At 37.4% G+C, this 144,179-nt stretch overlaps 5 protein-coding genes across 17 annotated transcripts; 2 read left to right on the top strand and 3 right to left on the bottom strand.

Annotated features, from left to right (window-relative positions):
* The first annotated feature begins 38,062 nt into the window (after positions 1-38,062).
* On the top strand, positions 38,063-44,623 carry LOC107759934 (uncharacterized). 4 transcript variants are annotated; one of them, XM_016577948.2, is made up of 4 exons: positions 38,063-38,201; positions 41,057-41,860; positions 42,805-42,915; positions 44,228-44,364. In XM_016577948.2, exons 2-3 carry the CDS (start codon positions 41,239-41,241, stop codon positions 42,894-42,896), a joined length of 714 nt encoding a protein of 237 aa, XP_016433434.1. In that variant the 5' UTR covers positions 38,063-38,201; positions 41,057-41,238; the 3' UTR covers positions 42,897-42,915; positions 44,228-44,364. The 4 variants fall into 4 exon arrangements, with proteins under 4 accessions (XP_016433434.1, XP_016433432.1, XP_016433433.1 ...); XM_016577946.2 differs by lacking the exon at positions 42,805-42,915 and having other exon boundaries at positions 38,064-38,201; positions 44,228-44,623; XM_016577947.2 differs by lacking the exon at positions 42,805-42,915 and having other exon boundaries at positions 38,095-38,201; positions 41,092-41,860; positions 44,228-44,623.
* Positions 44,624-47,132: 2,509 nt separating this feature from the next.
* Positions 47,133-58,705, bottom strand: LOC107759933 (uncharacterized). The gene is made up of 8 exons (XM_016577944.2): positions 58,241-58,705; positions 57,206-57,574; positions 56,873-57,132; positions 54,871-55,012; positions 54,047-54,418; positions 53,776-53,907; positions 49,822-49,950; positions 47,133-49,704 (listed from the first exon to the last, which is right to left on the bottom strand). The coding sequence occupies exons 1-8, from the start codon at positions 58,346-58,348 to the stop codon at positions 47,407-47,409; spliced, it is 3,810 nt and encodes a 1,269-aa protein (XP_016433430.2). The 5' UTR covers positions 58,349-58,705; the 3' UTR covers positions 47,133-47,406.
* An 8,842-nt stretch (positions 58,706-67,547) lies between these two features.
* On the bottom strand, positions 67,548-68,249 carry LOC107759929 (uncharacterized). The gene has a single exon (XM_016577936.1). It carries the CDS (start codon positions 68,247-68,249, stop codon positions 67,548-67,550), a length of 702 nt encoding a protein of 233 aa, XP_016433422.1.
* Positions 68,250-69,288: 1,039 nt separating this feature from the next.
* LOC107759932 (uncharacterized) lies at positions 69,289-70,088 on the top strand. The gene has a single exon (XM_075252412.1). The coding sequence runs from the start codon at positions 69,367-69,369 to the stop codon at positions 69,931-69,933; it is 567 nt and encodes a 188-aa protein (XP_075108513.1). The 5' UTR covers positions 69,289-69,366; the 3' UTR covers positions 69,934-70,088.
* A 2,683-nt stretch (positions 70,089-72,771) lies between these two features.
* Positions 72,772-97,640, bottom strand: LOC107759931 (kinesin-like protein KIN-7K, chloroplastic). 10 transcript variants are annotated; one of them, XM_075252416.1, is made up of 25 exons: positions 97,216-97,533; positions 97,054-97,114; positions 96,573-96,828; positions 96,392-96,489; positions 95,372-95,461; positions 93,834-93,886; positions 86,622-86,687; positions 86,492-86,545; positions 84,968-85,027; positions 82,369-82,447; positions 81,228-81,295; positions 81,041-81,103; positions 80,720-80,824; positions 80,084-80,188; positions 79,831-79,938; positions 79,606-79,749; positions 78,346-78,528; positions 78,003-78,161; positions 77,025-77,249; positions 76,265-76,405; positions 76,048-76,173; positions 75,854-75,904; positions 75,695-75,742; positions 75,405-75,608; positions 72,772-73,708 (listed from the first exon to the last, which is right to left on the bottom strand). In XM_075252416.1, exons 3-25 carry the CDS (start codon positions 96,809-96,811, stop codon positions 73,115-73,117), a joined length of 3,063 nt encoding a protein of 1,020 aa, XP_075108517.1. In that variant the 5' UTR covers positions 96,812-96,828; positions 97,054-97,114; positions 97,216-97,533; the 3' UTR covers positions 72,772-73,114. The 10 variants fall into 10 exon arrangements, with proteins under 10 accessions (XP_075108517.1, XP_075108519.1, XP_016433428.1 ...); XM_075252418.1 differs by having other exon boundaries at positions 77,037-77,249; XM_016577942.2 differs by having other exon boundaries at positions 77,037-77,249; positions 97,054-97,640.
* Positions 97,641-144,179: the final 46,539 nt, after the last annotated feature.

The raw sequence follows: 144,179 nt of genomic DNA, 5'->3' as shown, positions 1-144,179 counted from the left end.
ACACGGCGCACACCCACAAGCCCGCCACCTAGCATGTGCGTCACCTCAACACCAAACACATATCACGTATATTTAGAGGTTCATACCCTTAACACCAAGTTTAGAAGTGTTACTTACCTTGAAGAAGCCAAATCCAATACCGAGCAAGCCAAGTGATGCTCCCCAAATGCTATCCCACGTGTATTGACCTCTAAATGACTCAAAACTAGTAAAAAGTAACTCAATACATCAAATAATTCCAAAGGAAACAAACCCAATCGATAAAGGTCGAATCTTTAGTCAAAAGCCCAAAATCGACCCAAAAGTCCAACCCAGGCCCGCGCCTCGAAACTCGACAAAACTTATAAAATCTGACAACTCATTCAATTACAAGTCCAACAATACTAATTTAACTTAAATCCGACTCTGAATCGATGTTCAAAACTCAAAAATTCGCTTTATGAAATTTTTGACCAAATCCCCCAATTTTCTCTTTAAAATGCATCAACCAATTGCCAAAAAGGAAGATAGATTCGCAAAATATAATCAAAAAAGAGTGTAGAACACTTATCCCAATCCACGTGATGAAAATCACTTCAAAACTCGCCTCAATCCGAACCCTAAATCTCAAAATATGATAAAAGAACCAAAATCCTCGATTTAATATTGGTCTGCCCAGTCCTTGTCACATCTGCGACATCCCAGCCACTTTTGCGGAGTCGCTTCTGTGACTAACTTTTTTCTTCTGCGATAACCAGTAACCAACCGACCCCTCAATTCTGTGATCTCCTACCCGCTTCTGTGATCGCACTTCTGCGCACATTGAACCGCGTATGCGGTCGCGCATATGCGCCCATGCACCCACCCCTGTGACACTCACGCACATCTGTCCCTATTCACTTCTGCGAAGAAGATCCTGCATCTGTGACGTCGATTCTGTGATCAATTATCCGCAGGTGCGGCCACACCAGAACCAACAGTTTAGCCAAATACAACATGCGACGAAATGGTCTGAACCTCGTCTGAGACTCAGCCGAGCCCCTCGGGACCCCGTCCAAATATACCAACAAGTCCAATAACGTAACACAGACCTACTCGAGGCCTCAAATCACACATAACAACATCGAAATTATGAAGCGTACCTCAAATCAAACTTAAATGAACTTTGAACTTGAAATCTCCAAAACTCGCATCGAAACACATCAAATCAATACGGAATGAATCCAAATTTTGCATACAAGTACCGAATGAAATAACGAAGCTATTCCAATCCCCAGAACCACAATTTGAATCTGATATTATCAAAGTCAACTCTCGGTCAAACTTATAAACCTTCCAAACCTTTAAATTTCTAACTTTTGCCAATTAGTGTCGAATCCTTCTAGAAGTATCCAAATGCAAACCGGTCATATGACCGAGTCCAAAATCAGCATCCAAACCTAACACAACCATAAAAACTCCATTCTGGTGTCAAATTCACAAAAGTCAAACTTGGTCAACTCTTCTAACTTAAGGCTTCAACGATGAAATTTGTTCTTCCAAATTAAACTCCGGATCACCTGAAAACCAAACTGACGATACACACTAGTCATAATACATCATACGGAGCTAATCATGCCCCCAGACTACCGAGCGAAGTGCAAATACTCAAAACGACCGATCGGTTCGTTACATCGAGAAGGCAAACATTGTGGTTGATGCGTTAAGTTGGAAGTTTATGGGCAGCTTGCGGTATATGGAGGAGCATAAACTGGAGATGACTAAAGACTTGTACCGGTTGGAAAACCTAAGTGCACAATTGGTTGATACCTAAGCAAGTGTACGAGTTATCCGAGGACGGGTTCCTTAAATACAAGGACCAGCTATATAAAACTGATGTCGGGGGACTCCAAGAGCAGATCATTGCGGAGATTCACCAATGCTGATATTCTATTTATCCGAGGTCAACCATGATATACCACAATCTTAGACACCTATACTAGTGGCACGACATGAAGAGGGAGATTATTGGATACGTCGCTTAATGTCCAAATTGCCAACAAGTTAAGGTTAAACATCAGAAACCGGGAGGGTTGTTGCAAAACATAGAAATTCCAACCTGGAAATAGGAAGTAATCGATATGGATTTCATTACCGGATTACCACGATCACGCCAAAGATCTGATTCCATATGGGTCATCGTGGATCGACTCACCAAGTCAGCTCATTTGCTACCAGTAAAGACTACTTTCTTGGCTAAAGATTATGCTAAGTTGTATATTAAGGAAATAGTTTGGCTTCATGGGATTCCGATTTTCATCATATCAGATAGGGGTGCCCAGTTTATTGCTAGTTTCTGGAAATCATTCCAAAAGGATTGGGAACGAGGATAACCTTAGCACATCTTTCCATCCATAAATAGATGGTCAGGCCGAGCACACTATTGAAACCCTCGAGGATATGTTATGAGCCTGTATTTTAGACTTCAAGGAAATTGGGAGGATCATCTACCACTCATTGAATTTTCTTACAAGAACAGTTATCATGCTAGCATTCAAATGGCACCGTATAAGGCCCTATATGGACGGAAGTGAAGATCTCATATCGGTTGGTTCGAAGTTGGTGAAACCAAGTTATTGGGACCTGAATTTGTGCAACAGGCTGTGGAAAAGGTGAAAACAACTCGAAATCGATTATTGACCGCTTAGAGCAGGCAGAAATCTTACTCGAAAAACCGACGGTGAGATTTGGAGTTCACTATGGGAGACTGAGTGTTCTTAAAGGTATTACCTATGAAAGGGGTGATGAGGTTCGGTAAGAAGGGCAAACTCAGCCCCCGACAAATAGGACCATACCGAATTATTCATAAGATCGGTTAAGTGGCATATAATCTTAAACTGCCCCCAGAAATAGAAGTAGTGCATCCAGTATTCCACGTATCTATGCTTTGAAAGTGCTTGAGCCATCCATCCTGTATCACCCTTGTTAAAGATATTCAAGTCATAGAAGATTTATCCTATGAAGAATTTTCGGTGGCTATTCTAGATTATCAAATCCATAAGATGTAAACTAAAGAAGTGGCTTCAGTTAAAGTACTTTGGAGGAACAAAAGTAAGAAAGAAATGGCGTGGGAAGCTGAAGAAGATAAGAAATCTAGGTACCCCTATTTATTCCACACTATGGGAGACAACAATGAGACTATCATGATGGGCCACGATTCAACATTCGAGGACGAATGTTCCGAAGGGAGGAATGATGCTACACCCTACACCTAAAATAAGATTGGCAAGTTCGGCCTCTAACGCGGTCAATCAGCCGGTGACACATATGGAGATAGAGGGGTCGAATGGGGATGACATGTTTCAATAGGCTAACACCAGTTAGCTTACCGGGTGCTATAACTGAGGCAGGAGCGACCCATTTTGCATGCGGAGCCTATGGAGTTCCCTATTCTCGGTACATGTATATAAAGGCAGTGAGGCTCATTCTTTTTCATTTTTAGGAGGATCACTTACTGCAACTCACCCAAAGCACTCTCAGATCTCCTTTGAAGTTTCAAAACTAAACTGAGTCAGAAGATGGTTCTATTAGGATTTAGCCTGAAGAAACTTGGAATCGTTGTTGTAACATCTATCATCTGGTGGTATTGATTATGAAGATTCGTTAGAGGCAAAGTTAATCATCATAGAAGCATAGTAGTTCTTCAACAAGATTTGTAGGGCAACTTTCTTTCTTGGCATGAGTTAGTGTAAGCCTCTCCTACCTTCTAAATGATTCCTGCACTGTAAGTTTAGGTAGTTCAAAGACCCTCTCAATGACGTTATTCGGTCCTTGTACATTCTTGCTGGCAATATTTCTTTCAAGGTCCAAAACATTCCAGTTGGTATCCTATGGTCGGAGTGTATGATTCATTGTGAGTATAAACTTCTTGTCCTTTAAAACTGACATTTCATTGCACTTATAAAAAAAATACATATATATATACACACACACTTATATTTTACATTACTGAGCAGCGTTATAGACGGTCGGGTACGGTACCTATTATGAAACGACTAATCAGTTCGGTATGAAGAGATACAATGTGATACACTACCGAGCCCTTGTGTGGCCGGGTATGAGCTCTCTATGAGGTCAGGTATGGAATGATGTTGTAAAAGAAAATATTGATCCCTCATGTGGTCGGGTATGACCGAGATCTTTTGAGGCCAGGTACAGCCGGGTACTGTAACACCCCGAAAATTTTAAAGTATTTTAAGGCTACTAAGAAGATTAACGTGTGCTAATTATATTAATCTGAATGCGAAAAAGGACTAATCATATGAAGGATAATAATTTATCATGGTAATATGTGCACAAGGTATAGTAAAAATGTTTTATGGTCTAAGAAGAGCCCTAAGGCTAAGTCAAGTTGGAAATCATCTGATTGGCTAAAGTTTCAAATGAATTTGCACAAAACCTAATTTTAAACAAGCATAACTCCCAATATATGAAGATTTATCTAGTGTACAACATAAAAGATTAAATATCTATGAGTCTAGTTTTGAATGCTTCAAACCGTTCGTCATTTAGATATTACTACAAGAAGTTATAATTTTTTTACTAAAGGGCAGCACAGCAGCTACGTAGTTGCGCGAGCTATGCGTAGCTGATTCCAGCAAGCTTGTCAAAGGAAGGGGGCTGAAGTGGAAGTCAGCGTATCTACGCTGGAGGTGTGCGTAGCTACACATATAATCAAAATTATAAAAGTAGCTATTTCGGGGAGAGAGAAAGAGATGAAATTTTAGAGTTAGATCTTGAATCTAGAGAGAAGGAGGAGCACATCCCTTTCAACAAACTTCAAGGTAAGTTTCTACGATGCATTTGTGACTACATAACACCATTTAATGTTAGTTGTAACATCATTCATGGATCAAAATCCATAGAAAATGTATTGAATCTTTAAAAAAATACCAAAAAGAGAAAGTGAGATTCTTCCACCAAGAGGTAATCCCTTCACTTGAACTTCATATATATGACATATTGGAGTATGGGTAGCATGTTTATGAGTTTTATTTGAAGTTATAATGGGATATTGTATGAACCCTAAGGGTGAAAATTGAGAATATCATTTTGGATAAAGAAGAAGATGTATAGTGATGAATTGATATAAATGGAATTGTTTTGAGTTTTTAATAATTCCAATAGACTTGATAACTTAATTGATGTACGAATTAAATTGGGAATCATCATTTGGATAAGATACAACACTAGTTCTTGAAATGGGTGTTCTTGAACCTAGGATTTTGTTGAAGAAGACAATGAATAGTGACTTGATGATGTTGCGTAATTACCGTAGTATCATTAATGACTCAAAGTGAGTATTAAATGATAAGAATTGAATTGAATAGACTAATGGGTGTCTTGTTGACGTATTGTGAATTGTAAATAGATATTTATAAAAAAAAAATCGTATTTATTTTGATGTAGTTAGGATATCTAATGGTAGTTATTGAATTGTGGGCAATATTTGAGAATTTTGATCAATTGGTGCATTGTAGTATTTTTGGAGTATGGAGTTTGAGGTAAGGTTATTAAGACTTAGTCTTCTTGAGGGATTCTCTTTAAAAGCATGTCTTAAGTCGATACATTGTATTATTTATAAATGTGCATCCGTACTTGTGGGTACAAGTGGAAAAGATATCAACGTGTGTTTTTAAATTGTTGCTTATGAAGTGTCATGTAATTTTATAAAAATCTTGTTTTCAAAACTTGTAGGCAAAATGACACTTACGGAAATTCTTATAAGTTTTATTAAAACTTATTTGTTGATAAGAGTATAAAATGCTTGAGTGCTAAAGATATGTTTTCATAAAAAAGTTCGTCTTTTTAAATTTCAACAAAGAAAGCACTTGTTGTATCTTTAGATTGATGTTAATTGCTAAAGGCTTTAATATGAAAAAGATTATTCATTTGATTTTGTTCAAATGAAAATTATGATTTGATAAAAATAAATACTTTGAGGCAATTATGCAATGAATCTATTTTTGATATTCAAATATTTGGGAGTTACTAGTGGAGACGATAGATATTGGTTCGAATATTAAGTTTGTTACCATGAAACTACACATGTCAATGTAGTGGCACATTCCAAGACTAAGCCGAGGTTTGTGGGATAAAGTCCCCCATTGAGAGGAAAAATGATCATTACTTAAAGTAATGAGGTTAAGTCGATTCATACGGCAATACGGGAAGCCGCCCAGACAATTAGGGTCAAATACTTGTTGCTAGGATGATCACCCAGTAGTTATTTTTTATGTCGGTGTCGATATAGTACTCCCTGTAAAAGATAAAGAAGACTTTCTTATGTTTAGGCCTTAGGAGTGATTTCAATGACTTAATGAAATTGGAATGGTTTTGTATGATTTTTATTCAAAATCTTGGATCGATATAAATATTCTAAAAATTTATTTCATGGCCTATACTTCACTTGTCTTTTCATTTGAAATGATAAATAGCATGATATATATATAATTGTTTATCACTTTATATCATATATTGGTTGTGTAGTTTTTGTATAATTTTGTTCCAAGAACTTGAGTTAGAGAGAGTCTATGACACTTATTTAGTATCGTGGTGGTGTACTCAGCCCTCAGGGGGTCCTCTTCATGGCTCCACTTACTTTACATATTTTAGGAAGAGGGGTATGATAGGTGGCATACAGACATGGCTAGGATAACTCTCTTTCCAAAGTATAGGGTAAGCCACCGCTCCTAGTTCGTGGTAGCTATCATATTGTCTCTTATTTTTTTTATGTTAGTATCCGGGCATTAGCCCAAATATTGAGTTCTATTCTTGGTATAGAGGCTCCATAGATAGTTGTGATGAGTTGTAATAACGGGATGGTACACAATATTTGTAAAAAGATATTTGTTGCATTTGATCCCATTATTATCATGAAACGCGTCATGTGTGATTTTGAATTGGAAAAATATTTTATCATTTAACTTGAAAATGTATATGATTTTCAAAGAGCTTCCGCAGTTAAATTAATTTTCACACATGTTATTTGGGTGCATCATGTGGTTTGGGCTGCGAGTTGTAAAGTAGTCATACTTGCTAGAAAGGTATTTTAGCATGGATTGAAGGGTATAATATCACAAAAGGGATTCTGAAGATAAAACGAACTTGAAAGGTGATATGCCAACCATATTATTGTTGTAAGAGCATGAAATGATAATACTTAGCAACATGAGTTGCGGTTAGAAGTGTCATGATACTTTAGTATGGGAAAGAACAAGGAAAGCTTTAACGGGAATAACCATTTTATCCTATTTTCAAAACAATAAGCAATACAAGTTTAATGATGAAATAAAGTTGAGGCTTGATGGGGAAAAAATGGTGAAATGAGATTTTGAGTTGGGTGTAACACTCTGTAAATTCGGCTTAGGTGTGGACGTGTTAAATGAGTAGTAATGTTATATTTTAGACATGTGAAGTTCTATCGGGATGAGTATGGGTGGAAATAGTTATTTTAGAATCAAGATGGAGAGTAAGATGCATATAAGATTCGACAAAATCGACTAAGTTTACAAAAGGTCTGTCTTCCATCAAGATTTCGTAACAATCTGTGAAGAATTTGGGATAACGCAAAACGTAAAGTTATAGCCATTTGCAATACCTTTCCAACGATATATTGTGGATCCTGAACGGATCACCGTGCAAAGAGTTATGTGCGTTTTACTGGACAATACGCGGTATGCGCGCCCAAGTGCGCGCTCGGATGGTCCAGTGCACGGTCGTGCACTTATGGCAGTGCTACTGCCCTGCTGCGCGTTCAAGTGCACTGTTGGGCCTTCAGATGCACGGGAGCGTACCCGAGGGGTCATTTTAAAAGCCCTACTCCGTCTCCTACACCCCAAAACACAAAAACTTACTCTAGAAAGGGAAGCTCTGACACCTTATTAATATGGGTAAACCCTTCAAATCATTATATATTCGATTGGGACATTATTATTGAGAAAATAAAGTCTAGGACTCGAATTCAAGAGGATTGAACATCAAAAAGGTAATATCTTCACCCTCTACTTGATTATAGTATTTGGATTAATGATTATAGACTCTAGTTCATGAGATATGAGTTGATGGGTTTGACAGAAAAGCATGAGCGGTTATAGGTTTGGGTTGTTGATTGTTGATTATTGGTTAAGGATATTGTTTATCTTATGGGTGATGAAGAATGATGTCGATTATAACCATTTGAGATTTTAGAATTTATCTAGGAGCAAGAGAATGGGTATTACATGAGCGGTTGGGAATGTTTATGATTCTCCATACGTCTCATTCTTATGACTATTACAAATTTCTTCAGAAAGTAATTATGCATCAGTTCCATGAATAGTTGTATAGCTTCTATTCTCTAGATGAAGTGATTTCATAATTTATTTAATATCCCATGAGTCTCAGTTATGACAGATCATTTTATTATGAATACATATTACAGTCAGGTCTTATTTAGTATTTCAGTATTATGTAACTCAGTATGGTTCAGTATTTCAGTATCATGTATTTCAGTATGATTCTTAGTTCCTTATTTTAAACCCTGAATGTTGAACACCTGTATTTGGACATGAGGTCGTAGTTCATGCTTTATGCATATTTGGTTATGAGGTCGTAATTCATGCATTACGCATATTTGGGCCTTAGGCTGTAGTTTATGCTTTATGCATCTTTGCGCCTGAGGCTGTAGTTATGTATACGTATACTTGGGCCCGAGACCGTAGCTTGTGCACATATATATTGGGCCTGAGACCGTAGTTTATCAGATAAACAGGTGGTTCATCATTCAGAAGAGGGAGTATTCATATCCTTACTTCCTTGTTCAGTTATCAATTATCAATTCTCAGTTATCTGCTCAGTTATCAATTCAGTTTCTATATTTATAGTTCTCTCTTTCAGTTGTTTTACATACCAGTACAATTAAAATATACTGATGTCCCTTTTGCCCGGGGCCTGCATCTCGTGATGTAGGTAACGATTTATAGGTTAACGATTCTGCTTGCTAGGACTTCTCGTATCAGCTATTGGTGAGCCCCAGTCTTTCGGGGCATTATCCCTCTTTTTTTTGTGTTTATAGTATTCAGTTAATAAGGTATGTCGGGGACCTTGTCCCGACAAATAGTTAGCAATTCAGTATTTTTTAGAGGCTTCGTATACTATAGTCCAGTCAATCAAATATTAGCAGGCTTTTATGTATTAGCCTTGTTGGCTACTCGTTTATACTTACAGACTTTTTCAGTACTTTTTGCATTTATGATATTTCAGTGAGACTCTTTAGTAGATCGGTATGTTGCATATTTATATTAGCTTACAATTATACCACATGTTGATCCATCCATCCAATTGGTTCGTTCAGTCACATGCAGTTAGGCACCGAGTGTCGTGTTATGCACAGGTCATAGTTCAAGCTGTGACATTGGGGAATAAAGAGTTTGTAGTAGAATGTGAGCATGTATATGATCAGATGGAAGTTTACCTGCGAGGTAAGAATTTAATAAAGTCTTTGAGTATTAGGTTCGAGCATAAGAATTGGGTTTTCGCCTAAGTGGGGGAGCATCTGAGCAGGTAAAACTAACTTTAAAGGTGATGATTGGGAAAAAAAAGAAATTTTATTCACAAAAGCAAGAAGAAAGGAAAACTTCCGATAAGATTCATGATGAAATGAGTTAAATCACTATAAAGTGCAGCTATAACAATCACATGTATATCACGGGTAATAGTTATAATATTTAACATTAGGTTATTAAAGGTACTATCTAATAGTCAAAGATTTAATGGGCTACTCGAATAGATTCCTACAACTTAGGAATATGTGTCACTTGAATTAAATTCAACCTTTTGCAGAAAATGAGAAAATATTTTGGTTATATGTTGTCTTAGTAGAATAATGAGGGTTATAAATGAGGATGAAATATGTGCGCACTTGGAATGAAATGAGGCAGAAAATAAGTTATGCTATGCATATTCCTGAATAAGAAATACTCTTGCAAACCAAAATAAAGTACCCAGTAAGAGGCGTGGGGTCAAGGAAGAGTACTAATACAAAAAGGGCATTGTCATAATAGCATAGAACTAGAGTGTGAAAAACTAACGGACTATGGCAGCATTGCTATGGTAGGCACAAAAGTAAATGTAATCTGAATTTTTGACAGAAAAATATCACAAAGAACTCGAGGTATTAATGAGTTGGTTAAGGTTAATAAAAAGGAAAACATGTACACTGATGTTTGAGAATGAGTGGCAAATTAGTGTCAAATTAGTATCATGAAATAGAAGACAGTGGGGTGTATATTTTTTCATAAAGAAAACTTGTTATTGAAGGTGACTATCAAATTGGGATCTAAAGCTACAAGGGTAAGTGGAGGTATGAAGTACCATGTGATGGATGTATTTAAGTAAGCAAATATTTTATTAGTCTTCGGAAGGAATAGAAGAACATTCTAGAAATTTTGAAGATTAGAGAATATTAAAATTCCCAAGTGAATAAATTATGGTAGAAAACATGATTGTAAACAAATTAATTTGAAAGTATTGTTTATGAGAATATTTCGAGACTAAGAATCAGAATAGGGCAATTTATAAGTACCATGTCGGCAAGGTAACTTCTCTTTCTACAAGAATGAGCCATAACTTCGAGAAACCTGAGAATTCGGGCAGCATAGAAATTAATCATTCTTTATTATTCAAAAAATAAATTTATGAAATTCCAACCATGGAGAGATTTTAGTTTAGTTGAAGATACTTTTCAAGTATGACTTGACGCATATATGATAAAATAAATTGCAACTATGTACAGTAGTAATATGAGGCTATGTCTAGCAGTTAATGTTGATATTGAATAGTATGTAGGTATGTTACCAATTAAAAAATTTCAATAGTTCACATTTGATGTACTTATGGTATATGTATGATCGTGTGGGGCCTAGATATAATTTTATGTCGTACATTGTTGGTTGTTGAGCCATATTATTTTTGGTGCCCGTGTGGTGGCTTGTTCTGGTTAGGTTAAAAATTCTGGTTAGTCCCAATTACAGGGGATACTCAGCCGAAAATTTTATAAATTTGGAAAGTAGCCAAATTTTGGGCCTTAAGGAAGTTGACATTTTGGGATATTATCTAAGATCCATATGAAGTCAAGAATAATTAAGGATGATGGTTAAGGTGAAAGGAGTATAAGACTATGCTTAATAATGACTTGTAAAACATTCGAGGACGAATGTTCTTAAGTGGGGGAGAATGCAACACCCCGAAAAATTTCGAAGTGTTTTAAGGCTACTAAAAAGATTAATGTATGCTAATTATATTAATCTGGATGTGAACTTGGAATAATGCTATGAAGGATATCAATTTATTATGGTAATATGTGTACAAGGTATATTAATAATGGTTTATGGTCTAAGAAGAGCCATAAGGCTAAGTCAAGTTGGAAACTATATGACTGGCTAAAATTTTAAATGAGTTTGCACAAGACCTAAATTTCAAGCCCGTTTGGACATAAGAAATTTTTTTCTTTTTTCCAAAGAATTTTCACTTTTTTCGAAATCAGCTTTTATTCATAAAATTTTCAATTTTTACTTGAAGATGCATTTTGGAAATTTTTAAAAATTTAAAAAACTCCAAAAAGTTATTTTTCAAAATTTTCACTCACAAAACTTCAAAAACAACCCAAAATTATATTCATGTCCAAACACAACTCTAAATTTCAAATACCATTTTCACTTGAAAAAAAGATTTCCCCCTATTTTGAAATTTTACAATTCTTATGTCCAAACACCCACTTAAATAAGCATAACTCCCAATATATGAAGCTTTATCTAGTGTAAGACATATCAAATTAAAGATCTATGAGTCTAATTTTTAATGCTTCAAACCGTTTATCATTTGGATATTGCTACAAGATGTTATGATCTTTTTACTAAAGGGTAGCACAGCAGCCACATAGCTATGCGAGCTGTGCGTAGCTACGCCGCCTTGTGCATAACTGATTCCAGCAAGCTTGTCAAAGGAAGGGGAGATGAAGAGGAAGTGAACATAGCTATGCTGGAGGTGTGTGTAGCTATGCATATCATCAAAATTATAAAAGTGGCTATTTTGGAGAGAGAGAGAAAGAGATGAAATTTTGGAGTTAGGTCTTGAATCTAGATAAAAGAAGGAGCACATCCCTCATCAACACACTTCAAGGTAAGTGTTTACGATGCATTTGTGGCTACATAACACCATTTAATGTTAGTTCTAACATCATTCATGGATCAAAATTCATAAGAAATGTATTGGATTTTCAAAAAAATACCATAAAGAGGAAAAGTGAGATTCTTCCACCAAGAGGTAATCCCTTCACTTGAGCTTCATATATATGATATATTGGAGTATGCATAGCATGTTTATGAGTTTTATTTGAAGTTATAATGGGATATTGTATGAACCCTAAGGGTGGGTCTTAAGAATGTCATTTTGGGTAAAGAGGAAGATGTATAGTAATAAATTGATGTAAATGAAATTATTTTGAGTTTCTAATGACTCCAATAGACTTGATAACTTAATTGATGAATAAATTGAATTGGGATCACCATTTTGGATAAGATACAACACTAGTTCTTGAAATGGGTGTTCTTGAACCTAGGGTTTTGTTGGAGAAGGCAATGAATAATGACTTGATGATGTTGCGTAATTAACGTAGTATCATTAATGACTTCAAGTGAGTATTAAATGATAAGAATGAATTGAATAGGCTAATGAGTAAACCTATTGGATAATTTGGGATGGTTGAAGGTTTGTTGCCGTATTGGCGTAAATGGATATTTATGAATCTTTTCGTATTTGTTTTGATATAGTTGGAATATCTAATGGTAGATATTGAATTGTGGGCGATATTTGAGAATTTTGATCAATTGGAGCATTGTAGTATTTTTGGAGCATGAAGTTTGAGGTAAGTTGATTAAGACTTACTTTTCTTAAGGGATGCTCTTTAAAAGCATGTCTTAAGTCGATACTTGTATTATTTGCAAATGTGCATCCGTACTTGTGGGGACAAGCGGGAAAGATATCACCATATGTTTCTAAATTGTTGCTTATTAACTGTCATGTTATTTTATAAAAAGCTTGTTTTGAAAACTTATTGACAAAATGACACTTAAGGAAATTCTTTTTTTTTTTGTTGGTAAAAACAACTTTCTATTCAACCAAAAATGTTCGTTACAAAACTAGGAATTGCTGATCAATTCCTAAACTATGTATGACAACTCTATGCCTCTTCTATACACTACCTCATCAATAACAATGTTTGGTTCCTTCTATATCCTATACACATTACGGTTAACTATTCAAAGTACAAAAGAAAAAATACATCTGAAAGTTCATAGAACCTAAATATACTATGGAAATTCTTATATGTTTTATTAAAATTTATTTGTTGATAAGAGTATAAAATGCTTGAGTGCTAAAAATATATTTTCATGAAAAAGTTGGTCTTTTGAAATTTCAACAAGGGAAGCGCTTGTTGTATCTTTAGATTGATGTTAGTTGCTAAAGGTTTTAACATAAAAAAGATTATTCATTTGATTTTGTTCAAATGGTTTGGATTGGCTATGAAAATTATGATTTTATAAAAATAGATCATTTGAGGCAATTATGCTATGAATCTATTTTTGATATTCAAATATTTTGGGAGTTACTAGTGGAGACGACCGAGATTTCTTCGAATATTAAGTTTGTTACCATGAAACTACACGTGCCGGAGTAGGGATGCATTCCAAGGCTGAGCCGAGGTTTGTGGGATAAAGTCCCTCATTTAGAAGAAAAATGATTATTACTTAAAGTAATGAGATTAAGTCGACTCGTACGGCACTACGGGAAGCCGCCCAGACAAGTAAAGTCAAACACTTATTGCTGGGATGATCACCTAGTGGTTATTTATTATGTCAGTGACAGTATAGTATTCCCGGTGAAAGATAAAGAAGACTTTCTTATGTTTAGGCCTAAGGAGTCGAAAGTGGTTTCAATGACTTAATGAAATTAGAATGGTTTTGTATGATTTTTATTCAAAATCTTGGATTGATATAAATGTTCTAAGAATTTATATCATGGTTTATACTTCACTTGTATTTTCATTTGAAATGATAAAGAGTATGATTTATATAATTATTTATCGCTTTATATCAAATATTAGTTGCATAGTGTTTGTAAAATTTTGTCCTAGGAACTTGAGTTAGAGAGAGTCTACGACACTTATTGAGTATCGTGGTGGTGTACTCAGCCCTCAGGGGCTTCTTCAGGGCTCCGCTTACTTTACATATTTCAGGATAAGGAGTATGATACGTGGCATGCAGACATGGCTAGAATGACTCTCTTCCCAAAGTATATGGTTAGGCACCACTCCTATTTCGTAGTAGTTATCATGTTGTCTCTTTTTTTTATTTTATATGTTAGTCAGGTGTTGGCCCAAATATTGAGTTATATTCTTAGTATAGAAGCTCCATAGATAGTTGTGATGAGTTATAATAACGGGGTGGTATACGACATATGTAAAAATATATTTGTTGCATTTGTTCCCATTATTATCATGAAAGGTGTCATGTTTTATCATTTAACTTGAAAATATATATGATATTCAAAGAGTTTCCGTAGTTAAATTAGTTTTCATGCATATGGTTTGGGTGCATCATATGATTTAGTTCGTTCGGATCGGGTAGGGTACCGAGTGTCAGTCACGTAATTTTGGATCGTGACAGGTATGATGTGGTAAAAAAATAAACTTTACCGAATCCTCTGCAAGGCCGGGTACGATACAAAGTAAGATGCCCCAACAAAGGGCTAAGTAACATTATATTATGTTTAATGCATAGAGTCAATGAGTGGCCTAACCCTTCGTATAGTTGCACTTATAAGTTCATGGTTTCTACAGTTTGTGTCCTGGGTGGCTTGTCTTCGGTACCTAGGTTGAAATCCTGCAATCATATCTCTTATGTTACGTCTCTGATTTACATGCTTTCTTAGCCTTACATCTCAGTACATTTTCCGTACTGATGCCCCTTTTTTTGGGCGTTGTATCCATGCCCACAGGTACAGACAGACTCAGTGACGCCCCTCCTCAATAGGTGCACAATTCAGTTATTGCTTGTTGCTCTCCACTTTTCCGGATTAGCTATTCAAGGGTCGATAGGTACTGAAGCATGTGTTCTAATCATTTTGTATAGGGTGGGACCTTATCCCGACCAAATTGTGTAAATGTATATCTCCTTGGATACTCGTAGAGGCTTGCAGGTTAGTGTTCAGTTGCATGTAATGGTTGAGTATGACTATGTTGGTGACAGTGATGATCACGTATAAAATGCCAATGTTTCTTTTGTTAATCAGTTGTACACATCTTAATTCCGGTGATTATTACTTAGAGGCTTCAGTGGCCCAGATTTTTTTGAATAAAGAGATATGAGAGCATACGTTGGTTCGCACATGCCTTCGGTATCGTGTGCCGATTGTACCTCCCAAGGTTGGGGTGCGACACAAATCTCGTTATTCTCAATTATCCCATAATTCACGATAAATATTCAATTACAAAGAATATATCGTGTAGTCGTGATTAGCTTATTTCCTAACCCCAATATACTATTCATTATCTTCCTTCTTCGATACTTCTATATCAAGAGCATTCATTCTAGGACTACTTTAATGCCATGTTTTAAACATTTTTCATACTCAAATACGCTTAATAAACTTTCAACTCTATAATTGAAAAGGGATTAGTGAAATTACTTTATTGTAGCAGAATCCTAACTTTATTGAAATTTTGGGTTCTTGATGAGTTGTTGAGATTTTTATGGAAATCCATGTAATTTTGATGTCAATGCATGATATAATTGAGTAAAATATACTTAAAATCATAATAGATACTCACCTTGATGGGTGTTTATGGCATGGACCGTGTGTCACCTCCTCCAAGCTCTCAAAGTGTAAAAAACGTTCCACCATTTCTCTCTCCTCGAATTCCTTATTTACAGACTCTTTATTGTGGACATAAATGTGGTCACAAAACGAAAACTATGGTCAGTGTTGGTCCATAGACTCAAAAATGCCTTCAAAGACCATTTTATGGATTTTGCAAACTGTGATCACGAATAGGGTTTCATAAGCACGGCTGGGGAATCATGGTCACAATTCTGGTCATGGTTGCCTCTTTTCTTTGTCGAACACTCTTCAGTAAAACATATGTAACTGTTGATAGAAAAGTTCAATTGACAAACAGTTTGAACCATCAAAAATTAGAATTTAAGCACGGCAGGTTTTATATAATATCCATAGCCATATTCATTATACATTGAGTGTTGTACTCCTTAGAAGTTAGGCCTTGTATTCATTCGTTTGAATCTTTGGCCCCTCGCACAGTTTCCAACTTTTCGTTCCCCTTAGGCTCCTGTTGAATTCCAAATCATTCAATTTGAATCCTTCATTTAACACAAAATTTAAACGTGACTTAAGCTTAAACATATTCGAAAGTCTCCGAGCAACTATACTTTTTTCTCTAGAATTATTTACCCCAGTAACAATTAAATTTGTATGTGATTTAAAGGATATGTAATTTAATTCAATACGAATGGTTAATAACAACAAGTAAATAAGTTAAAGACAAAATAAATGATTAAACCAATCACAATGTGATAATCAAGCCTAATCTTAGGCTGAACAGTGGAATTCGCCCTCGATTAGACCTTCGGTACATGCTCGGTCACGAATAAAGAAGAGAACAAATGAAGAACACTTTGAACAATAGTTAGAAGACAAAAGTAAACTTTTTATTGCTTTGATTTACGTGTCACATTGTGTTGAAATGAAAGAAACCTTCCCATTTACATAGTGGGACGGGATTCGCGCCGTAAAAATCTAAATAATGTAAAACTCTTCTTTTATCGGTAAATGTCAATCCGCAGTTGATATTGGATGGGATTCGCGTCGTAATATTCGGTTGAGGCCAAACATTATGGCCCCCTACTCATCATGCATAACCGTTCTCCGCGTTTCCTGGGGTCCAGAAGCTATACTTGGTCTGGGTCCGTTATTCCACCGTATCCGATCTCATATACATCTTTCATTCCTCCCGAGTTTCGATACGAGGGGTTCCTAGGCCTCGGTTATGATCACGTCGAGCCGTACTTTCCCTTTGTTTCCTCATCGGGGAATCGGGGAGAACTTTGCCCCCGATTTTACCCGTGCACCGATAGTCCCCTCGTTTTTCTGAGAGTAGATTTATCGAAGCGATGGAAGCAATAAATTAACACCGGTTCCTTCTTCTGTACGCTACAACCGAGTTGACGGGTCAGCGAAACGTCCCATCAGTCGTGTCGTTCTGACTTTGGACACGTGTCAACCGCTGATTGACGATCCCCGAATGCGAAACGTCACGCATTGATTACCATTTCTCTATAAAAAGCTTCGATCCCTTAACCACTTTTTACTTTCCGATTCCAAAGCTCCTTGATTTACCCTCGAATTCTTCAACTATTCCTAACCCCTTCAAACCTTCAAACATTGTTTTCCAGATCTTCATATTTTCATCTACAAATCTTCATACTCCTTCTTCAAACCTTCAAATCTGACCTTCATATCTTCAGCCGGATCTTCAAATCTTCATCCTCGCCTTCAAACCTTCATCCTCACACTCAAATCATCATATTTTCTAGAATCCGATGGCGAAAATGTCCAAATTTGTGCCTCAATAAATCGTCCCTTCAACTTCTAACCCGGCCAGGGATGCCGAAGTGGCCATTCTTGAGGTGGCCCCGGAACCTCCTTTGAAGAGCTTCATCCTCGGGGGCTGCTCCATTGAGAACGACTTCAAAGTCGAGAAAGCCTCTGGTCAACAGGATCGAGGCGAGGGGGTATGGAGGTACATATGCTCCGTTACCGAGGACACACTCTCTACAGTTCAGGAGGACTGCAACTGGGAGGGAAAAGAAATGGTCGTCCCCGGGCCCAATGAGAACATTACCACTCACGTGGAGAGGTATTTAAGTGTTTACACTTACCCCTTCACGCTTGCCCCAGTGGACCTATAATCCTCGGCTTTTGCAAAAGGTATGAGGTCTACCTTGGGTAGATTCACCCTGTTGACGGCCTATTTTGATCCTCCCTTTTAAAATTAATTTACTTATATTTAATAATTTACAATGAATGTTTTGAAAGTATTTTTTAAAATAAATACCTATTTTTAGAAATTAATTAAGTATTAGTTTTGAAATTAATCACCCAGTATTAATATTATATAATTACAAAAATACTTACTATTTTAATACTATTTAAATAATTTTTAAATATGCCATAGACGTTTTATAATTAATTTAACGAATTACTTTTTAAAATTTTGATTAATTAGATTACTATGTTAATAATTCAAAATTAGAGTTGTAATTTAGAAAATAAAGTATTTTATAAATAATTAATTATAATAATTAGTAGTATATTTGATATTTATAATTTTACTATATTTTATTGGAAATTAATTAAGTTTAATTAAATTAATTTTAAAGAGGTTAAAGACTAAATGGCTACAATTATAATTGCACAATTAAACACACAATGGCTATCTTTTGAATTAATTCCAGCCCAATACAAGCCCAAATCCATACCTGACCCAGTCCAAACAACCCCTTATTCTAAGTTGGCTATCCTGGCCACTCCATTTGAGCCAATCAAAACATGCCACATCACCAGTCTCCCTCACTCACAGAGCAAAAACAACAAATATGGACCGTTGATCTATTTCATCAACGGTCTGTGTTTAATCTCCCTTTTTCTTTTATTCGTTAATCTTTTAGGGTTTAACCTCAACCGTCAAAACCAGAAGATCTAACGGCCTTGACATTTTCTCCTTAAAACCATTTAAAATCCGAATTATCAGAGCCGTTGATCAAATGATCCAACGGCCCAGATCTCTCTCATTCTTCTTAACCTTAGAGACGGCTCAGCCCTAACCCAAAACCCTAATCATTTGCCTCATGAACCTGCCACCTTCATTTCCCTTTTCTCTCCCTCTTCTCTCAACCTCACAGACCTGATCATCAGAGAAACCTTGCACAAATTCATGCAAGGTCTCAAATCAACCAGAAAATCATACCTTCTCTCTCTCATACCCACGATTCTTTCCGATCACTTTCTCGTTTCATCACTCCATTTCAAATCCCCCGAATCCGAAAACCCAAACATACGAATGAAACATCAACTCTTCAGATTTCTCTTGTGTTATTTTAAATTAAAGCATGTATGGAGCTTCTTCAGAGTCTCATAATGAATATTCTATATGCAGAGGTCAAACACAGTGACCTTTGGGTCTCCGAGCTTTGTCCGCTGATTCTTGCCTTCAACAGTCAACCTCTCTTCTCTCAGGTAAAAACCTTACTGATCTCACCTCTGTTTCTTAGTTTTTCACTCGATTTTGCTCGCATAATCTGGTAGTCGTCACTCTCCACTACCAAGTCTGAATATGTTGAAACCCTAAGTCATTGAATGGCACTATAAATAGAGCCTTGAATGCTCTCGCCAACCAGACCTATCAGACCTAACAAGAGTCAAAAATCTCATATAAATATCAAAAATCATTAAGATTTAGAAGCCTAAGTACTCTCTGATTAATCTCTCTCTCTCACTACTAAAAAACGGAGAAAATCGACCGCCAAAACCGACCAATGTTGGTCGATAATTGGCAAAAATTGACCGAAAATTGACCTATTTGTGGCAGTCGGTAATCGTAACATCGGTAGAGCTAACCGAACGACTTTGGTCGGTATTTTCCGACCGATTTCGATCAGTCAATTAAATTCAAAAAATATTGCTGAAACCAAAGTCGATCGGTATTTAAATTATGTAATTAAAAAATGCACCATCTGGAATCGAACCGGGGATTATACTATGACAGGATACTATTCTACCACTAGACCATTGGTGCATTTTATTTTAAGACTGTCTTTTATTTTATTTATACTCTTTAATTATATTTTCACACGAAAATAACCGATCGATGTCTGTCGGTATTATTAAAAAATAAAATTACCAACCGAATTTGGTCGGTTTTTTAAAATGACTGGTTCGGTCGGTTTTTTTAATATTACTTTTAATTTATTTTAAATGATAAACCGACCAAAGTTAGTCGATTTTAGTCGATTTCTTGAAAAGAAAATTTTGCAGGACTCAAAAATAGTTTCCCACAATTTTGCGCCAAAACAAAACCGACCAAAGTTGGTCGATTTCGTAAAGCAAAATTAAAAAATAAAATATTTTAAAAGATCAACTGACTTCGGTCAGTTTTTTGGCCGATTTTTTGATCGACCAAAATCGGTCGGTCGACCGCGGTCGATTTTTGCCAAATTTCTAGTAGTGTCTCTCTTTTTCCGAGTTATTCACTGCTCAAGCTTGAATTTTTGGATCCTACGCGATTAAATTGAACCTATGTGTCACGATCCAAAATCCATTAAAGGTCGTGATGGCGCCTAACACCACTGTCAGGCAAGCCAACAATAAAGGTTTAACTTAATTACTCATTTTAGTATTTTTGAAATCGTAAATTTCCTTCGATTAAATAGTAAGAGATAAAATTTACAAAGTAAATGGCAATATTTTTACAACCTTAATACAGAACAACACAAAAGCATTCCCAAAACCCGGTGTCACGAATGCATGGGCATCTACTAGGAAGCAACTAAAATACAGCATCTGTCCGGAATACAAATTAGATAGAAAAAATATAAATAACTCTAGAGGAAACTCTACTAGTTGTGGATCGTAATCTAAAATGCAGCTCGCGGCAAGTCCCCACATCATCCGTGCCTCCGTGCCCAAAGGACCACCGGACATAAAAGTACCTGCACAAAAATATGCAGTAAGTGTAGAATGAGTATGTAAATCCACGTGTACCCAGTAAGTATCTAGCCTAATGTCACGCCCCAAAACCGAGGAGCGCGACCGGCGCTCAACTGAGTGAACCCGACCGAGCAAGCCTGTTAGATTTCATTCTACCCAAACTCATCCACAAATAGAGATAATACATATTTTCATTAATTAGACGAAAATGTGTTCATGTCTATAATGCCAATTCATTTCCAATAGTTTCATCATTTTTAAAGTCTCAAATGGACAAGTAATACAACCACAACATAACATAGTTTGTCTTTTCCCAGAACCAATACACAACCCACACTATGTCTACGGAGCCTCTATAGATAAAAAAGAGTACAATGATAATGCCGGCAACAAGGCCTCGGCTATACCTCAAACAAAATACACAAGTACAAAAGATTCATGACCCCGGAATAAAGTAGGGCTCACCAAGTCAGCTGGAAAGAAGGTGCACTGCTATCACTGATCAATATCTCCTGCTGTGGAACTACCTGCATCCATTGAAAAATGCAGCGCCCCCGGCAAAAGGGACGTTAGTACCGTCGAATAATACTAGTATTTATAACTAAACACCCTCTCAATAGAATGATAATTAATACAAACAAGATTATCATAATATCAATGAAAGCCTTAATCAACATCAAACCTCAATTTAGGATCAAGACAGTGTTCAAATTAATTTCCATATCTCACATTGAGAGATTTTTAGTATCGATATACCATTGCCCACAATACCAGTACCATTATTCACCATACCAATACCACTATTTACAATACCATTATTCATAAAACCAGTACCACAGCACTCTCAGCACGGAGTCCGATCACGACCTGACCGGCTAGGCTATCTCAGTAGAGACATCAACCACAATTTCTCTCAATATCAATACCACCATCTTTAACACGGAGTCCGATCATGACCTGATCGGCTAGGCTATCCATTAGGGACATCGACCACAATCACAATTTCAATTACAATTTCCAGCACAATCACCACCATGTGTGCGGCATGGTGTCCGATCACGACCCGACCAGCTAGGCTGTCTTATTTGAGACATCAACCTTTTTATATCAATCATCGCATTTCATAATACTTTCATATCTTTTCATTTCATTGGCACTAATAGCCATAATTATAAGATCATTCTTGGCACGTTGGCCATATTCAGTATTTTATGCTCACCTTATCAATTTCAAATATCATTATCATCATCAACAACAAATACAACTCAAATCAAGGTGTGTAGTACACATGTTAGTAATTTAGAGTCTAAGACACATAAAGATATTTCACAAAATTTGGCATGATAGCCTTCATTTAAACTTGACTTAAAGTCGAAACATTATTAATGCACTACCCATATTTTAACACATTCTCAATTGGTAACATAACATGAATAAAGCATTTGTGATGCTTGTTGAACATATTTCTTTCAACCCAATCTTACTCGGAATAGCCAGTTTCATAATGAATCACTCGGGACTTACATAATTTACATGAATATTGTGGGATTCAATTCTAAGAGAAGAGTTTAGCCAACATACCTCAATTGAGCTTCTTTAAACTCTAAAACATTCCGAAATTCTTAGCAACTTTAATCTATTTTAGAAATATAACAAATTGAATCAAAATTAGGAAGGTAATCATGGTTCGAGCTCATTTGAGCATTTTATCAAACACTAAGTGTGTACAAGGTTTCAAGGTCTTTTATGGAGGATTCCATCATCCCACAACCCAATCTTTACCATGCTTAGTTCAAAAATTTTCCTACACCCCTTGATATCACATGCATATAAAATAATCAACTCTCATACCCAAAATTTATCTTGCTAATTACCCATTTTCAAATGATTTCAAAATTAGGGTTTAGGGTGTAGAATTTTACATCTAGGATGAAGACCTAGTGAGCTTCCCTTCTTAATCTTTCACACTTGAGCAAGAATTGAAAACAATTTATTGAAGAACACCTTCTCACTCTAGGTCACTCTCTCTCACTCTAAAATATCAGATTATGTCTCAAAAATAGCCCAAAACGTGTATTTAACGAAGTAGGGTCCGGTTTTAAAAACCTAAAAATGAAGCTCCGGAACAGGTTCTGCGGTCGCATATGCGACCGCATAATGGTTATGCGGACCGCATATCGGTCACATAATTAGAACACCTTCTCACTCTAGGACACTCTCTCTCACTCTAAAATATCAGATTATGTCTCAAAAATGGCCCAAAACGTGTATTTAACGAAGTAGGGTCGGGTTTTAAAAACTTAAAAATGAAGTTCCGGAACAGGTTCTGCGGTCGCATATGCGACCGCATAATGGTTATGCGGACCGCATATCGATCGCATAATTGGTGTCCAAAATGACCAAAACTCTGCTTGAGTCTACGGTCACTATGCGGTCCGCATAACTATTTTGCGATCGCATAGTGCACCGCATAACAGTTATGCAGTCGCATAGTCGACCGCATAATTGCTTCCAACTGATCCCAAGAGCTGCCTCACTCTGCGGCCATTATGCGGTCCGCAGAATGATTCTGCAGTCGCATAATGGACCGCAGAAATGTATTTTTCTGTCAAAAATTTTCCTTTACTTTCCGGTGCATTGTTCAATCCAAAAAGTCTGAGCCTCTATAATACTCAACACGTAAAACCAATTCGGCACGACGAAACATTACTTTATTTTGCAAAGTTTTATGGGGCTTTACACTTAAGTACTTCAAAATTTTTCGGGGTGTTACACCTAACCCCGGAGGAGTAGTGATGAGGGGTCGACATCGACATTCACTAGTGGTCCAATAATATCAGGTACAGTAATGAGGTGAACAAATATGAGGCAGAGTAAATAAATGAAATAAACAAGTGTAAATATATGGTACAATTATCCTCCTTACAATAAACTCAAGCTCTTAATTAGCAAATTACTCCTCAACCGGAGCATATATATATATATATATATATATATATATATATATATATATATATATATATATATATATATATATATATAATGGACCTCATTAAATAGGTTGTTATAATTCAAATCAGAGAAAAACTCACAGATACTCTGGCTTCTTGCCAAATATTACGCACGATTCCATGAGGATATTTTTATAGAAATGCCAAGGCGTACGGACCGATCCAACATAAATATTAAACTGTGCACTGCCGAGGGTAGAACGGCACGAACCATAGATGCATCTATTAAACTGCCGAGGCGAATGGCCCGCTCCCATGAGAGTGTAGTACATAAATCCTGCCGAGGCGAATGGCCCGATCCCATTAGAATAAGAAGTTTAAACGGGTCCTTGCCCCCCACTCACGAATGAACATGTGAGTTATAATTTTTAAGGAAAATTATTCGATGACAACGCATAAAGCGCGAGAAATTCGTAAGAGGAACACCATTATTCTGTGGCAAATCATAAAACTCGCGAAAACTCTACAATAGCAAGTCCATCACTCTACGCATGTCTAGTCTCAAGTCATAATGCGAAATAGAAGAATTAGACGAGCAAAGATAATCCCTATAGTACAAGTACCACATGATATAAACCTAAGTCTACCTGGATAATAACATAAATCTAACTACGTACGGACTCTCGTCACCTCGTGCGTACGTAGTCCCCGCAACAAGTTACACATATTAAATATACCACCTAGGGGTAGTTTCCCCCTCACGGAGTTAGACAGGAGACTTACCTCGCTCCGAAGTTCCATAACTGGCTCCAATGCTGCTCTAACACCTCAAACCGGTGTCTGTCGCTCCAAAACTAGTCAAAAAATGTGCAACCCAATAAGAATATACTCTAATACTCATAAAAATCAATTTAGACAAATTTCCAACTCCGCTCGAAAAGTCGATAAAATCACCCTCGGGCACACGTGCCCGGATTTCGAAAATATTCGAAGATAACCATTACCCATAACCTCACGAACTCAAATATATAATTTATTTCCAATTCCATGCCCAAATTCATGGTCAAAATCCAAATATACTAATTCTAGGTTTTCTACCAAAAGTCCCACAATTTCTACCAATTTCCATGCTTGAATCCATATAAAAACCATGTATTTAACTCAAAATAGGTGGGGATAACTTACCTTGCCATTGATGATAAAAACCTCCACTTGAACCTCTCCAAGAATCGCCCAAACCAAGAGAGAATGAAAGAAAATGGGCCAAATCCCATTCTTAATAGAGCACACTGCCTAGTGACCTCTCACACCTGCGGTCACTTGACCGCTTCTGCGGTCCCGCAGGTGCGGCCAAAATACAACTTTTGTGGTCCTCCTTCAGGCCCCTCAACTCTACATCTGCGGCCCCATACGCGCTTCTGCGCATTCGCATCTCTGGCTCCACGTGCGCAGGTGCGGTCCCGCTTCTGCGGAACTCGACCGCATCTGCGGTCCTAGCCTTCCCCAGCCAGAACCACTTTTGCGACCCTCTTGGCCGCTTCTGCGGCTCTGCACATGCGGCCAAAACCTCGCAGGCGCGGTTACACCAGAAGATAGATGCTTCAACTTTCCTTCCAAGTCCAAACTCGATCCGTTAACCATCCGGAATCCACCCGAAGCCCTCGGGACCTCAACCAAATATACCAACACGTTCCAAAACAAATTACGAACTTAGTCGAGGCCTCAAATCATGCCAAACAACATCAAAACTATGAATCACCCTTCAATTCAAATCTAATGAACTTTGAAACTTGAAACTTCTACAATCGATGCCGAAACCTATCAAATCATATCTGATTGACCTCGAATTTTGCATAATGGTCACATTTGACATTACGGACCTACTCCAACTTCCAGAAATGGAATCCGACCCCGATATCAAAATTTTCACTCCCGATCAAACTTCCCAAAACCTTCAAATTCCAACTTTCGCCAAAAGACCCCAAAATGACCTACGGACCTCCGAATCCACATCTAGGCACGCTCCTAAGACCAGGATCACCATGCGGAGCTATTCCAAAACTCGAAATCCCAAACGGACATCGTTAACATTAAAATACACTTCAACCCAAATTTATGAAATCCTTCCAAAATACCAACTTTCCACAATAGGTGCCGAAATGCTCTCGGGTCATCTAAAACCCGATCCGAATATATGCACAAGACCAAAATCATCATACGAACTTGTTGGAACTTTCAAATCCCGATTCCGAGGTCGTTTACTCAAAAGTTAAGCCTTAGTCAATTCTTCCAACTTAAAGCTTTCGAAATTTGAATTTTCTCTCCAAATCAACTCTGAATTTCACGAATTTTAATTCCGACCACACGTACATGTCATAATACCCGAAGTGAAGCAACGCATGGCCTCAAACCGCCGAATGACGTGCTAGAGCTCAAAACGATTGATCGGGTCGTTACATTCTCTCTCGCTTAAACATACATTCGTCTTCTAACGTTCTAAAAACTGCTCTGGAGTTGTCTGAAATCACTGGTCAACACCTCCTGCACCTACCCGTGCTACCACAACCTAGTTGAGCACATTAGCTTGAGCAATATGAAGATTCTCCCTTTTATTCAGTCAAGTTAGCTTTAGAGCCAAATTCCAACATCTAAAATTCTCTACTAGGCATGTTTCCAGCATACGAACACCGTATCAATCATTACACACTGTACCAAACATGATTGTATACCCTTACTGAATTCACACCATGCACCGCATAATTCACATGACCATAATAACATCCTCTGATAATAATAGCCAAAATTCCATGAATCTTATGCCTACAACGCACCTCATAACACTTATAAGTCCTGTTCCAATTCTTGCGATGCCGCCATGACGGAAGAGATGTGTAGAAATTCATAACCAACTGCCAAGTCAACAAATCATCGAGTATCTCCTCTTGACAAGAACCATCACCTCATTATGAACCAAATAACGATATTCGCTCTTTAATATGCTTCATATAAATCTGATCGCACTGATCCCAGGTCCAATAATTGTGTCTTCCCCAGTATAAGATGCTCACGCAATAAGCCACCTCAGATACTGCCAAAAATCTCGTATGATGCCACAAGGTGCCAACAAACTACAAACTCGAATGTGATACATAAGGAAATAAACTCTGGAAAGAGCTACTCTACCCACGTAACTAGTTAAACAACTGAAAGGATGTTATGAACCTTCCTAAAAAACTGAGAAATAGAGCAGACAAGAATAGATATGGGGAACTGAACTCAACATAACGTTGTTGCGGCGTGCAACCCGATCCAACCATGATACCCGTAGCGGCATGCCACCCAATCCAAACAACATCTCTGTGGTGGCGTGCCACCCGATCCACACATAATAATAAATAAGGAAATACCCATCAAGCCAGAAATATTTATACCTACGAAATACCGGAATATCAACCACAAGCACGCGAAGTGCATAATACAAATCTTGGGGAGACAGATAGCGCCATATGCTACAAAGCTCAAGCACGACTAAGGTGCGATAAATGACCTGCATCTCGAGAGCCATCCTGCTCATATAACATCGCAAGCTACACGGGATCACAACACATGTGCGAATAATCAAGCCGCCTCACAACCCACACGGCACAATAGAGTATTACATGAAATAGCTGACGACGAAAATAACATCCAACGCCCGAACGCTCCTCCATAAGGAATGCTATGCTGAATGAACACATCCAGGCTAGTGTAGAGTACACATCCACATCGGACCCGTCAACGGACCTCAAACCGATTTTGATCATACCATGCTTGGGAAATTAACCTCTCAAGGATCCACAACGACCTCTTTCCCATGACACACAAGAACAGCCGTCGAATCTGGAACAAACTCCCACAATTCACAACCAACTGAAGAGAGCGCCCTTCAGGCCTAAACTCTCACATTAGCGATAGTACCAAAATCTCCATACTTGGTTTCAATATTTAATCAATCAATTGACTATATGTCACACTTATACAATCTTCCCTTGGGATACGCTCCCCCGACCTTCCGTACCAGGTAACAAGTCTGCACATCCATTCCACCGACCACACTAATGTTTTAAAGCAAATAAAGAATCCGCAATCAGTACACAAAGCCTCTTACATAGGACGCCAATCTCAGGTGATGCTAAAGACAATACCAGCTTACTCTAACTAATTGAATCCTTTCCTGCTCGCCCGAGCTCGTGACATTCTTGTCAACACTGAACCGCAACCTTGATCCTCAGCTTCCGATTTCCCATGCCGTTCACTGCACCTAACATGCCAATACGTGAGAGTACCAGAATTCCATAATAACCCCTGATCCACTAATAGAATAAACACTTCATCATATAGAAACCTTTTACTTAGCTCATTTCAGAAGAACCAATGCAACACGCAACTAAATTCTCAAATCACAGAAAATACAACCCCAAGTAGTGATCCAAACCACCATGACCCTTCCGAGATCCATCTATACATAACAGGCCATAATAACTCGAATTCCTCCAAGTAAAATCAATTACGGTGGCCGTCAAGCCTCGCACGTACCGCCACAACCATCTGTAAAACTTAACACGTTGAAGGAACTGATCATTGCCACATCATGCCGATCCAACCATTGCTAACCGATCCGACTTCTTCTAATTTACTCCGGACTTACCTTAGGAATAATAATAGCTCCATTCAAAATATGACGAACCCAATTCGCAATCATCCAGAAGGACCCTATTTCACGAGACCACGTTGTCTCAAAACCCACAAACCATCTCAAACCCTCCTTGTGCGCACATTCGCGTCTTCAACTAGTACACCCATTCTGATATTTCCTTTATGAATCCGAAGTCATTTTCTTCCATTACTCCAATGCTACACCGTAGACCAAAAATAACATAGAATACTCCAAGCCCCTTTTCCTAATCCATTGCAAAACGTCGGTACTTAACCATACTACGGACTCAAAATCCTTAGATACCGCACTTTAACATTTTAAATCCACGGGACCGTTTCTAAGAGTCACCCACTCTGACTTGGTCCCGATTATAATCAACTCCAAGGCTCTGCTAACACATGAATCGCTCTCTCAAAAAAGCACTCAGCTGAATCACTTTCCTCGTACATCACATCTACACAAAGCATAAACTCTGAGTCTTCCCTAAGCCTGAACATGAATCGATAAGGCCAATTGTAGCATACATTCCTCAAATCCTTTGCTCAAATCACCATTGATGTTCTCTTTCCTTAGTCGTAATAACCCAGCAATATGCCGATAACCAGAAACATCACAAGTAGACAACCATGCAATCCAATCGTATGCTGTGGGGATCTCCCACTTAGCTTGAAGCTACCATTATATGACCCTGGAACCTACCAAGATTCCCTCTTCCTCACTGACATGACCTCGTGCAATCGACCCGCCAAATTCCTCGAAATCTTCCTGTTAACCATTTCATGAACTCTCTGAATCCCTGGCCACATTCACATGTTCGATCTCTTACTGGGTAGCCAGTAGAATTCTTCGCATAAGCTTCGTCAACACCATGCAACCGCTAACTTGCTCACAGGAGATAACCCGCCTGTGGAAATTTCCATGCCGACATCTTCCAACAATGTTGTTCTGGGTACAATTACTATGAAACCAATAAACCATTCTAGGCTCATGCCCCTCCACCAGCTGTGCAAGTCCGTTCACTCCCCGTTGACATCAACTGCAGGTGTGACGATACATTCCAATCCGAAGTCATGTTGCATCTCTCTTCATATCAAGAAACCTCTTCCTGTCGTATCCAATCTTCCTCAATATAGTAGCCAATATTCCAAATTAGTCCGTAGACCTAGTCACTGACCACCACAAATCCCAAATCTCTCTAAACTTTCCCCAAGGCGTGCAGCTATTATACCACAGAGCCCATATGCTATTCTGCCACTCTCTCACTTTGGTCAAACCCTCTCCTTTAAGCAACTACCCAACTCCTGTTTCTTACACCTAGCCTTCTAGAAATTTAACCACCGCAAGACGCCTCCCACATATCCTTCCTCATTCTTCGCTGCCCAGTTGTTGCCTTAAATCAAAAATCCATCTCTATAGCACTCGGATTGCTAGATCACTACCAACTTTAAACCTCCCCGAAGATCATCTTCCTCGAGCCATCAATACTAGGAACACTGATTCGATTCTAAACCAATGCACTCCGCGATCTCTGATAGCCGCTTCCCCGGCACCATTTCACAATACACCGCCCCAAAGACGAATTGAAGAAAACCATAATACCGGTGAACTTAGCACATTCAACAAGGATAACGGCACCACATCATAGATGAAAATTCCACCACGCTCGAAAATACCAAGTCTCGTTACTCCATCAACCCAAATCTGAACATTCTTAGTCTGATTGTCTTTCCTCCATCGAAAATAAAATACTGAATCTCTGAATCATGCATTGAGTAAAACCTTCTTTCAGGTCATTCACTGTCTCGACGCCTAGATAAGCATCCTACCATTACATCATTACTGTGCAATAACAACTAACGAATATCATGGAAACCTGCGCATAGCCTCAACACTATCAGAAATACAGCTACTGAGCCGAAATGACATAACACCCTTCTGCAAGAAGACAATAATAACTTGCTCGAGTGCGCAGGGAGAAAAATCCTGCACCACCTCTGCAGTACCATTAAAATTCTTCAATTCCCAATTGATAACAAGCGCTTCACGTCGCATAAGATTGAATAGGAAAGAGATGAAGGCATAAGCCTCAAAGGAATCAAATCGCACGATGAGGAATCAAGAAGGGAAGTGCTCCTAACTATCATGTAGCCTCTCAAAGATAAGGACATACGTCTCCATACCGATCCGCAAAACTCTACTAGACTTGCTCATGCCTCGTGAGGCCTATGTGAACCTAACGCTCTGATACCATGTTGTCACGACCCAAAATTTATTAAAGGTTATGATGGCGCCTAACACCACTGTCAGGAAAGCCAACAATAAAAGTTTAACTTAATTACTCATTTTAGTATTTTTGAAATCATAAATTTCCTTCAATTAAATAGTAAGAGATAAAATTTACAAAGTAAATAGCATTATTTTTACAACCTTAATACAAAACAACACAAAAATATTCCCAAAACCCGGTGTCACGAATGCATGAGCATCTACTAGGAAGTAACTAAAATACAGCATCTATCCGGAATACAAATTAGACACGAAAAATACAAATAACTCTGGAGGAGACTCTGCTGGCTATGGATCGTAACCTGAAATGCAGCTCGCGGCAAGTCCCCGCATCATACGTGCCTTCGTGCCCAAAGGACCACCGAACACAAAGGTACCTGCACAAAAATGTGCAGTAAGTGTAGTATGAGTACGTAAATTCACGTGTATCCAGTAAGTATCTAGCCTAACCCCGGAGGAGTAGTGACGAGGGGTCGACATCGACACTCACTAGTGGTCCAATAATATCAGGTACAGTAAGGAGGTGAACAAATATGAGACAGAGTAAATAAATGAAATAAACAAGTTTAAATATGTGGTACAATTATCCTCCTTACAATAAACTCAAGCTCTTAATTAGCAAATTCCTCCTCAACCGGAGCATATATATATATGTATAATGAACCTCACCAAATAGATTGTTATAATTCGAATCAGGGGAAAACTCACAGATACTCTAGCTTCTTGCCAAATATTATGAACGATTCCATGAGGATATTTTTATAGAAATGTCGAGGCGTGCGACCTGATCCAACATAAATATTAAATTGTGCACTGTCGAGGATCGAATGGTACGAACCAAAGATGCATCTATTAAACTGTTGAAGCGAACGACCCGCTCCCATGAGAGTGTGGTACATAAATCCTGTCGAGGCGAATGGCCCGATCCCATTAGAATAAGAAGTTTAAATGGGTCCTTGACCCCCACTCATGAATGAACATGTGAGTTAAAATTGTTAAGGAAAATTGTTCGATGACAACGCATAACACGCGAAAAATCCGTAAGAGGAACACCATTATTCCTTGGAAAATCATAAAACTCACGAAAACTCTACAATAGCAAGTCCATCACTCTACGCATGTCTAGTCTCAAGTCATAATGCGAAATAAAAGAATTAGACGAGAAAGGATAATCCTTATAGTACAAGTACAACATGATGTAAACCGAAGTCTACCCGGACAATAACATAAATATAACTATGTACGGACTCCCGTCACCTCGTGCGTACATAGTCCCCGCAATAAGTTACATATATTAAATATACCACCTAGGGGTAGTTTCCCCCTCACAGAATTAGGCATGATACTTACCTTACTCCGAAGTTCCGTAACTAGCTCCAACGCCGCTCTAACACCTCAAACCGATGCTCGTCGCTCCAAAACTAATCAAACAATGTACAAACCAATAAGAATATACTTTAATACTCATAACAAATCAATTTAGACAAATTCCCAACTCAGCTCTAAAAGTCGATAAAATCACCCTCAGGCCCATGTGCCCGGATTCCGAACATTTTCGAAGATAACCATTACCCATAACCTCACGAACTCAAATATATAATTTATTTCCAATTCCATGCCCAAATTCGTGGTCAAAATCCAAAAATACCAATTCTAGGTTTTCTACCAAAACTCCCATAATTTCTACCAATTTCCATGCTTGAATCCATATAAAAACCATGTATTTAACTCAAAATAGGTGGGGATAACTTACCTTGCCATTGATGATAAAAACCTCCACTTGAACCTCTCCAAGAAGCGCCCAAACCAAGAGAGAATGAAAGAAAATGGGCCAAATCCCGTTCTTAAAAGAGCACACTGCCCAGCGACCTCTCGCACCTGCGGTCCCACAGGTGCAGCCGAAATACCGCTTCTGCGGTCCTCCTTCATGCCCCTCAACTCCGCATCTGCGGCCCCATACGCGCTTTTGCGCCTTCACATCTGCGGCTCCACATGCGCAGGTGCGATCCCACTTCTACGGAACTCTACCGCATCTGTGGTCCAAGCCTTCCCCAGCCAGAACTGCTTCTGCGACCCTCTTGGCCGCTTCTGCGGCTTCGCACCTGCGGCCAAAACCTCGCAGGTGTGGTTACACCAGAAGACAAATGCTTCAGCTTTCCTTGCAAGTCCAAACTCGATCCGTTAACCATCCGGAATCTACCCGAGGCCTTCGGGGCCTCAACCAAATATACCAACACGTCCCAAAATACATTACGAACTTAGTCGAGGACTCAAATCATGCCAAACAATATTGAAACAACGAATCACCCTCCAATTCAAACCTAATAAACTTTGAAACTTCAAACTTCTACAATCGATGCCGAAACCTATCAAATCACATCCGATTGATCTCAAATTTTGCACGCAAGTCACATTCAACATTACGGACCTACTCCAACTTTTGAAATCGAAATCTTACCCCGATATCAAAAAGTTGACTCCCGGTCAAACTTCCCAAAACCTTCAAATTCCAACTTTCGCCAAAAGACCCCAAAATGACCTACAGACCTCCGAATCCACATCCAGGCGTGCTCCTAAGACCAGGATCACCATGCGGAGCTATTCCCAGACTCAGAATCCCAAACAGACATCGTTAACATTAAAATATACTTCAACCCAAATTTATGAAATCCTTCCAAAATACCAACTTTCCACAATAGGTGCCGAAACGCTCTCGGGTCATCCAAAATCCGATCCGGATATATGCCCAATTCCAAAATCATCATACGAACTTGTTGGAACTTTCAAATCCCGATTCTGAGGTCGTTTACTCAAAAGTTAAACTTTAATCAATTCTTCCAACTTAAAGCTTCCGAAATTAGAATTTTCTCTCCAAATCAACTCCGAATTTCCTGAATTTCAATTTCGGCCACACGTACAAGTCATAATATCCAAAGTGAAGCTACTCATGACTTCAAACCACCGAATAACGTGCTAGAGCTAAAAATGACCGGTCGGGTCGTTACACTATGTTTGGTCTGTTGCCCTAGAAAAGGTCAGTATACCTCCACCCTTTCTCTTTTGAATGTTTCATTCGAAAACCATGAACATACTACTATTTTTTTATTAATTGTTTTCGTTTATAATATTTGTCATTAGTCTATAATTGGTTATTCTAGTTCATAATGTATCACGACTAAAAATTCTAACCCGTCATGATGGCGCCTAACACATTGGCTAGTAAAGGTAAAATATAATAACGAAGGCAACAGAATAATGAAATTCATAGAAATAGAATAAACCTGAGGTCTCAATACAATAAAAACTACTAATACAAAGTAAATCCCCCCAGAAACTGGTAAGTACGGAGTCATGAGCTTCTACAATGGAATACAAGTATGAAATTGAATAATAAATACATTATCTGAAATGTAACAATAGTATGAAAGGAAAAAGACAAGTCAAACTACGACCAAAGATGCAGCTCTACCTCGCCTCTAGCAGATAGTCCAACAAGCAACCTACTGCTGATAACCGGTCCCCACACCTGGGTCTGCACAATTAAGTGCAGAGTGTATTATGAGTACAACAGACCCAATGTACTCAATAAGTATCGAAAATAAACACGACAAGGTAAGAGAAGCACAAATTATTAATGATACTAGCTATCACCTGTGTAGTTTCATCCTTTAAACCGGTACAGAATAATATTGAAACCAAATCATCAAGTTTAGTAAGAAAACTTTCGTTTGTGTATGTGTACAATTTCTCAAATACTCCTCTTAGACAATATCTTGGCATATAGAGGTGATATGCAATTAAATCAGATAAATGATCAAGGAATTGCAGGTAAAGATGAAATGCAAAATCCAACAAAACACTGGCCAGATTCCCTCACTTTTCCATATCCGTTCCAAATCACTGATCGATATTCCCAATATTCGCGTGTACACAATCAAGAGAGAAACATGAGAGGGTGACCGTAGGGGGATGGATCCATATTTACACGCAAGCACAGCCAATTCAACGTGTTGCCAGCCGGCGTGATCACATGCTCAATATCATAACTCGCCCGGCGTGGTCACAGGCATAACAGTACAATCTGCCCGACGTGATCACAGACATAACAGTACAATCTGCCCGACGTGGTCACAGGCATAACAACACAATCCGCCCGGTGTGGTCACGGGCATAACAATACAATCCGCCCGCCGTGATCACAGGCATAACAACACAATTCGTCCGGCGCGATCACGACATAACAACACAATTCGCCCGGTGTGGTCACAGGCATCCAGTCCAATCACATCATACAGGATCAAATAAATAAGTATACATGTATGAAATGAGTGAATAACAAATCTCATGCTCCTGGACTGGTATAAATGATATGCTAGAGTGTAGGTATGTACAAGTGTACTATCATGGCTCAAACCGGCAATTTTCATCAAAGGATAACATTTATCAGTTCATTCAGGGATTTAAACCCCTATGTGGCCTTAAACATAGCCCAAATAGCTCACAACAATGTCACAAATGTGCGAAGCATCATAGTTAAAGGTTTAACAGTTAAATTTTAGGCTTATGACAGCCTGAGCACAGCCCTACCATGAATAAATAACCCCGATGTCTGCACATGAGTTCATCACCATACATGTGCGCACCCAATAGTACGTAGCTATCACAACAATTTAGGAAACTAGTGCCTCAACCGAGTTTAGATAAGATACTTACCTCAAACAAATCAAATCACTCCATTAGCAAGCCCTTCCCACGGGTATCAATATTCGGAAGGCTCGAATCTAGCCAAAAATAACGTAATACTATCAATATAAGCTATAAGAATTGATTCCAAATGATAAAGCTAAGTTCTTTAACCAAAGTCAAAAAGTCAACCCAAAAGTCAACTCCGGGTCCGCGTCTTGAAATGTGACAAAATTTATAAAATTCGAATACCCATTCAATAACGAGTCCAACAATACCAAAGTTACTCGATTCTGATCTCAACCCGACCTTCAAATCCTCAAATTATGGTCTACGAAGTTTCACAAATTTTCCCCAATTTTTCCAACCCAAAATACTAATTAAATGGTAAAAATAATGATAGATTCATGTATAACAACCAAAACTTAGTTAGAATCCCTTACCCCAATCAACTCCTTGAAAATCCCTTCAAGAATCACCCAAATCCGAGGTCTTTAGCTCAAAATATGAAAAAACAAAATGGGTTCAAACCCTCATTTTGAAAATTTATAACTGCTGCCTAGAGATTCCTTTTCGCGATCGTGGAAAGTCCCTCGCGATCGCGAAAAACAAAAGAAAGTTGCCCTCAAAATGACCTACGCGAACGCGGAACCACAGCCACGAACGCGATGCACAAGAACTCGAAGCTACGCGATCGCGAAGAACAAATGCGTGGCTCCAGGCCACCCTCCCTTCCTTCTTTGCGAACGTGGTCCACCTCACGCGTTCGCGATTCATACTCTCCTCAAACCCTTCGATCACGACCCATACTTCGTGAACGCGAAGAGTAAAATTCCATCTGACACAAACTACTCTACTCGATCGCGGCACCTCCTCCGCAAACGCGATGAAGGAAACCAGATTTAGAAAAACCAACAATCTCATATCAAGAACATGTGGTCCGAACTCAATCCGAAATACACCCGGGGACCCCAGGACCCTATCCGAACATACCGACAAGTCCTAAAATATCATATGAACTTAGTCAAACCCTCAAATCACATCAAACAACATTGAAAATACGAACCGCACCCCAATTCAAGCCTAATGAGTTATTGGACTTCCAATTTCTAAAACAAATGCCGAAACACACCAAATCAACTCTGATTGACCTCAAATTTTGCACACAAGTCATAAATGACACAGCATACCCATTCCAACTTTTGGAACTAAAATCCGAGCCCGGTAACAACTAAGTTAAATCTCGGTCAAACTTCTCAACTCTCCAAACTTCAACTTTTTCAACTTTCGTCAATTCAAGCCAAAATCATCTACGGACCTCCAAATCAATATCCGGACACACTCCTAAATCCAAAATCACCATACAGAGCTATCGAAATCATCAAAACTCTATTCCGGAGTCATTTACACGTAAGTCAACATCCGGTCAACTCTTTCAACTTAGACTTCCAACCTTGGGACTAGTGTCCCAGATCATTCTGAAATATCCCCGGAACCAAATCAACCACGCTGCAAGTCACATAACAACAAACTAACATAGAATAAACAATAAATGGGGGAACGGAACTACGATACTCAAAACGACCGGGACTGTTCGAGTTCGACCCTGTTAGGGGCGTGGCTTTGGTTCTGTAACTGTGCTATCGCCGCTTGTTGAGCCTGCTACATTTCGGAAATCAACTGCAGGCTCACCCCATCGCCTTCACCTTCGGGCACTTCTCAAGCCGCTGGCCAGTGTCCCCTACGAACATTGTTTTCGGGATCAGTTGGTAAATTGATGTTGATGGCCACCTGCGAGTTAGCATCGACTAGGTCAGCGGCTGGGACACCATTGGGATCGACAGGAGGCACATCATTACTAGGCATCACATTATTGTTCTCATCGTTATGGCCTGACTCAACGTCAACGTTCAAGTAAGCAGACTGAGTTAGGCTAACCTGGAATCAAAATTTCAAAGAGTAAGCGTAAAATAGGGTGTGTTATGGAGATTCGTATCAAATCATCACTATTATCCTTAGTCCCACGATGGGTGCCAAACTGTTTACCCGAAAAATGAGTAACAATTAAATTTTTATGCAGCTTAAAGGATATGTGATTTAATTCAGTACGAATGGTTAAGAACAACGGGTAAATAAGTTAAAGACAATAAGTTTCATACGTGTAAAGATACAAAAGTACTCTTCTTGTGGAGTCTACGCAAATCATGGTATCTTCTAGAAAACTTCCTCAAGGAAAAGAAAATAAAAAATATTAGAAGTTTCTCAATATAGAAAGGTATTTTTCTTGGAAAAGACAAATATAAATTGTACTAAGCAAATTGGAACATAGGGACTAGACAACATGATTGGAAAAATAAAATTTTATTTTAGTAAAATTAACTATGATTAAATGATAAATATATGTATAAAAAGCATATGTTTGTATTCGTTCATTTGACATAAACACAATAAGCTTTTTATATTGAATATATTGCAATGAACCTTTTTTTACAAGTTAACTCTGGAAATATGAGATATGCTTATTTTCCTGTTATATCTTCCAAATTTAAATTTTTTCATTTTTTATTTGAAGAATTCTCTTTCCCTCTAAGCTTTGGAGCATCCGTATATGGGCCTGACCTTTTAACTGGGCTTTGATTGCTTTTAGTTAAGCCCAATCATTCCTCTCAGTTCTCAAGTATTTCTTCCCTCTGCAAAAGGATAAAAATCAGCTCCTTTCTCGCTTCCCAGCTCCCATATTCATCAAGGTTATCTCTGCTCATTTTTCTCTGCAACTCTCCATAATTGAATATAAATTTAAATTCTTGAAATGGTTCATTTTTTTTTTTGTATGGTTGTTTTATTAGTTTGAGAATTTTCAAATGCATGAACTGCAGAATTATGATTACCCTTTTTGGGGTATGCTGCTTTTTTGGAGTTATGAACTGACCATGGGGTTATTGAACAATATCAAGTTTGAAGTTCAAAATGCATTCATGATAATTAATAAAGCGAGTTTTTCCGTATCTAAAGAGGAATATCTTTTTTTGAATATTTAAAGGTAGTATATATATCAATCAGCAACAAGTGCTGTAAAGTAGGAAGCTACAGAAAATTAAAAGAGGAAAGTATGATGAAAAGTTTAGGGCTATGCGAAGATAAGATCAATCTCTATACATTTGGTTGATAAGGCAAGGGATAATATTGCTAAAGTGAGTGTATAGTAATGGTAATTTGGAAATTTGGGTGATGTCAAACTGGAATATAAAAAATAAGGTTGAGAGATTTAGCAGTCTCCGATAGAAGAACAAAGAATTAAGATTGGACGCTGCTAGGGCTGTTCTGTACCCTAGTGATATGATGCAGAGTGCTGAAACCTACTCTCTCTCTGCTAAAGAAATAACAGCTTTGAAAATGGAAAACCTGAAATTTGCACAGGAAACAAGCATTAAATAGGAAAGAATATGTTAAAATGAAAATTCACGAGGAAGATAGAAAAAATGCCAGGGGAGGATAAGGAAGGGTTTGCACGTTATGTGTGTAAATGCTGTAGATTTTGTTTTTACGCTTCTGCTTTTCTTACAGAACTTGTTCATTCTTTGTGGGGACTCAGAGGTTGATTAGGAAATTGTGTTTCCTTCTTTATACATTTTGGTTCTTCTTTGCTCTCTTCTAGGAAATATTTTCATTCAGTTACATTACACTTCCTTTCTTACTCCATCCCAGTCTCACTAATGAGGCCCTCATTTTCTTCTGATACTTTTTCCCATAATGAGAACTTTCCCGCATGTACTGTACTGTCTGAGTGACCTGCATTACCCTTATGATTATACTATTGTTAGTTGCCTTCCTCTTTTCCACTTTCTCCTTGTGATCGGTCTTTTTTATCTTGTTGTTATTCTTACTTGTTGTCATTACTTTTTTTCATCCGTTCTCCAGCCCAGGGTCTATCGGAAACAACCTCTCGCCCTTCCAGGGTAGGGGTAAGGCTGCGTACATCTTACCCTCCCCAGACCCCACTTGTGGGAAATTACGGCCACGCAAATTACTATGGCTTGTATTAGATCACAAGTTTTAAAAGTCTTTCTTTATTTCTTTCTTAAACTCTATGCTTAGTCAAACACCGTCGCATAACTTGTGATGGAGGGAGTAGTTGGGTTGACAAAAGAAGGAAAAATAGTTTGATAACCGAGAAATCCCCTAGGGCAAGTGATGCACCCTCTACCCTTGTTCACTTAAATATCATGCTTTTGTTTGCAGCAGGGTTCAACCCGAAACGTGCGTCTAACCCACACATCATGCGTTGCGCTCTTGCCAATAAACCCAAGCCTTAGGGGCTAGTTGGTTTGACAAACTTTTTGCAGTCAATTTAACCAAAGAAATTTTGGATCACCATTAGATGTTTTTAATATAGAGTATATGGTAGATTACTGATACCTGAAGTAGTAATTGGAAAGGTTTGATCTTTCATTCTTTTACTTTATGTTTAGGCAGTTTTTGAGTAAGCTTCCTATGGTTTTCTCTTTGAAATTAAGGATAGAGATTGAAAAATCCTTTGCCTTTTTGGATGTTAAAGAATGTTGTATTTGTTTGTTTCAGTACAAGAAATAGGCTCTAAAGCAAGAGTTGATCTGTGCCAACAGCTTTCATTTGTTAAGAGTGGATGTCGAAAAGAGTATCTTTGTATAGATTGGGTTTTTCGGGCTTCATTAGTACAAGTGGATTTTGCTGTTGCATCAAGTCAAAAGAGTGGCATGTGCATTTCTTCCTCCCTCCTATCAAGCCTTCTCTATTACCTTAGATGTCACCCTCCATCTCTTAAGGCAGCGCAACTGACTGACTCTAAGATTCCTTCTGCTACTTGACATTTTTGCTATCTTGTTACGCTACATTTGGACACCTATTTTAATGTCTTATGGAGTTTCCTCATTGATCACGGTGCTAGACATTGTCATGAAATACTTTGAAGTACTAACTAAGTTGCGCGGACTATTCACTTTTGGTGTTGCACCGGTGTCGATACGACATGGGTGTGGGATCCGTACCGGATTTGGTCAACCGATTCTAGGTACTTTGACCAAAATCGACGAAGAAATTCGGGATACATACAATGATTTCTGAAATCAAATCAAAAGCTACGGTGAAATTGAAAAAATAGGAATACGTTATATATAGAAATTTCTATGTCAGTCTTTTTCCTTTTATCTCCTTTTGGGATTCTCCTTTTGATTAATATTTTTGTCCTTCTTGGAATACCTTGTAAGTTTTCCACATAATGTCTCATAACTTGAATATATTTTTATTACTCTAACTTTAGATATTTGAATTATTTTTAGCCGAATCCGGGCACATGTATCCTTACCTGGATTCTTACCCCCAAATCTTAAAATTTAGGTCATGAAGGATCCGACCTCTAGATCCGCACCCCTATCGGACACCCGCACCCGAGTCCGAGCAACTTAGAGTACTAATGCTTAATGAGAAGACTGTATTAGATACTATTACATGTCATTTTGAACTACTTTCAGGCTTTTTTTTCTTTTCAGAGTTAGAAACTGTTTGGCCTCTTTCATCTCCATTAAGCATTTTTTATAAATAAAAAAAAAAAAAAATCTAATGGCAGGGTACAAAAATTCAGAAGCATTTGCTTGAGTGCAGATGAAAACACAAATTTGAAGGGGTGACATGTAGAAGAATATCTGTGCAAGTTGTATGCCGGAGACATATTTATAACCAGGATTATTATCGATATCTCCCCAAATATCAATCGTCTGAAATAAGACATTTATAGAGAGTATTGGACCCATGAGCTCTATCTCATCATCCTGCTCTTTCCTCGCACTTACATCACCTCTTCATAGATCAAGACCATGTTTTAGTTTACAACAGGCTCGTAGTTGCTACAAACGATGTGCTTTCAATAATCATGGCAACATTACCATTTCTATCCATGTCCAATCAGCATCCCTTCATCCGTCCCGTAATTTGCAATCCTGCTGTAATGCTATTGCTCCATCAAATGATGGAACGGTATCTGTAATTAATTTTGAAGATGTCATGGAAAAAGACTGGTCATTTCTTGAGTATCCAGATTCCAGTGAAGAGCATAAGGAAAAAATTGATGAGATCATATCAGCAGGAGAGATCACAGAGACTTCTAAGGTTATGATTGCAATTGGTTCTGAAGAATTTGTTGATAGAGTAGTTGATTCATCAAATTGCAGGCAATTGCTTGTCGTTCATGACTCACTTTTCATGTTAGCATGCATCAAAGAAAAATATGATAAGGTTAAGTGTTGGCAAGGAGAATTGATATATGTACCAGAGAAGTGGACATCTTTTGACGCTATTTTTCTCTACTTCCTTCCTGCATTGCCGTTTGAGCTTGGTCAGATTATGGAAGCACTCAGAAAACGCTGTTTGCCAGGTGAATTTCAGTCATATTAGTAAACTTAGACTCTTATTCATGTGCTGTGTACTCCATTTGATTTTATGTTTTCATCAAGACAAAAGCGATCATCTTTTTATAAATCTAAGAGGAATTATTTTTGTTGAGAAAGGTAACAAATTACATTCCATTAGCACAAAGGCAGTGCTAACTGCCATATTTACAATTCACAAAGAGAGCACAAGAAGTTCCCTAATTCATCTTACAGAGATTCTATGATGTTTAACAGTGATTCTACTTTTTCTCCCAACTCCTCTTTACACTACAAGTGAAATAGAAGCAAGCAATTCATCTTATTGTTGCCAATATCTTCAAAACATCTTGAGTTTCTTTCTTTCCCGATGATCCACCAAACACAAGCTGGAACAGCACTCCACCATTTCTTTTGTCTGACCACTCCTTCACAATTATTCCAGCAAACCAGGATCTCTCCAGTTGATTTAGGCATGATGCATTTCAACCCTTTTATACTCAAAAAAGATTTGCCAAAGTTGATCTGTGATCCGATAATGCAAAAAAAGATAGCTATTACTCTCAGCTTCCCTTCCACATAAGTAGCATCTAGAACAAAGCTGCATTACCCTTCTCTGTGTTAGAGAAGCATTCTTCACAACCAGCCAAACAAAACATGCCACTTTGTATGGTATTTTCACCTTCTAGATGTTTTTCCAATGCCACAATCCAGCCTGCTGACAACTATGTTTCAAATTTCTGTATGCAGATTTCACTGTGAAAGTTCCTTTGATGTGCTTTAGCCATACCAATCTGTCTTCTTGATCTGTGATACCATGAAATTGCTCCAAAGTCTTGTAAAATTCTGCTAGCCTGTTAATCTCGCAGTCATTGATAAACCTTCTGAAGCTTAAATTCCATCCCTGTAGACTCCAGATTTCAGTAACTGTTATATTTTGCTGATGAACCAGGTTGTATATATCAGGGAAAACCTCTTCAAGTGGTCCATGCTCAACGCAGTTGTCATTCCAGAAGGAGGTCTTTACCCCATTTCCCACCTTAATTCTCACATTATTAATTAGGTAAGGTCATAAAGTTCTTATAGATCTCCATACACTAAGACCATAGGGTGTAGATACCACTTTGGAGCACCACTATCCCTCATTCCCATATTTTTCATTGACAACCCTTCTCCGAAAGCCTTTTCCTCCAAGCTGAATCTCCAAAGCCATTTCATGAGTAAGCTCCTATTATGATACCTGAGATTTCTTATGCCCAAGCCCCCTTCTTTATTGCTGATAGTGAGAGTTTTCCACTTACCCAAGTAAAAGCCTTTCTTTTCTCTGTTGCCTTGCCATATAAAGTTCCTTCTTAGAGCATCATTTTTCTTTTCAATGTTAGCTGGTAGTGGGAATAAGGACATCATGTAAGTGGGAAGAGAATCAAGCATGTTTTTTACCAAAACCACCCTCCTCCCCAATGATAAATATTGACTTTTCCATGTAGCCAGTTTTTTCTCGCATCTTTCAAGCACCCCATTCCATATCTCTTGTGACTTGTTCTTTGATCCCAAAGGCATTAAGATAAATTGTCGGCAAACAGCCCACTTCGCATCCTGAAGTGCCTTCCTGAGAGTGAATGTGTAGTACTTCATTTACTGGAAACAACAAACTTCTTCTCCAATTCACATGAAGGCCTGAGACAGCCTAAAAATAGTGAGGATTACTCTGAGATGTCTCAGTTGCTCCACTTTGGCATCATAGAAGATTAATGAATCATCTGCATATAATACCTACATAGTGCTTGTTGCATTATTAAGCACCTATAAAACCCCTAAGCCATCCATTCTGATTTGCCACTTTAATCTTGCTGTTAAGACCTTCCATTGCAATAATAAATAGAAATTGAGATAGTGGATCTCCCTGTCTCAATCCCCTTTGAGATGGAAAGAAACCTTCCGGAGTGCCATTGATCAAAACAGAAGATCCGACCTTGCTTATACAGAAGAGAATCCATCTAATCCATTTGTTTCCAAACACTCATATCTTTTAACACCTTTAATAGAAATTAATATGGTCGTAAGCTTTTTCAGTTTCTAGCTTACACTATTCTTGGCAGCTTCCCTTTTATTGTAGAGTCCACATATTCATTAGCTATCAAGGCTGCGTCCATTATTTGTCTTCCTTTGATGAACGCCACTTGTTGTTGATCAACCAATTTGTGTATCACCTTCTTTATCCTCTCTGTCAGAACTTTGGATATGATTTTATAAACACTGCCAACGAAGCTTATTGGTCTGAAATCTCTCAATTCCATGGCCTCAACCCTTTTAGGAATTAAATCAAAGTTTGCTTAGTGGTGTTTAAATTCTCTAATAGTTGCTTTATTTTTCAGGTGCGAGAGTTGTGATTAGTCATCCACAAGGCAGACAAGTGGTTGAAGAGCAACGGAAACAATATCCTGACGTGGTAGTCTCAAACTTGCCAGATAAGATGAATCTGCAAAATGTTGCGGCAGAGCATTCATTTGAAGTAGTCAAATTCACAGATGAACCTGGCTTCTATCTTGCTATTCTGAAATTCGAGCCAGAGAACAAGAACGACTAGGCTCTTCTCTTAACTTTAGATCATCTGAGGAAAAGAAGAAGCGGTACGAATCTGTGCTAGAGAGCTTAAAACTTGAATTACATTACAAATTTGCATCTGTTTCATCATCATTTCAGAACCTTAAATGCAAGTAATTATATATAAAAGACCAGTAAAGGCCCCGGCGTTCCAGCTTTGGCAATCATCTTTGATTGCAAAATCTGCTCCTTATTCATTGTTGCATTACAAGTTGTGCTGTCAATCTAACTTGTGAGTAGACTGCATCTTGCTTTTTTTTCTTTTCAAGTTGACATTAATAGACTGCATGTTATCGTCATTGGTTTTTCTTATTTTTATATCAAATTAGGGCAGACATGAAAGTAAACCATATGTCAGAATGAAGAACATTTCGAAGGATTTCTGGTGGCTCATCCAAAAGTTGGAAGCTGTTATCCTCCTATATGAGATTGACAAAGTTCCTCTTATTTCAAGTTCTCTTTCCAACTCAACTATGATCCTAGTGAGCGTTGAATTCACTGCAGATAGCCTTCAAACTTGGCCAAGTTCCTGAACAGAAATCAATCAGAGAATTCTGAACGCCATAAAAAAGTAACTGTCTGATAAATCTGCTAACAAACAACAACTAGGCCTCACTTCCAAATAAGTTGGGTTGGCTATACAAATCCTCATGGATCATGGCTCTCCATTTACATTCATCTCAAGTCAATATTATACAAAACTAAAAAAAAAGTAGTAGAAGTTGTATATATTTTCTATTGGTATATAAATCTCAGCCAAGGCTAAAAGATACATAGGAAGCACAAGACTTTAAATAAATGTACTAACATAAGCCAACTAATTGGTATTGCCCGTGTAAATCTTTTTCTTTTGTTGTATCCCATCTTTCACTAAGTTCGTATTATTTCAAGAGATTGTGGTTTTTCGGGATAACTTTCGTCCACGTGATGTTAGGTTTGTGCATGACATGACTAAACCATCTCAAGTGACCTTTTTCATTTTAGGCCGAATAAATATGGAGACACCTAGAGTTGCCATGGTGTTTCATTAGACACCTTAAGTGGGTTTTGTTCTGATCTAATACCTGTAGTAGGCCCAAAGTGTACAAATCAGACAAGTTTTGCTGAAATAGTTGATGGTGTGAGTTGCACCGTAAGCTCTTTGGTTTGATGTTCCTTGTTGTATTTTGCTAAAAAACTTTCTAAGTGAAAATAGAGTAATTAAGAGATGAAAGTGTGTATGAACATACGTTTAGGCATCGAAAATACTCCTAAGACATCAGTAGAGGATAATGAACACAGGCATTATGTGCAGCTCAGGCTATCAATCATGTCAGCAAAATATGTTGATTGGTACATTTTCGCCTACTACATGTGTTCAAACGGAACAAGGCATGCTTGACGTGTCTAAATGAAAAATCTTGACAACTTTAGGTATATCCGTATGTATTCAGCTTCATTTTATCCTCGATTTTTGCTAGTTGCACTTTTGTAGAATATATTATTTTTATCTCGTCAAATTTTGTATAATTAAATATCCATCTTAGCATACGCATCATTAATGACAATCATCTTGTGGATAGGCATTTTTTATCCTATAACACCTTGATAGCATTTTTTTCATTTCAATCATTCGATTATGATTCAGCAGCCCGATATTCACACCTATATAACATTGCTGGTCTTATAAATTTGCTAACAAAAGATCGAGAAAAATCAATAAACCATGTTTTCACAAGTGTATAGACTAGTTGAAAAGCGGAGAGTAACAAACTTTTATTCTCCAGGTGGAATAGAGGAAAGAATAGAATTTATTTCATAAAATTTATCAGTTATTTACATGTGATATGCTTTCTCGTGTAAGAATCTATAATTTTCTCGTACAAGAATCTTTAATTACATGAAGAAAAGAAGTCCTATTATTACACCGTAATCATTAAGATTACTGTGAAAACTCTTACACCCCCAAAACTTGCTGTTGAAGCACTTAAATTTGTTTATTTATTAAAATTAAGAAATGCTAAAAGTCATTGGAATATTGAACAGTTGCCTGAATGTTAGACGATCACTAAAATGAAAAATAGTGTTGGGATTCTTTACCCTGAAAAGTATTTGCTTCACATTTAAAGTAAGTGTTCTTGCAGCAGAGTATTTGTTTCCAGTCACTCATAAGGAGCCGAGGATCTATTTTCAGTCACCCAAAAGAGGTACAACCATGTAAACCTACAAGACTTCATTAGCCTAACTTTAATTGGCAGCTGAGAGAGAAATCGAAAACGTTCAAGAAAATAGGCGTATTGCCTGTTTGGCAAAAGCTTAAAAAATATGTTCTTTTTTATGTTTGGCTAATTAATTTGAAAAGGACTTCTCAACAACAATTAATATTTGGCCAAACTTTTAATATGTGCTTCTAAATATATTTTTAGAGATACCCTACTTTTTTCTGCTTTTCCAAAATTGTTTTTGCTTCTAATCAAAAGCACTTTTTTTCATCTAAAACCTTGGCCAAACACTACAACTTCGGAAAAAAAGCACTTTTTTTTAAGGAAAAAAAAAAAAGCACTTTCGGCTTTGGAGAAGCTTGACCAAACAGGCTAGTAGTACCATTGGAACATTCATCCCCGCAGTTGTTTGGAATCATTTAGCAAGATGCCTAGCTAATAAGGTATAAAGGAATATGTGAATCTAAGCACATCATGCCGATCAAACACCATATTCATTTGTATAGGAAAAAGCTCATTGCATACAATTTAACTCGAAACACTGTCATTCTCTCAACCTTTGCTCTCTCTACGTAAGGAAAAAAACAGATTACAACTCAAAACAAAACAAAACCAATCAACTAAATCAAGAAAAAAATTGCTAAATTTTTTCAGGGGATTATTCTGTATGACATTATAAGTACTCAAACTTCCATGACTCAGTAGAGAATATAAACTGAAACCTCGCATGCAGCCACCTCATATCTCTGTTAACAAACTATATCAGGAAAAGGAAACTCAATCCGGTTTGCAAACGGGTTGTACTCTTCAACTGGATCTTTCTTAATGCAACCATCATCACCCTCAGTGTGATCAGCTGTCAAATCTGAAGAAATATTCCTCGCAATCCCTTGTTTCAAAGAAAAGGGATCAGGAGTGAAAGAGAAAAGAGAGAAGCCCGAACTTCCAGACTTCCCGTTTTGACCTGCTTTTACAGTTGGTTTATCTGTTGTATGCTGCCCTATCCTCTGCATATTAGCTTCGTGATAGGCATCTTTTAACCCGCCAATAGTTGTATCATTAGCACTTTTCTTTGTGCACGTATCATTTGTTGAAGCAACTGACTGGTAAACAGGGAATTGACCAGGATTGACAACAGGAGGGGTCAGATGCTGTAGGCCACCATACTGCATGAAATGCGTATAAGCATTCAGACCATAAGCAAAAGGGCTAGCATATACATAGTGGTTCGGATGAGGAAATGGCATTAAGCCATTCGCAGGAGCTGCTCCCCAAGAAGCCGGACTTTGATAATAATAACCCATTGCAGGAGCTTGAAACAAAGGGAAGTGTATGCCTTGATTTTGGACTGGTGGATGCACAGGTTGAGGTTGAGTTCCAAGAGAAGCCCCATTCATATTTCCACTACTGCAAGTTGAATTAACTGTTACAGGAAAACTTTGCACTGTAGTTGTTCTTGCAGAATCTGGTGTAAGGCACTTAACATGAACACCACTACCAGTAGCATTCCCCTTTTGTTGCCCAACTTCATAACAATCAGCAAAGCCGTTCCTAATTTCTGAAGTTCCTCTTCCTTCTGACTTTTGGCTGCAATCTTCTGAATCTGACGTTGATGATGATTCTGGATGTCGAGGATTTGAAAAGGATGTATTGCTGTCTCCCTCACTAAGGCAGGATGAGCAATTATCAGAATTAGAAGAGCTTCTCTGTGATGAACCCAAAGAAGACCCCTGCATCGACTCATTTTCATCATCTCCTCCTAAATACTTCAAATACTGCTGGGATTTCTCTTCCAAATGAAAACCATTTTTGCAGTTGCTTTCTGTTTTGGAGCCAGGTTTTCTTGATTCTTGAACGTCCTTTTCTTCATGATGGATCTGAAGAGGACTAGATACTTCCGAACTATTGGAAATCAAATATTCTGGATCCTCTAGAGTTTCAGTACTCAATGTAAGATCAGAGTCAGAGCTGTTTCTTGGATACTTCTTCTGTGATTCTGTTGGTTCCCATACTTTCTTAGTAACAGGTGAATCCCTGCTGGACAAATTATTACCTGTAGGCATTCTGTTTTTGAGTCTTCTACCATTTTCTCGCATGTATTCGAGTTGATTATATTTGTTTCCATGATAATACTGCTTGGAGATATCTGATGAAGATGCTGACTTACTCACAGGTTTGTTATCTTGTATTTCTCTGGCTATATTTGGATCCAACTTCGATCTATAATCGATGTGTTGGTTACAGCTGCAATCGGCAGAGTCATATCGGTCATTCATCCTCTTATTATTTGAACATTGGAGCTTCTCCGCAAACTTGGAGGCACCATTATTTATGTTGGACTTTGCAACGTTATTTCTTAGTTGCTTGTTCAACCTATTAGTACTCTTAGAAGCTCCAAAGTCATCACAGTAATGTCTTGGGTCATGCTTGCTCACTACACTTCCGCTCTCTGAAACAACAGCAAACCGTCGTCTATCAAACCATTTCAGGCCTGAATCTGGTTGGGAATCATTTCGATATTTTAGCCTCCGCCTGGAGTATCTCAAATGATCACTTGCAGACGAAACATTCATATCTTTAATATTGAATTCCTCAAGATAGTCATCAGAGTGGATTTGCATATTCGAGCAATGATACCTATCCAAAAGTAGATCATATTCGTTATCCGGGGATAAAGGACTGGAACGATTGACTTCACCCATTTCACTCACTGAAGCCCTTTTGCTTATCAAATTCGACTCATCATCATCAACACTAGGTGTTGACTCCTCCTTTGGAACATCATCAGTTTGGTTAGGTTCACAACTTTTCTTCTCTATATCCTTTTCTTTTTCCCTTAATCTCTCCTTCCTCCAAATCTCCTCCTTTGAATCATCAGGAACAAAATTAGTTTCATTTGATTCACAGCCTTTCTTCTCTCTTTCCTTTTCTTTTTCTCTTAATCTCTCCTTCCTCCGGAGTTTCTTTTCCTTTTCTTTTGTCCTCCTCCGCTCCTTGCGTTCTTCTTCTACACGCTTTTCCTTCTCTTCTTCTTCAAGAAGTTTCATCTGCATCAACAAATTAAGCAGAGACTCAGAACCATACCTCTACAAGCAGGAATAAGCATTCATACTAAAAGAAGAAGCTGTGACAGTCCTTAATCTATAAATACATCTTCTGAGTACCTGCTTTTCTAAAGTAATAATCTCCTTGCAGGCAACATGTACACGCTCCTCTAGCAACTTCAATGCAAGACAGACAAATATGCTATGTGCATTTTGCCGTGCTGTTCCTTCTCTAAAAGCTTTTTCAACCTGTATATATTTCCGTGTCAGAACAAATTCAAGCACCATAATTAACCAAGCACTGCAATTCCCAAATCATCTCAAACTCGGTTCCAAAAAGGGAGATCTTATTTGGTTCCTAATTTTAGTTGCAGCTTCATGATATTAATATCATGTGACAGAAGATTCGTATTGAGTGATAAACTGAACTTTAACCTATTAGAGGGAAAACAGAGCCAAACTTAATAAGACTAGCATAGGATATTTAAGGAGTACAATTTAGTTGACTAGCTTGTCTTCCAATTATAAGAAATACTAAAAAACAAAAAGGCGGTTATTGGTTGAATGATTATGTGAATAGAATCCAAACTATGTCACCCAGATCGTCCAAAAATGCACTGCTTTTGGAGGACCCGACAAACACCCGGCAGCCTTTTTGGAGGATCCAGCAACATAGATTCCCAAACAATTGACTTAGCTCCCTAGAAACATTAAGCAGATAAGAACCTAAATCCTGAACATACTTTGCTCATAATCCGCCTGCTATTCGCTCTCCACAATTGCTTCATAAAAGAAGATTGTTATGGCAAAACATTTATAATATAAGGCTAAGAATATTAAAAATGCAAAAGTTTCTATAAAAAGATACATACAAACTAACTAAAGAATTGTTTAAAATACACAAACTTATTCGACCACCTTAAATTTATAGCCTAGTTGGCAATCTTTCTTTTTGATAAGATAGGGTCCTGTTGGGCCAATCTTTCCGGACACTGAAAGTGCTATTTTAGAGAGTCAGTGTTCAGGCTAAACTTCTCGAAGAAATAGTGATTTGAGTAGTCGGAAAGTAGTTTTTTTGTTGCGGGGAGAAGCAGACAATTGTAACTTCTAAAAGCAGAAGCACAAAATTAATTTTTCAGGACAAAATAAGCTTACCAAACTATCCGTCCTCAATTTATCGAAACACAGATTGCTTCTCTAGTACTGACAAAAGCATCTCTAAAATGAATTGGCCAAACACACACAGAAGCACTTCTCTGAAAATCCAAATTAATAAAAGCACTTCTGAAAATAAACAAATTTTGGAAGCTTAGCAAGATAAGCCCTTATACCTATCATCTTTGATTAGAGAGTAGACTGACAAAAAAGTCATTTTCCGGAAAGCAAGTAGCTAGATTCAAGCAACTTGATGTTTTCTTATCTAAAACAGACTCGCATTGCTCTGCATCAGATGCTACTTATCCGGAGGTACACAGAAAGCAACTGGTATCTTTTTCTTCAATGTCCAGTTACAGATGGCAACTGTTTTCGAACCTTTCGGGTATCAAATGGCCTATGTCAAGAAACCCTGCTGACTTTCTGAGGAACTGGATTAGGGCAGTGTCAGAAGGAAGGAAGATAACATGGTGAAACACTATAGCAATTACCAGCTTGCATCTGGTGGACAGTTTGGAAAGAGAGGAACTTGAGATGCTTTGAAGATAAACAATGACATTCAGAGGATAAAGGCTAACAGTATTTTTGTTTGTTTTACTTTTGGTGTAGAATGGAACTTGTTAATGAAGCTGAATCTATTTTAGAGTTCCTAGCACTCCTACAGTTTTAGACAGGGATATACTTTTGTCTTCTCCCTTTTGCCACAATGTACAGATCTCCAGCACTGTCTTAATGCTGTATGAATAAAACCTATCATTTTAAAAAAAAACAGACTCCCATTGCTCAAGTTTCTTTAATGATCTCCTGATAAGCAAAACTTCAATAAGTTGAAGACTCCCTCGGGTGAGGACTGTTGGAGGTGACTCGGAGCATTTCCCTGTTGTGATGGGGCTACACCAGGGATCGGCTCTTAGCCCGTTTTTATTTGCCTTGGCGATAGATATACTGTCGCGACACATCCAAGGGGAGGTGCCTTGGTGCATGCTATTTGCCGATGATATAGTATTGATTGACGAGACGCGAAGCGGAGTTAACGCTAGGTTGGAGGTTTTTGGAGACAGACCTTGGAGTCTAAAAGGTTTCAAGTTGAGCAGAACCAAAACAGAATACTTGGAGTGCAAATTCAGTGACGGGACCCATGAAACAGACGTAGAGGTAAAGCTTGATGCTCAAGTTATCCCCAAGAGAGCTAGTTTTAAGTATCTCGGGTCTATTATCCAAGGTAACGGGAAGATTGACGAAGATGTCGCACATCGCATCAGAACGGGATGGATGAAATGGAGGCTCGCTTCCGGTGTTTTATGTGATAAGAATGTGCCACCAAGACTTAAGGGTAAGTTTTATAGAGTGGTGGTTCGACCGACTATGCTGTATGGGGCTGAGTGTTGGCCAGTCAAGAACTCCCACGTGCATAAGTTGAAAGTAGCAGAGATGAGGATGTTGAGATAGATGTGTGGGTGTACTAGGAGAGATAAGATTAAGAATGAAGCTATCTGGGACAGACTGGGAGTAGCCTCCGTGGAGGATAAGATGCGGGAGTCGAGGCTGAGATGGTTCGGACATGTTAAGAGGAGAAGCATTGATGCTCCTGTTAGGAGGTGTGAGAGGTTGGCCATGGCGAGTTTGAGAAGAGGTCGAGGTAGGCCTAAGAAGTACTGGGGAGAGGTGATTAGACAGGACATGGCGCTGTTTCAGCTCACTGAGGACATGACCCTTGATAGGAGGGTGTGGAGGTCGAGGATTAGGGTAGAAGGTTAGTAAGTAGTTTCTTAATTGCTCACCGATAGTCTTAGTGGCACGCATGTCCCTTCATATTCTTAGATTTTTATTGCGGTTATGTGGTTTTGTTCACCCCAGGTATTGTATCCCCTGTTGCTATTGGTACTACTTATCCTTTATCTCCCTCTTTTTCTTCTCTCTTCCGTTCTTGCTTTTCTTTTTCTTCTTCTTCTTCTTCTTCTCACCCTTTCCGAGCTGAGGGTCTATTGGAAACAGCCTCTCTACCTGCATTAGGTAGGGGTAAGGTCTGCGAATAGACTAACACTGTTGGGAACATACTTGGTTTGTTGTTGTTTGTTAGTACTACTTTAGAACCTTCTTGCGAATAGACTAACACTCTGTTTGGATCATTGTTACCAATCGTTTTATAATGTATTGTACGGTACTGTATTGTATCGTTTTATGGATATGACGTTTGGATAGTTTGTATCGTTTGCTGTTATTTAATAATATTTTTATTATTTGGTTTGACTCCCGCAAAAGAAATTGCGGCAGTCTCAACTGGATAAATGAACAGCTTGTATCGTACTATACTGTAACTGATAAGTTTACTAAAATACCCTAAATTGTATTAAATATTAAATTTATCCAGAATTACGCATAAAAATAATTTAAGAAAATCTCTTTCTACTAATTTATCACCAATTATGTAGCTTGGAAACAAGAGCAAAAACCTGAAGAAAAAGATTAACTATTATTAGCAACAAAAGAAAAAATCATAGAACGATGGAAAGAAACAAAAAAACGAACAGTGATTTGGAGATTTGGATGAAAAGAATGGCACGAACCAATTGTAGAAAAGATGGACGAACACAAAGTTGGTCAATAGGTTGGAGATTTGGAGTTAAAATAAAAGAAAAAAGTAAAAAGTAAAATAGAATTATGGAGTAATAAGTAAGGGCATAATTGGAAAGAAAATTAGGAAACAATCCCACCACACCAAATTGGTTGTTTCATAAAATAGGGCTTTTCGTTGTTTCGGAACAATAGATTTAACAATACAATACAATCAATTTTAAATAAACAATCAAAACAAATATTGTTTTGGGATAACAATACAACACGATACAATGGGTAGCAACCATCCAAACAAGATGTAAAGCGCCTGGTACTAACAACAGAAGCAAGGGAAGGGCTTACCTGCTCTTTAAAAATTACAGTTGCAGCATCTAGAAGAAATTCTCGCGCAAGTTCAGGACTCTTCGCATGTTTTTGAGGACGGGAACATTCACCATCAAGGTCATTTCCATCCTTGTCCATGGAGTTATCATCCTTATAAGGAAACATCAAGCAACAACCATAAGATTGAGAATTTCACAACATAAAGAATATCTTAGCATCTGATAGCAATACTAAATAATGAAAGAGCAGCAACAAAGGGATACTTAAGAAGCCTCATAAACTTGACTACCTCTTCTTCTTCAGCTTCTTCAGCATGCTCAAAGAACCTTCTAATGCTTTCACCTCTTGTTATGGTTACAAAACCGTCCCCAACCACAAGTCTGCAATGTACACATTGTTGCCCCTTCAAGGCATGTGCTTTGACTGAAAGCTCGGTACATCTGCCGTCCATTTTCCATGCGCGTAAAGTGATGTAGCAGGAATTCAAACCACCCAAGTCAAGACCATTAACTTGAACTCTTCCACTCAAGCCAACATTTTCATAGTCCAATATATCACATTTTCCTTCTCCCGTTCCAACTGCCCATTCAAAGTGGTGATATGTCCCAAAGTTGTCAATGAAAGTCTGATGCCAATCAGCATGGATTGTGTCATTAGAAACCTGAGAATATGAAAGTAAACTGGCATCAAACTGGGAGCATAAAATGGTAACTACTTCAACTATTTCTTAAGATCCAGGAATCAAAGCATCAGCTTCTTAGGTCTTCCTGTCTCTCATTATTTTTCTCTCCTTCACATTCAATTTTGTGGGTAGGGGGAGCAGGGTAGGAGAGTGAATTCATGCCAGTGTTATATTCATTTGCAGCCTTTCCTTGACAAAAAGAAACAGCTTCAAGGGATTAATGTGCAGGGAAAACTATATTTACCATAGCACAATTTTAACAATGTAATAGCCCTTGAATATTAATATTAAAGTGGCAGCAGAAACATTTCATTTCCCCAAAAATATAAGAAAGCAGAAAAGGGAAAGATATAGCTAAATTTCCACATTTGTGCTTCACAAACCAAAAAAAAGAAAAAAATGAAAAAGTTGACGTTGAAAAATAATCACACCTCGTACTGGAAAGCTGTATCCGCAACACAGAACCAACTAGTGCAACGAGGTTCTCTGCGCATACGCTTCAATTCTTTCAGTTCCTTGAACTCACGGATAACATTCTTTCTGCAATCTCTGCAAAACCTCTTGCTATCAAACCTGCAACCAAAAACTTCTAAAATAAGCAAATTATCTATTAAATATGTTTTAAAAAGAAATCCTGGCGTCCATCTAAAGGACAGAAAAGAATATGGGAACTTGATGTTCCAGTGATTGTATCTGCGGCAGGAAACAGAGACCACCTACAGTGGATATTAACTTGCTAACAGCGAGGCAGGTTACCGAGACTTTTCTTATTGAAATACTGCCGCAACCTGCACTCTTGCTATAACTTCAGCATCCAATAACAGGAAAATCACCCAATATAATTGCTGATGTTAAGTCCTTGAATCAACGATCAAGATCAAAGCCAATATTGCTTGACACATCAATGTCATTAAAAAGAATTTCTGGGCTCTTGTACATTATACTACCTTGGCTCTTATATCAGACATACCTATCCCTTACAACCTTAAAGTTAAACTCAAAAATACTTCCTTTCCTAACAATTATAGGTTATAGCTTGATTTAAAAAGATCCTTTTACCTCCGTTTTAAAAGGCACACACTAAGATAACCACCAGTGATTGATCATAATTAAAATAACCACTTAACTTCAGTCGTGAACTCCAGAAATCATTTGAGGAAGCTCCACCAACAATTACACCCACATAGAGAAATCACCACCGATTACACCGCACCAAAGCAGAACTAATATACAAACAGATTTAAGTGGTATTTGCTCCTCGAGAATTTTACACCACATTGGATAAAACTACAAGATAAATTCATGGGGCTCGAGAATAGCTAAAACTCTAGACAATTCCCCATAAGCAGCAAAAGATTAGAAGCATATATGGTGAGGATGTGTCAAAACTTTGGGCAGCTAAGCAGCACACTAGTATATAACCCCTTTAGCTCCTTACAACAGAAAGGTAGTTGGTGTTCCCTTTCTTGTATCTAATTTTTCCTAAATTCTACAGAGGTAAAAGAAGCAGGAACATATCTCATAGCTATAGTGACTAAGTTGGGCATATGAAAACTAAAGGGAAAACAATTAGTGTTTCGATGCCCCACCATACTGCTGAATAAAGACACTTCTTGAAGTTGGTTCTAGAAAGCTCCACTGCCTACGAAAAATATTGGAAAATCGTACACTTACGGATAGCTTTCATCAACTAAAATTTCTTTTCTTTTTCAATCAGTATAACTCTTCAATCATCTTTTTCTTGTTCATTTCCTTAAAAGTAGAAAGTGAATCCTTATTGAATTGGCATCTCCATATATGACATTCACACCATGGGAAAGAAAGGATTACGAGAAGGAAACATGACACTTCACTCACTTCTTCAAACTTAATGGACCAAAATTTCCTCTGACCTGATACATTCCTATAAAAGGCAACCTGTTATTGAGCTATCCTTTTATTTGCACAACCCATTAATCTAGATTTCACGTAAGCTCCTCTACCCACCTTCTGAATTCTCTAATCATGTGTACATCATTCAGTAAAACAACTCTTTGCTCCTGAAGAATACAGCCACAGATCCACCCCTTACGAGCTAGAGAAATTGACAATCAACTTTTAGTATAAATGAGCACTTCCAAATATCTTAATATTGATTCACACATGGTCTCCCAGTCATTTTACATAACTTCTTCGCCGAACTGGTGACAGTCCTAGCACATCAGATTTCAAACAGTAAAATCAGTAGGCCTCGTGATCTTAAGACCTTTGGTCTTCAAAGGATGAGATTAGAATTCAAAACCCCTCAATTATACATGCATTTGTAAGATTAATAACCGTCTCAGCACAATGCATCTAATGACTGAATTACACACTGGATGGTTAGGAAGCAAAAGAGGGTGAGAATAAGTATTCAAAGAATAAGAAATTGAATGAATGACAATGTACACAAACCTGTAAAGGAGCCTTTCAATGAAATCCTCTTCCTTCATTCTTAAAAGAGATTGTCGTGTCTCTTCTCCAAGGGCAGACCAAAAATCCACCAATGTGTCGACGGAAAGCCTAGCTGTATGAAGAGCACATGTTTCTCTTGTTCCATGCCCTCTGACGTAGCCTGTCATTCCGTGGCTTATCCAACCCCTACCACCTCCACCACATGCATCAGGATAAAGCAGTTCTCTCTCCCGTTCCCTTGCACGTGCACTGTCAAACACCTGATTCAAAGGAAAGGTAAGAGGAAAGTGGAAGATTATGGAGAAATATATTTATTGAGGAAAATAAATATACATTTTGAAGCCCCTCCAAGGACTTTGTATATATATAACAGTCCAATAAGGTAAGTGCTCCATCTCGTGTCGTGGTCAGACCTCCCCAAGGATGGACGGATGGATCTTGAGCGTCATCCTCACAACCTGTTGTCACACACAAACCCCCATCACACTGATTCTTCAAGGCCCTTACTCTGCCGGAAGGGTGGTTCGCACACGCTCCCTCCTGCTGCAAAGACTTTCCATACATGACAATTTGCAAAAACCCTTCAAGCAGTAACCCATTGCATCTAGAACAGTACATGTGCTTACGAGCTTGCTCAAAAAGGATTTGCTTATCAATCCTCAGAAGCTCCTGCCTCTCTTGGGGTGATAGCTCGCTCCAGAACTACAAACCGATAAAAGAAACATTTTGCATCATTCACTTGCTATTAGAACTAAATCACATCGATTTAAGTAATCGAGCAATTCATACTTATAAAACATGAAAATAAAATTGAATCCTGGTTATCCTGAAACATTCTACATGTAACTGAATTCATAGATAAAGCATTGCTGTAAAACAGTAAAGGAATTTCACTCCAACTAATCAATCATTTCTTAATTCAAAAAACCCATTAAAGATTTTGCGACAGCACATTTTTTCTTTAGATTGTTGCGAACTTCTTACATTCATATGACATTACCACATTGATAACTACTACGAGTCTAAGTTATACACACTGTCAGTATAAGGAATTTTTACACCATTACAGGTCACCTTTACCTATTGAAGCGGGCAACCTGTCTTATTTTCAAGATTTTGCTACAGCAATATTGTTCTTTAGATTGTCGTGAGCTTCTAACGTTCCATATAACATAAAAAAAAATTAATAACTACAAAAACTTAGTTCAATTCATAAAACCACTCCATTAACCCATTATTACATCACAAGATCCAAATACAAACTCACAGTCACCAATCCAAATTCACCAACAAAAAAAAGTAAAATTACTACAACCCAAAATTCAGAATATTTAAAAAAAAAAAAAAGGAAGAATCCAAATTGACTACCTTCTGGAGCTCATTGTGGCCGATGCCATCGTTATGCTTTGACCAGAACCCATTACGCGAATCCGACCCACCCAATTCGTGATCATTTCTCTGTGCTAAACCCGGCATTTTTCTTCTTTTATTATCAATTCCTTGTAGATTCAATTTTCATTCTTGATTCAAAAACCCACCCAAATATCTTATGTTTATCAATTCAATCTGAACAACACATAAATACCCAGATTATTATAGATCGAAAATGAAAATTCCCACAATTTTATGCCAATAACTATATATTTTATATAATTAAAAAATTTAAGCGTATCAATCCTATAAAATTCTGATTAGATAGAGCAGTGGATTGAGAATTTAAAAAAGTGAAATCGGATTGGGAATTTAGAAAGAAAATGGGGGAGAAAGGGGGAAGATAGATATAGGGGTTTTTGCTGATGAGATTTGGTTATGTGCCTCTCTGTATTTATATGTGAGTGTGTATTCTTCATTTTCATATATATACGTGGAGACAGGAGTTGCTTGGTGCTTGGGTTAATTTTCCAAATAGATGAAATGCTACTGTTACATTGGAATTTTCCATTTCTGCTTTAACATTAGATAAGTTTAAAATGGTTTTATTAGAATTTAAATTTAATTATAACGAAAATTAAAAAATTATTTCAAAGTTAAATGCGCTTGAATTTTTTATACTTGGTTGTAATTTTTGGATGTTGTTAGATGTCTATTTTGATATAGTCGATTCACGGGGTAGGCGATAAGAATTGAAAGTTCTTTTTTTTTTTTTTCATTTTTTACTTATCTAAAGAAATTTAAGATTCTGATCATTTCAATCAATCAATTTAAATAAGTTATACTTTATGTTGAGATGCTAATGTTAAATCTATAAGTTTACAAGAGAAACTTTTTCATTGGTCAAATATTTTAGATTTGCTTTCCTTTGTAAAATAACTTTATTGTGGACATTTCATATTTTTATTCACATGAATATTCTATCTATAACAATCAAGATAATGTTAATACATTAAAAATAAACCTCTGTGAACCAATTATTTTCTGAAAGTTTTCCTAAATTCTATAGAAGGATAAAATGACAATTGATATTTCTATTTTATTTAGTTTTTTGAACAGAATGGTGCCTTTGTTGATTTCAAAATTGACATACTCGATCAAGAAGTTTAAGAAATAAAAATTAAATCAATATTACGCTTATTTAGGACTTCTACATGTGCTTATACCAATATTATGGTCTTTGGTTGCATATACTTTATAATTTAGGAAAGGACCAAAGTATACTTGAACCATTGAAACAATCATACCTTCTGCCTATTTTTGGCACAAAATTGCTCTCACTGTTACTCAATTTGTAAATACGTTCTAAGTAACAATCTGGTTAACCACAATAACCCAAACCACATTTCTGTACAAAACGACATAGAAGAAGACCTTTTCTCCACAGACGAAACTGAAAATGTTTTTGACGATGAGCCAGATGTTTTCAATTTTCATACCTATTACTTCCTCTGATAAAGAACATATTTACAAAAATTGGGAAAATGCCCTTATAGTTAAGGTCTTTGGGAAAAGGATGGGTTACCAGTACTTACAAAAAAAAATTTGCAAGCAATATGGAAACCATCTGAAGCCTTATCCCTCCTAGACCTGGGAAGTGATTATTATCTTATTAGTTTAACAAATTAGAAAATTACAACAAAGCTCTTCACGGGGACCTTGGTTCATAGGGAATCAACTCCTTACCGTTAGAAAATGGGAGCCTAGATTTGTGGCTTCTGAAGCTTCTCTAACCTACTCGGCCATATGGGCTAGATTACTTCCTACAGAATTTTATGACTATGATATCTTACAAAAAAATAGGAAATAAACTAGGGGAATTAATTCGCATTGATGCTTGCACATCTTTAGCTCTAAGAGGAAAATATGCGAGACTGTGCATCCTAGTACCGATCGAAAAACCTCTTAAGTCTCATATTATTTTGGGTAAACACTTCCAAAGGGTCACCTATGAGGGTTTCAATGTCCTATGTACCAGCTGTGGCAGGCTGAGACACCTCTCGATATGTCCTCACTTCAAGAAGGAAAACTCGAAAGAAACCAACAAAGTAAACAACACAATCAAAATACACAGGACATGAACTTCATAACCAGCAAGATTGACAATTGGACAATAGTTTCTCATCAAAAACTAAAGAAGAAACAAGAGGAGGGGCAGTCCAGCAATGTCAAAACACAAGGTTACAAGCAGACCACCAATGGGGGCCACTCCCAAGCAAGCTCGTCGGAACTCCACAACGGAGGCAGTCAGGGTCAAAATCCAACCAAAAGAGTAACTGGACAAAAAGAGGCCTCGTTAGTTGAAGAATGCATAGACATAATAGGCAAATATCAAGTCCACACTAGGGCATACAATCAACCTAAATATGCTTTAATTACCAACTCAAAAGCTTATGCTAGTTCACCCAAGGATCTAGAGAGATTTAAAGCTATTGACCAACAAGCCGAGGAGGAACCAATGGATAATAAAGAAGAGCAAAAAGCATCTTTCAATCAACCTCTATTAAGCAATATGGTAACAAGTCAAGTCAAATAAATAGCCTTAAAGAACATATTGTCAGCTCCTCATCAATTACCAAAAGTCCACATTCCTTTGTCCCATAGTTAATGCACATAATCCTGTTAAGGTTAATGACATAGGCACCACTCAATTACCTTTACCAAAGGAATACAAGGTTATGGCCATAGACCCATCACTAAGAGATCACATCAAAACAAGATTAAATAAAAGCCCAAATCTCTCCCAAAACTCAGGCAATATATCTCCGCAGAACAGTTTTAGTTCTTTGCAAAATTTCACAACTTCACATTCTCTTCTTGATACTTAGACTTTTTATATGATTTTGTTGAGAAATTAAGGCATTTGTTGAGGTTTATTAGAATATTTTAGGTATCAAGTGATTTAGAGAAGATACGGAAGAAAACAAGCCAAAATATATTAAAATAAGAAAAATGGACGGGTGCCAGGTAATGCTCTTCTCGATCGCGAAGATTGCGAAGATTCTTATGCGAACACATAAGTCCAGGAAAATATACTTCGCGAATGCGGAGCAAATGCTGCGAACGCAAAGAAGAAAGTTGGTCAGTTGTTGTCAGGTGCCCTAGGCGAACGCGAGGCTTAGTGTGCGATCACGATGCTTTGCAGCATTACTCTTCGCTATCGCAATCTTACTTTCGAGAACGCTATTCACAAGTCTAGGCAGAAATCTGGGCAATTTTGGCATTTCACATTTTTTACCCCAAAACCATTTAATACACGATTCATCTCATTTGTAAAAGATCTTTGGCTTATTTTCAGTCTCTTGACTAGAGAACACAAGTTTTGGAGCTAGGATTTTTGCACACATACTTGGGGCTTGAAGATTTGAAGCTTTTGGTTGAGAATTTCTTACCCATTTATGTTCATTTCTTCATTTCTTTGCTTTGTATTGTATATCTAAGTGTGTGGTATTATTTTCCAACACTTGAATCTTGTTTATGGGAATATTCATATTTAAAGTATGGATTAAATATCTTATTGTTCTTATGTATTGAACGATATTTATCTATATTGAAGTGAGTTATTGTTTCTTTAATTATTCTTGTTATTTAATGTTTCCAAAGGGAGTAGCTAACTCTAGGACTCGCCCCTTAACTTCGAATTAATTTTAAAAAATAATTTGGGGTTGGGAAAGACTAATTAACAAGAACTTGAGGCGTTAACCCTCACTTTATAGATTCTACCTAGGGATAGGATTGAACTACTTGTAGCCATATTTGGGTGTGCTTAATATCTTAATTTTTTTAGGGATAATTCAATTAGGAAGTCTTGTTAGTCTTCGGAAGAAGCTAATATAGAACTATTACCCGAGGCTAATTAACATAAACTCGTTCATATTTGTAAAATCGTAAAATACATTGGATCATTACTTAAGTGTAATTTCCATTGCATCTATGCTTGTAGCCATTGATCATTTTACTTGCTTTCTAGGTTATTTATATTTTCACATTTAAACACAAATATTTTCTCAAAACCTTTCTAAGTGTTTGGCTTAGCATAATAAGTGATAATTCTCTTACATGCCTAATCGCCTACATATTATTCTCTGTGGGATTCGACCCCGACTCATAGTTGGGTAAATTATATTGCATGCGACCATGTCCATTTACTTTTTAGTAGTGAATTTGGACGTCATCAAAATTGGCGCCATTGTTAGGGAACAATTTGGCGTATTTAGGTTGTTTGAGAAGTAAGTGTATGTGCTTTGGTCCAAACTTATGAATATTTGTGTAATTATTTTTCTTATCTTGTTTATTTTATTTTTTCTTGTTTTTTTATTGTTTATATTTCTTGTTTGTTTTCTTAGATTTTGAAAAATGGCATCGCATAATAAAAATTGGTCGGATGGTAGTTGTTCATGCGTTAATGACCCTTGTCCTTATTATGGAGGACCACACTCGTGGCAAAATTATTTAAATTCTCCCGAGGGGCGGATTGTGTGCACAATCTCAAACCCATGAGTGGAGTATTTGTGATAAGTGTGGTGGTTAAAATGGTCATTGGACTAATTGTGTTTATTTGTCCTCCCCTTCCCCGAACCCCCACTATGATGATTCTACTTTTTGTGATGACAAGTATAGGGATATGGAAGCGAAAAAAATTGAACATGGTCAAAATGGAGAGTTTAAGGTCATAGTGGAATGTCTACCTGAGGGAGGAAACAAAGAGCAAAATGCCTTGGAGGAGCTTTTGAAAAATAGTATCCAAAATGATTTGGTGCTTGAAAGGTTGAACTCACAAATGGGAGAAATGCTTGAAGCTTTGGAGGTCCAAAAAGCCTCGGAATTGAATGATAGCCAAGAACCTTCCTTAGAGGTTGAAGCCGCAAATCCTTCTTTGGCACTTGATCAAAACCAAGAAGAACTCTCAAATGCTCAAAATGAGAGGATGATGTTCATGTTGGAGGCCATTCTTGAAAATGAGGAGAAGCACAACTTGGCACTCGAGGACTTGAAATAAGTTTTGACTCAAAATGATGAGAATATCCACACTTTGGAAGCTCAAATAAAAATATTGGTTGAGGCTCACTATGCCCACCAACTTGAGAGCTTGGAAAGGGTTCAAGAAAAGTCCAACTTCGAGGAAAAAAGTGAGCTTTATTTTGAGGAATCAAGAATTGAACATCCGTCAACCGATTCCATGCTTGTTAGTGGTGCCAAAAAAAATATGAAATTAGAGTCAACCAATGTAGTTGAAAAGATGGTTGAAGTTGACTCTAGTTTGGGGGACCAAGAGGATGTCAAAATCCGGAAGGAATTGACATTTGGAGGCTTGATGTCACATTCCAAGCATTTCTCAACATTGGAGTTGTGTGGTGATATGGGAATTGAACTACACGAATCAATGTGGGGGTGTAGAGAAGAAAGACAAAGAGCCATACATCTTGAAATTTAAATATTCAAGAACGCAAAATGACATTCCTCACATGAAAGCCAAGAAATGCAAAATGAAGAAAATGGCATGTGGCTTGATCATCTACTTACCCCCCCTCCCCCCATCACTCGTAGTCACAAGTTTGATTCCAAGTTAGGTACCCGGTTCATATCTTTCAAGTGGCAAAAAAAGTGGTAAAGTTGATTCACGTCGTGCCACGACGTTAAATGCGGCGCTTGGTGGGAGGCAACCCATCGTTTTCAACTTTTTAGTCATTTTAAACATTTTCATTTTGTTTTTAAATTTTTATTTTTAGAATAGTTAATTTGTTATTTCTGATCAATCTACCAAGTTGCAGGAAGTTTGGAATTATTCAGGACACAAAGTAGGGAGATTGGGCAGTGAGAAAAATCAAGCCCAGGCTAGTGATCGGTTATTGAGGAAGACTTAGCTTAGGGATGAGAAGTAAGGAGACTCCAACATTCATTTCTATTTTGTTTTTGTTTTTAAGCCTATTGGCTGACATTGGCATTAAGACTTAATGAATTTATTCACATATACCTACTTTCTTTCATTTAGGTAGGCGTGGTAAAGGATCTCGCTCGAAAGAAACTCTTCACCTACTCAATTGGAATGACTTTTACCCTTACTTATCTCTTTACTCAGAGAAGTCCCTCTCGGAGCTATTCCCAGATGCTGTGTCTCTTGACTCTGCCCCTGAAAAGAAAGGGCGGGAAGACTTTTGACATATGCTGGGGAGGGATTGGGGTCTCTTTTCTTTAGGAATTTAGTCGGGCCTCTGATTTCGCAATTGCGAGCAGAGGTCCGCATTTGCGAGCATCTAGCCCACCGCAAAATCGAAGAACTAGTCGTAATTGTGAACACTGCTGACTATTCATCAATCGCAATTGCGAACTCTCAGGCGTAATTGCGACCACTGAAACAACTTAAACGAGGTTTTGCATAATATTTAACAAAAGTTCCCAAAAATATTTTGAGGCTTTAAAATTGAACGACTGGTATCTTTCTCACTGTCCTACCTCTCAAATTCTACCATTTTCACTCATAATTGCAAGCATCAAGGTATGAAGGCTTAATTTTTGTGCTCTTTATGTTCTATTGCATCTTCTTCTTCTTCTTCTCTCCTTTATTTCTCAAAAAGCTAGGTTTCAAATGGGTCATGTTCTTTTGTCAGAAATTGTTAAAAAAATGCTCAAATCATGTGTTGATTTCTGGGTGAGGTTGGTTGAGAGTGTGAGCTTATTTCTTTGCTTAAAAAATGGGGAAGTCTGAGTACCCATGGCTTTGTTAAAATAGAAGTGATTTTGTGTGCTTACTATGTGGTTGATGAAAGGCCCAAATGAGATTCTTGGCTGAATTATTAAAATTTCTTCAATTTGTGGTTGTGTGTGAAGTTTATTGCATGATTTTGTGCCTAAAATTGATTGGACTCTTTAAAAGTGTGATTTTGTTCGAAAATTTTGTGGCTAGACTATTCTGGGTTTGAAGAGCTCCTGGGGATGATGGAATCGCAATTGCGATACGCTTTTCGCATTTGCGATGATTGTTCCACAATTGCGACTTCTGGGATTCCTGCTGCCTTCGCAATTACGAAAAAATTGTCGCAATTGTGAAGAAATTGTCGCAATTGCGATATCAGAGAGTAGGCTTCTGCTAAACTGAAAATCCTAAAAAAAATTCTAAGGCTGGGTTTTGTCTGTCCAATTATTTCTTTGGCATTGGACTCATTTTGCAATATAATTCATAGTCATACCACGTTTTCACTCCAATACTTTGTTTACAGGTACCATAAGCTGAAAATGAGTTCTAACTCCGACGAATCCGCACATGACAACCCTTTGGAAGTAGAGGAGAACTATGATCAACACCGGTTCTTGTCATTGTAATGCCAAGAATGGTATTATGCCGAGTTGATTTTCTTACTGGGGAATAAATCTCCAGTCATAGGCTCCAGATATTTTATAATAGAAGGAGATTCATACCCAACATATATCTCCAACTTTCTTTGGGGACCCATCTTTGTGCGTTGTGGTGGAGCAATTGGAACATATACTGCACATCCAAAGATTCTAAGATGGGAAATATTTGGCTCCTGACCAAAAGCCAATTGCAATGAGGAGACTTTATGATAACTTATAGGCCTTGTCCGCACAAGTGCTGCTGCATGCAAAATAGCATGACCTCATACTGAAATGGGGAGTTTTGTTCTCATAAGCATTGGTCTAGCAATTAATTGGAGGCGTTTGATCAATGATTATGCTAGACCATTTTTGTGTATGAACATGAGCAACCGGATGCTCAATTATTATCCCAATTGATATACAATAATCAGTAAAGGCCCGAGATGTAAACTCACCAGCATTATCAAGACGAATTATCTTAATTGTATAATCTGGAAATTGTGCTCTTAGCTTTATTATTTGAGCCAACAATCTCGCAAATGCCATACTGCGAGTTGATAATAAGCACGCATGTGACTATCTTGTAGATGCATCTACCAAAATCATATAATATCTAAATGGTCCACATGGAGGGTGAATGAGCCCACATATATCACCATGTATACATTCCAAAAATATAAGGGATTACCTCCTAACTTTAATAGTTGATGGTTTAATAATTAATTAGCCTTGAGAACATGTAGCACAAGAGAATTTCTTAAATTGAAGAATCTTTTGGTTCTTCATTGAATGTCCATGTGAATTCTCAATTATTTTAAGCATCATAATAGAACCAGGATGATCCAACCGGTCATGCCAAATAATAAAATTATCTTGATTAGTAAACTTTTTATTTACTATGGCATGTGTTTCAATCCTGCTAATACTTGTGTAATATAAGCCGGAGAAAATGGCAGGTAACATTTCAAGCACATATTTCTTACCCGACTTTATTGTAGTAATATAAAGATATTCAATCTTTTCATTATTTGTAGTCTCAATGTGATATCCATTTTGGAGAATATCTTTGAAACATAGTAAGTTTCTTTGAGGCTTACTACAATATAATGCTTCATTAATAACCATATAATGCTTCATTAATAACCAAATTTATTCCTCCGGGTAGTAATAAATTTGCTTTTCCTAAGCCTTCAATTAATCTTGTACTGCCAGATATTGTATTAACATTGGCTTCTTTCATCACCAAATAAGAGAAATATCTTGTATCTCTTAAAATAGTATGTGTTGTAGCACTATCTAAAAGACATATATCATCTTTATTGATCTTGGATCTAACTGAAGACTGAGGAATTTTCATATTCTTCATAAATAAATAAAAAGTACATCATAAGAAATACGAAAGACTATAAATAAAAGAAACATTAGAAATTACACGAGGAATATAGAAACTAGCATATATGATGCTTTAGGAAAGTACACTTAAGAAGAACAAACTACATAAAGACATAATATGAAAATAATAACTTTTCTTAAAGCTTTATTCCCCAGTAAGATAATCAATTCCTCAGTCAATATCCTCAAAAGTCTCCAGCTTCTAAATGAGTAATATTTGCAAGGCCTCCAAAATTATCATCTTTATAGGCAAGATTTGCCTCAGCATCATCATATTTGTTTGAGGGCCCGCTTTATTATCATCATTTTGAAAAGTCAAGTATGCCGTCACATTGTTATCTTTTCTTTTATTGGATGCTTGATAAAGTTTGACAAAATGGTCAGGTGTACGACAAACACGAGCCCAATGACCTTTCATACCACACCAGTGGCAAATATTATCTCTGCCTTTCAAAAGATTATTTTGAGGATCCTTATTATTTTTTTGTTTATTTCCTCCATGATGACGATAATTATTTCATCCCCTTCCATATCTTTGTCCACGTTCACGACTATGGCCACGGCCACGACCACGATAATAATTTTGTCTTCTTTCAGACTTTTGAGTAGCTGCTGCCATATTCACTTCGAAAAATGGTACAGATCCAGTGGGCCGAGTTTCATGATTTTTCATTAAAAGGGTATTATGTTTCTCAGTCACCAGGAGGCATGAGATTAATTCAGAATATTTCTTTAAACCCTTTTCACGGTATTGTTGCTGCAATACCATATTTGATTCATGAAAAGTAGAAAGAGTCTTTTCCAGTAAATCCTCATCATTCACAATTTTCCCACATAATTTAAGTTGGGAAGTTATCCTGAATACAACAGAATTATATTCACTTACAGTTTTAAAAATGTGTAATCGTAAGTGAATCAATTCATATCGAGCTCTTGGCAATATCGTTGCCTTAAGATGGTCATATCGTTCCTTCAAACTGCTCCATAATTTAAATGGATCCTTTAGGGTTAAGTATTCGGTCTTTAACCCTCCATCGAGATGATGACGAAGGAAAATCATAGCCTTTGCTTTATCCTGGCATGATGTTTCATTTCCTTGTATAATAGTATTTTTAAGAGCTTTTGCAGCAAGGTGAATTTCAGCATCAAGGACCCATGATAAATAATTCTTTCCGGAGATGTCAAGTACCACAAATTCAAGCTTTGATAAATTCGACATAATGAAAACTATCATAAAAAATAGATAAATTAGAAGCAATTTGGGTAATTATAAAACAAGAAAAAATAATAATAAATCATGTAATATGGTATTCATATTTATATAAACAGAATTTACCAAAAATTTTTAATCAATAAAATTAACCGAAAATTTATGTGCCAGATTCTTAATTGAATTAAGAGAAAAATAAACAAAAATAGAGGTAAACGCTCAGCTGTAATTATGGCAAAATTGTTACGAAATGATGTAATATATGTATTCTATAATTTCTTATAATATCTTAATAATAATTTTATAATGATCTTACAATCTAAATTAACTGGTATATGTGCAGATTAGCAATCAACCTTGAAAAAAAGAAATTCTCCGGACGTAATAACAATGATATGACAACTTTAAAAGAAACATACTAGAAAGCAGAGTGGTGGTAGCTAGTGTGTGCCGGATCGGACTTGAGTAGAAGCTAATTCGTGCTGATAACGTATTATAAATATTACTCAAAGTAATAATACAGAACAAGAAAAAATAAACTAAGAGATATAGAGAGAAAGAGAGAAAAAGATATTCTTATTTCTTTTTCAATTGTGTGTATTTTCCTATCTATTACAAGACCTTTATATATGCATGAAAAGTGAAGAAAAATATGACATTGAATATGTCATTAAGCATATAAATATGTCATTGAATATATCATTAAGCATTTGAAAAGATCATGGATGAAGAATAGACATCCACCATAATTTGATTTTTCTTATAACAAAATATTAAATTTTTCGTATGTGACTGTTTTTTTAATTACTTTATAAAAGTTATTACTCCCCACTAATTTCGAAAGGAAGGAAGCTGGTCTATCCTATCACATCTTTGGATGGTAATTCAATGTAGTAGTATTTTTTAACTAACAATAAATCAAATTACTCCTAATATTTAAATTCCACGTCCAAATACAAAAAGCAATGGAGTAGTACAATAATTGTCTATTTCAAATAGTAGTATAATTTGTAACTTATGGCATATATATATGGAGTAATAAAAAAAAATCTGTTTCTCCACTAGTTCTCAGATCACCCACAAATACACATCATCTCTAATTTTCTCTCCCGATAAAAAATTAAAAATGGCGTCAACTCTCTTCTCCTATCTCAAATACTCCGATGGCTTAACAATCGTAGGAATCTCAATCTGCACAGCCGTAATCTGCGAAGCAATCTCATGGGTTCTCATCTACCGCACCACTTCCTACAACTCCCTCAAATCCAACATCGACAAAGCTTCCAAAAAGCTCGAAACCATGAAAACCCTCGAATCCAAAAAGCCCAACAAATCCAAGAAAATCGACAGATTCGAAACTTCACTTAAAGATTCAAGCCGGGATCTTTCCCTTTTTAAATTCAAATCTGGGTTCGTTGTTGCCATTGTGCTTTTTATGGTTTTTGCGTTTCTTAACAGTCTCTTCGAGGGTAAAGTTGTTGCGAAATTGCCGTTTGTGCCCTTCAGAATTATTCAGAAGATGAGTCACAGAGGGTTGCCAGGGAATGATATGACGGATTGTTCGATGGCGTTTTTGTACTTGCTTTGTTCGATGAGTATTAGGACTAATCTTCAGAAATTCTTGGGATTCTCGCCGCCACGTGGAGCTGCTGGTGCTGGCCTCTTCCCCTTGCCTGATCCAAAAACCAATTAATCGATGGATCTTTCTACTTTGGGTACTTTTTATTTTTTTAGTTCGGAATTATAATTCTTCAGTTATAAGATTAGCTGTTGCTATTTTGATTGTGTTTTTCAATTTGAAGTTATAATAAGATACTTAATTAATTCGAGTTCACAATGATTCATCGATTTGCTTGAATTGGATTTCTGTGCCTTCTGTTTTCTAGTTTTCACAACTGCAAATTGCAAAGCATATTCATTTAGGCTGAAGAGGAGCGTAGAGAAATTTGAACTCATCAAAAGTGAACTATAAAGAGATCGGATGATTTATCTACTTTCAGTGGCTAGTTTAGTTAATGAATGGCTATACCTCTTTTTGCTCCTTTTCTCATTTCTTTGCCTGTTGCTCCTTTCTTGAGCTCTTTTAGTTTAACCTCAATATCTTCCCATCAGCGCATTTACTGTGTGGCTCTGACGTTATGTTCTTTACATGTAAATGATTAAATTGTTAGCAATTGTCCCAAATACTGCAACCTGCCAATTCGTCCATTAGATCTCCCAAAGTTCATGCGACAGACGGCTAACACCTAGGGGATTTCCCACTCTTTACATTATTGCTAATGTATTACTATATACATTGTGATATAGTGTCGCAAACAAAATCTTGGATCAAAAGGCATGGAACTCTATCCTTTTCTTTGATAGATTCTTATGTAGCTGTAGTTTCCTAGAGGTTTAATGTGATTCCTGATTTTCTTAAACTGAGGAATCACTACGAAACTACAGATTAATAAGATCTCAAAGAATGAAAGGATAGATAGAGCTCCAAGTAAAGTTTGGGATACTTAAAGGCAGGACTATATACTGTCCACTAGGCACGAAGTTTAAGAAAAATAAGGAATACTTTGAAATTTTGTGGTCTTAAACTAAGATGTGTATAATGTACTAAAATGCCCTTGAATCTTGTGGTCTTAATTATGCCATGTGGAATGTTGGAGTTAAAGAATTACTAAATATAGAAAGAGACATTCTTTTTGAAACAAATGAAAAAGGAAAGACACATTAATTGAAACCAGTGTTTTAAAAGATGTGGGCGTAAGGCGAGGCGTTTTACATATGCTTCAGCGAGGCGTAAGCCCCGAGGCACGGGGCATAAGCCCCATAGGTATTTAATTTTTAATATTTTATAAAATAATATAATGACAGTAAATATTTATAAACAGGTAAAATTGCATAAAAATTGAAGAAAACTATAAATATGTGAAATATATATATATGCTCCATCCCCACAAAAAAACTAATCAAAACAATCTATTGTTCGCTACTTACAAGCACAAGTAATTTGAGTCTAAAAGCACAAAAATCTAGTCAAAACAATCTATTATACGCTACTTAGAAGTACAAGTAACATGAGTCGAAAAGAATAAAGTTTTCTATATGGAGGAACAAAAAAGGATACTAACCTACAATTTGAACTTTGAATTTGATGCTACGAAAGAGAATAGAGTTCTCTTTGTATTTGTAAAAAACAAATTGAATATTCGTTGCTTTTGGGAGATATTAGCAGACTAGCGGACAAGATAAAGAATTGGGAAAGACCGTGAATTAGTGCTTCAATCAGTAAAAAAAGGTCTTGATTTTTAAATTTAATACATTTCAGTTCCTTTTTAAAACTTTTGAGTTATTAGTTATTACCAAGCTGAATTTTGAGAATTTGGGTAGTATATGGACTTATTCAACAAATTTTGTTTTAATTTGAAAGTCTCTGGTACTTACGCCTCACTAAAAAAACGCGCCTCAAACGCCCGGGCGTACGCCTCTTGAGACTTTCGTCCCACATCATCGCCTCGGGACGTTTTTGGTGCGCCTCGCCCCGCCTTTTAAAACACTGATTGAAACAGAGGAAGTAGATACTGTTTCAAATATGATCTCAAATATCTGCCAACACAATGGCAATTTGAAGAGGTTGGCAGCCATGGCAATTCCCCAGACCATTGCTGGGGAGAAAACAACTCCTGCTCGACTTCATATGCTTATCTTCTCAAGCCTAATCAAGCTCCAGTCTCTCGGGCATCATTGAAGCTTAAGACCGTGACTTATGTGCATATATTCAACTGATCTTGATGCATATATTCAAGAGACAAATCATCGGATAATACTCCAAACATGAAGGGGTGGGATGGTGCCTGTAATTCCAGCTTTGTAACCGATGAACAGAGGTAATGCTGCCGCTATTGAAGTTGGGTTGGTTCCTTTGGTGATCTCCTCTTTAAATTGCCAAAACATGTCATTTTATGATACGGTCAATTACTACTTGTGATAAACTCCCTCCATGACAAAATCTAAGTGCACCAAGCTTAAGTTACTAATTCAACTTGTAACTTATAAAAGTAGTAAAAGAAGAAACTACTAAATATAATAGGCAAAAATGATATGAAAAGTTATGTCAAAACTTATATGGCTCAAAGACGGTGAGATACAAAATAAATTAGGGAAAGAGGAGAGGAGAAAGCCCTCTTTTCACCGTGATGTATCTGTTTCTACGACTTTGGAATCGAATAACTACCAGTCTACCAGATAAGATGAGAGACTACCAAAAACAAAATAATTGAAACAGTTCACTTTGAGTACAAGAAAGTCTGCGTCTTTGAGCAAATAATGCTAGTAGACCAGCTAGGTCGTGAATGCAGTAGTAACTGGCTTAAGTTTATGCATTTATCATATTGAAATATTACAAGTGTCAATTAAATGAGTTCTCAAAATAAGGTATATGTCCAACTAAATTTATTTCTATCTTCGACATAGTAAGCGGCAAAATTTTCTTATTGCTCAAATGCAACAATTTGATGACTCAAAAAATGAAACGCTCTACTCAAGAAGAAAAAATAACTTCTTACCATACGATAGTTATTGCCTTGTAGAGACAACTGGTAAAGAGGAGCGAACCAATTTGCCAATTTCCCAGAATTAGTGAGTGCAAAATACATCCCTATCATCAACATACAGCTACAAAAATTGTAAACATCAACCTCTGTACAAAAGCAGTAAGTTCAATGTGCAAGGTACAATTCAGAAAGCCCCTCACGACTGATTTATCTACAGTAGCATAAGGGGGAAATAGAATAGACAAAGAACGCCCCCTCCTAATCTGCAACAATCCCACTAAACTATCATACAAGCACACAACTCACTCTTGCTTCTATTACAAACTTCCCTTACTGAAGTCCTCTAGACTGCACAAGACTATCCCAAACCTCAAAAGCATCAATTCTCTGGCTTTCTGATCTGGTTGATTCAGAAAGATCAGAATCAACTCCCTGAGACTTCTTTAGTTTTGCCACGAGAACCCACATATTTGCCAGTTCATTTTCAAGATAGGCTTCTCTTTGTTTGGACTCTTCAACCTTACTCTGTAATTCAGCCTCTTTCTGATCCCTTTCCGCAAGAGCAGCTTCATATGAATGCTCCCTTTCACGGCTCATAGCCAGTTCTCTTTTCATATCTGCAGTCAACACACTTTGCTCATTTCGTCTCGGGTGAGCATCTCTTCTTCCGTTTCGCGTGGCAACACTTGGTTTACGCTGGGTAGGTGAATTCTTCTGGGCGGCTAGCTCAGCAGCTAATTTCTCATTATGATTCATGAGCTTTGCAACTTCTTCAGAAAGTGCCTTTAATTCAACCGCTGCTGCAGATGCTAGCCCTTTGGCATATGTACTCTCTTCAGCCAATTTGTGGTTCCGGAGTTCCAGTTGCTCCTTCGCTTCAACCAGTTCCACTACTTTCTGCTGGAGTTCTTCAATCTCTCTTGCCTAACGGAAGCAAAAACAGCAATTCAGTTGAAACATTGTAGTGGATGACAACTGATTCGTAACATAAAAATGTTAACTCCAACTTAATATTTATGGAACACTTGTTGGTACTCAAGTATTTGAACATTTTGTGTGTGATATAAACATGTTGCATAAACATAAATCTGCAATCGTCTCCAAGTGCCATAATATAACAATGCCCCATCAGTGAAGTCCTTCCAGTTATAACATATAGTAACCAGAGAAACAATATATGGTATAAATTATCACATACACCAAAATTATGCATCTAGTGGATGACTTCCAATTTGGGTAAATTTTATGCACGAGTACTGAGGTGTTCTTTTGTAAGTGAATCAGAATCTTTTCTCAAACCGTTTTTTGGTAAGTCTCTCTTTATTTATTAATAAGAGTGGTAAGTATCTCTCTTCACACTATATTGAGTAAGATTGGTGTTTAATTATTGCCATAACCCAATTTAAAAGTGAACATGTGAAGTCCCTCCCTCCCACACACACGAAAACATTGAGAAAACACTTGCAACGAAGACCCTTTCTGTTCCTACATTCTCATTGAAAGTAGAGAAGTGGAGACACACACGAAAACATTGAGAAAACACTTGCAACGAAGACCCTTTCTGTTCCTACATTCTCATTGAAAGTAGAGAAGTGGATGAGAAAACAACTAAATGTCGCATGAAATCACGACGATGGAGGAGCTCACCTCTATACCAAGTTACAGACTTGGAGATTTCAAAAGCAAAGCTTCCTAAAGTTGTGAAGGGAAACTCAGAGATCTAAGCTGTTTCAGATCATGTCACTCTTTTTGGGGGTTAAACCTCATCGGAAGAGTAGGTCATTGAAAGAAAACCTTTCCTGAAGACAACTCGAGGGATCTAAGTCGGATCCTAATACAATCAATCCTTCCAGAAAATCGCTAGTTCAGATCTTTCCTGAAAGTGGAATCTTCTAAATCATCCAGATAATTTCTACACTTCTAATCTTGTCTGAAAAATCAATGTTCTAAACCAAATAGTTGAGTACTTGTTCAGAGCATTGAAAAAGAACACCTCTACCTACACAGTAATGAAGCTCCATCTAATGTAGAGAATGCCATAACATAATCATCAGTTAGAGCAGTCAGTTCACTTACTATTAAACATGAGAAACTTTTTAAATATGAATAAATTGAAGCAATAAGCCATTCCGGAGGATATATACTTGTGATGGAAGGCCGGAAGCTGGGTAGGCAGCCCCTTTCACTCAGATAAAAAAAGGCTCAGCCTCACAAATTAGGTATTGCAAAGGAGAAAAAGATAACAAGCCAGAAATTACATACACATATACTTCCTTAAATTTAAACAACAGTAATATGATTGTCAGGGTGCATACTTAATAGTAGGTGGCAGACCACAATAAGAGAGCCTAAAGAAATTTGCAGAACGTTATGTGGAGAAACACTTTGCAAATCAAAAATGGGAACGAAATGTAAAATGTTGAGAGAATACAACCTTAACCTTGGGGCTTATTTTATCCCTCTAGTAAGACTCCTGTTTCATTTTACTATTTTAGCATATCATTTTCTTTCGTCTGTTGTAACAAATATATATACACCCAAGGTATAAGAGTGGAGTGGCCAACAAGATAGTAGGTGATATGCAAGAGTTTCTACTCGACAGAGAAAAATAGATAGGAACCTGGGCCTGTAAGAGTAATGCTTCTTTTGCATCCTTTAAGGCAGTACTCTCCTTTTCAGCTCTTAGCTCCACAAGTAAACTTTTTGTCTCAGATAGGCGTTGTGAATGGGCTACTGATGGACTGCGGTTTCTCTGATCTAGCGCATCAGAAAGCTGTTGCTTTAAGGACACAATTGTTTCTTGTAGATTCTGGCATTCATGGGTCTGTCAAAATAAGAAAACTCATTGGAACAGAGTTTCCTTGGAGCAATCAAAATTCAATGAGGAAACAGCTGAAAGAGGCAGTCTACCTTTTGAGTTAGCTGGTCCTGAATTATTCGATTATCGGCAGCTTTAACCTGGCAATAGCAATATAAGTTTACTACAATTGAAAGGATAAGCATAAACTTGAACTCAAAGGAGAAATGGAAGAAACAATATTCTTAATGAAGACATGCAAGTCATACTACCTCGAGGTCAAAAGACTTCTCATTCAACTGTGCCAAGAGCTCTGCAACAGACTGCAGAGTGCAGACAAGAAAAACAGCTTAAAAGGTGGAAATATATTTTTGACATATCTGTTGCCATTCAAAGTAGAAGCAAGATTATTTTTTTTTGTTTGAAATGGTAATATGTTTTTTGATGTAGAAGAAGCCAAACTTACAACCGTTTCTTCCTGGTTCTCCATCTTTTCACGGGGGCTAAGAATGAACTCAGCAATTTGCTTCTCCAATGAAGCTATTTGTTCATTCTTCATTTTTACTTCATCCTTCAATGTCATAATCTCCATCTTAGCCAATCAAAGACCCAAATGTCAGAAAATATGTACAGTTGCAGTTAGAAAAAATAAGATGCATAACATATTGTTTCATGACTTATACTTGCACTTGTTCTTTCTTTGGACTTTGTGTAGCTTCCTCTGACAACCGTTTTAAAGCACTTGTATGCAGTGCCACTTCACCGGACAAAATCTTTTGCTGCTCTCTTAGGAGGTCAATTTGATCAATTGTCTTCATGCTAGTCTATTACACAAGAAGTAAAACTATGAGTTACCAGACCATGAAAAAGCACTGTACACATGAAATTGTCTATGTATGCTTGAGCACAAAGCAGCAAGTTATAAGTGCTACAACAACAACCACCCGGTGGAATCCCACAAGTGGGGTCTGGGGAGGGTAGTGTGTACACAGACCTTACCTCTAACTTGTGCAGGTAGAGAGGTTGTTTCCGATATAACCCCGGAAAAAGACATACATGGAAAAAGCAGTAACAACAAGATAGTAACAGAAGCGAAGCAGAAGCACAAAAGCTGCAAGTGATTCTCTCCTTTACAAGCAAAAGGTACCCAAGAACTCGGGGAAGTAGGGAGATTCATAACTGAACTTCCATATGGGTAGTTTTCTAGTCTTTATTTCATGAAGAGAAACTTCGGATCCAATCACTAGTTTCCTCATCTGGAACCACACCAGAAGCTTCACGCACCCTAGAAGTGGAAGAATCTTTCAACAGCTTCTTTTATTGATCACCATTATATTTAACCCAACTCTGCTTAACCCTATATTTTGGTTTGCTACATGACATACAATAGATATAATAATGTTTACTTCTTTACTGAACTTAGAAAAAATGTAACTTCCATACCACAGGAGTCACCTGGTCCAAAAGGTTATCCTCTGAAACTTCTTTATCCAATCTGACATCAGATAATCGCTCTGCCGAAGGTGTGCTTTCTGTGGGTGTAGAGTGTGAGTTTCTCGATTGCATATGATGATTTTCAGCTTGAGGAGTGGATGGTGTACTAGTTGACTTGAGTCCACTGGATCTATCGCTAGTGCTCGCCAAGGTACCTGACCCACTGTCTCGTCTCTGAGAATGAGAGAAGAATTTGAAGCAGCATAAGTAATAGATAGCATAAAACACTAGAAATTGTTGCAATATAGACTGCACTGAAGAATGCAATCAAGGTAGGCGTAGAATTAAACCAACCATGCGATTGTTGATCAACCCAAACTTTTCAAAATGTTCTATAATTGTAATCAAACTAGCTTCCCTTTTCCCTACGTAGAGAGCAATACTGGTTTTTTTATCCGCCTTTGAAAAGAGTAGTTAAGCAAGAACAGAAAAAATATATGTTCTTTCAACTAAAACCTCTGAAATCCTTTCATCCACTGTCCCAAATGCATTATATTACAACTTTTTAAGTAAAAGTCAGAACAATTATAGCAAAAATAAAGAAGAGAAAGAGTACACTGGGAACAAAATAAGCTGTCCCTCAGTTGATTCCATAAAATGAAAATTTTCCTTAGTCAATAATCGACATGGTCTATTCCATATTACTTTCTAGTGTCTACTGCCGCCAACTTCCCCGAGTACAAAATGGGATTTTGAATAACCATGAGATAACAAACACTTAAAGAAGTTTTTGACATGTCATAGGCTGGAAAAATCTCTGTCATATGTAGTCATATAAAAGGGTTTTGGATCCTCATTTTTAATATGCTTGTTACTTTGGTATTTAAAAACAGTTCCATGTCCATGCACCAACATAATAGCAAAATCATGAAACAGAAATGTTAACTGTGAAGTAGTTGTAGCTACAATAGAGTAGATTACAAATACCCGTGGCTTAAACCAGTTAAGCAATCCATTTTTCCTAGTCTTCTTTTCCTCCTTGAATGTATCATCAGAAGTGTCTGCGTTGCCATCAACCGAAACATACAAATCGACATTTTCATCTTCCAAGATGAGATCTCGTCTTCGATGCGGAAGATATGCAAGCTATACATTCAAAAAAGGAGAGGAAAAAGGACAGTTGGACCTTGTAAAAACAGTACAAAAGTCTGTAAAGACAGGTTCATCCCTTTAATTAAGTGCTTAGACCATATTATCTAGTGATTCAAACTAAATATACATACTGCAAAGGCAACTATCAATTGAAAGGAATAATTACGAGTAACAGCACCTCTTCTTCCCCAAAGGAATGTCTTCTTCTAGGGCCAGTCCGATGAGGAAATCTTGAGGACTGTGAAGTTTTGGTGGATACTAGAATTAGTTTTGTTAGACGCTGTATTCTACCAAGCAAAGCTGCTTTAGCGTCCTCTTCTTGTTCCAACCTCGACTGTAGTCTGACTTGACCATCTTCTAGCTTTACAAAGTATGTCAAAGTAGATGGACTTTAGTTAGATAATATCATTACAAATAGGCACAAATCATTGTACACTCCGAGCAAATGTCATAAAGTAAGGCTCACAAAACTTCCAATTTAGTGTAACCAAACACTGTTTGTTAGTGATAATACTGAAGAAACAACAATTGCAGTGATTACTCGGTGAGATCCAGATGCCTGAGATGGCCATCAATTACTTCAAGAACCAGCCAGATAACAGGATGCTAAACCTTGTATTCTTTACAATATGAGGCTTCAATCAAAAAAAAAAATCTCACATAAAATCTACTAAAAAAACCTACGGAGCAGGAACAGACATGAAAAACAACAAATATGCGCAGAAGATTTAAATCTAGTGATTATTCGGTGAGAGCCAGAGGCCTGAGACAGCAAGCTGCTAATATTCTTTACGTGTGAAGGCTTCAATTAGATCACATTAAATCTAGTAATTTTTTGGCAGCTAAATTTTCTATTGAAATGATCATTGAATAGTCCAAAGAGGGATTCAGAACGTAGCACTCAATGATCAGTAATAAAACAATGCAAGCCAGTTGAGGAAAACCAGAAAGGTACAGACTGAAAATATCAAAATAAACAACAAATCTATGCCTCAATCCCAAACTTCTATATAAAAATAATTAACATAAATTAGCTGAGTAAAGAGAAAGATGAAAAATTCTGACAAAGCTACCATTATGCCCGTTCATAAAGGAATACGTTAACTAAATGTGTTTGACCTATTCATTTTTCTTTTTTTTCTTTTTATAATAAGGAGGTTTAACCTATTCATTCACTTTGGTTTCATAGAAAAAGGCCCCCTTCCCATCCCACCCCATTCTTGTCACACTTCCTCCACGGCCCTTCTGCAAGAAAGCAGGCTTCATGTGCAAATTGATCACGAGGAAATGGCTTCAACTCAGTCTCACTGAAAACTAGCTGTAGTTTTTGGTAAAGTTGAATGAAACAGAAGTATGTACTTTTCCAGTCAATATTGCAGACTGATGAAAGGAAAAAAAATTTAGAGGCCAGAGGAGAAAGCTCTTCTTTCAAGGTTACCTTTTGTTTCAGGAGCACAAGATCTTCTCCACTATCTTTCATTTGTGGAACTGTAACGATGCCTTTCTTCAGTTGTTCTAACTCTTCTTTCAGACGACGAATTTCATTTTGATATTTCTTGATAAGTGATTTTTCATCAATTATCTGCAAATTAACAGTTCCCATTTCAAGCTTTACTGACCAAAAAAAATAATCAAAAGAGACATGTATCTGCACTCGTCTGACCTTGTTTTGTGCTGCTTGAATCTCAATGTGTTTAGCACGGTGAGCAAACTTCAATGTGTTACGTGTCTCTTCAGAGTTGCTTGACGAAGGAGTCACAGTGCAGATTAACTATTAGAGACAAAGGAAAAACAGATTGGTAAGGTATTCTCATTAATTCAACATCTGTTTAATAAGGATCATTTGTATGATAGTCATGGTTCACTAGAAGCCATTATGTTTAACAACATCAATACATAAGAAATGAAGAACCTACAGATACACGTCCTTGACCACTTAATGAGGATTGAAGAAGCCTGGTCAATTTTGAATCTCTATATGGTATATGAGTAGCTCTCCCATCAGTTAACTTAGAAATAACCTGCAAGGAGAACACGTCAACATTACCCCCAAAACAAATGAAAACCAAAGATGGGAACCTTTTCCCCTTTCTTGCTTCCTTTTGTTCTTTTAATCACAAGCCTCATTATGTTGAGTTCTTTAGTGAAGAAATTAAACCTTTTTATGTAGCCTTAGAGTCCGCTAATGACAACAAAGAATCATACAATGCTCCTTCTAAACCACTTTCACAAAGTCATCATCTACCAATATGCACTACGTACCTCTTTTAGCTTGACCTTGTTCATCAAATACATAAAGTTATACAGCTATACTTTTGTTCTTCAAAAATAAATCATCAAAAAGTCTCAAGATTCTAAAAATCTTCAGTCTTTTATGCAGATTACAATGCCAAGTCAATCTACTTGATGATAGATCAAAAAAAGCTCTAGTGCTTTCTGTACATAAGTTTCTTTAACAAGTAAGCCAATTTATTACTGAAATGTCAAAAAGGAGATACTAGTTAAGCAAAACTATTACACCGATGATACAGTGGAGATGTTTGGGTCCTTACAGTTCCAAGAGTCAGTAGACTTTTGTTGATGTAAGATCCCTCCTTTCTGCGCACACCAGTGGTTTCAGCCTTTGAGCTCTCAGAACCTGCCAAATCAATAAGATGCTGCAAGCATTTTTTTTTAAGCAAGAAACAGAAAAGTGGGAAATGGAGAGTTAGCAGTTTTCGATCAAAACGAAGATAAACTCTTTTAGACAAATAACAGAACTTGACCCAATAATTAGTTATTAGAAAGAGAGAACTAGTTTAAGCCAGTGAGAAACACATGATTTGTTCAAAGTAATATGTTGAGATCTAACAAGTCTATAGCAGAGTATTTACCAGCTGTGACAAGGTAACTGCCCCTCCTCCACTATATTCACCACAGGGGCTACTTTCTATTGTCTGTCAAAAGAAAGTTCACTCAAATTACTATACACGCATTGTTTCAACAAACTCCGGATGCAAGAAAAATCAAATAGCATAACTAATGTAGGACTTATAGTTCACTGGTAAAAACATAGGGTACCAGCGTAAATATTGTATGACTTCTGCTACTGAGTAGATTGAAGTTTGTGGAACCAACATGCCTATGCTCTGTAGGTAGAAAACCCAATATTCAAAATACGTAAAACATAATATATAACTGTAAACTTTAACGAAAGACATAAAAGAGATATGAACCATTCCTAAAAGAATGAACGAACAAGAAGGATGAGAGCCCTTTATTGTTGCATTTATATGTTTGGTGTAATAAGTGTTCGGTTATGTATAGGTTGTGGGATAATATATTTTTTAAACATACTGTATATCAACTAGCCGTGGAATCAGCCTCTTGCAGAAATACAGGGTAAGGCTGCGTACAATAGACCCTTATGGTCCGCCCCTTCCCCGGACCCGCGCATAGCAGGAGCTTAGTGCACCGGGCTGCCCTTTTCTACTGTATATCAACTAGGATCAGTAAATATAACTCGGAAGATTATATGCCTGTGATTATGTAATCTTGATGTTCCTTCCTATTTCAGAATAGCATACACCAATCTAAACCTTCTACAGTATGCATTCCTGCAGATCTTTCTCTTTTCTCTAAAGGCTAACTTAGCTGAGGGCCTGATAGACAGACCGAAAACCTATAAGAATGATAGTCAAGGGCCATACTGAATAATACCAAATTAGAGGGACCAATTCAGTGAAAAATGGTCGCCAAAAGGAATAAACGTGGAAACAGGAAAACTATCTCTGAATTCAAATATCACAACATTAGGAAACATTACTAATACCCATATGCTCTCCTTTGGCATGTAATATTTAGCAAATTTGAGTTTCTTATCTACTCTACCTTTACTAGGTAGGGGTAAGGTCTGCGTACACACTACCCTTCCCAGACCCCACTTGCAGGAATATACTGGGTTTGTTGTTATTGTTGTTGAGTTTCTTATCTAATAGTAAAAGTACTTCCCAATAATGTAAAAAAACTGGTTTAAAACAAATTACATGCAGAAAAAACTGGCGTGATATGCGGATAGCTGTTGATCAACATTGTTAAAATGTATGCTTTTGCATGGATACAAAAATAGACAAGGACTGAAACTTGAAAATGGAACATTTCCGTTTATATTTTCTCTTGTTAAAGAAAGTTAGACTGTAACTAGAAAACCATCAGCTTATACCTTCCCCTGCAGCAATAAGGGATAGAGCATGAGCAGGGGATAAAATGACTTCCTCCTTAATTCCTTCCACAAAGGTACCCTATAATAAATAAGGAGAACAACTAATAAGAACACTGTATATTAAGAAATCAGAACACTGAAAGGCAACATTCTGTAGAAATTCAAAGCAATTAGCACCAAGTAGAAGATTCAACACACTAAATAGCTTGGGATGGACGAAAAGGCACATAAGTAATAACTTACAAACTAACATGAACACCGCAAATAATAAAAAAGACCACTGCAGATTGAGAAAATAAGCATTTAATACTTTGTTTAAAGCAGATAGAAGCTCATTGAGAACAGTGTAAAGGACACTCTGCCTGCATGATCATAAGCGTTTAATACATAAGATTAAACGCTTCTAGGCCCTTATTGCAGATTTAGTATCACCCTGGTCATCCCATCAGGAGGATGCTTGGTAGAATTTAATACATAGATAGATGGCTACAGAACCCATAAAAAATCATTCAGAGATTGACTCTACAGGTGCTATAACCATGATAGTGCATATTGTGTGCACTAACCAAGTGATTGTGATATTAGGTTACAGTGATTGAAAAAGGTATAAGCAGCAAACAGAACCCTAGGTTGTAGTTCAAGATAGTACCATAGAAGTACTGCTTTTTGCAAAATGCCTGCAAGACCAAATTAATTTATATCCAATCTAAAGAATATTCTTATGGAGCTGCAAACCACAGTAACGCAGCCAGTCTATATATAGAAATCAGTTATAAGTACGATCAGCCTCAAAAATCTATTTTCTTAAAAGCATAATTGATGATGCTCCTGACCGAAAATTTTGATCTCAACAAACAACATTTAGATTTGTACAAGTCATTAAACGTTAAGAAAGAAGCTGCCATTTTAGATGCCGAAACATTTTTTACTTCCAAACAGGAAGTATCTGTGCTGGTATGTATTTTTTTTATCAGATCCATGGTGGTATATATATCTTGCAATAGATATTTATGTGAGCTTAGTGTGGTTTTGCTTACTACATTAAGGGTAAATTCTTCTTCTTCTTTTTTCTTTTTTTAGATAAACATTAAGTGTAAAATTATGGGTAATTTTATTATGTGCCACTTGCCAGCAAAATCATGTAAGTCAAGCTTGGGTCACTTAAGATGTGGACGATGAAATTGTGAATCATGATAATATATCTGTTAAGTTCCCGAGTTCTCTCCAACATATCAGGTAAAAGCTCTCGCTAGCTGAGCCTTTTTTCTTTTTTGGGGATTGATAGGTTAAAAAGTCTCTTTTTAGGTTGATAAGAGTTGTTAGCCAAAAGAAGAATAAGAAGAATTGATAGCAAAGTGGCTCCCAAAACTTTGGTTCAATGGTCAAGGTTGTCCAACACAAGATGTGTAGTAGGCGCGAATCACGAGTTCAAATCCCTTGGCAAACCAGGCTGGTATTTAGGAGAGATAGGTAAAGGGATAGACCCATTATACATCAAAATCCAAAGATGGAAATACTGAATTCCTCGAGTCTCAAAATTCTATCTGAAGTAGAAGCTAAATTTGTAAAGCTAATCATGTAGCCAAAGTAGCTATGCTTCACCTTGTAAACAGGAGTACTCCTATTATATATATGAAGAAACCTTCTTCTTACATTCTAGAGGATTAGCTCCTACACTTTTGTCAAGGTCTGAACGTCCATTCTTAGCTTAGGGATTGAACCTGCTCATTTCTTATTTTTTCAAGAGCTAAGGCAGTCAAGTCCCCCTCTTTGTTTCTTTTCATTATCTATAGAATTACCACTAAAGTTGTTTATTTAAAACAGGAGAAAAGGAAAAAAAACATAGAAGTGAATTGCTAGCAGAGTTCAAAAGGTCTTTCAACTTTCTACTCAGTATTATTTCAAAGGTAGCCTGCTTCGCAAGTATTTCTTAATTTCCAAGTTATCTTAGTAACCAAGTGATTCATGCAACTGCTTAACCCCCAAGTTATCACATGCTCCATGGTCTATTATACAAGATGCTACTAACTAATGAGGCAATGGCTAGCCCCAAGCAATGGAGATATTTTCAATAACCAGCATCTTCTTCCGGATAATATAGTTCAAGGCATTGTTGTTGTTGAGCTAGAGGTCCCTTTAAGATTTGGTAAGCTTGGAGGTGAATCTAGTATTTGGAACAATATGCTGATCCCGCCATCAATGTAGCATTTCTAAGGAAGCAACTGTCCATGCATATTATTATGATTGTCCAACATTGCAGGTTAACAACGTTTTACTTCTGTAGATATGTGTCCAAGAGGCTGTTCAATGAACTTTGTTTTTTTATTTTAAGTGAAATGTCATTGATTGAACCAAGAAGGTGCCAAGAATAGACAGATCACTCTTCACTTAAAATGCACTTCCTCCCAGATGTAGAAGTGGCAGTTTCCTAATATTAAAAGGGCTACCTAGCACTAGCAGAAAATCGAAAGCTGCTAATAGAAGTTATGAAAGAGCAAGGAAGCCATAAAGTTGATGGGTTAATGCGCATCATAAAGAAAAATAGGTGTTTATCAGCATTATAAGAGAACATGCATTAGAATCTTAATGGAAAAGAAACCTGAGTGTCCTCTCGGATTCTTAAATTCTGTCCAGCTGGATTTAGTAAGTCATTAACAACCTGAATAGAGCAGACATTAAAGATAACAATCAACTGACAGAACTGGAAGCATCAACCCTTTAGTTTTCAAGTAATCACAATTAAACAGAAGAAATTAGTAGTCTGGCTGATATAAAAAGAGGCATGCAATGGAGACTAATGAGAAAAAATAGCAATTGTATGTTTTATTTTTTTGGGTTTTGGGTTTTTTGGGGGGGGAGGGAGTATGGGAAGTAGCTCAATGGCGCCCAAGGTGTCGCCTAGTGGTCAGTGAATTGTGAGAACCATGAAGTCTCAGGTTTAAATCCCGATAGAGGTAAAAAAGCACTAGGTGTTTTCTTCCATTTGCCTGAGGCCTTGGTGGGCAAAGTCTATATTGCTAGGACTTTCCAAAATGCTATCGCACCCGTGTCGGATCCTCCAAAAATGCACTGGAGGATCCTACACGCACCGACGATATTTTGGGAGAGTCCGAGCAACATAGGGTTACCCAACATTTGTGATATCGGGTCAATCAAGGTGCACACAATCTGGCCAGGACACCACCATCATTAAAAAAAAAAGGAGAGGAAACAGTTCAATGAATCTTCAAGATCATGGCAAAGCCTTATGCTAGACATGAATCTTGCTTACACGTCAGATGATTGATAGCTTATATCTCAAAAACAGAAAACTGAAACATGGGTCATAGTTTTATTGCTCATTCTACCCCGACGTTTTTAGACTTGAGAGAGAAATTTTTTCTAAAAGAAAATTGTTTCAGAATTTCTTTATAAATGTAGTGGTATTACATAACAAGTAGTACATGTTACTCAATTTCTTTAATAATTAACTAGATGTATTCTTTTCTTCACCAAGGTTAAATAGATGTATTCTTATAAACCATTCTCGAGTATCTATCTCTGTGTCAATTCATTTAATGGTGGCTATTTGTTGAAAAGATGTAACTTCCTTTACCAAAATGTATAATTATCTACAGAAGCAGAAGTCATGGAAATGGAAAAACTAAGCCGTTTAATTACAAGGGGCTAAGTAATTAGAATAAGCCGATAAACAAAAAAAGGAAAGTAGGTCAAGTAAAATAATGGGATTAACAGTTATCAGTTACTACACAATATATCAAGTAGAATTACGGACTTGAAACAACAACAACAACAACAACAACAACCCAGTAAAATCCCACTAATGGGGTCTGGGGAGGGTAGTGTGTACGCAGACCTTACCCCTACCCCGAAGGAGTAGAGAGGCTGTTTCCGAAAGACCCTCGGCTCAAAAAAATAAAAAGACAAAATGACAAAAAGGAGACAATATTAGTATCACAACAACAATCACAAGATAAATAGGAACACCATGAAATCCAGAAGAAAGATACAAAGCAAAGGGAGACAATATTAGTAAATAGAAAAAAAACACAAAAAACAGAATTACAGACAGAAAAAAATTATAAAAAACTGCCAATTTCTTCATGAATGGTTGGAAGCGCACCTCATTGTAGATCTCCAGGTATGAGAGACGAAGCAGAAATTCTCGGTTCGGGGTCTAAACCAGCAACAAACTCAGCAAAGTATTTATGTTAGAGGATAATCCATAATGAGTTTGTACTAACAAGAAGTACCTCTTGAATAATGCTGAAGGCATCCTTCACAGCCAATGGTATAATACCAGGAGATCTTTGATCACCCTATGATGAGACACAAGTTACATATAGTTATCAGATTCTGTCCCTTAAATGAACAGAAATTCAGCTAGATAGGCCCCTATTTAGCATAAAGTACAGGAAACTGTAATAGCAAGCTCCAATCTTTAAGCAAATAAAGCACCAGCCGATAATGTGAAACCTGCACTTGTCAAGGCAGTTTAAAGATTTCTGAACTCCTTGTAGTATGAATCAATGTTATTAAAAGCCATCACTTTGTCTCTTAAAGCGATGAAAAGGGGTTATCACTTCATGGGTGACGCCATGCACTTTAGAGAAGTTTGCACTTCAAACAATGGTGTGCACAAAGTGATTGTTTTCTGTTAAGACATACTACCATAGGTAATTGTTGAGAGAAGAAACGAAGTTTCTGCATCTCTTGATATGGACCCTTAGGTCTCCAAGAAATAAGTGCTTCCTTGTTTGGCTTGCAGAGAGGTGGCGATATAAACAGAAGACAATTTGAGGAGGAGGAGGAAGATCATATATGCAGCTAGCTAATGTTTCATGTGTACATGTTCACGTGAGGACGTAAACCATCTCCTATTGCATTGTCACATTGCTACCCATGTATTGTGAGTGCTAAGCTAGTTTGGAATGCAATGAATGATGCTAGGCAAAGTTAAGGACATGTCGTACAGTTGGTCTAACGACATTTCATACAACTGGGCTCTCAAGAAGAGGAGGAGAAAACTCTCATTTAGCTCTCATGAGGGTCATAGGAATTAGGAGGGCATTTGAAGGGATAGAGTCTAGCTTTCTGATGTACCCATGAAGTTCCAGTTTCTCTAGAAGGTTGAGTGTCTTTGCTAGAGTGTAGGTTCCCTACTTTTTGAGTAGATTCTCTACTTTTTGGTATATTGGTAGTGTTAGTTTACAGGTATGTACATAATGTAGTCTTGTCCCACATTGAAATAGGAGTAATATGTCCTTGTAGAGTATAGCTATAAATAAAAACCTCTTGTATTGTATTGAGTATCTAATATCAATAATATATTTTCTCCCGTGCTTTCTCACATGGTATCAGAGCAATCGTGAGAGATTTATCGCTGTGCATAAATTCCAGTGACTCCGGGAAGAGAAATCAGTCAACCGGAAGTCTTTTTTTCCGGCAAACACAAGTCTGCCGCAGTAAAAAAAAAAAAGCCATTTTTCGTCAGTGTTGTGTAAAAACCAACACCACCACGAAGTAGATTGGCCTCCGGCGACCAACCCATACAGAAGACCCTCCACGCGCGGAAGAAATTTTTCCGGCGAAGTTCCGATGTCACGCGCCGGCGCGTGGAGCCCTTTCCGATCACTTTTTGGAAAAATTTCTTTGGGACAGATTATTCGCAAGGGAATTCCGAGCCTACCCATCCAGGTTACACCAAATTCCGACCACCTTTATATTTTTTTCCGGCGGGATCAGTGTTCTTTTCCGGCAGCTACAGTAAGATTCCGACGGCTACAGTATTTCCTTACTCCGTTTCAGTGGATTACAGTTAATTCTTTCTCTTATTTGGTAATAATTTGTAACGATGTCTTTGATGTTTTTGGGTCTAGAAACAAGAGTTCTGGAAGCTCTAGTGTTATGATTACCTCGGAACCTTTAATGGGAAGTTCAAACTACTTAGCTTGGGCTTCATCTGTCGAGTTGTGGTGTAAAGGTCAAGGTGTTCAAGATCATCTAATTAAACAGTCTAGCGAAGGAGATGAAAAGGCGATAGCACTTTGGGCAAAGATCGATGCTCAGTTATGTAGCATCTTGTGTCGATCTATTGATTCCAAGTTGATGCCTTTGTTTCGTCCATTCCAGACATGTTATTTGGTTTGGGAAAAGGCTCGTACCCTATACACTAATGACATATCTCGCTTCTATGATATGATATCGCGGATGACAAACTTAAAGAAGCAGGAATTAGATATGTCTACTTACTTGGGTCAAGTACAGGCAGTCATGGAGGAATATGAGAAGTTGATGTCAGTTTCTACTAGTGTTGAAAAACAACAAGAGCAGCGACAGAGATGTTTCTAGTTCTTAACCTCGCTGGACTTTCTAATGATCTTGATTCAGTACGCGACCAACTTTTGGCTAGTCCGACTGTCTCCACAGTTGATGAAGTATTCTCTCGATTACTCCGCCTTGCTGCAGCACCAAGTCACCCAGTGATCTCATCACAGATACTTGATTCCTCTGTTCTCGCATCCCAGACAGTGGATGTTCGGGCGTCTCAAACTATGGAGAATAGACGAGGAGGAGGTCGTTTTGGAAGATCTAGACCCAAGTGTTCTTATTGTCACAAACTTGGACACACTCGTAAAATGTGCTATTCCTTACATGGTCGTCCACCAAAAAATGCTTACATTGCTCATACCGAGACTACAGGTAACCAGGGATTTTGTTTATCTAAAGAAGAATATAATGAGCTCCTTCAGTATCGAGCAAGTAAGCAGACATCTCCACAAGTAGCTTCGATTGCTCAAACTAATACTTCTGTTGCTGGTAATTCTTTTGTGTGTTTCCCAGTCTAGTACTCTTGGACCATGGGTCATGGACTCGGGCGCTTCTGATCACATCTCTAGTAATATATCACTTTTGTCGAATATTGTATATTCACAGTCTCTTCCCACTATTACTTTAGCCAATAGATGTCAAACTAAAGCAAAAGGAGTTGGACAAGCTAATCCCTTATCTTCTATCACCCTAGATTCCGTTCTTTATGTCCCTGGATGTCCTTTCAGTCTTGCATCTGTTAGTCGTTTGACTCGTGCTCTCCATTGTGGTATATATTTTATTGACGATTCTTTTATTATGCAGGACCGCAGTACGGGACAGACAGTTGGTACAGGACGTGAATCAGAAGGCCTTTACTACCTTAACTCACTCGGTCCTTCCACAACATGTCTAGTTACAGATCCTCCAGACCTAATCCAAAGACATTTAGGACATCCGAGTTTATGCCTAGTTTATCTAGTTTGTCTACATCAGATTGTGAGTCGTGTCAGCTTGGGAAACATACTCGAGCCTCCTTTCCGCATAGTGTTGAGAGTCATGCAGAGTCTGTTTTCTCCTTAGTTCATTCTGATATATGGGGTCCTAGTAGAGTCAGTCCAACCTTGGGATTTCGTTATTTTGTTAGTTTTATTGATGATTATTCAAGATGTACTTGGCTTTTCTTAATGAAAGATTATTCTGAGTTATTTTCTATATTCCAGAGTTTCTGTGCTGAAATCAAAAACCAATTTGGTGTTTCTATTCGCATTTTTCGTAGTGATAATGCCTTAGAATATTTATCTTCTCAGTTTCAGCAGTTTATGACTTCTCAAGGTATTATTCATCAGACATCTTGTCCTTATACCCTTCAGCAAAATGGGGTTGCAGATAGAAAGAATATGCACCTTATTGAGACTGTTCGCATACTTCTAATTGGATCTCGTGTTCCGTTACGTTTTTGGGACGATGCAGTTCTACATCTTGTTATTTGATTAATCGGATGCCTTCATCTCCCATCAAAGATCAGATTCCGCATTCAGTATTGTTTCCCCAGTCACCCTTATACTCTCTTCCACCTCATGTTTTTGGGAGCACGTGTTTTGCTCATAACTTAGCCCTGGGAAAGATAAGTTAGCTCCTCGTGCTCTCAAGTGTGTCTTCCTTGGTTATTCTCGTGTACAAAAGGGATATCGTTGTTATTCCTCTGATCTTCGTAGGTACCTTATGTCAGCTGACGTCACATTTTTTGAGTCTAAACCTTTCTTTACCTTTGCTGACCACCATGATATATCTGAGGTCTTACCTATACCGACCTTTGAGGAGTTTACTAGCTCCTCTTCCACCTTCGACCACAGAAGTTTCACCCATACCAACCGTTGAGGAGTCTAGTGTTGTTCCTCCTAGATCCCCAGCCACAAGAACACCACTCTTGACTTATCATCGTCGTTTGCGCCCTACATCAGGCCGAACTGGTTCTCGTCCTGCACCTGACCCTGCTCCTACTGCGGACTTGTCTCTTCCTAGTACACCGATTGCACTTCGGAAAGGTATACGAACCACACTTAATCCTAATCCCCATCATGTCGGTTTAAGTTATCATTGTCTGTCATCTCCCCATTATGCTTTTATATCTTCTTTGTCCTCGGTTTTCATCCCTAAGTCTACAGGTGAAGCGTTGTCTCATCCAGGATGGCAACAGGCTATGAGTGACGAGATATCTGCTTTACATACAAGTGGTACTTGGGAGCTTGTTCCTCTTCCTTCAAGTAAATCTATTGTTGGTTGTCGTTGGGTTTATGCAGTCAAAGTTGGTCCCGATGGCCAGGTTGATCGACCTGTTGCAAAAGGATATACTCAGATATTTGGGCTCGATTACAATGATACCTTCTCTCCCGTGGCTAAAGTAGCATCGGTCCGCCTTTTTCTATCCATGGTTGCGGTTCGTCATTGGCCTCTCTATCAGTTGGACATTAAGAATGCCTTTCTTCACAGTGATCTTGAGGATGAGGTTTATATGGAGCAACCACCTGGTTTTGTTGCTCAGGGGGAGTCTCGTGACCTTGTATGTTAGCTTGCGTCGGTCACTTTATGGTCTAAAGCAGTCTCCTCGAGCCTGGTTTGGTAAGTTGAGCACGGTTATCCAGGAGTTTGGCATGACTCGTAGTGAAGCTGATCACTCTGTGTTTTATCAGCACTCTGCTTCAAGTCTTTGTATTTATCTGGCAGTCTATGTTGATGATATTGTTATTACTGGCAATGATCAGGATGATATTACCAATCTGAAGCAGCATCTCTTTCAGCACTTCCAAACTAAAGATCTAGACAGATTGAAGTACTTTCTAGGTATTGAGGTTGCTCAGTCTAGCTTGTTATTTCTCAAAGAAAATATGCTTTAGACATTCTTGAGGAGACGGGGATGATAGGTTGCAGACCTATTGACACTCTTATGGATCTGAATTCTAAACTTCTGCCAGGACAGGGGGAGCCACTTAGCGATCCTGAAAGCTATAGGCGATTGGTTGGTAAATTAAATTATCTCACAGTGACTAGACTCGACATTTCTTATCATGTGAGTGTTGTAAGTCAGTTAATGAATTCTCCATGTGATAGTCATTGGGATGCAGTTGTCCGCATTATTCGGTATATAAAAATCGGCTTCAGGCAAAGGGTTACTGTTTGAGGAACGAGGTCATGAGCAGATCGTTGGATACTCAGATGCTGATTGGGCAGGATCACCTTCTGATAGACGTTCTACGTCTGGATATTGTGTTTTAATAGGAGGAAATTTGGTGTCTTGGAAGAGCAAGAAACAGAATGTAGTTGCTCGGTCTAGTGCAGATGCAGAATATCTAGCAATGGCTATGGCAACATGTGAGCTAGTCTGGACCAAACAATTGCTCAAGGAGTTGAAATTTGGTGAAATCAGTCGGATGGAACTTGTGTGCGATAATCAAGTTGCCCTTCATATTGCATCAAATCCGGTGTTCCATGAGAGAACTAAACACATTGAGATTGATTGTCACTTCGTCAGAGAAAAGACACTTTCAGGAGAGATTGCTACAAAGTTTGTGAGGTCGAATGATCAGCTTGCAAATATTTTCACCAAGTCCCTCACTGGTCCTCGTATTGGTTATATATGTAACAAGCTCGGTACATATGATTTGTATGCACCGGCTTGAGGGGGAGTGTTAGTTTACAGATATGTACATAATGTAGTCTTGTCTAACATTGGAATAGGAGTAATATGTCCTTATAGAGTATAACTATAAATAAAGACCTCTTGTATTGTATTGAGTATCTAATATCAATAATATATTTTCTCCTGTGCTTTCTCACAGGTAGTATACGGGATCTCCAATCCTACATCTTTTACATACTTAAGTCTCAACAAAATTATTTACCTTATAAAAAAAAAATCTTACCATGGTCTTGTTATCATAACACTTGAGTCTTACAAGAAATGTACATAATTTCAAGTTCCTTCACAATGATCAGTTTCATACAATCAGTCTTCGCTGAACAGTAAGCAATTTCAATATCTACTGTTGTTTCTCGTCCTTATTTTTGTGCTAGGATAGCTACTACATAAATATCATCAAGTTGAGATGATATCTCAAAAACCCTTTCAATGATATACAGAGTGTAGCTAAACTGACGCGTGGCTAAATATATATCTCATTTTTATTTTTCCTTTAGCACGACCTATTCAAAAGAATAGGAAGAACGAGAGAAGTTTGCAATAGAGTTTTATCTATTAACAGACCTTTCATCTAATCCCGTTAGTTCACCGGTTTTTGAGTTCTTCAATCTGATATGTTACAACATGTTTCCTTTAGATATTTTCCTTTTGCTTTTGGGGATAAGTTTACATGTTTCTTTGGAATCCACTCAATCCAATCTTCTATGAGTGGCATGACTGCAACGGGCTTACTATTTTAGTGAGCAAAAATAGCTAATTGTTTCATTTATACACGCGAAGAGGAAATCATCACAAATATATCCAATGAATAATTTCAAAGCAAGAAAAGCAAAGAGTCTGCGTACACACTACCCTCCCCAGACCCCACTTTGTGGGATTTTACTGGGTCGTCGTTGTTGTTGCTTATAAAAGCAAAGAGTCAATCTATTGGGTTCCCATGAGCAGGAAATAATATAGTTGTGTAGCACTTATCCAGAGAACTCATTTAATGAGGTCATCCCCACAGCATTAGAATAAAAGCCTGTTTACAAAAGAGTAGAGGAATGATTCCTTGTCCAAAGTCTAAACCACATAGCAGTGCATATATAGTAGCATGTTTAACTAGAGATAACAATTACTGTCCAACTCTAGCATAAGTTTTTTCATATAGACACCAATGTAGCTTTCTCGAAGACAGAAACCATGCACAATCCCTTTCCTGAAGAAAGGACATCAGAAAACCTAATAATATAAAATGCCAAAGACCTATAAAATAAAGCTAATGAAGAAGTAAGTAATCAAATAGGCATGTCATTATTCCAAATGTAAGATCCTTATAGAAAAATTCTCACTCCTAAATCATGTTCAATCTGTACGCTCACACAAGGATAGTTCAGTTACAAAGATACATGCTGGAAAAGGGAAAAGACATGCTCTGTGTAGAAAAAAATCAACAATTTAGAAACAATTCTCTTACATGCATGGTATGGGTTTTCCCACTGCTCGTAACCCCATACGCGAAGATCGTGCCTGCAATTGAAAGAAAACGATGATGAAGGAAACCCAGTCCAAAATTCAATGAAGAAAATATCAGCATCTCAAGTTTCCACAAAGGATTTGAAGGAACCTCATTCCAAAAATCAATAAAGGAGCAGTATACATGGTAACGGGTGAAGGGGTACCATAACAAATGAATACAACAGTTGGTCCCAGAAGAAAGACTAGGATGACACTACAACAATATTACCAGTCTATCAAATACGTGCTGTTTTCAGTTTAAAAGTACTCTGGTGGGTCATTTATATTTCCTTTGCTCAATACAATATATACTGGATTATCAATTACTATTGAAGCAGTAAGCTACAGATACGAGCACATATTTCTCCCAATTAGCAAATCAGAGAGCTGAACACAGTACTAGTTTATATGTCATTACTTGCAATAAATCACAATTCCCTCAGCTTGGTCAAGGTTATCAAATCCTGTAAAGTAGTATATCTTAAATATAGAGATATCTTACGCCTACATTACATACTAGGGTTCTAGCATTTAAATCTTTAGGGTTGACACGATATGGCTCGAAAATCTCAATATTCTCAAGTCACAGTTTCTGAAAGCTATCCTAGAACTGGATTTGACAAAGCCTTGTCTCAACTACGTGGATCATTTACAGGAACCTTACTGCACCCTTCAGCTCAAGCTATTCACTGTATATTACAGCACATGTAGGTTATCGCCATGGATGCTTATGATTAAGAAGTCAGCAAGATCACAGATAAGAAGATCTTTTGCAAGAAACTGATTACTTGTTTTTAGTAGGTAATAAAATTGAAACTACTCTCAGACAAGGAACTACAACCTACAAGGCATAAGTTACTACAGATAAAACTGTTACCTAACAGAGGCCAAATTGCAATTTATAGCTCAAAACTCAATGGAAAAAGTTATCATTCTTCAACAAACTTTCCACTAGCTTGCTCGCTGAAAACCTCAAGACATGTCGTAGATGGCAAAGGTTTCATCCCGGCTACCACTTTTCTTTGCCACGGAGGTATTTGCATTAGGCTAGGCACTAATTGAAAGTCAAATGAGCATTCCATTACAACAATATTACTCCCTCCGTCCCAATTTATGTGGCGGTGTTTGACCCCACATGGAGTTTAAGAAAGAAAGGAAGACTTTTGAAACTTGTGGTCTAAAACAAACCATAGATATTTGTGTGACTGTAAATCATTTCACTAAAGGTAAAGCTGGAAGTTTAAAAGTTAAATTGTTTCTAAATAAAGCATGACATTCTTTTTTGGACAGACTAAAACGGAAAGTACGACACGTAACTTGGGACAGAGGGAGTAGTTTTTTGTATACTTTTGCAATATGGATTTCAAGGAATATCTTTAGGAAAGTTAACGCATAAATGGTAGTATCTATCAGCAGCAAATGCACATACAAGGGGCTATATGAACTCCAATTACTTGTATAATCATAACCCTTGATCATAAGATAAGAGCTACATACCGTTGATGCCTTCCATGGCACCACCAACAACATGCTGTGCAGCAATATCATAGACATGACGTGTTGTGGTGGTAGGACCAAAAACCTTATCTGTAAAGAGCAAACCGAATTTGGCAGTTAGTGCCTATGACAGTAGTTAGATGCAGAAGGACCAAGACATTATAAAGCACATGGAAAGCAAGTCACGCATTCAATTATTGAAACAGTTTTCTGACACAATACAACAAAAGAATAAACTGAACAAAGATTATGCTTTTGCTGAAATAAGCCATCTGGGAGAGAATGGTTAGCTCTAACAGTCCAACTACCTGAAACAAACGAAAATAGCAATAAACAATCAAACACCTGACTCAAACAATCAAGTCTGCTATGGGGGATGCTGAAGCATCCTCATACTAAATTTTCAGTCACAGATAAAGTGAAGCCATTTCCTTGAGATGACCTCAATTGACGATTTGGATAAAGTTTCAACTTCTAGTTCCTTCTAGCTCAAGGAACTCATATACCTTCGCAGCATGCAAGATGTAGCAACTTGAGATTTTTCCAGAATTCTTTGAAAATGTTATCACTGGATATACGATTGAGTTTTCATTCCTACCATTGAAAGTGAATTAGGATATCTACAATTTGTTGATCTTGCCATGCTAATTTAACGTTATGTATTTGACGAACATCACTATTGCACTTCATAATTTGTTTTCTTTCTTCTGATAAGTACAATTGAACTTCATAACATTATGACGTAGTTGGCAGACATCGTGATTTGTATCAGTAGAAAAGTTCTATTCTTCATATGAAATGTTGCTTTTTTTTTAAAAGAAATGTTGCAATTACAACTCTAGTCACAATTAAGTTGACTAGTTCGGAAAAACCACTTTTGTCTAAAATGGAAAGATATGAACAAGTAGCATTCAAGCAATAAGGAACCAAACTCCATGCTTCTATCCTATACACGAAGAATAGCAATATACATCAAGACATACCTATACACAAAGAATAGCAATATACATCAAGACATACCATATGCATACGCTAGCGTAGGATTATGCTCATTTCTAACTATAGTTTCTCCATCTGCATACCATGAGATTTCCTCCCCTTGTCGTATCTCCCTCGGACTAAATCATAACAACAAAATTAAATTTTTCCAAACAAAAAATAATTATGCCAATTTCTAAAACACAGTAAAATCAGTTTCCACCTTAGAGGTCGGAACCGCACTGTCACTGTAACATTCTCTTTGGATCTCTCCGTCGTTTCTGCGGAGGCGCTCTCCGAGTAATAGTACTGCGGCTTACTTCTCGCTGATGAGGACGCCGGCGAGCTCACGCCTTCTATGGAATTTTCTGGAAACTGCTTAGATGATGATGTGGTTGATGACGCAGGTGAATTTGCTACTCTTGAGCTCAATTTTTGGGATTTCGCTTGTCTTGTCGCCATTTTATCTACAAAAATTTCTAAAACAAATTTATCCGCAAAAATTCATCAGAAAACAGATAAATTAAATGTAAAAGCTGAAAAGCACAGACAATTAAAACCTACATTCAGCGACATCTGAATAAAATTTATAGCGTCAAATTTCTGCTGCTTAAAATAAAATAAAAAATATGTCCCACCCAAAAGCGTTACAAAAAGGAAAAATTGCAGAAGTTGCGGCATGCATTTTACAGTTGAGAAAATACCTTAATCAATAAGGAGTAAATATGAACAAAAAGTACATCTTCTCCGCTTTGGTCTTAAGATCTAAAAGTAGGTGTGATGAAAAACATCATTATTCTCTTAATCAATGAGAGTATCAAAAAGAGTGACTTTTAGGTGAGAGATGAAAAAGAAGAAGGGAGTACTGTGTTTGGATTGGATATTCTCTCCTCTCTCTATCTATTTTAGCTTGCCTTGGAAGCGATGCACACTTTTTTCACTTTCTCTCTCTTAACTTCATCAAAGCTTAAGCCTAACTTCACTATTTTACACAATGCCGCCATAACCGTGTTATGTATATGTATATGTATATGTATATGTATATGTGTAGAGAGAGAAAGTAGAGAGAGAAACAGACAGAAAAAGGGCACAGTCGCCCCCACACATACACATACGCAGTAGTGTGTGATAACTGTGAGTATAGGTATAGAGTAGGCTAGAGAGAGAGAGTGAGAAAAAGTGTGTGAGATAGAGAGAGAGAGAGAGAGAGTAAAAGGAGTTGAATGCGGTGTGACTGAAAGGAAAACAGTGAAGGGGAAAGCTTGCAGTGGAAAAGTGGAGGGGTGAATATGCTAGATTTTAGAAAGTATGGGGCGTTTTGTTTAATTTATTTGTTTGACTTATTCTTAATACTTGAATTAAATTGTGGGGCAACAAAAAGGCTAAACTAAAGACAGGTTCACAAGACTCTTGTGCTCGAAGTAGAAGATGGACAACAATTACGAGTTTTCCTACTTTCTCAAGATTCCCTACTATAGTACTTTTTTTGGAAAAGAACAAAATTAAATAGCTATATAAATAAATAATAACCCTTCTACAATTTTATGTTTGTCCCAAAACATGTGAATCTTTCTTAAAGATAAAATCAGTTTTCTCAAAATCTAACGGGAAAAAAACCTCCTCAACCACAAACCTTTAGATAAAAAATTTCAATTTTCTGCAAAGCTGAGTGCTATTCAAGAAATATTTTCCAGTTTTTGCGAACTTTAGAAAACTTCTATTATAGTGTTTTGGTAAAGTTTTTTTAAAAAATATCAGCACTTTTTGAAAACAAAGGTCCCCAAAATCTTTTCAGTAGTTTTTAGTATTTTAAATTGGCAAAAATTTTGAGCTATGAGCATAGTTGTATACTTATATTTTTCGTGTTTTTTTACAAACTTGTAAATATTATTCTCATATGACCAATCTAAAAGTAATTTCATGGAATAAATTGATCTTCAAATATAAACAATTTTCCGGATGGGGAAGCATAAATTAAAGGGAAACCATCAGCTATGTCCGCCTATACACAACTTATTACAAAAAAATGACCAATTCATAAAATATTATTAATATTAGCCAAGTGTTACCAATATTAGCCAATTAGCTATTTGTAGTCAAAAAAAAGTCAAATTTTTGCTTTCTTTTGAGTGGTGTTATTAGAATAGATTGGGTACATCTTGAGAAGTTTGAATCTTTTGGGATGATTCAGTGAAATTTTGAGGTGGTTTGAATTGAAAATTCTAAGTAGAAGATGAATATTAAAAAAAAAAAAAATGTGTCACACATGTATCATATCTGTATCAAATGTGTATCACATGTATATGCATGTATACCTGAGTGTGAGATACATATGTGATACATGTTTGATACATGTGTCGCAGAAGAATTTTAAACTTGATTTTAACTACGCATTTTGATATCAAACCAGTACAAATCACCTCCAATCTTACTCGAATATTGTATATTGCCACATCTATATGTTTTTAACGAATTCTAACCATACTCGTTGAAAATAATTATTTTTGCTCTATTTTTTAATATTTTATGTTATTAGTAATGAATTTTGATTAAAATACTAGTCTAACCCGCCTTCAAACTTTTTCAAATTTTGTATATTGCCTATCTATGTATTTTCAATGAATCGTAACAATACCATTGAAAAAAAATCCTTTTTGCCTTTTTTTTTTTTGAATGTTGTATATCATCGGTAATTTTTTAAAAACTATTTTTGATAACATAACTAAAATGTCTAGTTGTTGGTAAATAGTGTCTTTTTTTTGTACATTTCCCTAAGATTCCCTAAATTAAACCTAGAAAAAAACCTAGAAACCGTGGCAACTCAATGTAACTGTGTATGTTAAGACATATTTTAACTACTCTTTTTTTTTTTAATTGTGAAAAGCTAAAACACAATCCCCTTAGATAGCATCCTTCTTTTAGCTCTGTTTATTTGTGATTATACACTTCCCATTGTCGAGGGATGTGCTCCCAATAATTGCCAAATGAGACCAAAAAATTTCCTAACAAAAAAGACACATACACAACGCATGGAGATATAAGTTTTATTGCCTTTTCTTTTGTATTTCGATGGCAAAAGATATGCCAAACTAGAGGTTAAAAGAATTGGATATACGAAGTATCACAATGTGTCGATATGTCAAGATTTCAAGATATTGCATTTCATGTAAATGTGCGTTAACCTTTTTTTTATTACTATCAATACGTATATATGCCCCGAAAATAATACAAAAATTTTGTATAAACGAACAAAAAATATTGTAGCACCTATTTTTTCAGTTCTCACATCGGAACTATTGGAGTATGGAACCAAAGTGTGGTATTTTTGACTCAAAATACAAAAATAGGTATAAAAAAAAACCCGACACGTTTGTCCGTTAAGGTATAGCGCATGCAACCCATGCGCTATATTTGAATTTTACTGACCCATCAATAATTGATGGGTATAGCGCATGCATTTATCGCTCTACATATATAGCGCGTACAATGAATGTGTTATACCCTCAATTATTGTACTCTCCTCTCCCCCCCCCCCTCCCCACATTGGTTTTTTGCTTATTAAGGAGTTTCACTGTTTTGTTAAAAATCCATTCAGGATCCTCCATGTCTTCTGCATCCTTTTTATTCTCTTTTACTCATTCCGAAATATTTGTTTACTTAACTTTTTATGCATTTTGTCATAATATCCGAAGAGCGAAAAATTAGGGTTGCATTATATTGGGGGATGAGGTTGTCGTGGAGAATAACTCAGTACGCTATAGGCGTTCTCTACAGTGTATTGTTAAGTTGGCACTTACAATGGAGTACGATAGATTGATTTCGTTGTTATGTAAAATAATGAGTGTGAGAAAACGTTCGGTTAATATTAAAGTAACCGAAAGATATCCGTATTCTATTACTCTGCAAGGGGTTGCTTGTTATGCTGAGTTTAACATCGAAGACGATGAAACTCTGACAGATTTTTTGAGGAATCCGGATGAACACCGGGAACTTCTTGTGATAAAAATATTAAAAATGTACGTCAAGTCTGAAGACGTTCATAATATTGAGCTTCCACAAAATAGGGATAACCCTCAATCACCGGGTGGTATTTTGGGAGCAGCTTTATCCGAACAGGTTCCGTTGGAAAGAATTTGGCCAGATCTAAACTTATCTCCACAGACGAATGAGGAGCGAGGACATAATTTCTCCCCAAGTTTACATAATATCCACACGCCGAGTGATAAATTTCAATTTTTCTTTGTATTACTATAATTTATTTTTTATGTATTACTAGAGGGTACCGGCCAGATATGAATTTTACAAGTTATGAACCAACGGACAGTTGAAATATGCCCAGTTTTGATATTTTGGATCATGGTGGTCCATACGGGAGTCATCAACAACTCGATAATGTGCATCATGAGATATCAACAGATTATGATTTGTAAGTTAAGAGATAAAGTTTATATATAATGTTTGGATGAATTTGAGAAACTTATTATTTTATTGGTTGTGCAGTAAAAACGAGCAACTTGAAGGTCTTGTCCTTGCTCAATTGCTCGAACACGATATATTTAATCAGGATCTGGCAGATGCATAGAGTCAGAAGATGATAGTGATTATGACAACAATGTTGATAAGTCTGGAGATGACACACCCTTCCCTGATGAGGGTGATGGTGATGAGAATGAGAATTAGCAACCTGATTTGCCTAGGGAGCATGATGCCATCAATGAACATGCTCTATATATGCAGACTCCACCTCCCGTTAGACCGAGAGTGTACGAGTCATATGTGCCCTTTCATTCAAGGGGGATTCCGTACCTTGATCAGCTGCCCCGTATGCCGGATGTGGATGCCCTCACAAGGTATCTTGACGATATTCAGACAGCAATGTGGGATGAATCTAGACCAACGGTGCTGTCAAAGAATATACTTTTTGCTGATAAAGTACGCCTAAGCAGGGCGGTGCAAATTTACAGCGTAAAAGAGTGTCGTGAGATAGAGGTTAATGAGTCATCTCCAGAAGTATACAAGGTTATTTGTCGTAGATGGTTACAAGATTGTACATGGATGTTGCGTGCGAGAAAGTTAAAAACAAATATGTGGATTGTGGAAAAATACATTGGCACCCACACTTGTGATATGGACACATTCAGTGGGAATCATTTTAACTTGAATGTTGACTTGATTTCTCTTGTCTTGATTCCACACATTGAATCGTCCATAAGGTACATGATTAAAAAGTGTATAACATCTGTCCACTAGGTATGTGGATGTACCATTACCAAAAGAAAGGCTTTTCTCGGGCGTAAACGTGCGTTTGAGATTATTTATGGTAACTGGGATAAGTCCCCTGTTGCTCTACCCAGGTACATAGTTGCATTGCAACACTTTAACTCCGGGACTGTTGTTGAATGGAAGCTTGATCGGAGTCCGGGAATACAAGAATTCATATTCAGATATGTGTTCTAGGCATTTAAACTAGCCATTGATGGTTTTGTGCATTGTCGGCCGGTAATATCCATAGACGACACTTATGTCTATGGAAAGTATAATATTAAGTTGTTGATCGTCGTTGCAATAGATTCTAATGGAAGCATATTTTCCCTTGCATTTGCTATTTGTGTCAATGAAAGCCAAGAGACATGGACATTATTTTTGAACCACTTGAAAGAGCACGTTGTCAGATAACGTTTAGGTATTTGTCTAATATCTGATCGGCATAGTGATATTTTACGTTATGTACAGAATTTGCGTGCATGTAGGAACCGTATGCCTACCACCGTTACTGTATTAGGCACTTAAAGGCCAACTTCCTGAGGGCTCATCCGAGCAAGAACTTACATGATTTAATGTGGATGGCTGCAACAGATCATCAAGAGTGTAAATTCAGGAGGCGAATGGACTTGATTAGGAAGGAAGACCCAGAAGCCTATCGTTGGTTGATGCGACATGAGCTTGACAAGTGAAATTTGCATAAGTATGGTGGTAAAAGATGGGGAATTTTGACTACAAACGTGTTAGAGTCTTTCAACGGGCTGTTGAAGTCTGCACGTGGGTTTCCTGTTACTGCCATGGTGCGGATATTATTCAAGAAGATGGCGAAGAGGTTTGTTAAAAGATCCAGAAGTGCATCGTCATTGATGGAAATGGGTGTTGAATTTATGCCACAGCCGATGAAATAATTTGAGAAATATAGGAAGCGAGCACAGTGGCATACATTTTTGTGGTATTGTAGCGAGAGAAATATTTTGAAGTTCGCATTGGTCTGCATCAAAATCGCGGTAATAATACACACGCCATCAATGAATCTAGAAGATTATGTTCATGTGGGAAATGGTCGATCTATCACTTTCCATGCTCACATGCCATGAAGTGCTTTCAACATACAGGTTTTGTGGCGACGAGGAACGTTGATAAAGAATATATTGTTGCTACATACGTAAACACCTATAGTGGCCACTTCCAACCAGTGGGTGCTGAGCATTATTGGCCGCCGGAACCATTTAAAATAGTGTGTAACAAGGATTATGTGTGTCAATGGCAAGTGTAAAAAAGAATGCGGATACAGAACCAAATAGATATTGGCGATACCGTTTATGCACGTAAATGTGGCATATGTTCCCAAACAGGACACGATCGCCGTAAATATCTTTCAGTTGGTTTGGGAAGCGATGGTAATTCAGCTCCCGGTGGCAGTTCATCCAATGTGCCCAATTATCAAGGATAAACTTAGTGTTTTATTTCAGTATTTTTGTTGTACTAAATGTTTGTAAATGTTCAGTTTGCAATATTTCTGAAATAAAATTATATTTCCAATAGGGTTAAATCTAATTAAAATTTAGCACTCAATATTCAATACAATAATTTAAAATATTCCCCAAGAAATAAATAATAATTTTCATTCGCCATTATCGTCACTGTCCGGCACTATTTCATTGCCATTATCTTCATCTTCTTCGTCAACATCATGTACGCATCCTTCCGGACCTAGGGCATCGTAATCTAGACCCCAGTTGACACACATTTCTCATATTTTATCGCCATCATCAATAAGACCACTTGCTTGACAACAATATGGAACTCCTACATCCAACGTCTGCGGTAAAAACTTAGGTAGTCCCTCCCACTTGACAACTGTTGGAAAAACAGGATAATCTAACCTTGAGACTAAGTGTCCCAACTCATTTAGAAACATCCCCGGAACCAAACCAACTACCCCGGAAAGTCACACAACAACAATTGAGCATAGAATAAGCCATAAATGGGGGAACGGGGATACAACGCTCAAAACGGTCGGTCGGATCATTACAGATGAATATCTGAGGCGTACACGATACCACCAAGGAGTTCTGCAGACACATTGGTCATAATCTATGAGGGAAAAATCACATTACAAGTTTCTAATTGCTTCTATAATCTGTCTTGTCAGATTCCTTCTTACAAGTACCTGTAACAAACCCTAGCTTCCTTTTTTCTAAAAAAGTAATTCGCATTGATCTACTCCGCAACCCATGATTTTATGATATAGTAGGCTTGGCTGGAATTATCACCGAGCTAGGAGTGTCCGAGAAGCCATATAGACAGGGTGAGCGTGGTCAATCGTAGTATTCACCATAAACGAGCTGGAAAAAAATCCATAGAATTTAAATAATCGAGAACAGAGAGAAGAATTAATCAGCGATAAATCCCAACATTTGCTGCTCTAATACCATGCTAAAATGCGAAGAATCAATAGATCATGAGATCATCAATGGTGGAATATTCTGACCTAAGCCAAAAGAAGATATTTTGGAAAAATGATAACTAAGCTTCTTTCATTGCAATAGCACTGTATTTAGATACAAGTATCACTTAAACTAACAAATTTATAACTAATTATGTGCTTAACCACTGACTGTAAGGTACAACTACATGACTAAACCCTATATTTATAACACAACTGTAATGCTAACTAACTACCATGTTTGCCTAACATTCCAATAGTCCCGAGTCCGGAACCAAAGTGTAGAATGTTTTGACTCAAAGTACAAAAATAGATGAAAAACTCAACCGATGACCAATTTATATATAATGCATGGGTTGAATGCGCTATACCTTAATGACACGTTTGTCCGTTAAGGTGTAGTGCATGCAACCCATGCACTAATTAGTTATTTTTACTATGTTGCATGCTTTTTGTGATCGTTTTGTGATATAATTATTTTTTTATTTTTTATTCGGATTAGTTTATTTATGTGCTAAAAAATTATTAAAAATATATATTGTTATTTTATTGAATAATTAGTGCTATATGTGATTTTAGAGTTGTACGTATATTAATATGTGACTTTATTGTTGTTTAGTTTTCTTTAGTGTTATATTGTGCCTTTAATTGTTATGTAGTGCCCTTTAGCGTAGTAAAACTAATAACAAATTTTAGATTATGGTAGTTGACTTTGTTTATGGCCATTTAGAGTAGTGTGACTTTAGTGCTCTTTAGGATACTGTAGTCTAAAATAAAAATTACGTGCTCTCATTAACAAACTCGATAAGAGTACTCAATTATGGATTTAATGTATTAGTAGATAATTATCAAATATTAGATATGAATCATAAAATAATCAGTTGACATAACAAAAGAGACATTGCTTGACATAAATTCAATATTATTTACTATTAAGTTTTTAGTATTTTTTATATGAATAATTATTGAATATATCTTGATTACTTATGAAAATTTAATATTTAATTATGTTATAACCCAAAAAAAATTTGGAAAAAAAAGGTGATAGTTCAAACAAAACCCTACAGAATTTTGGTTAAAAAATATAAGAAACTAACATATGAAATATTAAGATAGAAAATTTATCAACCTAAGTATTTGTTATATGAATAATTACTAAAATATCTTATTATTTATGAAAATTAAAATTTTAATTCTTTGTTAACCCCAAAAATATATGGAAAAAAAAGAAGACGAGAGTTCAAACAAAACCCACCGAATTTTAGTCAAACTATGTAAGAAACTAACATATAAAATAATAATATAGAAAATTTGTCAACCTAAGTATCTTTATATGAATAGTTATTAAATATATCATAATTTTATTGGATTCCGAGATGTGGGCCCGGGGTTGACTTTTTGAGTTGACTTTTGATTAAGAACTTAGCATTTTCATATGGAATTGATTGCAATAGCTTGAGTTGATTGTATCAAATTGGTTATGGCTAGATTCGAGGCGTTCAGAGGCCGATTCGCGAGGCAAGGGCTTACTGGAGTATAGATTCGCACGGTTTGAGGTAAGTAATACTTCTAAACTTGGTTCTGAGGGTATGAATCCCTGAAATTACGTGATATGTGATTGGTGTTGAGGTGACGCGCATGCTAGGTGACGGGAGTGTGGACGTGCACCGTAGTAATTGTGATTTAGTAGATTCCGTGGAACTGTGTAGTCATCTTATCTGAATATTTTTACTGCACTCTATGTGTTAGAGCATTTGAGCTGTGATCTATGTTAGAAATCATGTTTAGGCTGTGTGCTGGTGCTATTGGGACCCACATCGATCATTCTTTGCTGTTGAGTTCTTTGCTTAATTGCAATTATGTACTCAGTCACATTCATCATTGCATATCATAACAAAGTCTTTATTTTCATATATTGTCATATCATGTATCATTGATCTGGGCTGCTTGGCATGAGTGTTGTGAGCCCGAGAGACTGGAGAGATTGATGACTGAGTGAGGCCGAGAGCCTATTTGTGAGTGATATTGATGGTATCGGGCTACACACCGCATCAAGTACTATTGACTCATGATGGGATTGGGTTGCATGCCGCAACAAGTATTATTGATTCATGATAGGATCGGGCTGCGCACCGCAACAGGTTTTATTAGCGCTTGGGTAGGATCCACCCCTCCAGAGTCTGACATACCAGTAGTCAGCGCATGTTTTATTGATTCATGATGGGATCGGGTTACACGCCGCAACGGGTACCATACAGTGTTGAGTGACTGAGTGTGACGAGTGAGAATACAGTTAGGTTGAGCACTCTAAGAGTGTGAGTACGTGAGGCTTTCATTGCGTTACATCACATATGATATGCATATTGGCATATAGATATAGAGATGCCATATTCCTCGTATCATTTAGACTTGACATATTTTATTTGTATTGAGCTTAATTGTTAACCTGACATCATGTCTACATTTCCTGTACTGTGTACGAACAAATTGTGAGTTACTTTGAGTTATTATTGTCCTATTTCCCGTCATTTCTTTACTGTTAAATTCTGTATTTGGACTGTAATAGTTGAGCTCGTCACTGCTTTTAGCCCAAAGTATAGATTTGTTACTTATTGAGTTGGTTGTACTCACGCTACACTCTGCACCTCGTGTGTAGATCCAGGTACTTTCAAGCATGGTGATTGCTGATTTCTGGAGCTTCATCAGTTCGGATATTATCGAGGTAGCTGCCTTGGCATCCGCAGACCTTGACTCTCCTCCTTTATCTTTAGTTTTATTTATACTGTTCTACCTTCCTAGATAGTGTTTCAGTTGTCAGACCGTGTTATTATATAGATACTTATGTACTCAGTGACACCTGGATTTTGGAAAATTCTGTATTAAATTGCGGTGTTTTCACTCGGTATTTATGGGATTTTTTTTCAAACTTATATTACTATGTTTTCTTTCCAAATTTAAAATGCGTGAGTTTATTGTGAATATCGGCTTGCCTAGTATTACGATAGACGCCATCACGACATGTGAGTTTTGGGTCGTGACATCATCTTATCTGGGAAAAACCTACAATGGAGATTTGACAAAGTCAATCATGTGATAATTTTTCAATTGCATAGAAAATTGTGATTTTATCTCAAGGGATCGATTTTATGTTGAACTATTTATTTTTTTCAAAATTGAAAAAAATTTGGTATGAGTATGATGTAATGGTGCCCTCGCTAATTATGGTTATGTGAAGTCTAAGGGTTATGTCGATCATTTGCATCGCCAAAGATTGTTGCAACTTCTCGGTGTGCCTAATGACTCTTATAATCAAGCTCAGAGGCAGATTCTCATGAAATCAACTATACCTATTCTTAATCAAGCATATGCAATGATAATACAAGATAAAAGTCAATAATTGGTTGGTACAAATGTTATATCTGATAAAATTAATCATATGGCTATGCAAGCTGGATGAGGTCAAGATTTTAGAGGAAAGAAATAGCTTTTCAATGTCAACATTATCGTATGAAGGGTCACACTAAGAAAAATTAATATAAGATCATTGGCTGTGCAACTGATTTTAAGCCAAAGAAGATGTATGGTACAAGGACCGTAGATGGCTAGTGTAGAGATCCTTTGACTATTGTCAATAATGCTGAATTGGCTTATATATCGCAACATTCTGGTGAAGGGCAAGGGACATCTGAAGCTAAGTGTCACGCCCCAAACTTGGGGAGTGAGACCGACGCTCAACCGAGAGAACCCGGCCGAGCAAGCCTATTAGATTTTCTTCTACCCAAACTCATCCATGAATAAATAGGAGATGTACTCCATTAATCAAACACTGAAAATATTTTATTAACAATTTCCTTTTTCATTCCCATTAGCAGCTTCATTCATAATTTCTATAATATTACGAGTTTATAGAATTAATGAAAAACATGATTTCCAAATGCCAATATTTCTAGTTCAATTCCCAATATCAACCACAACCCACAACCTGTCTACGGAGCCTCTAAGTATAATAGAAGAGTAATATGGAAATGCCGGTAATAAGGCTCCGGCTATACCTCAAAATATAGTACATGAGAAACAAAAGATACATGACCCCGAAATGAAGTGGGGCTCACCAAATCAGCTGAAAAGAGTGTACTGCTATCACTGATCAATGCCGTCTGTTGTAGAACCACCTGCATCCATTAAAGATGCAGCGGCCCCGACAAAAGGGACGTTAGTACTGTCGAATAGCACTAGTATGTATAGCTAAAGGTCCTCTTTCAAAATAGAATGCCCATATAAGAAAAGGCAACACATAGAAACAACAAGTCACAATCAACAATATCCAAATGTCCAGTTAAAACATAATGATTTTCAAAATACGAACTTCATATACAATTTTGGTTGGGAGATCATTAGCACCGATATACCACCCTCTTTGTTAGCACGGAGTCCGATCACGCCCGATCGGCTAGGCCATCTCCCCATGAACAATGTGGTTTGACGTGTGATGCGAAAGAAATTTGTTACGAAGAGTAGTACCACCATGTGCGCAACATGGCGTCCGATCTCCACTCGATTAGCTAGGTCGCCTTCCCACATATACTGTGTGGGTTGACTTTTTCAATCCACAATTATTACCAGTTTCATCCCAATTAAGGGGAATAATATCATAATTTCACCAATATTTCAATTTCATCCCAAATAAGGGGAATAATCACAATCCACTCCTACACCGGCACGTGTAGTTTCAGGTGTGGGCCTTATGACCCACCCTTCCTCGATTTTACTAATGATGCTCCCAAAAATATTTTTGATTTGATTTGCATATAGAGGTAACATAAATACAATTGCACTCACCTTAACATCTTTCACATTGTATAAATTCTCATTAGTATTTCCAAACATTCATAACGACAATATTTCCTTGGCTTATTTGGCCATTCACAAGATTCTTTATTCCTAGCACGATGACCGTATTTCATATTTCACACTTTCACCTCTTTCAATTTCAAAGATCACCATCAAATATCAACATATAGAATATTTTAGAAATCATATACTTCAAATCCATTTGTAATGGGAATTTTAAACATAAATAGTTTCTTCCCAAAGAATGGGGCATACCAACCAGTAATAGAAACACACATCAAAATCATAAATAATCAATACACCATTTACTCTTGCAATGCTCTTCCCTAGAAATGACAATGTATAATTTCAACACATGAGTATGTAAGAACTCGAATCACACTGGATATATTTATAAAGCAAAGCATTAGTTAAAGCAGCCACTTATGGGCATGAATTGAGTACAGAAGCTTTTAGGCAATTCTATTTTCGAAATCATTTTTAAACAATTGAGTCGAGGCTTATTTCATATTCTTTATCGCATCCTGTCAAATCATTTGCACTACTAGCCACAATCATAACTTAAATTCTTGGTGCGTTGGCCACACTCTATATCCCTAATTCACTTATTTCACTTCCAACCATCTTTATAGATTATCAACAATAAGACATTTCCAAATCAAGACCTTAGGTACACATATGCGCAATTAAGAGTCTTAAGCATAGTGAGTTTTTCTCACACAATTTGGCATACTAGCTTTCATTTGAAACACGACTCAATGCCATAATATTTTAATACACATATCATTCTTGAACACATTCCCGAAGGATAACATAATGTGATAGGAATATTCGGAACAAGTTTTGATTACACAATTCTCATCACTTTGCTTATTCGGGACAATAGAATTTATTGGGAACAACTCGGAACATAGAATATGGAACTTGAGACAACCATACTTGAAACTTACGTGAGCATCATGGAATTCAATTATAAGAGAGAAAGTTTAGCCAATATACCTCACTTTGAGTTTGACTTAAATTACTACAACGTTCCGGAAATTCTAGCAATCCCAATCTATTTTGAGGCATAACAAAATTGAACCATAATTAGGAAGGTATTCATGGTTTTAGCTCATTTGAGTATTTTATCAAACGCTAGGTGTGCATAATTGGATACAATGTTCTTTTACAAGATCTCCTTTATTCTACAACCCAATCTTTACTTATTTAAGCTCAACAATCTTCTCACAAATCCTATTGGTCCATGAATGTATAAATAATACTCTCATACCCAAGAATCATACTCCTAATCAACCATCTTCTACCCAAATTAGAAATTGAAAACTAGGGTATGGAACCTTACCTCTTAAATGAAGAACTTGTGAGATTTCCTTGTTAATCTTCCAAGATTTGAGCAAGACTTGATGAATAATTAGCCTAGGGTTTCCTCTCTCTCTAAAACACTCTCACTTCTCTCTAAAACATCAGATTTTTTCTCAAAAAGGGTCAATTGTGTATATTTAACGAAGTAGGGTCGGATTATAAAATTCCAAAAATAAAGCTCCAGAACAGGACATACAGTCGCATATGCGACCGCAGAATGGATATGCGATCTGTATATCGGCCGCACAATTGGCCTCTGGAACTGAGAAAAATCTGTCAGGGTTTGCGGTCACTATGCGGCTCTGAGACCTGTTCTGCGGTCGCATAGTCGATCGCAGAATGGCATCCAAACCTGCCCATACCTGCCTCACTCTGCGGCCATTATGCGGCCCGCAGAGTGATTCTGCGGTCGTATAATGGACTGCAGAAACACATTTCTCTGCCAAAAATTTTTCTTTACTCCTCAGTGCACTGTTCAACCAAAAAAGTCTGAGCTGCAGTGAGCAAGCTCACCGCGAAGATTATATACAATGTTCAAACATGTAAGCCTACTCTGGCACCACAAAACCTTGAATTCATTTGAGAAATTGTACGGGGCTTTACACTTAAGTACTTCGAAATTTTTCGGAGTGTTACAGTAAGGGAACTTCACTTATGAGAAATATAAGCAGATTATGAACTTGCTAAATAATGACCCAGGGGATTGTTATGACATAGTAGGTACTGCCTCTTGTTTTATGTCTTAATTCACACCACATGAATGGATAGTGTATTCTGGCGCCACTCATCACATTAGTGCTAATCAAGATATGTTGAAAGAAATAGTAGTAGTGTAGATACCACTAAAAGAGACATGATACACTGCCAACTGGGGAGATGATTGACATCATACATATTGGTAGTGATGGTTTGTTTGGCACATATATTAAACATGGAGTGTTATATGTACTTGAGTTTAGGTTTGATCTGCTATAAGTATCAAAATTGGCTAAGGCTCTATCTTGTTCTGTCACTTTTTTCCCTGACTTTTGTGTCTTTCAGGACTTTTATAGTGGCAGGATAAAAAGGATTGGTAGAGACAGAGGTGGCTTGTATGTTTTGAAGAAAGGTCCTGGGGATGACCAATTTGCTATAAAGATAAAAGCTGTAGCTATAGCTGGCTCTGATGGACAAGGTAGACAATGGTACATGTGACTGGGTAACCCATTTATTTTAACTATGCAGCATGTAGCAGATTTATAGAATAAAGTTAGTAGTTCTTTCCAAATTAATTGTAATATATGCCCTTTGGCAAAGCAAACTAGATTGTAGTTTCCACTTAGTATTTCAAGGGCGTATTTACTTTTTCATCTTATATATCTGGATCTCTAGGACTTTATAAAGTGCCTGCTTTTGATATAAAATATTATTCTTTTACTATTGTGGATGATCATGCTAGGTATATTTGTTTTTATTTTTAATATAATTAAAATTTGAGTTCATTGCTGTCTTGAAATAATTCCTAACTATGGTTAAGAGCCAGTTTGTTACTATGATCAAGGTGTTGAGATTTGATAATAGGACTATGTTTATAACTCCCAATGCACTTCCCTGATGCATGATCTTAGTATTATTCACCAGAGTAGTTGTTCCTACATGTTATTATTCACCAGAGTAGTTGTTCCTACACGTGCCAGTAGAATGGCATTGTTGAAAGAAAATATAGGCACATCTTGAATATAGCTAGGGCACTAAGGTTTCAAGCATCCATTCCTCTAAGATATTGGGGCATATGTATGAAGGCAACAATATATATCATCAGTAGGTTAGCCTCAAGTGCCATAGAGGGGAAGGTACTGTCAGGACCAAAAATCCCACCAAGTCGTGATGGCACCTAACCCAACCCGTCAAGTAAGCCAAATAACAAATAACACAAATCGAATGAAAAATTATCAATAGACAATAAATATGATGTCTAAAATCCTTACAACTACCTAAATGATGGGTAGTACAAGTCGTGAGCCACTGAGATTAAGAATACAACTATGGTACGAAGAATAAATGCAACATCTGTTTGAAGTTTACAGAATCAGAACTATAAGTCCCAAACTAACATGAACAAGTGGTAGCTTGAATCTGGAACGCGCCTCAATGCTAGCTTTCGTCATCTAAAATAGCTCTTCCAAAATCTACACACAAGGTGCAAAAGTTTAATATGAGTACAATCAACCCCATGTACTCGGTAAGTATCTTGACTAACCTCGGCGAAGTAGTGACGAGGTTTTTAAGTCATATGATACTCGCTATTCTTAACTTGTACATCTCAATAACATATACATGTACACAACAACAATATCAAAATCTAAACCTGAAATACATATAAGGCCATCGGTACACATAGAGAGGATATGCACACGTATTTTAACCAGACTAGCAGTCAACATATAGAGTAGATACACATTTAATATCAATTAACTCGTCAACAATGGCATATAGAGAAGATATGCACCTAACATCATTAATTCATTAGTAGTTGCATACAAAGAAGATATGCAAAAATAAGCAAGCCAAGTTACCCAGGTTAACATATAGAGAAGATACATATTGTTGATCAATTGATCAAGTAAAGCAACATATAGAGAAGATATGCATAAAAGACATGTATACATTCTGTAGCTAGCATATAGAGAAGATAACAACAACAACCCAGTATAATCCCACTAGTGGAGTCTGGGGAGGGTAGCGTATACGCAGACCTTACCCCTACCATGAGGTAGAGAGGCTGTTTCCAATAGACCCTCGGCATCCTTCCCTCCAAGAACTCCCCACCTTGCTCTTGGGGTGACTCGAACTCGCAACCTCTTGGTTGGAAGTGGAGGTTGCTTACCATCAGAGCAACCCCTCTTGCCAACGAGAGAAGATATGTGGAAAAAAATCATGTATATATCCAAGGAGTTTTCATAGAGAAGATACGCAAAACCAAAATATTGATCAGTTTCCACAATCCGCGTCAACCAGAAATCCATCTGTTTCTCATAACCTGCATGTACACTATCAAGAGAGAAACATGAGAGGGCAAACTTAGGGGATGGATCCTTATCCACATGCTGTACGGACAACTCACGTATCATAATCATAATCATCACATAGACAACTCACGTGCCATAATCATAATACCATTTGGACAACTCACGTACCATAATCATAACACCGCACGGACAACTCAAGTACCATAATCATAGCGCCACACGGACAACTCACGTGCTATCAATCCAGTCCATCACAGAGAAAGTATGTACAAGAATATATGTATAGAATCAAGGGATATCAAATCACATACTCATATACAGGGAAAAATAATATGCTAAAGTGTATGCTTGTGCGAAGTGTACAACTATGACTCAGATTAGACGTGTACGCCAAACAATAATAGAACATATGCTCAAATAGGGAATCAAGGTATATGTGTGGTCTCTAACATGATTCAAGAAGTTCACGTCGTTGTAAAAACATATAAAGCATCATAGCAGGAAGTACAATATCCAAAATAAGGCATGATACAACCTAAAGACTACTCCGGTCATGAATCATACATAACAACCATATATAGGCTCATCACCTCGTATATTTGTCACTTCTCACATACTCCAATTAGACAAATAAGATCATATCCTAAGGGTTATTCCCTCACAACAAGATTAGATAAGATACTTACCTCATCCAGGCTAGCCTTCAACCTCGAATCGTGTAAAAACTCGCTAAGCCCTCCAATCACGTAAATCGAAGCCAAAAAATTCAAATAATGCTATAAGAAGAAATATCAATCCGTAAATCTTCGATCTTTAATGAATTTCTAAAAAGTCAACAAAAGTCAATCCAGGATCGCGTGCTCGAAATCCAACACTGATATTTGGCTAAAAATCTATGTTTTTGCATGTAAATTACCTTGCATATGGCTCGATGTTGTTAAATTTAGTGCGAATATTTATGACTCGAGCGTAATAATAATATTTATATGTGTAGGGGTCAATCGGAGGTGATATGGAAGGATTGTGCACAAATGGTAGCCAAGATAGAAGAATTTAGAGGGAGTATGATTTTTGGCATCCAGGTTTGAGCCAAGCCCGTTCAAAACGCAAAAGGTAGCACAAGACAGAGTTGGGCGCCCAGCTTGGTGCTAGGCGCCCTCTGTGGCGCCCTAGCGGGAATCTTTTCCTATTTCAACTAGGACTTGATAGTTTCGACCCTACACCCCCAACATATATAAAAGGGGTTGTAAACCTATTTTTTAGAGGGGATATATTATTGGAGAGGCAAAAAGGTTACGAGAACACTTGGAAGCAAGGAATTACAAGAGTTTTCTCTCTGTTCTTCCTTAATCTGTATTTTAATGCTTTCGAATATAATCATGATTGTTAGTATGATTATGAATAGATAAACTCTTTTATCTAGGGTTTGATGGAATCTTTTGGAGGGTGAATTTTTATTACGTTTTTATATAATTTAGCCTTTGGATTTTTCTACTTGTTTAACTACGTACTTATTTCAGTTGATTAAATGGCCATCAATTTACTGTGCCTATTTTTATTTTTTTTTATTTCTTGGAAAATGGTACATATGTATGTGGTTGTTGAACAACGTCACTCCTAATGTACGTGAGGAATTAATACGGAGGGTTTAAAAGAGGATTTAGGAATAACAAAGCCTTGACGTGGTCATAGTGAGTGGTAAGATAGTGCCAGCTAGCGTAGTTTGGGAGAATATTTCTAGTAAATTATTGTAGTTACTCCGGAGAGAATTACGACACCAAAAGTAATCACAATCAGTGGAGAATACTTAAGTAAAATTATAGGATACGTAGTAGGAAGGATTCCGACAATTGGGAAAATCATAACTCTAGGTCTCCTTAATCTTGTCTCCAACCCTTAGTCTCGTTAGTTGATAATTTTACTGTTTTTTAGTATTTATTAATTAATTAATTTAAAATAGATATTACAATATTTATAACTAGAAAATTATTTAGACTTGTGTTTCTTAGCGATATTGAACAACTATAGCTAAGTTCCAGTTCTCAGTGGAATTCGACCCGGATTGTTAGACGGATTTTTATAAGGCATAGTTGGGCATGATCAAATTTTGGCGTCATTGCCTAGGAACTAACGGTGTAGTTGTAGGTGTAAATATTGCTAGATTTCAAGTTTGATCATTAATTTTATTTTATTTATTTTATTTGTGATATGAAAGACATGGCATCTTGGAATTATGGGAGTCTGGATGTTGGTAGTTCTACGTTTGATCTTCCTAATGCTTATTATGAAGGAAACCACCCGCGGTAAAATTATCAAAATATTTTCAGGAGCGAGTTATATGCACCAACTCAATCCTACGTATAAAATGTGTGTGATGTGTGTGGTGGTCAAAATAATCACTTTTATGGTTATGCTTTTATTTTTTATCCTCCCCCAGCCCCTTATTATGATGAATCTACTTTTTCTTGTGAACTTAATAGAAACAAAGAACCATGGGATGCTAACCTAAAAGAGATCTAGGAGATGTTAATGTGCCTTGTGGAATAAATAATAAGACATAATTATAGATACAAAGGCAAGAGGCAACTATTCACAATTTGAAGGCTCAAGTGAGTCAAGTGGTGGAAGCTTTGAATGTTCAACAAGCTAATATTGAAGATAATAGCGAAAAGCAGTATGAATTAAAGTCATCAGTTGACACTCTGATGGAGGAATTAAGAGTAGAAAATCAATAATCTAGCCAACTAGAATTTGAGGATACCGATGTTAAAGAAGTGGTACTAGAGTCAACAATGGGCATTGAGGATACAAATTTAGTTGACTGTAGTGTCATTGGTGTGAAGGATGTTTACAAGATTGAAATTCATGTATTTGAGCGCGTAGGACCTCATTCCAAACTGTTCTCCACATTGTGTTTGGACGATGAAATAAGAGTGGATCTGTCACGACCCAATTCCGTACTAGGTCGAGACTGCACCTAACGCCGCCATTAGGCCAGCTCATAAGCGAAGCTACTATTTATTTATCCCCTTTTAACCTATTTTTAATTACATTAAATTTCATGCAACTGTGATACGCCCTTTTAAAACAAAATATCAACATAATAAGTACATAGTCTGCGGTGATAAGAATGACAAGTACAACAATACATAAGTACTCAATTCCCCAAAACCCGATGTCAGAATACATGAGCAATCTAGAGAATGTACAAAACTACTAGAACTCCGAAAGTAATAGACAGGAATAGTAAATAAGATGGAAGAAGACTTCGGTGCTGCGGATCATAGCAAGGCAAGAAGCTCACCACTAAGTCTACGAAATGACCGGCTACGCGCCCCTCGTGACCACTGGTGGAACCTGTCTCAGTACCTGCACATCAGTGCAGAAGTATAGCATGAGTACGAAGAACAATGCGTACCCAGAATGTATCTAGTCTAACCTCGAAGAAGTAGTGACGAGGGGTCGACTTGACACTTATTAGAGGTCAATAATAATAATAAAAGTTCATAAAGTAGACATGGTGAACACACAACAAGTATCAATGAGACAAATAAAAGCAACTACAATAAATACGATAGGAATCCGTAACACTTCACCAATATCTCATAACTGGTCGTGAAGACCCAAACTCAATTATATCCAAACTTGAACCCGTTTCGATTATTTAGCACGAAGTTGCCGAGGCGAACGACCAGATCCTATAAGAATAGTGGTACTCAGTACTGCCGAGGCGAACGGCTCGTTCCCATAAGAGTAGTGTTACCATAATATTGCCGAGGCGAACAACCCGATCCCATAAGAGTGGTATTACCATACTGCCGAGGCAAACAACCCGATCCCATAAGAGTGGTGTTACCATACTGCCGAGGCGAACAACCCAATTCCCATTAGAGTAGAGAAGTTTACCTCACTCGCGGAAGTGCTTGCGACGCGAGAGGACGTGGATTTTTCTTAATTATTCAGTATTCCTTATTTTTTAAAAATAAGAAGTCTAAGTCGATAATTGCAACTTTAAAATCCCTAGTCTCAGCTCTATTCAAGTCAGTTAATAAGCATGATAAACACAACAATACAATTAAAGTCATGATGTGGATCTAAGCCTACCCGGACATATCATGGAATATAACTACGTACGGACTCTCGTCACCTAGTGCATACGTAGCTCCCCACACAAGTAATACACAACAAGATACACCTAAGGGGATGAGTTCCCTCTTACAAGGTTAGGCAAGAGACTTACCTCGTTCCCAAGCTCACTTCCGGTCTACTAATACGCTCTAAAAGCCCAATTCAATGCCGAACAATCTGGAACTAGTCAAATATTATATAATCTAATCAATATATACTCAAAAGTTCATAATTTAGCTATTAGAGTAATTATCCAACCAAAATTGGAAGATTCTTACAATTCGCCCTTGGGCCCATGTGCCCGGAATCCGGAATTTTTGAAGATAAATATTACCCATAGCCTCACAAACTCAAATATATAATTTTTACTTAATTTCATAGCTACTTTTGTGGTCAAATTTCATTTTTACCAAAACCCTAGGTTCTTCTCAAAATCCCATTAATTTCATCATTTTTCCATGTTACATCTACCTATGATTCGCGGATTTAGCCAAAGAATTGATAGGGATCACTTACCTCTTGATGTTGATGAAATCCCTTCCCAAAATGCTCTCAAAAATGCCTAAAACCAAGTGAGAAGTGAGGGAAATAAAGCTAAGTCCCGTAATAAAAGCTCTTTGCGAAGGTGGCAAATGCAAAGGCTGGCCATCTCTACTATGGTGGCAAATGCGAAGAGCGGCAGGTTCGCAAAAGCGGTAGGATCTTCGCAAATGTGAAATTCTCAGTGTCTTCCCAACTTCACAAATGCGAACAAAACTTCCCACTTGCGATACCTGAGGCACCAACAAAAAAACCCAGAAAATTGAAGTCCTTCCACCCTTCCGAACGCATCCGAAACTCATCCGAGCCTCCGGGGCTCCATACCAAACATCCACACAAGTTCTAAAATATCATAAAAACTCGCTCGCGTGATCAAAACACCAAAATAGCATCTATAATCATGAATCGGATGCCAAAGCACATGAATCAAATCATGAAACTCAAAACTTCTAAAAACACTTTCGCGCGTCCAATTCCTATCAAATCAACTCGGAATGATGCCAAATTTTGTGTGCATGTCTTAAATCACCATACGGAACTATTCCTAGGCCCGAAATCCCAAACAAACCTCGTTAACACCAAAGTCTGCTCCAAACCAAACTTAAAGAACTTGGAAAACCTTCAATGCACCAACGTTCAATATTAAGCGCTGAAACGCTCTCGGGTCATCCGAGACCCGATACGAACACATGCCCAAGTTGAAAACCATCATACAAACCTATTGGGACCGTCAAATCCCAGTTCCGAGGTCGTTTACTCAAAACATTGACTCAAGTCAAACTTAACTATTATAGGCAACTGTTAAGGAACTAAGTGTTCCGATTTCAATCTGAACCCTTCCAAACCCGAACTAACCATCCCTGCAAGTCATAAAACATTAAAAGCATATATGGGGAGTCTTAATTAGGGGAACATGAATCTATAAAGCAAAACTATCACGCCCCAAAATCGAGGAGCGTGACCGACGCTCAACCGAGTGAACTCGACCGAGCAAGCCTGTTAGATTTCATTCTACCCAAACTCATCCATGAATAGAGATAATACATATTATCATTAATTATACAAAAATATGTTCATGTCTACAATACCAATCATTTCCAATTGTTTCATCATTTTTAAAGTCTCAAATGGAAAAGTAATACATCCACAACATAACATAGTTTGTCTTTCCCCAGCACCAACACACAACTCACACTATGTCTACGGAACCTCTATAGATAAAGAAGAGTCCAATGATAATGCCGGCAACAAGGCCCCGGCTATACCTCAAACAGAATACACAAAGTACAAAAGATTTATGACCGCGGAATGAAGTGGGGTTCACCAAGTCAACTGGGAAGAAGTTGCATTGCTATCACTGATCAATATCTCCTGCTGTGGAACCACCTGCATCCATTTAAATATGCAGCACCCCCGGAAAAAGGGACATTAGTACGTTGAATAGCACTAGTATGTATAACTAAACACCCTCTCAATAGAATGAAAAATACTACAAATAAGATTATCATAATATCAATGAAAGACTTAATCAACATCAAATCTCAATTTAGGACCAAGACAATGTTCAAATTAATTTCCATATCTCACATTGGGAGATTTTTAGTATCGATATACCATTGTCCACAATACCATTATTCACAATACTATTATTCACAAAACCAGTACCACCGTACTCTTAGCACGGAGTTCGATCACGACCCGATCGGCTAGGCCATCTCTTTAGGGACATCAACCACAATTTCCCTCAATATCAATACCACCGTCTTTAATACGGAGTCCGATCACGACCCGATCGGCTAAGCTATCCATTAGGGACATCAACCACAATTACCATTTCAATTACAATTTTCAGCACAATCACCACCATGTGTGCGGCATAGTGTCCGATCACGACCCGACCAGCTAGGCTGTCGTATTTGAGACATCAACCTTTTTTATATCAATCATCGCATTTCGTATTACTTTTACATCTTTTCATTTCATTGGCACTAATGGCCATAATTATAAGATCATTCTTGGCACGTTGGCCATATTCAGTATTTCAAGCTCACCTTATCAATCTCAAATATCATTATCATCATCAACAACAATTACAATTCAAATCAAGGTGTGTAGTACACATGTGAGCAATTTAGAGTCTAAGGCACATAGAGATATTTCACAAAACTTGGCATAATAGCCTTCATTTGAACTTGACTTAAAGTCGAAACATTATTAATGCACAGCCCATATTTTAACACATCCTCAATTGGTAACATAACATGAATAAAGCATCTGGGATGCTTGTTGAACATATTTCTTTCAACCCAATCTTACTCGGAAGAGCCAGTTTCATAATGAATCACTCGGGACTTACATAATTTACATGAATATCGTGGGATTCAATTCTAAGAGAAGAGTTTAGCCAACATACCTCACTTGAGCTTCCTTACACTCTAAATGTTTCGGAATTCTTAGCAACTTCAATCTATTGTAGAAATATAACAAATTGAATCAAAATTAGGAAGATGATCATGGTTGTAGCTCACTTGAGTATTTTATGAAACATTAGGTGTGCATAAGGTTTCAATGTCCTTTTTATGAAGGATTTCATCATCCCACAACCCAATCTTTACCATTTTAGCTCAACAATCTTCCTACACCCTTTTATAACACATGCATGTAAAATAAACAACTCTCATGCCCAGAAATTTATCTTGCTAGTTACCCATTTTCAGAAAATTTCGAAATTAGGGTTTAGGGTGTAGAATCTTACCTCTAGGATGAAGACCTAGTAAGCTTCCCTTCTTAATCTTCCAAAACTTGAGCAAGAATTGAAGAAAAATTATTGAAGAACACCTTCTCACTCTAGGGCACTCTCTCTCACTCTAAAATATCAGATTATGTCTCAAAAATAGCCCAAAGAGTTTATTTAACAAAATAGAGTTGGGTTTTAAAAACCTAAAAATGGAGTTCCGGAATAAGGTATGCGATCGCATAACCGATATGCGGACCGCATATCGGTCGTATATTTGGTTACAAAATAGCCAAAAGAACTGCCTGTGTATGCGGTCATTATGCGGTCCGCATAACTATTATGCGGTCGTATAATGCACCGCATAACAGTTATGCGATCGCATAGTCGACCGCATAGTTGCTTCCAACTGACCCAATTAACTGCCTCACTCTGCGGCCATTATGCGGTCCGCAGAGTGGTTCTGCGATCGCATAATGGATCGCAGAAATGCACTTTTCTGCCAAATATTTTTCTTTACTTTCCGGTGCATTATTCAACCCAAAAAGTCCGAGCCTCCTTAAATACATAAGCCTAGTCCGGCATTATGAAACATTATTTTCTTTGCAAATTTTATCTGGCTTTACACTTAAGTACTTCGAATTTTTTTGGGGTATTACAAAAATGACCGGTCGGGTCATTACAGGATCCTTACGAGTATAAAAGAGAGTCAATGAAAGAGGTAGACGAGCCATACATTCTGAAATTTGCAATGCCATTTAGGCAAAACAACATTCCTCATTAGAAGGCCAAGAAGTGCAAAATCCGATATTTAGTTTTTGGCTCGCAAGGATTTGTTCCACCACCCCAAGAGCATAATCATAAGCTTGAGTCTAAATTGGGGATCTAATTCATAAGCTCGAGGTGGAGGCAAAAGGTGATTCACGTCGTGCCACAACGTTAATTAAGGCACTTTTTGGGAGGCAACCCAACTTTATTTTTTTTTAATTTTAATTTTATTTCTTTAATTTTTATTGTATTATTTTTGTGGTGTTGTTTTTTATTTTGTAGGAGCATGGAAAGCAAAGTCATTTGAAGGATACAACAACAAGCTATATGGTTGGGACTAAGTATGGGGTACCCTCACAAAGGACTATGCTCGGGAGAAGTCTGAGTATTCCATGAGTTGTTAATGCTTCAGCCTCTGGCCTACTAGGGAGTTTCTTTCACCCTTTTGTTATTTATGGTATGTATTAGGAACAATACACAATTTTAAGAGTGGGGTGAGGAGATTGTCCGGGTAATTTTCTATGATATTTTAGTTGTATTAGTTTAACTAGAAAAAAATTTAAAAATATCAACAACAAAAAAATTAGACTTTTCCCAAAGATGGATCACGTGGACAACTTTCTTGAGAGATTAAGGTCCAACGAAAAACTCCAATTTTTTTTTATTTTTTTTTAGTTATTTGTAGGTATATAATAATACCCCTTGATTTTTCTTTTAGCATCGATTTTCCAGGGGATGTAACTTGAACCGAGTATTTTTATTTTTAGGAAATCGAGGGAAGAGAACTTGAGTGCTCCTATGTGCCTTTTGACCTATTTGATGCTAGCATAGTTAGGCCTTATTATAAAAATTACCTTTTTAACATATTTTGAAGAAAATTGATGATGTGAAATATTGAATAGTCGATCTGTGATGCTTTCTCTCAGTTACTTGACTCGTTGTTCATGTAGTGCTTTATTTCTTAATACTTCTTGACTTTGTGATTACTTGCCTAAACCTGAGAGTTTGAATGAAACCGCCCCGACTGGAGTCATGTGCATTGTGTGACATGAGGTCTAGAATGTATTCTGTGCTATCTTGTGTTAGTCTAGAACTTGCCATATATGTTAGTCGAAGCGAAATAATTAAGTTTTGTGAGTCTAGGAGATGACATGCATTTCTTTGATTGTCCATTGAGATGTTATGCGACCATAACTAAAATTTTCCTTAGTTAGCCCGTTTGAGTCTATTAACCTTTTCTTTGGCACACACATTACAAGTCGAATCCCATTTTGTTCTTAATTGGACCTTTTTAAACCTTTACCCTCGAAAGTACTTAAGTCTCTAGAAGAGTAAGGTGAGAGTTGTGGATAGCTTTTGAGTGGAATCATAAAATGTCCAAAAGGTTAACGTATGTTTTGAAAGACCATTACATGGGCAAACCAACTTATGGAGAGTGTGAAAGAAAAAAAAAGAGAAAAGAAGAAAACAAAAACCCGAAAAAATACAAAAAGACCAAAAGAGAAAATGCACCGCCTATTCATCTTGATCCGGACTAGTAGATGTATAGATGTGCTTAAAGAAGAAAAAGGGCCAAACTGCGAATGATTTGTGGCATTGTTCGAATTGGTCATGACGAATGTGTACTTTAAAGTTAAGTGTAGTATATTAAAGTGCTTAGGAGTGTTAGTCGTTGTATCAAAATATATCCTACCCATCCCTTAGCCTATATTACAACCCGAAAAGACCTAATTAATCCTAGACTTAGTGACCTAAAATTAGTAGAGACATACACTACGGGCAAACCTATGGTACGACCTCAGGATGTACGTGAATTCTTTTGTGAGAGTGAGCGATATATTTTTGTTTGAACTTGACTTACATTTAAAACTCTTGATTTGAATGTGGAATATACACACTCTTTTTCTTTGGTGAGGGCACATGATTCTGTGACGAATATATAACTTTATTAACTTCTCTTGTTAGGGCGAGTGTGCAGGTCAAAAATGCTTATTGGCAATGAGTTGGTCTTTGAGGGTGGGTGGTTATGGGCAGGTTGTTTGAGTGTTTTAAATTGTTCACTTATGTTTCGGAATGTGAAAGTTGGGAGGTGCATGAATGCGTATGCAATGGCTTAATTATTGGAATTAATCATGGTCATATGTGTAGTGTGTTGAATTGCTAAATGTTCCTCCATTGTATGATGTCCTGTGTGGCATTGTTGGGTAGCAAAGTGCGAGGTTTCTCAAGGACGAGCAAGAGCGTAAGTGTAGGGTGGTGATATTTTCCAAAATATTCATGTTTTTGCATGTAAATTTCCTTGCATTATGCCTCGACATTGTTAAATTTAGTGCGAATATTTATCACTCGAGCTTAATAATAATATTTATATGTATAGGGGTCAATCAAAGGTGATATGGAAGGATTACACGCAAATGGAAGAAAAAATGGAAGAATTTAGAGGGAGTATAATTTTTGGCATCCAGGTTTGAGCCAAGCCCCGTTCAAAACGCAAAAGGCAGCACAAAACAGAGTTGGGAGGCCAGCTTAGCGCCAGGCGCCCTCCGTGGCATCCTAGCGAGAATCTATTCCTATTTTGGCTAGGACTTGGTAGTTTCGACATTACATGCCTCCAACATGTATAAAAGGGGTTCTACACATATATTTTATAGGGGAGACATTATTGGAGAGGCAAAAAGGCTGCGGGAATCCTTGGAAGCAAGGAACTACAAGTGTGTCTCTCTGTTCTTCCTTAATCTGTATCTTAACACTTTTGAATATTATCATGATTGTTAGTATGGTTATGAGTAGCTAAACTCTTTTATCTTGGGTTTTATGGAACTTCTTGGAGGATGACTTTTCATTATGCTTTTCTATAATTTAGCCTTTGGATTTCTCTACTTATTTAACTACGTGCTAATTTCAGTTGATTGAAAGGCCATCAATTTACATTACTTATTTATGATGTATTTCTTGAAAAATGATACATATTTAGGTGGTTGTTGAACAACGTCACTCCAAACGTATATGAGGAATCAATACAACGGGTTTAAAGGTGGGTTTAGGAATAACAAAATCTTGACGTGGTCATAGCGAGCGGTATGATAGTGGCAGCTAGCATTGTTCGGGAGAATATATCTAGTAAATTGTTGTAGTTTCTCGGGAAATAATTACAACACCTAGAGTGCTCAAGATCAGTAGAGAATAATTAGGCGAAATTATAGGTGACATAGTAGGAAGGATTCCGACAATTGGGGAAATCATAACTCTAGGTCTCCTTAATCTTGTCTCCAACCCTTAGTCTCATTAGTTGATAATTTTACTGCTTTTTAGTATTTATTAATTAATTAGTTTAAAATAAAAATTATAATTTTTATAACTAGAAAATTATTTGGACTTATGTTTCTTAGCGATATTGAACAGCTATAGCTAAGCCCTAGTTCTCTGTGGGATTCGACCCGGACTCTTAGACCTGATTTTATTTTTAACGATCACTTAGTCCTTTTTATAAAAAAATAGTTGGGAGTGATTAGAAACCAATACCAAATCTTGATGACCCATAACCTATAGAGTCCAAATATGTGATTAGACTCTAAGACCTAGTCCAAATTAGTACTCAAATTCCAAAAATACACTCTCTTAAAGTATAGGAAAAAATCTCAAATTTTCCTTCAAATTTTTATGATTAAAGTGTGTAAATCCATGAAAATCAAGATATATTATCAAATCCAAGTATAAATTACTTACCCTCAAAGTAGTAGTGAAAATCTACTCCAAAATTGCCTCGTATTGAGCTCCAAAAGTGCAGGAAAATGAGAAATAAACAAACCTTCAAAATATAATAAGCTGCCAGGGATTCCGCTTCTTCGGACTATATGCTCGCATCTGCGAGATTCCTTCAATCACCAGACCCCCAAGGTGCGCATAACCTATCACAAAAGCGATGTCCGCTTCTTTGTAAAACCAAGCGCATACCGCAACTTCGGATAGCATATTGCATCAACGACTACTCATCATGCCACTCTTCTCTGTAGGTGCGTACCCTCTCCCATAAGCGACCACCGCATCTGCACTCCAACATCACATGTGCGATCAATAAAGGACCAACCCATCATCGCAAAATCAACCAACGATGCACCAAAATCAAAAATGCCATGCAACTCAAAAGTGACCTGAAATCAACCCGAAACATACCCGAGTACCTCTGGACCTCGTCCAATCATACCTGCAACTATATATACCTAATCTAAACTTTTCCAAAGGCTCGAACCACCACAAATAGAATCAAAACCAAGAATCCAAGATCAAATTATTCTCTTAACTTTCTAATAACTCGACTTCGCCAAACGCACCCGAATAACACTTTGACATTCCGGATCACAACTAAACTTTTCACACAAGTTCCAATCAACCAGATGAAGATATCCAAGATTTTAAAACCACAACAGGAGTCTAATAACACTGAAGTAAAATCCCGGTCAAACCTATAAACTCTCCAATTCTTCAAATTGCCAACTTTCGAAAATTAGAGTCAAAACCTTCTAGGAACATCCAAATTCAAATCCGAATATACGCCCAAGTCCAAAATCACCATATGAACTTATTGAAATCATCAAATCCCAAACCACTCAAGAATCAAAACCAACCATACACGCAAGTCATAGTGTATCATATGAAGCTACTCACAATATCAAATCGCTGAACAGAATGCTAAAGCTCAAAACAAGCGGTCGGGTCTTTACATTCACCCCGACTTAGAGATATGTTCGTCATCGAACGTGCCAAGAGTCATTCCAAAGCTGCCAAATCACTGTATAAGCTCATCATATACCCACCCATAGATGATCTCATGTCACCTCAATCCATACAATCCCATAACACAATCCTAACTGAAGATTCTTCCTTCAACCTTAACATACAATCCTTAGAGCCAAATTCCAATATTCAAAACTCCTGCTAGAATTCGATTCTCCCATATACACTATATCATTCCTGCAAGCTATACTAAACCATAAGTACACTCCCAATATATAACCACATGTATGGATAGCAAACGGTGCAGGGCGGTGCAGTTGCGGGGCAAACCCGCATCAACCCACGAAGGTTTCAACCTGCCCCGCAAAATATAATTTGTTGTTTTTAAACCGCCCCGCCCCGCATAACTTTTTAATTTTTTTCTCCTAATTTTAGAGTATTATAAAAATACACCATATTCTAATGCATTATAATTTATATATTCTTCTTTTTAGAGAAATTTTATGCAATTTTTCTTCTTTCGTTGGTGTTAATGTATAAGTATGCTTGGATTTGGATTGTAATGTATAAGTTGTGTTTGATAACCTTGCATCTTTGACAAGCCATCCACCCTTTCCTTTCCCATAATAAAACCATTAAAATCTATTACTGCTTCAAAACAAAATAAACAAATAATCAAACGACAACTACTGGAGAATATGATAAAGCAACAATATACAAAAAAATAAGAAGTAGAAATTGTGAAATTATTCTTTGAAATGATCTTTCCAATATATTATGATCTTGAATAACCTCGCCTCAAACCAATTGATCAATTGCATAAGATGCATCAACAACAACGAACTGGCCCATTTTAATGTAAACATGAACTAATCATTCAAAAATCTTTAAAAAACAAAGCAGCGAATTGTAAACATGAATTAATATTATTTTCTCTCTCTCTCTCTCTCTCTCTCTCTCTCTCTCTCTCTCTCTCTCTCTCTCTCTCTTATATATATATATATATATATATATATATATATAAATTATGAAACAAATACATACATAGGATTTCTCATTTGGGCACTACCAAAAGACAATCTCTTTTCAATAAAGTTAGACTTTTAGGTTTTAGTTATGAGTAGAGTAGCGTTTTAGGTTCTAATTCAAAAAATTAAAATCCCGCCTCGCAATCCGCCCTGTCCTGCATTAATTTTTTAAAAAAAATTAGAATCCGCCCCGCACCTTCCCCGCAAATGCTGTAACTCGCCCCGCCCCGCACCCACACTGCCCCATTGCCATCCTTAACCACACAATGAACCGTGTAATTCATATGACCATAGCCATACCTTTCGACCAAATTAACTGCTCATTGCCAAACTCGGTACCAGTAATATACCTCATATCAAATAAAATCTTATTCCAAGCCTTCGTAACACTGCAGATGATAAAAGAAACGTCTAGAAACTTATAACCACCCATCATATCGACAAGTCATGGAATTCTCCCCCCGACAAGAACAATTATAAAATTTTGAGCTAACTAATGAGATTCTTCTTCCAAACATACCTTATCCAAATTCGATTGCACTAATTTCAGGCCCAATAATCTCATCTCACCTAGTGCAAGCTGCTCGACCGACATGCCACACCAAAGGCCACCTAAAATCACATATGACACGATCTGTGCACCAACCAACAACAATCCGAATGTGACCAATAATGAAAAGAGAACCAAATAAGAGAATTTTCCAACAATTTTAATAGATATAACCACAAAAATACAATACTATGAATCCATCCTACAAAGGAGAAACAAAACACATGGAATAAGCACAAGGTATTGTATCCAATCTTACCTCCATTGCGGCACAAAACACGATCCAAACATATCAATCCATAGGGAAATACCCCTCGAGTCCAATTGAACATACTCAACAATATGTGTGTATCAACAACAAGCACACGAAGTACATGATCACAACTACGGAGAGACGGATAGCATAATATACCACAAACAGTCAAAACACAACTATGTTTCAATAAGAAATTCAACATCTTAAGTGCCATTTCGCGCAATTATTGACACATAGCCTAAACAGGACCACATCATGCGTGTGAATAGTCAAATAGTCTCACAACCCATCGTAGCATAAAAGAGTAACACACGGAATAGATCAGGGCATGAATAATATCAACTCTAGCTGATGACACACCCCTAACAATTGTTGTGATGAGTAATCAAATCCAATCCAATGCAGAATACACATTCCCACTAGGCCCACCAATATGCCCTCAAATCGATTCAAACCTTTTCGCTTACGTGAATAGATTCCCAAAGGTCCATAGTGACCTATCCATAATACATACAATCAACTGTCTAACCCTTAACGCACGTTCACAATCCACAACCAAAGGGATAGTCTGCCACTAAGAAGATCCAATCCCTAAATCTTATGAATACCAAAATTTCCATACTTGATCTCAAACTCTTCCACCTCAATAACTTCCACGTCATGCATACACAATCACCTTACAAGAAATACTCCCATAAATCCTCCAAAGCGAGTAGAAAACCTGAACCTCAACAGTTACCAACTATGCAATTTCAGTAATACTAGTTAAGCGTCTGCAACTCAATACCCAATGTATTTTCTACAACATACATCCTTCTCAGGCAATACAAGATAGTGCTATCATGCTTTTAAACATCTGAAATCTCGCATGCTATCTAGAACTCATTATCTTCCTTTCGAAATTGAACCGCAACCTTGTCCATGCAATCTTAATCCCATACGGCGCACCGCATCTATCATGCTAACATATGAAAATACCAGAATCTCATCGTCAACTTTGAATCACAAGTAGGATAGACACTCCATCAAGCCGAATCCTTCCACTTAACCTAATTCAGGAGAAAATCACAACATACAACAAACTTTGCATGCCTGCAGAAGACATCCACCTTAAGCTATAGTCAAAACCATCGTGAATCCCTCAAACCCCATTTGCACATAATCAAGCCATAAGAACTGAACCCTATTAAATCGACCAAGTCACACAGATAGTCAAAACCCAAAAGTGTTTCCACAAAATAACTGTAAAACCCTATCACACTAAAGGAACCGATCATTTCTATTACTATGCTGATCCAAACCGCTGCTAATCTAACCCAATTTCTTCGGATTCCTCTTGAGTCGCCTTCAAGATAACACTTTGCTTTTCCAACACACTATGGGCCTCAATTGAAATGCATCCCAAGCGATCCTAGCATGAAACCATGTCGTCATAAGTCTCGTAAACCACTTTATTCCCTCTCATGCGCCCAATAGTACCCAAACTAAAATGCCCGCTCTGGAGAGACCCCTGTGAATCCGATGTTGTTTTTTATCTCTCTAATACTGCAATGCAATATCAATAATAATATAGAAATACCGCAAGTATCGACACCATCAACTTCAAATATCAAGTCGTATCCATACACAAATCTAGAAATCCTTAGATACCATATATGAATCTTGAACCCATTAAAACCTTCTCATGAGTCACCCACTTTGTCCTAATCTCCAATGCGCAACCAATACACACCGAATGACTTGTGCTCCATCAACATACAAATACTTTAAGAAGCAACATCATCCTTAAGCAACCGATTGAATCCTTTATCCTTGTATATTACATTTACAATGAATATCAAACCTAAATCATTACAAGATCTCCATATACCTATAAAGTATAGTACATCATGCATCCAACAAATTTCTTGCTCATCATCCTTGAAATAATCATCTTCAAGTCATAACTAATCCACAAGTATGCGTTAGTCTAGAAAATTTCCACAACATGTGCCTAAATGACCAAATCGTCATTTATAGAATTCCCCACTTGGCTCAAAGCCACAAAACACCTCATCTGATAACCCAAATACTCCTCCTTCATAACTACCATGGTCTCACTCTGTTATTCAGCTTAATTCCTCATAAGCTTATGTTGCTCTATTCAAAAACACACTCCAGTTCATCTGCCAATGTTTATTCATCCTTGTATTGGTTGTGGCAACTTCCTCACGCGATCCAAACTCACATTGCAGTACATACATTCCACTGGATAAAAGAAAAAATCTTCATGGGAGCCTCATAAGAATCGTACAACCTCAAACCCTCTCGCATGAGATAATCCACCTGCTTAGCCTCAACTCGACATTTTTTGTGACTAAACATGATCACAACCATTATGCAATCTATTAATTTTCCCGAGTCTACACTCGTCATCAAGGATTTCATTCCACAACGAACAACTGAAAGGTCAATCAACACACTCACAACCTAAGACTGTATTGTACATCAAGATGATAATCAAACCTCCATATTCCTTTCTGCATCTCAAGCAAATCCTTCTCATTATATCCACACTATGTAAGCGTAGTCCTCAATAACATAATACTTATCATATAACTATCTTTCCACTCACTAAACCATCGATCTCACTCCTAGGGACACTAACAGACATAAGAGTCTAAAAGCATATACTCACACAACTGAATCTGCTGAGCCCAACCTACAATCTAAACCTGACCTCATGTCCTCCAGACTGTCCTACCTTCACAACACATAAATAGATCTCGCACCTCATCCATGACATCACAAGTCGTCGATGTACAACTGATACTGAGTGCTCAATATTACATACGAGCGAATGGAAAGAAATCGAAGATATATGCTTTAAGATGGATCATGTCTGCACGATAAGGAAAGAAATAAATGAAAGTTTCCTGGATGCCATGTAGCCTCTCGAAGATATGTATGGACATCATCATACTGATCCACAAGACTCTACTCCTCACTTGCTCATGACTCGTAGGACCTATGAACCTAGAGCTCTAATACCAACTTGTCACAACCCAAAATCTTACCAAGTCGTGATGGCACCTAACCCAACCTTTCAGGTAAGCCAAATAACAAATAACACAACTCGAATGAAAAATCATCAATACACAATAAATAAGATGTCTGAAATCCATACAACTATCTCAAGGATTAGCAGTACAAGTCACGAGCCACTAAGATTAAGAATACAACTATGGTACATAGAATAGACACAACATCTATTTGAAGTTTACATAAATAGAATTATAAGTCCCAAAGTACTATGAACAAGTGGTAGCTTGAATCTATAATGCTGGTACAACCTAAATACTAGCTTTCGTCATCCATTGCAGCTCAACTCTAAAATCTGCGCGCAAGATGCAGAAGTGTAGTATGATTAGAATCGACCCCATATACCCAGTAAGTATCCTGGCTAACCTCGGTGAAGTAGTTACCAGATTTTCAAGTCCAATGATACTCACTATTGTTAACATGTACAACTCAATAACATATTCATGTACACTATAACCGTATCAAAATATAAGCCTCAAGTACATATACGACCATCCATGTACATAGAGAGGATATGCACAAGCATTGTAACTAGACTAATAGTTCAACACATAGAGCAGATACGCATTTGATATCAATTAACTCCTTAACATTTGCATATAGAGAATATATACGCCTAACATCATTAATTCGTTAACAGTTGTATATAGAGAATATATACACAAATAAGCAAGCCATACCCAGGTTGACATATAGAGAAGATACATATACTGAATCAATTCATCAAGTAAAATAAAAGATAGAGAAGATATGCATAAAAGACATGTATACTTTCTGTATCTAGCATATAGAGAAGATATACGGTAAAATCATATATACATCCAAGGAGTTTGCATATAGAGAATATAAGTAAAAACCCAAAATACTGATCAATTTACATAATCCACGTCAACCAGAAACCCATCGATTTCTCACAACCTGTGTGTACGCTATGTAGAGAGAAACATGAGAGGACGACCCTAGGGGATGGATTCTTATTCACACGCTGCACGAACAACTCATGTGACATAATCATAACACTGCACGGATAACTCAAGTGTCATAATCATAACATTGCACCGACAACTCTTGTGCCATAATCATAACACCTCACGGACAATTAATGTGTCATAATCATAACATCGCAGGGATAACTCACGTGTCATAATTATAACACCGCACAGACAACTCATGTGATGTGAATCCAGCTCATCACACAAAAAGCATATACATAAATATATGTATACAATCAACGAATATCAAATCACATACTCATGGACTGGGAAAAATAACATGCTAAAGTGTATGCATGTGCGAAGTGTAAAACTACGGCTCAAATCAGGCGGGTACGCCAAATAATAACAAGCCTCATGCTCAAACAAGGAATCAAGGTCAACACATGGTCTCTAACATGATTGAAGAAATTCACGTAGTCGTACAAACATATAAAGCATGATAGCAGGAAGTACAATATTCAAAACAAGGCATGATACAACCTAAAGACTACTCTGGCCATGAATCATACATAGTAATCGTATATACGCTCGTCACCTCACATATACATTACTTCTCACACATTCCAATTAGACAAATAAGGTCATATCCTAAGGGTTATTCCCTCATAACAAGATTAGGAAAGATACTTACCTCATCCGAGCTAGCCTTCAACCTCAAATTGGGTAAAAACTCGCTCTAACCCTTCAATCGCACAAATACAAGCAAATCATCAACCAAGGAAGTCAAACAATGATATAGGAAGCGCCTTCAATCCATAAAGCTTCGATCTAAGAAGAACTTCCAAAAAATAATAAAATTCAACCCTTAGTTGCGTGCCTGAAATCTGAAACCAATACCAAATGTTGATGACTCATAGAGTCCAAGACTAAGTCCAATTGGTATTCGAATTCCCAAAATACACTCTTTTAAGTATAGACAAAACCCCCAAATTTTCCTTCAAAATAATGATTAAAGTGTGTAGATCCATGCAAAATCAAGATATATAATCAAATCCTATTACAAATTACTTATCCTCAACGTAGTAGTGAAAATCTCCTCCAAAATCTCCTCTTACCAAGCTCTAAAACTCAAAAAAAAGAAGAGAAACTAACAAACCCTCGAAATATAGTAAGCTGTCAGGGATTCTGTTTATGCGGACCATATGCTAGCATTTGCGATATATCCTCAATCACAAACCCCACAGATATGCATAACCTATGGAAAAAGCGATGTTCGCTTTGGCAGAAAACCAAGCGCATAAGTGGATACCGCATCTGCAGATAATATATCACGTAAGTGACAACTGACTAGGCCACCCTTCTCCACAAGTGCATATCCTCTCTACATAAGCGACCTCTATATCTGTACTGCAATATCGCAAATGTCAGTATTTACAATTCAGGCAGTGAAATATAAGCATTCTGAGTTTACTTTCAATAGTAATAGAGGTATGTTATGTACAATTGGCCACTTGCTCAATGAGAGTTTATATTTGCCTGGCCACTTGGTCAATGAGAGTTTATATATGTCTGGCCACTTGGTCAGTGGCATTTTATATTTGCCTGGCTGTAAGGCCAGTGAGAGTTTACTGTTGCCTGGCCACTTGGTTAGTGAGAGATACATTGAGTCCTATATGTAGCCGCCTAGATATGATATCACTATATTACATTGTGTTGAGTCAGAACAAGTGAGTATATCTCAGAGCTTTCTTTGGCTTTCCGATTACTATGTAATTTAGTTCAGTTTCATCTTTCAGTTATTCTATTGCCTTACATACTCAGACTGACGTCCCATTTGCCAGGGATGCTGCATTTCATGCTTGCAGATTCTGATAGATAGCTGGATAGACCTTGCCAGTAGACAGATTCAGACATCAGCTTACTCCACTCCCTCGTAGTTACCAGGTCTAGACTTTGGAGTCCATTTCATATATACAGACTTGATAGGTAGGTCGGGACCCTGTCCCGACCATGATATGGCTCTGTTATCGCCAGAGGCTTGTAGATGAGTCATGTATGTCTGTATGTCAGTGTAGTGGCCTTGCCGACCCTTGTATATGCTCATTTTGGTATTGTTGTTGTAGACATTTATGGCGGCCTCATTGGCCTGCACAGTTATGTATATGAACTTTTGGGTATGTTTACCCTTTAGATGAGCTACAAGTTATTTTCAGATGATTCAGAATATGGCCTCGTCGGCCGTAGTTGGTATTGTCTATTTTCGTGTTAGCCTTGTCAGCCTAAGTTCCAGGGTTCACAGTTATAGAGTGGTACGTTCGGTCCGAGTATGGCAACCGGGTGCCAGCCACGCCTCCCCGGTTTGGGACGTGATAAACTTGGTATCAGAGCACGTGTGTCCTAGGGAGTCTACAAGCTGTGTCTAGTAGAGTCTTGTTTATAGATGTGTTGTGCACAACATTATATAAACATGAAGCTACAAGGCATTTAGGAGTCTGTTAACCTTCTTTCAAATCCAAATCGTGCTATAGAACTGAGTCATAAGAGTTTGAGTCAAAACTTATGTTTGCTAATGATACAAAGATGCTTGCAATTAGAAAGATTACAGCTAGCCAGAGGGCTAATACAACAACATGTAAAGGCACTAGTAGAGAGAGAGAGTTCTTGATGACGTGACCCAGTTTGAGGCCCAATCGAATCATGCATACCGGATGTACAAATTTCCTGCTTAAGACCCTAAGATGGGAATATCTTACACACACACTGAATAGCAGGTCATGGGAGTATCAGAAGGTAAAATTATAAGTTTCAACAGGTAAAAGAAGCAATGTGAAGAAGGGTACGAGGTACCCAGTTAGTGAAGATTGTCAGTATTTACAACTCAGGCAGAGAAATATAAGCATTCCAAGTTTACTTTCAATAGTAATAGAGGTATGTACAATTGGCCACTTGGTCAGTGAGAGTTTATATTTAAATGGTCACTTGGTCAGTGGGAGCTTATATTTGCATGGACATTTGGTCAGTGAGAGTTTATATTTGCCTAGTCTTATGGTTAGTGATAGTTTACTGTTGCCTGGCCACTTGGTTAGTGAGAGATACACCGAGCCCAATATGTGGTCGGCTAGATATGATATCACTATATTACATTGTGTTGAGTCGGAAAAAGTGAGTATGTCTTAGAGCATTCTTTGGCTTTCTGATTAGTATGTACTTCAATTCAATTTCAGCTTTCAGATATTCTATTGCCTTACACACTCGATGCATTATTTCGTACTGACGTCCCTTTTGCCGGGGACGCTGCATTTCATGCCTACAAGTTCTGAAAGATAGCCGGATAGACCTTCCAAGTAGACAGTGCTAGGCATAAGCTTGATTAGTAAGCTCCACTCCCTCGGGGTTACCAGTCTAGACTTTGGAGTCCATTTTGTATATACAAACTTGATGGGTAGGTCGGGACCGCGTCCTGACCGTGATACAATTAGAGGATTGTAGACGAGTCCTGTATATTTGTATATCAGTATAGGGGCCTTTTCGGCCCTTGTATATGCTCATTTTGGTATTATTATTGTAGACGTTTATGGTGGTCTCGTCGGCCTGCACAGTTATGTATATGACCTTTTGGGTATGTTTACCTTTCAGATGAGTTAGACGTTTTTTTCCAGATGATTCAGAATATGGCCTCATTGACCTTGGTTGGTATTATCCGTTTGCAGGTAGGCCTTGTCAGCCTAAGCTCAGGGTTACCCCTCCAGGGTTTAAAGTTACAGAGTGGTAAGCTCGGGCCGAGTATAGAACTGGGTGCCTGCCATACCTCTCAGGTTTAGGGTGTGACATCAGTTGCGACCAACAAAGGACCAACCTAACAATGCAAAAACAACCAACCTAACATAAGTGTGACTTTTCACCTACGATCTACCCTCTACAGGTGCGATGCACCAAAACTAGAAATGCCATGCAACTCCGAAATGGCCCGAAATCAACCCGAAACACACCCAAACCTCTCGGGACCCCAACCGATCATACAAACAAGGCCATATACCTAATCCAAATTTATCCAAAGGCTCAAAGTACCACAAATAACATCAAAATCAAGAATCAAAGATCAAAGTATTCTCTTAACTTTCCAATATTCCAACTTCGCCAAACACGTCTGAATCACACTTACACATTCCGGAACACAATCAAACTTTGTATACAAGTTTCAATCAACCAAATGAACCTATCCAAGGTCTCAAAATCATAATAGGAGTCTGATATCACCGATGTCAACTCCCGAACAAACTTATAAACTCTCCAATTCTTCATATTGCCAACTTTCGACAATAGAGCCAAAACCTTCTAGGAATATCCAAATTCAAATTTGAACATATTCCCAAGTCCAAAATATGAACCTATTAAAACCATCAAATCCCGAACTACTCAAATCAAAACTAACCATACATACAAGTCATAGTGCATCATATGAATCCACTTACAGTCTCAAATTGCCGAACGAAATGCTAAAACTCAAAACGACCGGCCGGGCTATTATAGGTACCTTATGAACTGCTACATAAAAAGGAAGGCATTTTTAGTCACATTAGAGTTTTTAGGTGCTTTTGTTATGCCACTAACCTGATTAAGGGGGACAAGTTTGCTTCGAGGGAAAGACATGTTTTCCTCCTTAGTTTCTCTAAGACATAGAAGGGCTATACCTTGTTAGATTTGAATTCTAATATTTTATTTGTTAGCAGGGATGTAGTTTTCAAATAAACTGAATTTCTTTTCCGTTCTTAGAAGTCTCCAGGTCACTCGGTGGTTTCCACTCCTATGCCACCTACAACATCATCAGTCCGTTCAACTCCAATACCTATTCCATCAGCAACAGTAATATGGGAGGCAGAAGGTATTGAAGGAGAACTATCTTGTAGAGTTTATAGATAGCCACAGAGATATAAAGGTAGACATACAAGCGAATCATGATGGTTATGAACCATTCCACTAACATAAGGGGCTGAGATAGATATGGAAGTACATCATGGTGGTCAAGAATCTATTTCTCCTACTGTTGATACATGAAGAAAGTGAAGTAGGGAGACAAAGCAACCCATCTGGATGAAATACTATGTGACTAATTCAAGGACTTTAGGATCTGGCCACTTGTATCCCATATAAAATTACATGTCTTATGATAGGACCTCTGAGAAGTATCAAAGCTACCTTGATAGTTTCTCTTTATTGGTGAAACCAAAAAGGTTTCAAGGATGCTATCAAGGATGCAAGATAGATTGATGCAATGAAACAGAAGATCAATGCACATGAAGACAACAAAACCTGGGAAATAGTTGATCTACCAGAAGCAAAGAATATTGGGGCCAAAATGGTTGTCTAAGATCAAGTTCAAGACAAATAGAGATGTTGAAAGATTTAAAGCTAGATTAGTTGCAAAAGTCTAGAGTAGAAGATAAAAGTTGGATTACCATGATATCTTCTCACTAGTAGCCAAAATGGTCACTATGAGATCAGTTTTAGCACTGGTGACATCCAAAGCCTGAGAATTATTTCAAATAGATGTTTATAATTTATTTTTGCAAGGTGATTTGTGTGAAAAAGTCTGTATGGAGATGCTAGATGAATGTAGAAGTCAAGGGGAGAGAAAAGTATGCAATATCAAGTCCCTATATTGTCTTATACAGGAATTCACGCAATAGAACATAAAGTTGATTGAAGCCTTGATAGATGTAGGTTTTGCACAAAGTAATCATGATTACTCTCTATTCAATATGAAGAAAGAAGAAGAAATTATGATTATCTTGGTTTATGTAGATGATCTCCTCATAACAGGAAGTAGCATGCAGTTAGTTGAGACAACTAAGAGGGTCCTATATCAGAAGTTCAAAGTAAAAGATTTAGGTGAATTGAAGTACTTCTTTGGAACATAAGTCTTGAGATCCAAGACTGGTATTTTACTGGATTAGAGAAATTATGTACTATAACTGATCTCTGAGATAAGGCTGGATGGATCAAAACCCTCAATCACACCTTTGAAAAAAATAAAAGACAAATAACATGAGTATGATCAGGCAGTAAGCAGTAGGAAGTAAAGAAGATACACTTCTGGAGGATATAAGTACTTACTAGAGATTAATAAAGAAACGATTATATGTGATTGTAACAAGACCAAACATCAGTTATACTATCCAAACCTATAGTCAATTCATGCAAAGACAAAAAATATTATAGTGGGAGACTGCAATGAGTGTGATAAAATACTTGAAAAGGTGCATCCGAACAAGGTATACTCATGAGATCAATGTTAACTCAAGATATCACATGTTGGGGCAACTCTGAATGAGTAACATTCCCTAATACTAGAAGGTTTGTAATAGGATATGTTGTGAAGTTTGGAGAGTCCATAGGGTCTTGAAAGTCCAAGAAGCAGCCAAAAAATGTCTAGGAATTCACTAGAGACTAAATAAAGGGGCAAGGAGTCAGTTCTGGCATAAATAACATGGTACGTTTACTTTGAATAATTGTATAAGTTTGAATAAGGTTATGGGATATGTTTGTGCTTTTTCTTGAGGTCCCGGGGGCCTCGGGGTGATTTCGGATAGTTGACGGAGAGTTTGGAATTTTTTATGGAGCTGCAGATTTTCTGCTTCTGGTATTACCGCACCTGATTTTAAACATACAACTGGAGGGAGCGATGGGGGGACGGGTGCACTTAGTAAACATATAAGGGAGAAACACTCTATAGATTGGAGTGTTGATTTAGATAAAAATCAAGCAACCCTAAACTCAACTACTACTGGACTTTTGAAATATGATGAAATGAAGGACACTGAGGAGTTAGCAAAACTATTTGCATTGGGTTGTCTACCCTTTTTTGTTTTTTACTTCTTCGTCATATCTTGTTATGTATATTCAAAGAATTTATAATTCTTTATTTAAAGGTATCCCTAGAAGTATTTGTAGATCTGATATCTTTAGGCTTCATGGACAATATCAGATATATACACGTCATTTGTTTTGATCACCTTCCTTGTAGAGTTTTTCTAACTTCTAATATGTACTAAAATGAATTAAAATAGTTATTTAACAATTACATGCCATTGGATATATTTTAATTTTATTTAAAGAACGTAATATTGCTTTTATATATGATGAAGATCGGAGTCATACTGATATTTTATAAGTACTACTACTTGAAAAGTTATGATATTTTACTTTCTTACCTAAAAAGTATTGTGTGTGTATTTTGATAATACTTTTAACAATACTACCGCTATCTCAGTGTTAAAATTTTATTTGAACCTATAACTTGAGGACATATTTTATGTTAGGTCTGTATATCATATTTCTAATTTAATTATTAAAAGTGGCCTTGATTTATTCTTGACTGAAGTTACTCTAGTTAGAAGAGCAGTGGGTGGTATTCAAGGAAATAACATAGAATCTAGAATTAAAGAATTTAAGAAAAAGTATATGAAATATAACCTTAGCCCAAGATGAATGCCAAAAGTAATTATTACTTGGTGGAATTATACTTATACATTCTTAAAATATTTCTACAAATATGGATTGCCTGAAACTAAAGTTGGTTAAGGGTATTGTACCAATCCTAATCATATGTTAACAATTAATACTTGGGAAGCCATTGAAGATATTATTAAATTTTTACATAAATTTTATGTGGCTACTATTCAGTTTTCTAGAGGTTATTACCCTAATATTACTAAGGTTTTAGTATATATAGCTGAAATTTATTTTTACTCCCCGATTTCAAGAAGAAAGAAAGATATAAGGATGCTGTTGAAACATTTCAAGAAAAAATCAAAATAACTTTCTTATTTCCCCTATACCTAATTTGTGTTATTTTAAATCCTTCTATTAAGTTGTCTACTTGTCACCAATTAACCAATAATTTATATACTTATATGGAGATTGGACCAACTGAAACTCCAGATATGCATTCTTGTATGAAAGGACTAGATGAATATTTACTGTGTTTATATACTCCCTTGGTTTCAATCTGTGTGAACCTATTTGACTGATCAAGGAGTTTAAGAAAAAAAGAAGACTTTTGAATTTGTGGTTTAAAATAAGGCACATATATTTATTTAAAATAAGGCACACCCCTCCGAACCTTCTTTTCAAAACTTTCTAGCTTTAGAGGATGGCTTTGTCAGGTCAACTGACATAACTTCTCGTAGCCTTCAGTCAAACTCAAAAGTAGGAAATACTCTACTCTAGCAAAAATAGGACATACTGCATAAACCTTAGGTGAGTCAGTCCTTGGCATTGACACACAATTAGGAAAGCCACCCTAATATCAACGGGTCATGCACCTAACGACATGACTTATGTGGAAAGACAAATAAAATTGACAAGACACTTAAAGATCCGAAGCAAACACTTGCCAAACACCTTTCTTTTACACACTTCTAAAAAATGGAAATCAATCGAAATATCACTTAGATTAATATGGTAATGGGGAGCTCCACATAAGTTGAAGCAGTGGTGGAAGAATATTCACCGAGAACACGGAGATGTGGTTCGGATTCACCTAGGGCAATGACCGCTTTGCTGAACATTCGAGCAGACATAGTGCTCACTCGCCTATTGATAGAGTTTTGGGATCTGGCTACGGTGGTGTTCAGGTTTGCCGACTGGGAGTTAGTACCAACATTGGAGGAAGTTACTAGTTTCACGGAGCTTCCGTTCAATGGAAGGAAGCCGATATTGCCAGTTACTATGCCCGGTTACCGATTTTTGGACGCTTTGGGTCTGGTCAACAGTAGGGGTCTCAAAAATATCATGGACAGATGGTCCTTGACTAGCTGTTCAACAGATTTAGACACCGAAAAAGCTACAAGTGCTATTCGAGAGAGTTTCAATATGACCAAGCAACGTGGGAGAGTCTTTGGCCTATCACCTTCTCATTAGCACTATTGGGATTATTGGTCTTCCCGCAGAGAAGGGGTCGGATCAATATCAACCAATTAACTGTGGTTCTGGAGACCTTCTGTGGCAACCTTCAAGCTACTTTGGTGGCGATGGTGCTAGCTGAGATGCTGAGAGCTTTGTACGCATGTGAACGAGGGTATGATTTCTTTAAAGGTTGTAATTTGCTGCTTCAGATCTGGGATACCGAACATTTCTTCCAGTGAGAGGCCACCATCGACTACTTTGTGGGCGTCAGCAACATGATCTGCAGCCACAACAAGAGAATGAGACATTGGGTCTCCCCATATGGGCAAGAAGAATGGAGGAAAATGCTGACCAGTCTGAGTGGAGAATGGATCAACTGGAAGCTATCATGGTTAGGTGGAAGAGAAATCTTGAGGACTCCTCAGAAATACTTCATTGAGCTGATTTGACTTGAAGGTATTCAACCATACTCACCCTTGCAGGTTCTCAAATAGTTCGGGATGATCCACGATGTTCCCCTGTGGACAAGGACAGCGTTGTACGAGGATGAGTACAACGGACAGATTCCAATCCCCAGGATAAGAAGGCTTCAATAAGAGTGGAACGACCTGGTCACAATGCCAATGTCAAAACTCCTGGTGCACTCCTGAGTATTATGTCTGGATCAACGAGGATGACGAGCTGACCCGATCAAGTAGAGAGGGTATAGCTTGGTTAGAGAACACAGTGGCTGCTTTGAAAATTTATCATGAGACCCTGCCACATTACTTTGTGACTACTTCAATGCACCGTCAAGTGGTCCCAGGATCAATTGATCATATGTTGCCACCAGTTGAAGACGATGACCGGGTAGTAGAGTGCATCCAAATAGAGTCTAGCACAGATCCAGAAGAAGATCCGGAGGAGGAGTCAGAGTTCAACAATGACGAGGAGGAGTTTGAAGAAGACCCAGAGGAGGATCCGGAAGAAGAGCCAGAAGAAGAGGAGGAGATGGGAAACGACTCAGGGGATGGTTATTAGAGTTGGTTGATTTCCCCCCTCTTTCTCACTTTGTACCCTTATTCCCAGTTTTCTTTTACTTTCCAAAAAGGGAAAGTTGTCCAAGGCCATGTAGTTCTATGAAACAGTGATGTAATCTTTGTTTCCACTTATATCAGTCCAATTTATTAATGAAAACAAACTTGCTTCGCATCTAAATGTGTCAAGTCGAAATATTTGTCAAATATCTGCGATTTAGGCCTACCTCTGGCAATAAGAGTTTTCCACGAATTCTAGGAAATGTGATAGCCTTAATGCTCGAATTAATTGCTCTGTATGATTTTCTGCTTGTATAAATGAAGAAACTGATTCTTGTTCCTTTTTCTTTTTCTTTCTTCTTATTTTTCTTTTGCTTTATTATTAACCCCCCGAAAAGAGAAGAAAGTTCGCTTGTGTCGACCGAAACTGGCGGAACCACTGTACAATCTAAGATCAAAGGGAAAGATGTCAGCCGCAGAAAATCCGACTGAACATGCTCTGGTCTTAACCAATAGCCTGGGGCGATCGGGGGAAAAGGACGATACCAGGATTGCTGAACACGTGGCTAGGATGGCCTAGGAAATGGAGTCTCTAAGGGAGGAAGCACAACATATCAAGGAACTAGCGCATCTGGCCGTGACAACGCTTCCTCAACCTCCTTGTTTTCCTTCTTTGGATTCAATTCTGGACCACTTTCCTTCCACATCACGTCAAAACAACACCACCACATTTTCAGTTCCCACCACTCAAGTCATACCTCCAGTGAACCCCCGCAAACCCACCAAATCCCCCTATCCACACTCCTTATGTACCACAGTACATTCAGACACCACAAAACCCGCCTATTACTACCAATGCAACTCACACCCCTCCTCGTGACAGAGTCACTTTTACCACTAACCAGCACATACCTGTGGCACATACCGCCACCCAAGAGCAATATGTTCCCCCTGTATATATCATTTCTGAACCTACCTTTACAGCGCCTGTCACAGTCAGGGTACCTTATGAGATTGACCAATACGTCGATATGGAAAGGGAAGCCAGGCATAAGGAAGAGGAGTCAGTATCTGAGTAGTTGAAAATCTTGAGAAAGCAAATGAAGAACCTCCAAGTTGCCCAAGGAAGTGAAATTTTAGACTACGAGGATTTGTGTATTCATCCAGATATAGATATGCCAGCAGGGTATCAACCTCCAAAGTTCGATATCTTCGATGGGGCGGGTGATCCCCACGCGCATTTGAGGGCATATTGTGACAAGCTGGCCAGAGTGGGGAGGAATGAGAAGATAAGGATGAAGTTATTTATAAGGAGCTTGACGGGAGAAGCACTCACCCGATATACTTGCCAGGATCCGCGAAATTGGAGAACTTGGCATGATATGGCAGAGGACTTCATGAATCGCTTTCGATTCAACATAGAGATCACCCCTCGATCGGTTCGCACTAGTAAACCTGCAAAAAACAAACATCCGAGTCATTCCAAGAATATGCATGTCGGTGGAGGTAAGAGACCGCTAGGGTGCAAACTCCGTTGGACGACAGTGAATTAACAAAGTATTTCACCAGATCCCAGGAAGGGATATACTTTGTAAAGATGATGGGAATAATGGGACAGAAATTCCTCGAGCTGGTCAAGATGGGAGATTTCTTAGAAGAGGACATAAAATTCGGCAAAGAACGATCCATGGCAGCACTACAAGCGGCCATCAAAGTCATCCAATCAGGGTCAATTGATAGCGGAAAGAAGAAGAAAGAGGAGGTCTCAACAGTCGTCCCTTACTATCAACCCAATCCATATCACATAAGCACGTCTCATTCCCCAAACAATCATTTACCACCACCCACTTATGCTCCAGTCTATAACACCCAGCCATATTACCACCCTCAACCACAATACAACCCTCCTTAAGCCAACAACAACCCGAACATGCAACGACCATATGCTCTTATCCAAACCACCACTCACCAAAACCGACCCGCTTATTCACCACGCCCTCGTCCCAACTTTGAAGAGAGGGGTCCTAGAAATTATACCCTGATTGCTGAGCCTATGATCCAATTGTTTGAGAGATTAAGAAGAGAAGGATTAATACATCTAGTGGAAGTAAGGGTTCCTGAGTATCCCTCCAAGTATTTTGATACAACCAAGAGGTGCGTGTACCATTCCAACATGCCTGGGCATGATACTGAAGATTATTTTAAGCTGAAAAATGAG

The sequence above is a fragment of the Nicotiana tabacum genome, chromosome 4 (assembly GCF_000715075.1).
Source record: "Nicotiana tabacum cultivar K326 chromosome 4, ASM71507v2, whole genome shotgun sequence".
Lineage (NCBI taxonomy): Eukaryota > Viridiplantae > Streptophyta > Magnoliopsida > Solanales > Solanaceae > Nicotiana > Nicotiana tabacum.
This window is presented reverse-complemented; position numbering and strand designations above follow the sequence as displayed.

Excerpts from the sequence above, each read along its gene's own strand:
- LOC107759934 (XM_016577946.2), top strand. The coding sequence starts at position 41,239 with ATGAGCTCTATCTCATCATCCTGCTCTTTCCTCGCACTTACATCACCT. Across the intron at positions 41,861-44,227 it reads CAGAAAACGCTGTTTGCCAG|GTGCGAGAGTTGTGATTAGT; the intron begins GTGAATTTCAGT and ends TTTATTTTTCAG.
- LOC107759933 (XM_016577944.2), bottom strand. The coding sequence starts at position 58,348 with ATGCCGGGTTTAGCACAGAGAAATGATCACGAATTGGGTGGGTCGGAT. Across the intron at positions 57,133-57,205 it reads CCTTGGAGGGGCTTCAAAAT|GTGTTTGACAGTGCACGTGC; the intron begins GTATATTTATTT and ends CCTTTGAATCAG. Across the intron at positions 53,908-54,046 it reads AAGAAGCTGAAGAAGAAGAG|GATGATAACTCCATGGACAA; the intron begins GTAGTCAAGTTT and ends TTTCCTTATAAG.
- LOC107759929 (XM_016577936.1), bottom strand. The coding sequence starts at position 68,249 with ATGTCGAATTTATCAAAGCTTGAATTTGTGGTACTTGACATCTCCGGA.
- LOC107759932 (XM_075252412.1), top strand. The coding sequence starts at position 69,367 with ATGGCGTCAACTCTCTTCTCCTATCTCAAATACTCCGATGGCTTAACA.
- LOC107759931 (XM_016577939.2), bottom strand. The coding sequence starts at position 96,811 with ATGGCGACAAGACAAGCGAAATCCCAAAAATTGAGCTCAAGAGTAGCA. Across the intron at positions 78,162-78,345 it reads ATTCCTTTGGGGAAGAAGAG|CTTGCATATCTTCCGCATCG; the intron begins GTGCTGTTACTC and ends TTGAATGTATAG. Across the intron at positions 76,174-76,264 it reads CAAAGAAAGAACAAGTGCAA|ATGGAGATTATGACATTGAA; the intron begins GTATAAGTCATG and ends TGATTGGCTAAG.